Here is a 144,179-nt window from a genome sequence, read left to right as displayed (position 1 = left end):
AAGAAAGAAATATTACAGTTGGAACAAATGCCAACTCACGCATATCAATTAGAAATGCTGCCACCTTTTGTCTTGCATCATTAATTTCTTTCATTATCATATGCTTGATTAAAACCTTTGTCGCTGTCTCTTTTCTCCCCATCTCCTTCTCGCTTTCTCGCTCGCTCAGGTGTTAGACATTGTACGTACCAATGTACGCTCAGCGCTGCAGCGGATCTGGAGGGAGCCGGACGTGGAGAGTCTCCACCTCTACCGGCTCTTTAACCGCGTCTTCAACCGGCTGCTGTGGAGTCATGGTCAGGGCCTGTGGAACTGCTTCTCTAACACTGGGTAGGCCAGTCTGAGTGAGGCTGTGAGCCGGGTTAGAATGAGGATGTAATGGTTGGGGTATGTGTGAAACTAACTATTTGGTACAAAGTGTTGTTCGGCCAACACCGACCGAGGTGGGAGTGATTGTCAGATTGTCGGTTTCAGAAAATTACAAAACACATCACCTGTCAAATCCATCATCAGAAAAGTGTAGGGCGAGGGGGTCTCAGATGCTGTTTAATGATTCGACAAGCATGTTGTACTTTTGCTACAATGGAGATGATCATTAAAATGATTATAGCTGCTGTCATTTTGTAATGTTTTTTCCAGGGGATTTTATTAGCTCTGGGGCCATGAAACCTTTATGTATAAGGAACCATCAAATTCAGAAAGAATGCAAAAAAAATATACAATCAGCAAAAAATTTAAGATTCATCCAAGCACATTAGAATTAAAACAACCGTAATACATATAATGTAAGTTTGATTTTGACTGTAATTGATGACTTAAACCCAAAAAAATGTATCACAAAGAATACCCCTGAATGAACAAAGATGTTAATGGAAACTAATTCTTCTTCTAAATCAGCACAAACGAGTGCTCACACTGCAGGCCAATTACCACTCCATAACTAGCAGTTCACGCTCTGTGCAATCTCCCCATGTCCGGTGTTCGTCAATATATCAGTTTCAGTGACAGCGGGGACAATTTGCCATTTTTATTCAGTATCACTGGGGAAGCAACGGCAGCTGACAGAGAATGAGTGACAGACCAACCAGACCCCGCTGCACTTTCGTGAAAGCTCTTGGGGATGAAAGAGACATGTTACTCTGTGTAGAAAGGGTGCAAATTAAGGTCACAAATCTGGGCTGTTAATCAGGGCTTTTTCACAGGTGAGAGCAAGAAAAAGCGATGGGAGGGATAGAAGCAGGAAGAAGGTGAACGAAGGCCTCTTTACTTTGGTTTGTACTTGGAAGTTTTCATTTGGTCTCTTTTATTTATTTTCCAACTTTTTTGATGCGACAGAAAGTGGCTTCCTATGAGATGAGTCACTGCAGTGACAGCCGACTTGATCATGTCCCTATAGAAAATCCAAAACAGCAGACAAGACACACACACATACACACCCCTACTGTTTTCTATCAGAGGTTCACATTGGGTTGCTTGAACACACATTTTGCTTCCCTCAAAGACAGACAGCCAACCTTTTTTTTAATTTGCACCCTAAACCAGACCCACAACATACAGCGAGACACACACACACACACACACATAGACAACCCTGACATGCAGACAGCAGCTGGTAGCTTTTCATTTCGTGTGTGATAAAGGTGTGACCTTCTTGCATCTCCTCCTCTCCATATCCTTTACAGTTCAGTTGTTCAGTGGCCGTGTTTCCCTCGACACAGAGGGCTCACAGGGTGTAACTGAAGTTGCTGCCCACAGCTCTCCATTTTCTTCCTCCCTTACTTCCTTGGTAGTCGTAATTGAGGGAGCGGGTGTTAGAGATGAAGGGGATGAGGCAGGAGGGGGGGGGTCTGGTGATAGAGAGAAAAGACAGAGATTAAAAATGTGACATTGAAAAAAAAAAAAGAAAAGATTGGGTGGAGAGTTAGGAGGCCTGCGAGGATTAGCCTAGCCTAGCCACAGCTACCCCCAACACGCTGCGCCCCATGCAGCTTTTGTCTGATCACAGCCTGCCCTGGACAATCCAGCTATCCTGTTATCATCAGACAGCCCCACCCCACTACAACAGGCCATGGCCCTGACATGGATGAACCCAACAGGGGGCCCTGATGTCACGTGGCAAAAGCGAAGCGGTGCACCTAGAAAAGCACACTCCAAATCTGAGTGCAGCCCCCCACCCCACCCCCGTTCCTCTCTGTCTCTTGTTTGATATTTTATCTAAGGGACTTAACAACAATCAAACGGCCCAGCAGCTATTGTGGGCGATGAATTCAACAGGCTTTGAAAACGACTTAGAGAAAGAGAGTGGTAACACACAGCCTTTCAGAGGAAGCACCCCCTCACACACACACACCTCCCAAGGAGTGAAAGGGGGTAGACATCAAACATACCCCCCTGAGTTCTGTGTCTCAGTTGAAGCTCTCTCACAGTCAGGGATATGTCCGGGGTTGTAAAGGGGGTTAACTGTACTTAGATTTGTTTCTTCCATCCTCTCTATGTCTGTCTGTCTTCCTGCATGCCTGTCTGTATGCAAATGGATTTGCAGACATGTAGACAGTAAAGGCCACACATCAGAGAACATAAACTGTTTGACAGAAATGGAAAAAAATGTGTCCCTGAACCAAGGGGGGGTCAAAATCAAAAGCAACAATCATTATCTGGTGTAGCCCTGTGGTCCTGTGCAGGTGGTCCATGTGGTCTGCCACTGCAAGGACGATCAGCTGTCCTTCCTGTCTCCCTGTAGTGCTTTCTTAGGCCCCATCCCCACTACTGTGTTTAGTTTTAAAACTGAGACCTTTGATACATTTGCACCTCCCGTCCAGACTAAGTAGGACGTAAAAGACCTAAAATGGAAAGGTTTGCAAACGTTGGCGACCCCATTTTTTGTTTTAAAATGCGTTTTAATGAGGACGGGCAAAAACGGAGGACTTTAGAAACAATGACGCAGATGCCCGCGTTTGGCTCTCTGATTGGATCTTATAAGTCATGCAAAGCATACACACAATGCTACTGACAGAGTTTTTATTTGGTATTTTTATTAAAATAGTTTGTACTGGTGGGGCGGTGGTGCAGTGGTTAGCACTGTTGCCTCGCAGCAAGAAGGTTGTGGGTTCAAACCCTGGTTGCCCTGGCCTTTCTGTGTGGAGTTTGCATGTTGTCCGCGTGGGTTCTCTCTGGGTGCTCTGGCTTCCTCCCACCATCCAAAGACATGCAGGCTAGGTTAATTGGTGTCTCTAAATTGTCCTTGGTGTGAGTGGTTGTCTGTCTATGTGTGGCCCTGCGATGGTCTGGTGACCTGTCCAGGTTGTACCCTGCCTTTCGCCCAATGTCAGCTGGGATAGGCTCCAGCCCCCTGCGACCCTGTACACAGGATAAGCGGTTGACGATGGATGGATAGTTTGTACTGTGCAAATAACACTTATAGCCAGTACTTGTATTGTGCATGTCGCCATTTACTATGCGACAACTCCCAGTCTGTTTTCCACCACCACAGATGGTTGCAATGTCTGTGAGATACCTAAGGCCCCTTTTATTTAATTTATTGCCCTGGCAACATTTGTAGTCCTAATGCCTCCTTGCAGCATGCCTATGGCACGTTCACGCAGATGAGCAGGGCACATCATCTTTCTTTTGGTGTTTTTCAGAGTCAGTAGAAAGGTTTAGTGTTCTAAATTTTTATAACTGTGACCTTAATTGCCTAACGTTTGTACACGGTTGTTGTCTTAACAACCATTCCTCAGGTGCATGTTCATTGATTGTTTATGGTTTTATTTTTTTGCAGAGTTTATTTGAATGCATCATGTACACATTATATGTACTGTATGTATACTTAACGCTTATAGTGATGAATTCATGGTAATTTTTCTGTGTGCGGTGCCTGCTTGTTTGCTCTCCAGTTCATCGTGGGAGGCCATCTTCAGTAAGAGCAGCGAGGTGGTGTCGCCTCAGGAGCTGCAGTGCTGCCGCCGGCTGGTCCAGCTGTGCCGAGACTGCCTGTTGGTCGTCTACAAGTTTGTCTCAGAGTCCCGCGGCTCTTTGACCGGACTCAGCCCCGAATGGGATGACACCAGGTGAGAAGGACACCCATCTTCCCACTGAGCTCTTTGTTTTTTAAAGATTCTTATAGCATTCCTGCTGCAATAGATAGTTCATTATGCAGTAGGGTGGCTGGATAAGATTCAAGGATACGTTGAGATTCAAGAGTGTGGTGGTAGGTCCCGGGTTTAAGCTGTACTCATTGTTCTTGTAAAAGATTTTGAGTAACACTTTCTATGAAGGTCATCGCTATAATGACTTATGCATACATTTATAACACGATATAATGCGTCCATAAGACATTTTAACAATTGCTATAATCACTTACAAACATGCATTAGGTGCTATAGCAAAGTTCATAAAGTATTATGTCCTTTTGATTTAATGTTTTATAATTAATAGTAATACCAGTTTATATCAGTGTGCGCCAAGAATCTCCGACCATGTTCCATAGTATGTTATAACCATCGACTCTGCCTCCTTATAAATACACTTTAGTCACCATTTAGAATTTAGAATTAGTGATATAGAGTGGAATAATAGCTTATAGTAATGTTTAATGTTATATAGCATGTCTTTGTTTTAAGTAAAGTGTTAAAATGTCCATCCCTGTATAATATATTACAGGTGGAGATAATACCATATGAACTAATTATAAGAACTTATAACATGTAATTGTTTGCTTTAAGTAAAGTTACACACATTTTGCGCAGGAAAACAACTTTTATTTATTTATGTTTCTTCAATTAATGAACAAATTGTATGAATTTTGAACATTTTGCAGTTTGGCAGAAAACACATCATAATTACAACAAGGAAACTCATTCTCGGGGTGGCGAGAAATCGCTCAAGAGAAGACCTGTTGCCGACCATATAACATCACGTAAGAAGAGGCTCAGATGTTGTCACAGATGAATGGCGAGCCTATGGACGGGCCCTAACAGATGCAGTGGGCGATTGGAGACAACCGCTTCATAAAACGTATTAAAGGACACTGTAAAGTAATGGAATGGGAATACTGTTTGTGCAGTAACGTTAGGGGTGGGAATCTCTTGGCACCTCACGATTCAATTTGATAACAATTCAGAGGGCGGTGATCCATCTTGATGCATCTAAGTGATTTCTGGATAATTACTAAGCATTTAATTTGCCCATTAAAATCCCAAAGAAACGTCTCAATTGCTTAAAGGGACTAGTTTACATCCCTGATTTACTTTACTAGCCTCAGCTCCTCTGTGGTCACCAGCGTCCTTCCTTTAAACGACCAGTTGTCAGACTCCTCTGGAAACTGAAAAATAATTTAATTTAACTAGCAGGATGGAAGTTACAGTATGTGTACAGGACACCAGTTTAGCTTGAACCTGGTGTTCTCATTCCTCCACAAGTTAGGTAGTAATGACAAGCTAACTAATTAACATTAACGTTACTCTGTTACTAATTTAGCTAATGTTACATTGCAGCCAAAAACGTGCTTTACAGGGGACATGTTAGCTAGCGATACCTGGCTTTTCCTTTTCAGCAGTTGCGGAAACAACGTCTAGCATGTAGCTGCAGTACCGGAGGCTGCACTGCACATGTTCTGCCAGACAGACAACTTACTAGGTAACTTCCTCCGCTAACTTTCACCGTCACAGTCTGCCGTTCACTATCTCTCATTCATAATCAATTCAGAATCTTCCACGTCCGCATCGCAGTGCATCTAAGAAGAATCTATACTGACTGATAACGTAATGTTCACGGAACACCAATGACGGAACTTTCGGAACTGCAGCGCCCGGACAGTCGGAAGTGTGCACATAACAGAGACCCATGATCTCTGTTACTGGTCTAAGACCAGTGTTGCCCCTGTATTCGACGCATTTCACCGCTGCTGAATGAATGACCACGCTACTAAAATTTCACACGCTTATCAATATGACCGCGACACTTGATTTTCACCGGCACACGTTTCTTTGGGATTTTAATGGGCAAATGAAATGCTTAGTAATTAACCAGAAATCACATACAAAAAAAGATGCATCAAGATGGATCACCGCCCTCTGAATTGTAATCAAATTGAATCGTGAGGTGCCAAGAGATTCCCACCCCTACTGCCCAAACAGTATTCCCATTCATTTACTTTAAAGTGTCCTTTAATACGTTTTGTGAAGCGGTTGTCTCCAATTGTCCACTGCATCTGTTAGGGCCTGTCCATAGGCTCGCCATTCATCTGTGACAACATCTGAGCCTCTTCTTACATGATGTGACATGGTTGGCAACAGGTCTTCTCTTGAGCGATAATATATTATACAAGGATGGACATTTTAACACTTTAGTTAAAGCAAACTAATACATGCTATATAACATTAAACATTACTATAAGCTATTATTCCACTTTATATCACTAATTCTAAATGGTGACTAAAGTGTATTTATAACGAGGCAGAGTCGATGGTTATAACGTACTATGGAACATGAACGGATATTCTTGGCGCACATTGATATAAACTGGTATTACTATTAGTTTTAAAACATTAAATCAAAAGGACATAATACTTTATGAACTTTGCTCTAGCGCCTAATGCATGTTTGTAAGTGATTATAGCAATTGTTAAAATGTCTTATGGACGCATTATATCGTGTTATTAATGTATGCATAAGTCATTATAGCGATGACCTTCATAGAAAGTTTTACCGGTAATCCTAGACAGTAAGCATAGCTGATTTTGTGCAGCAAATGTCACAGAACGTCTTCAGACCCATTAGTCGGTAATTTTCAGCTTGTGTCCTAGTTTAAAGAATAACTAGGGCGCTGTATATATATGGTCATAACAGTATCAAATCAGCCATATTGCACAGTCTCTACTCTCTACTAACTTATATGTCTTGTTTATGTCATAATATTATATATTATATATATATATATAGGTTTATGTCTATTGCCACACTACATATTGGGGCAGGGAAATAAGCCCACCAGGATACTGGACCTTCGTTAAGTTTAACTGGACACATCCTTGGTGTTCTGAATATTTATTTTGGTGTCTTCCTTGGTGTTTGATATTTAGGTTCAGATGGATGGTTAAAGCAGAGTTTTTTAAGGCAGTGTGAACCAGAGAGATGCCTAGTAATAAACTTTGTTAAACCTCCCTTTAGAGAAAAGGGAACTAAACTGAGTAAAAAGATGAGCAAACGCACTTTGACACACAGACAAGAAAACTTTGATTTGAAAATGTAAACAGCTATCATCATTAAACCTCTCTTAGGAAACATTTCCCCTCTCTCCTCCACGGAGCCTTGGAGCCATCATCTTCATCACATAACCCCGATAAAACAAACAAACAAAAAGATGTGCCTCCTTCTATTTTTAAGGTTGATCCCCGCAGGAGACAGCAGCTCAGGTTTGGAGTGAGAGAACTTTTAAAGCACATATGCTTTGGGCTGGCAGACAGGGAGGGAGGGACGTGGGGAGAGGGAGAGAAGCAGTGTGCTGTTAACAGGAAATAATGGCCCACAGATTAGCGCTCAGGTTAGCCCGGGGCCCCCCGAGGCCTGCTTAATTCAATTAGAGCCCAGATGAGCCTGTACAGCAAATGACCTTACAATAGAGAGAGCTCCTTTTTTCCTGGGGCCTCGCTTTACATGATTCATAACTCTTGCGCATATTTTAACAGGCTATCACTTTGCGCCTACAGTAAAAACCTTAGCTGCGAAAAAAAGTAGTGTGGTTTGTGTACAGTTCTAGAGCTATTATGTTTTGACTAATCTCCCATTGTTGCTTATTGTTTGTGTTATTTGTTTTGAAGATTCAAGAATTATAATTTTATCAGTAGACTATGTGAGGATTTAAAGATAAAACTGTGATAGGATTTAATAGCTCGAGCATGCACAAAATGATACACTGGTATCCATATTTTTGCAGTAGGTATCCTTGAGAGTCCATTAAAGCATGCATTGGTCTGTCTCTCCTTATTTCTTCTGTGTCTATATATGTCTGTGTAAAAAAGCTTACCATTTGCTGCTGGACCAGCCTCTACCCATGGCTCCACCCCTGCTGCTGTTGCTGCCGCTTCTTCTTCCTCCTCTTCCTCCGTCTCTTCGCCCCTCGACGCAGGTCTTTGCTTGGTTTAGTTCCGCTAAACCCCCACCCCCTCCTCCCATCTTCCAGCACTGTCCCTGTTCCCTGCTTTCTGCTACTCCCACCGCCTCACGGCTGTAACAAAGGCTCGGTGCCACCTGCCCAACGATGGTTGCTTTGGCTGCACAACCAACAGTCTAGCATGGCCTCTGCTCCTTTCCCCTCACTAATATTTAAATAAGTGATGTTTGGATTGACTTACACAGCATGAGAATGGGATATGTTTCAAATTAATTGAGCCCAAAATTTGTAAACAATGTATTGGAAAGGAAGGAGACAGGAGAAGGAAGCATATTCAGACTGTTTGTCAACACCGCAACCATTCAGCCAGCTTGCTGTACATCATCAGCCAATCACCCTGCTGCCAATGCTAAACTATGCCTTTCACTCAATTTGACCAAGAGCATCTGAACCTGAGTGCATTTTTAGTACGAGTGGCCTCAGTGGGAACTGAGCACCTCACCTGCGCCGCATCAGTGCCACGATCAACCTAAGCACCACTCTCTTCTTGTCACAAGAAGACAGAAAGTGTCTGCTTTGCATCGTGCAGTTTGCAGTTTCACAACAAAAACGGCTCACATCTCTCCATCAGGCATGCAGGGAACAGTCGCAACCCGCTTCCACTTCAGATAGCTGAGAAGCAATTAGGATTATTTTCTCATTGATGCATACGCTTTATAAGAGAGGGTAAATTGTGTGTGTATATGAGAGTGTGTGCGTGTGCATGCACATGTCATGTGATTGTTAACGCAACGACCATCTGTCCCTCCTCATTGTTTTACTCTGCTAAAGTCAAACTATTCCTCTAGAGCTGTGTCCACCTCTAACTGCCAAGTGAATTTAGGATAAGGATAGGTTCACATTTTTTAAAGTCTGTTTTGAAACAGTTTTCCAGTTGCCCACACTGGTGGTAAAAAGACCTCTTCCTAACATTTCTAGTCTAAGAGATGGGGGACAAAATCCACCGTTCTTGTTCCTTTATAAAAATTATCTCATAGTCTAGGAAGAGAAGAATGGATTTCATACTAAATCGACTAACTTTGGAAGCTACCCTCTAGATTGATCTTACTGCTGAAGCCACATAATGCATCATAATTCAGTTTTGCATGGAAAGAGGATTGTGGATTTTGTCCACCATCTTTTACATTAGAATTGCATTAGTTAGGACACAAGTGATCATTTCTGTAACCAGAAACTTTCAAATGTAGGGTTCATGACTTTACTGAACTAAACAAAAAAACACTAGAGAAAAAAAGTGTCTCAGGCAGTGATTACAATTAGTTTCAGATGAAAAATGTTAAGTATCCTAATAGTTCAGCTAGCCACTGGTCATGATTAAGAACATTAACAACCGTTCATACCACATGCCCCTACAAAAGTATTGGAAGTAAGGCAAATATCTGTTTTTGTTGTTCACTGAAGACATTTGGGTTTAAAATCAAAAGATGAGTATGAGAGAGTTCAGAATTTCAGCGCTCATTTCATGGTATTCACATCTAGATGTGTTAAACAACTCAGGACATATCACCGTTTGTTTGAACCCACCCATTTTTCAAGTGAGCAAAACTATTGGAACATGTGACTGACATGTTTCTTGTTGCCCAGGTGTTGCCTTTTAGGTTGATTGTCCAAACATTAAAATAATAATTATCATCCTTGTTTCAAACCTATAAAGACTGCATTTCCTGTTAAAGAGGATAAACCAACATGAAGACCAGAGAGCTGTCTATGGGAGAAAAGCAAGCCATTGTCAAGCTGAGAAAAGAAGAAAAATCGACCAGAGCCATTGGACAAACACTGGGCATTGGGCATAGCAAGCACAACAATTTGTAATGTCCTGAAAAAGAAAGAAACTACTGGTGTACTGACGTCGAACAGGTCGGCCAAGGAAAACAACCGTAGTTGATGACAGAAATCTCGTGAGAGCTGTGAAGAAAACATCTGTAAGTGACCAGAAGTCACCAATGACCTCCACAGTGCAGGGGTGAAGGTATCACAATCCACTGTTCGAAGAAGACTCAGAGAGCAGAAATATAGAGGCCAAGATGCAAACCACTCATCAGCAGTAACAATCGGAAGGCCAGATTGAAATATGCAAAAAAATACAAAGACGAGCCAAAATGCAGAGAAAGAAAGGAACTGCTTATGATCCGAAGCACACAAGCTCATCTGTGAAGCAGGGTGGAGGTAATGTCATGGCTGCTTCTGGAACAGGCTCATTAATATTTAATGATGATGTAACTGATGATGGTAGCGGCAGAATGAATTCAGAAGTGTACAGAAACCATTTTGTCTGCCAATTTATGCATTGAAACTAATCGGGAGGAAGTTTATCATGCAACAGGACAATGACCCAAAGCACACTGCAAACAAAACAAAGGACTTCATCGGGGGGGGGGAAGTGGAAGGTTTTAGACTGGCCAGGTCAATCACCTGACCTTAACTCAATAGAGCATGCATTTCATTCTCCTTAAGAGGAGACTGAAGGGAAAAACACCCCGAAACAAACAAGAACTGAAAGAAGCTGCGGTAAAAGCCTGGAATAGCATCACAAATGAAGAATGCAACAGTTTGGTGATGTCGATGGGTCGCAGGCTTGAGGCAGTTATTGCAAGCAAGTGTTACGCCACCAAATATTAAATGTTATTTACTTTAAGATTATTTGTTCCTTTACTTTTGCTCACCTAATAATGCTGTGGTCTAATACAAATGGTGATATGTCCTAAGTTGTTTAACACATCTAGATGTGAATACCAGGAAATAAAAGCTGAAATTCCGAACTCTTGTCTCATACTCATCTTTTGATCTTAAACCCTGTAGGGGACTGTATGTATGGCATTTCTCAAAGGCTGAACAGGACAGACATTTAGAAGAGAATGACACTGAGATTGAAGATATTTTTTGAATCCAGTTTCACCATTTCCATTCCGCCTTTCCACTTCAATATATAAATCATACACAATAAATGTATTTGGCTCCTTTGAATTAAACATCTCTCCACACTGTCTCCTGTGCATGGACACACACATACACTCGCAAAGCTCTTGGCAGCCTTTGGCACGCGGCAAAGTGGGTCTCTTAGCTGGGGTCTTTTGGGTCTCCATTGTTGACCACACCTGCCCGCTCTCGCTCAAGCATCCTTCCTCTGTGGAGTGCCCTGATCAGGTGTGTCAACAGCCTCATGGGTCTAAGAAAAGTCCTTCAGTCTGTGTGGGCAGATGAGAGGAAGTAGCCAAATAGCCCCACTAATGACTTTCTTGTTAAGCCTGGAATTACTGTCACTACCCAAAGACAATTTTCCCATGATGACAAAAGTTTCAGATTCTATTAACTTTCATCTGTCTGAAAAGTGTGGCAGTAATTAGGGTTAATTGGGGTTTTGAGCTGAATGTGGGCTGCAGATAACCTTCAAGCCTCTTTGTACCTCTTGGTTCATGATTGCGTCAGCTATCACGGCAGTCTCCCCTTCCATCTTTAATCTTAGTATTTAGTTTTGTCTGGCCTCTAAATTTGATGTAGCAGTTGCATCCTGATGGAGAACTTAGGAGTAGCGTGGAAGGCCTTCTCAGTAGTCAACAGTAGTAGATTGTAGCTTTGCATGTGAGGAACAGAGAAGGGGAGTATATTTCTGTCAATTGATGGATTGAAGCAAAGCACAAGTGCATGAACAAGCCTCCCCCTGGCTTTCGAACATGCACACTGTTGCCAAGACCTTCTTCATGATCAAAAGGAGGACGAACCTGAAAGATGCCGATTGAGGGTCCAATTAAATATAGCCTGCAGAGACAGCGGCCGCTTGGACGTGAGAAGCCCTCATACCCCACCCCTTGCCACTACTACTACTACTGTGATTCTTTCTATGGGCAGAATATTCTCAAAGTGAATAGCAGAGGATCTCTGAAGAACACACACACACAGCCCCCAATGAATGTTCAATATTTGATTTTCTCCACTTTTTTTTTTTCTTGACTGCCATTTCCATGCTTGGGCTTGGGGTTTTCAGTAAGAAACCACATGGATATGGAAGGGAGAAAGGAGAAACCACACAACAAATCCATGTACAGAATCCTAATGGATGTACGGTGAATCTCATATGAGAGGGTGATGGAATAAGGTGCCGAGGACGGGGAAAAGAAACAAGACATTTTAAGGAAATCAAGGGTCAGGACACAAAATCATGGTATGAAATCACTAAATGTCCCTTTTGAAGACTGCACTTGGTGCTACCTAATAGAAGCAAATGCGAAAGGCTTGAAGCAAAGCAGATCCTGTCCTCCTGTTCTCTGGGGTTTGAGTGGAGGAGTTTAAGAAGAGCCTTGTTCACCAAGTCCAGTCAGAACCAAAGAAGATGTGCTGGAGGGATACCTACGGCCCACTTGAAGCTATTTCAAGGACACTCTCGTTGGACTAAATGAAGTTAATTTGAATCCGTCCTAACTCTCCTGGGTCTGGGGAAGCGGACGCCCTCAGCGACACAGGCCTTTTTTTCTTCTTTCCCGGTCGATTTTAGAAGAAGCTGCTCCGCTAATTTGTCCAAGAGCTATTTCACAAGGAGAGAGAGCTGTCAGAGAAAAAGTATGCTATCTCTGCACCAGCTTAAAAGAAGATATTATTTCTGTAATCCTCAGCCCCAGTGGCTCCCTTTTGATTAGATTGTCACATCTTAAACACTTCCACAGAGACTATTCCTTTTGACCATTGTGCTCGTTTGACTGAACGAGTATTAGATGTATTTTTTGTTAGCTAAAGATCCTTGCTGAGGATGTGGCAAGAAGGTCACGTAATATATAATATCACAATATGACAAGTGTGCTGCAAAAGCCCATAATTTTAAGTCTTCCAACTGATCAGTCTGGAAGAATCTGGAATTTAAATTTCCCCCGTCTCATGTCTTCTGAACAGTACCCACGACATTTGCATAACCTTCAGTTAACCTTGTCCAGGATTTGATCATCTCATCTGACATTGCTCTGACAGCCATATCTGACTCATTTCCAGTAACTAAGGAAGATAGGAGCAGGGTTCAGCCCCTCCTGACTCTATCTCAACCTGACGCTGGTCTCATTCTCAGGTACTGGAACGCTGTTAGCAGGAGCTGCCTCACTGCTCTGTCTCGGTGGAAGGTGTCATAGAAAAGTCTTAGAAAGGTACTGACGTCAATGCCTCGGAATGATAGGTGAGGATTTTCTGTTCATGATACCAAAAATTTAAGGGTCAAAGTTGAAAACTTCCGTTGTTCTGACAGAAAAGGAAATCTGCTTTTGTCAGTATAAGGCCCATAATTTATTACTCTATAAGCAAATACAGAAATACTGCATAAAAACAAATGAAACTGGACTGTATTTGATAGCACCATGTATGTGGCATGTATTTGGCACATTACACAAAATGCGAGCTGTACCAATCAGTTAATCAATGAAGAGCAAATGAATCGTTTAGTCTTTCTTGTAAGCGAAAATGCCAAAATTTTGCTTTGAGGTTTTCCTTCCTCATAAATGACATTAAACTGAATGTACAGTGAGGAAAATAAGTATTTGAACACCTTGCTTTTTTGCAAGTTCTCCCACTTAGAAATCATGGAGGGGTCTGAAATTGTCATCGTAGGTGCATGTCCACTGTGAGACACATAATCTAAAAAAAAAATCCAGAAATCACAATGTATGCTTTTTTAACTATTTATTTGTATGATACAGCTGCAAATTAGTATTTGAACACCTGTCTATCAGCTAGAATTCTGACTCTCAAAGACCTGTTAGTCTGCCTTCAAAATGTCCACCTGCACTCCATTTATTATCCTAAATTAGATGCACCTGTTTGAGGTCGTTAGCTGCATAAAGACACCTGTCCACCCCATACAATCAGTAAGAATCCAACTACTAACATGGCCAAGACCACAGGAAACGTTTGACCAAACAAAGGCTACTGTACCAAATATTAACATTGATTTTCTCAGGTGTTCAAATACTTATTTGCAGCTGTATCATACAAATAAATAGTTAAAAAATCATACATTGTGATTTCTAGATTTTTTTTTTAGATTATGTCTCTCACAGTGGACATGCACCTACGATGACAATTTCAGACCCCTCCATGATTTCTAAGTGGGAGAACTTGCAAAATAGCAGGGTGTTCAAATACTTATTTTCCTCACTGTATTTGGATTTTGGACTGTTGGTCAGACAAAACAAGACATTTGAAGATGTCACCTTGGTCTGTGGGGAATTATAATGGGCATTTGATCTGCATATTAATCAGTAATGAAAATAACCATTAGTTAGCCCTACACATAATACCCCAGATCATATGGATCTCTCAATTTAAGCCTCCAAGTTTTAAATTCTTTTCCTTCTTTTTTTCCTCATTTTCAAGAGGAGGGTGATGTCAAATCATCTTAAAATCACCAGGCCATTATTAAAGTTGAAATGTGCAAATGGAGATAGCCATAAATGGCAGAATCAATATGTGGGCAATATGTGGTCTCAGTGCCGAGCACTAATGCGCCCTGACCTCTAAATTGTGACCTTTGCATATCTAATCCTCTCATTATGTTCATCCTTTCCCCTAATCCCTCCGTCCCTCGCTCTTGTCCGTCTGTCCAGGTATCTGTTGCCAGTGACCTCCCAGTTTATCATGAAGTGGCCTTCGTCCAGCTTTGGCCGCATCTCCTCGGCCGTGCCACGCTCACGCAGCCTTTTCGCCGCCAGGATGGGCCACTTCTGAGGTCACCGTGGCAACCCTGGCTTCTGACACCTCGCCTTTTGACCTCAACACCCCCCCTCCCCTGACTCTCACCCAGCCAAACTCCGATCTCAGCAAGTCCGGTATGGATCTGAATTTGGGGCAGCTCTGGACACGGGATGGAGCCTAAACCTCAGCCAAATCCCACTGTGGAAGACCAACAAAGAAAGGCCGGGTGATATGGGATTACTTAAGGGCCTTGTTCAGTTTAGATTAGTTTGGACCTGCCCAGACCAGCAGACCACCGGTATCCTTGATCCCTACCCTTAGCCCCAGTAACACCAGACAATGGGTTTACCCCTCTTTTCTCATTGTAATTGCTGTATTATACCTACTCACTGTACAGTTACAAGTCATGGTACTGTAAAAGGAAAGAATAACAAATACTAAACAATGCAAGGATGATTTATTTATGTACTACTATAAGTTATTTTGTAAGGTAGTCAATGAATGCAGTGAATGCTGATGCAGAATGCAGATACGGAATGAGCTCAGCAAAAATATCCATTGTATGAGAAAGTGGATGTAAAAAAACAACAAAAAGCTTATTTTTCCTGGCTGTAATCAGTTATTTTATTCCTGAATTCAATTTATTTCATAACTTATATCAGATGCTTTATGTTTACAGATGTTTTAACAGTCACTTTATGTTGTAGTTTTACAGAAGAGAAGTGGTGCCCAGAGAACTCAAAATAACATCTGAATGCTAATGCTTCATGTTTTACCTGTGTGATATTAAGTGCAGACCTATTAAGCAACACAGTGTTTAGAATGTCAGTGTAGTAAAGCCAAGCTTCTTTGCCTCTTAGAGAACGAGCCGACTTTGACACCACAGCGTAAAGAGCCAAACTTAAGTCTCAGAGAGCACCCAGTTCCTAATATGCACTTTGTCACAGAAAGAGAAAATGGGTGCACATTACAGTAGTGTTTGCATGCTTAGACTTTAGTCCCCCACCCAGATTTTAGTGGTTAGACTGAGGAGCTGCGTTTGGAATATACTTGAAGTTTTGTGTTGTCATTAATCATTGTGTCTTTGTATCGGCTGCACTGAGAAGACGACACTTCGTTCGTAGATTTGTCACCTCGATTACGGGTGTGTTCAGGATAATGAGGATGTGTTGAATCGCTTAGAGATTGTGCAACATGTTGAATGACTCGACTCATCAGCTTAAATGTACTGCAACGGTGGTGGCTTGCCGAGGACAAGCAGCTGCAGCCTTTTTTCCCTTGCCCTCCGCACTGAAGGTACCAGTGCCAGGGATATCACGGATGTGCCAATAATAAGCGCATCTACTTCATGTGTTGGGTTTTATTTAAGGTTAATATGTCATAAAACTACTGTTAGTTACAGTATTAAATGTTGATAGGGAGAAAGGCAGTGTTATATGTTTAGTAGTTTACTTGGCTCTGTGTATTACCCGATGAGATGATACATTGACGTTTATAAGATGGTAGTCTGTCAGCAGACTGTACCAGTAGTGCATTTTATAACATTAAGTCTGACTGTGCTAAATCTGCTCAAACTGAATTCTCCCCATACACTCAATTCACAATGCCAAATATTTTTATTTTGCCTGATTTTATTTATTTAAGAGTAGGACTTTTTCATTGGAGGTATGAGATTTTTAATTTTACATAGCAATAAAATGTTTAAACAAACACAGTTGCTCTTTTTGTCATTTGTTTTCTTAACATAGAAAGCAGTGGTCCACAAACTCATATTTAAATGAATAATAGATCATTTTGTGGCAGACACACGGATAAGACTTCACTAAGACTAAGAAAATTACAGAAAGAGAGTTACAGAAAAGAGAACGTATGAGAGAGAAGGCAGAGAAAAATAAAACTTTATTTGGTCTGTATTTTATTGTTGTGGTTACATACTAAATAAAGTACAGACATTCTCTATAATGGGCAGCTGATAGTGTAGAGAGACAGGATACACAGAGAGAGGGGTATGACATGCAACAAAGGCTGTGTCAAGAATCAATGTATTGTGTGTAACAGATAATGATGTAGCACAGACTGAGCCACGTTCAACGTGATTACTACAATCTACACTGAACAAAATTCTAAACACTCACAATTCTGCCCCCATTCATCATGAGCTGAACTAAAGGTCTAAGACTTTCTCTATGTACACAAAAGGCCTATTTCTCTAAAATATTGTTCCCAAATCTGTTAAAATCTGTGTTAGTGAGCACTTCTCCTTTGCCGACATAATCCATCCACCGCACAGTTGTGGCATATTAAGATGCTGATCAGACAGCATGGGTATTGCACAGGTGTGCCTTAGGCTGGCCACAATAAAAGGCCACTCGAAAAGCTCAGTTGCAGTTCAGTTCCATCACACAGCACAATGCCACATATGTCGCAAGTTTTAAGGGAGCGTGCAACTGGCATGCTGACTGCAGGAATGTCCACCAGAGCTGTTGCCCATGAATTTGAATGTTCATTTCTCTACCATAAGCCATCTCCAAAGGAGTTTCAGAGAATTTGGCAGTACATCAAACCGGCCTCACAACCGCAGACCATGTGTAACCACACCCGCACGATTGGCCTTTTATTGTGGCCAGCCTAAGGCACACCTGTTCAATAGCCATGCTGTCTGATCAGCATCTTGATACCACACCTGTGAGGTGGATGGATCATCTCCGCAAAGAAGTGCTCACTAACACAGATTGACAGATTTGTGAACAATATTTGAGAGAAATAGGCCTTGTGTACACAGAAAAGTCTTAGATCTTTGAGTTCAGTTCATGATGAATGGGGGCAAAAACAGTGTTGAAAAAAGTGTTGCGTTTATAATTTTGTTCAGTGTATAATAGTCTAAAATTATAGAATTATTATACAGCTTTTTTGATTAGCAAAGTTCTGAGGCCCAGTACCCGTCTAGAGATTGGGAACCTCATTTCTTGACTTCAAAATGCAGATAGTTACATTACAATTCAGCAAGTAGCTCCTTGATGGGGCAACTTCAATATTTTCATACTTTTTAAACAATTAATTACCTGAGATAGTATCAATGGAAGTATGAGGTGTGAAACAAATAAATGGACAGAATCAAGCGGAACTAATTCTAAACATTGAATTGAAGTTGTGTGGAACTCTAAATGGGTTTTTAAATCTTCCTGTCCACATGATATCCATTACGTGAGTAGCTTTCGGGCTATGTGGGTCAGCCTCCGAGCGATATCACATTTCACACCAGATGCCCCTGTGGGCAGGTGACACTCCTGAACTGTCACTCGCCTCAGAAATGAGTGTATACCCAGCAGCCCTTGCTTGTTCTTTCTTGACCTGAAAGCTGGCCCTGCACGGATGTGTGTGTGCACACGCCTATGCTCAAGAAGAGCGAAGTGAGTTTTATTTAGACCTGCAACAGCAGCATGGCGTCCAGGTTCTTCTGACCTCCCCCCCCCCCCTCCTCCTTCCTCTCTCTCTCGCTCTTTCTGTCAGCAGAAGAGGTGCAGGGCGTGACCTTGAGGCTCTCTGGCCGCGGCCGAGCAGAGGCTGACAGTCTGGCGCTGCGACCCCGGCGTGCTGTCCAAAAATATCTCCCCCCCCCAGCAACGGGACTGCGCTGTACTGTCCTGACCTTTCCACTCATCACTCTCCTCGGCCCCATCCCTCCAATTGCTCTATCCCTTACTCCCCTACCTGTGCCTGGTCCAGGCAGCTTTGCAGCCAGTGTCCAGCTTTCTTTTTTAAACCAAACACCCACATGACCCAATTTCAGGGCTCTGAGCCGACCTCTCCGGCTTGGAGACTAAAAAAGCGACTGGGAGCTGTGTGAGGGGTGGATGGTTCAGATGAGATAAGGAAGCAGATGCACACACACATACACAAGCTCCTGGACAAACACAGATGGCCGAGCTTCAAAAATCTGCTTTTTTTTGTGTGCTGCTCTTAATCCACTATTTTCAAATAACAGGGAGGGAAAAGAGCAGTGTGATTTGTTCTGTAATTACGACTGCCTGAGTGAGGTGTCCAGAGGCACGGCTGCCCTCCTTTTCCTTTCCAGTGAAGCTTTAAAAGTGGAGCTTGAAATGGTTTGTGAGCTTTTAAAATGACAAGTGACCTTTCTTATCAGACAAATTCTGCCTGTGTATGGAAAAGTGTGTGTGTGGATTATGTATCCTACCCAACTGTGTGTGTATAATGGCAGGATGTACACTGTAGTGTATGTAGCATGTTCACTGCTGTGTTTTATTAGTTTTTCAGGCCTCATACATGCCACTGTGTCCTGACATTTGTGTTTGTGTGTTTTATGCCTATTCTCAAAAGGGACACGTTCAATGACACCCGCTGCAATACATTATCTGTGGTGCCTCGTTTACAACATCTTTGCTCTCAGCAGGGGTCCTGCCTGTAACTGACACATAAACCAACAGATAAACACATGCACACGGAGGAGCCTGGATGGTCTTCACTCAGCGTGTCCCAGTGGCTCGGCTTATTTACTGTACACACATTTCTGTTTTTCCCGCAACACACTTGCATTTACTGAGCAAATTCTTGGACTAAAAGATATTTTCCCTAATGAGTGAACATTTCAGGCAGGGTGTCAAATGATTAGTGTCATTTCTGGTTGTTAATTCACATGGTGACCATGTATTTGATTTTAATTCTACTAGTAAGACTAAGAATAATCAGGGGATAAAGCTGTATTCAAATGTAGTTTTCTTACCGTTCATGCAGGCCTGAATTTAGACTTGTGCCGTAATGATGAATTCATTAGTAGATCATCAATAAATTAATCAAGAGCATTTTTTATTTACTTATACACTATGAAGGGGTGCCATGGTTTAAAAATGTTTAGGAACCATTGTAGGTAGACAAAAGAAGCAATTTAAAAAGGTGTCATTGTAGGCTTTGGGGAGAATCTACAACTATTTCGATAATCAATTGAGCATTTTAGTCTTTTTTTTTTTTTATTACATTCAAATATGGAAAATATTCATTTTGTCATATTTGAGAGTAGGCTGAATATCTTTGGCTTTTGGACTGTTTTTCATACCAAACGGCTCTGGAAAATTATAATGTGCATTTTTCAACAGTATATGATATTTTATAGACAAACAAGCTTAATTAAGAAAATAATTGGCAGATTGACCAATAATGAAAAGATTAGGTTGTTGGAGAATAGGTTTCTGAAATACTTTCTTTGTCTGAAGACCATTTGAGGTCGTCTCTGCAATATTTCTTATATTTGTGGTATGAAATTAAAAGTATGAGTCAAACATACAAGGCACAGCTGAAAAAAGTGCATATTTTCCTGGTGAAACATGTTAGTTGTGATCCACACCTGCATTGCAGTCATGGTGACAGCATTCTCTCATTGGCTTTACGCACATGCACACACACACAAAAAACTGCTGGACATGGAGCTAATTCAAGGTGATGTGTGTTTATTCACGCAGAGGTCAGCTTGTTTTTGTCTTTCTTCAACAGCCACAAAAGGTGACATTAATCAACGAACTAATTAGGAAATGTTGGATCCTGTTTAATGAAAAAGAATAATCTTCCCTTTTTTCTTTCAAAACACACACACACCAATCATTGTGTATCACTCTCCAAACCCTTGGTTTGCCCGTTTGAATTTTAATGGTGAGCTGGTGTTGGGGTTTGGTGTGTTTGAGTGCGAGTCCTCCAATGTTTTCTTCTTTGATCCACCCATCAGCTATCATGTTTTTTATTTCTTACCTCTATTTATCAGGGGAGGGGTTGTGCTGAGCATGCACGCTTTTCCAGCTCTGCTTTGTTTCACACTCACACATTAACACACTTTCACACCAGGGAGCTGCGCAGTGACCGCTGGCTGCTGTTGGCTGCGGAGCGGTCACCAGTGGGCAGCGAGTCACTCGTTCACCTTCCCTGCCAGGTTTTTATTTATTTACACACACACATACACTCTCGCAGAAATTTAAACCAGTGACCTTCTGCCTATAAACCCACTTCACTAACCTTTATGGACCCGTTGGCCCCGGCCAGGCGTACTTCTGCACAGAGCTGCTGAATCAGACTGCACTGCACCACTTCCAAATGTTAACCTTGGTATCAACACTCAAGGAGTCTACTGTACTTTGTTCCAGCCACAGGGGGTTATAGATGAGCACTGTTCTGCATATGGCCATCATTCACAGCCCCGGGCTCCCCCTGAGTGTGTGTCTTGAGTGTGTGTAACAAATGGAGCCGAGCAGCAAAGGTATTAATGTGAGGGAATGAGCCCTGTGGTGGAAGTACAGCAGGAAGTCACTTTCCCTCCCATCTGGCCCCTAACAAGATGGAGAGGAGCAGGCAGGTGTGAGCGGTGGTCTGCACCTCCACTGGCTGGATTAGCACTTCTGATGGGAGAGAAGAGAGACGGACGATCCTCGGCGTCGGCTGTCATTCTCTCGCCTCTCTTCCCTCCTCGCCTCCTCTGTGATCACTGCTCTCTGTCCCTCACTCTGCAGAGAGTGAGAGAGGGGAGACTCAAAATGAGAATAAATGAGGTGTAGGGAAGGCGTTCGGGCAGTGTGCCTGTTTGTGTGTGTGTGTGTGTGTGTGTGTGCGCACGAACCTGCCTTCTATCGTGTTCAGATCTCTTCCTCTGCTGCAGTGTCTAGCTGTAGAGCCAAAAGACCGTCCGGGGACTCTTCATCCACTTGCCGCTGAGCGCCCCAGGGGATGGATTGAGCCTTGCAGGCTGGGATATTATCAATACGGCCCCTCCAGGCAGCCTGGGAGACAGGAGACAGGGCCACTGACTCACTCTGCCTATTAGTCTACTGCTGAGCATCGGTGTTAGGGGGAACAGCTGGTTTGACTGGAGCCTCTGCCAAGCAGTCCCTCATCTTTGCCTCATCCTTATCTTTTCAAAGTCTTTCTGAGTCACCTCGTGGCTCTGCCTCCGTCTCTCTTTTCTCTTTGTTTGTTTCCTTTTTCTTCAACCTCCAATTGACTGTCCCTCCTCTGGCCTTGCTCTCGCTCCCTCTCCATCTTCATAATCTTCACGCCATTATTCAGCTCTTTTCTTGTTCAACGACGGTGCCAAGGTGCGCCTACATTCGCAATGTGCTGCCCACTCCTGTAATTACACATGCCCTGCTCTTTTGAAGAGCTTTGTTTCATGGAGAATGCTTTTTGCACCTGTCTTATATGAGAGTCACTCCTCTGTATTTTAAATCTCCATCTCCGCTTTGTTTCTGAGTTGCTTGATATTCCATTTGTGTAATGAGGAGGCCGACCTTGTATTTGCATTTCAGAAAATTGTGAATAGTCGAAACCGTCCACGTGTGGAACAGAAGCCAAAGAACTCAACATGAGGTCTCTCTGAACAGTGGATTGCTGTGATTTTTTATTTTATTTTTTTACACACTCATTGTGAATTCACTACACTGCCTGTTCCAAAATCTTCAACAAAACAGGAAGATTCAGACCTAAATGTATGACCATGTATATTTCAGCAAACAGTAATATATAAAATATGAACCCATTGAAGTTTTAAGGGTAATAGATTCATCGCCCACTGAGATAGAGTCTAATGTTCAACCTTTGGTCATTTTTTTTAGCCTTCCCCCCTCGTTGCTGCCAACTACACCAATGCCAAATCATTCCCAATCTTCCCTTTAACCTTGATGATTCACAGCGACAGATCTCTGGCCGAGATCTACTCTCTCTAGAACCTGCTCTCAGCTCCTGCACGAAGGAAACTGGATAAACCCTCAACAAAAACCACAGCTCCAGTCTCTGGAGCCAGCAGCCATTTTGAATCCCTCTCAGATGGGTTAAACAGCCACGACCGTGACCTCATCTTTTTAAAAAACAAGAGGAATTTACAAATGGTGACCCTGCGAACCTCTCAAAACTAGAAGCTTTTTCCCCCTCCGACGTCTGCAATCCTTTTTTTTTCCTCTCCCCTTTCTGACTCCACTTCACGTGTCTGACTTTGTTCCATTTTGCCCAAGCCATTATCCTGCAACAATAAGCCGAACACAGGTCTCTGCTGTTAATGACCTCTCTGGCGATCCTTTGGGTGTCCAGGTCCACTCTAGTAAAGTGAAGACTGGGCTGTTAAATATCCCAGAGCGACTCACACAAAAAAACACCTCGTAAGTGCCAGAGTTTGATCCAAAAAAATCTAACACTAGTATATATGTCTACACTTGCATTCTGTGCCTTATTTGTTAGTTTGTGTAAATGCTAAATATTTTGTGTGAGCGCTTTGTGTACTCCTTTCACAGAGTGGACATGTTGCGGGACTTTTTTTTTTTTTTAACTGGAGAGACAAAACAGCATGATTTGGCAAGATTAGACTTCCCAGATTTAGTGAGAGATTTGTGTGTCAGATGTGATGTGATGTGTGTGCATTTATGTTTTAAAGTGTTTATACATGTGTGTGCGCTTTCTGTGTGTATTGTGTATTTAGGCAAATCAGTATTTGTGTTTTACTGGCAATGTGGTAATTTTGCATGAATCACTTTAGTAAATATAGCTGTTATCTTGCTCCCATAAAGTCTCAGAGAGCCAGTCTTTTGAAGTTGACATTTTAAATATACTTACCCGCAGGAAGATGCGCACCACTCAAGGTCCCTCAAACTTGTTTCCTTTCCGAGGCGGTAAACTCGTGTCGCAGCTGCTCCAAATACTTTTGAAGTTAAGGTGGTGCATCAAAGTAGCTTACGTAAATGGATGACTAAAAAACAAGCTTTTTTTCTCTCCAAATGTAAGGCTGACGTTAATTAGCCTAGGTACTCAATAGGAGCAAATTGTTCTAGAGTATCTGCAGCTTTTCAGCAACTGAACAAGCTCAGTTTTCGATAATTAGTGGAGCATTCTCACAGCCTCTGAAACTGGAAATAATTGGCTTCTCAGACTGCTGGCGTGTCTGCAGCTCTCAGTTTGTACAGCTTCATCCTTGAACCTGACGCCTTGCCTTCGCTACTTCACGCCAATGCTGACTGACATTATCACCATGAAACAGCATACACTTCAAACACCTAAAACGTTCATTACAATTCCAGAAACCTCAGAGACAATCATCCTTATGAAGACTTCTTATAATGTCAATCGCAAACAGATATAAAATCTAGTTTGTTTTTCTTGCTTGGTGGCTTTCTTTTGGTTTTATACCCAGCTGTGAAAACTAGTAAAGAGTACTTAAGATCCTTTATACTTCAACACATCTGAGGAACATGTAACAGCTACAGTACCTTTTTACTTTACCATTTTAATACAAAACATATAATCAGCTTGTAAAATAATGCTGCACTGTTAAAATTAAAATACCCATTAGTCCTATAAAGTAGTTCAAGAGGGGCATACTACTTTGTGGTTGCTATGTCACACACTTTTTAATTAACGTAATGAACTGCCGAAGTAAACAGATTAAGATATAAGCACTACTCACCACATCTTTAACTACTTTTGACTCTGATCTAACTACGTTATTTCTACAGATCAATTATAAGATTGCGTCACAACCAGCATGTAGATTTAATAGTAGTTTAGCTTTTGAAATCATGCAAAAAAAATTTAAAAAATACCCAAAAAACACAACTTAAAATACTGCGGTGGTTCTGTTTGCTTCCGCACCAGAAAAGAAACCACACCAGAGTCAACCTGGAAGCAGACCCTCCTGTTCAAGCAGTCCCCGGGGTTCAGCTTCCACATCAGCCCCAACAAACTGCACTAACTAGGAAAACACACCAAGGTTTGTTTTGTGAAAGCGCACCTACATTTGATTGATAGTTAAAGTCAGACTATGTTCCTTTTCAAAGAAGAAATAACACCACCACCTTTCTCTTACAAATGAAAAGCATAATTGAAGTAAAGGCTAGACGACTGGGTCAGAGCATCTCCACAACTGCAGCTCTTGTGGGGTGCTTCCGGTCTAGAGCGGTCAGCACCTATCAAAAGAAAGGAAAAGCGTCGAACCAGAGGGTCATGGGCGACCAAGACTATGGTGCACGTTGGGAGCGAAGGCTGGCCTGTGTGGTCCGATCCAACAGACGAGCTACTGTAAGTCAAACTGCTCAAAAAATCAATGCTGGTTCTGATAAAAAGGCATCAGAACAAAAGTTTTGTTGCATATGGAGCCGCAGACCAGTTAGGGTGCCCATCTTGACCCCTGTCCACTGCCTAAAGCACCTACAATGGGCACGTGTGCATCAGAACTGGACCATGGAGCAATGGAAGAAGGTGGTCTGATGAATCACTTTTTTTTTCTGCCGGTGGAGGCAGTGTGATACTTTGGGCAATGTTCTGTTGGGAAACCTTGGGTCCTGCCGTTCATGTGGATGCTACTTTGACACGTACCACCATTGTTGCAGACCATGTACGCCCTTTGATGGAAACTGTATTCTCGGATGGCAGCGTCCTTTTTCAGCAGGATAATACGCCCTGCCACGAAGCAAAAATGGTTCAGGAATGGTTTGAGGAACACAACGACGAGTTCAAGGTGTTGACTTGGCCTCCAAATTCCCCAGATCTCAATCCAATCAACCATCTGTCGGATGTGCGGTCATAATGTTAAGGCTGATCGGTGTATACAGACATTCACAGACACACAAATTAAACTGTTGATACTAACAAGCCCTTAATTCTTTTTAGTTAACGTCAACTCAAAGAAAATTAATTCATGAACTGTATTTTAAATTATTTTCATTGCCCCATCAAGGGTACTCATTGCACCTATCAGTATAATTACTTTAGCCAATCTTTTAAACAACATCAACAGTCAACAACACTGGAGCAGTGTGACTCTGCTAATTATAGTCCTGATGGACACAGGCTATATTTCAGCCTTCAAATGAACTGTCACACACACAAATATTATAATTAAGATGATAAATTAAAAACATCGCTGTCTGAATATTTCAGACTAGTTAGCGCTAGAGCAGATCCAACACAAAGTATTAAAGGATAAGCCTGGTCAGTCTATAATTTTCTTATTGTTAACAAAGACCAAAACCAACAAAGGTTTGGTCTTACAGGGGAAGGCAGCTTTATATGTATAGCGCATTTCATACACTTTAATTTAAAGTGCTTTACAGAGTGTTAAAAAAATACATTAAAAAGGTAAAAGTACAAAAGCACAGATGACATACAAAAGATTAGTAGTACTAAAAGTAAACTAGTGCTGTCTAAATCTAGGTAAACAACGATAAGTAAACATACTCCCACTTTTAGCTGTGTATTGTGTGTACAGCCATATGTTCTTGAGTTTTTTTATCCTCTGTTCTTCCAGATTCAAACTCTTGATCTGATGTTTACATCATCTCACTAAGAAGAATCATCCTACTCTTGGTCAAAATCATAAGGGTCAGTTAATGTTTGAGAGACACTGGAGATGAGTATGTGTTTAAATCTTCTGAGTAATTCAGGAATCCACGTGGACACGATGCCGGGCTGATGGGTAAGAGTGTCAGCAGCTACAGCCTGGGGCTCCTGCAGTGAGCCTTTATCAGCTGTAGGTGCAGATTTCCTGCGTCAGTCTTGTCACTGGAGAATGAATGAACGGATTAACAGCCTATTTCTGTTCTCTTTTGTCATCGCGGAATATATGCACTTGGGTTATCAGCTCTGCAGCTCTAGGAAGATACAGTCCCGGTTTGTGGAGCTTGCTGCATCAGAGAGACGACAACTAGGAGCATCTCCGCTGCAGCGCAGAGCTCCAAATGCAGACAAGTGTGCAAGGAGAAAAAACATGTAAAATGAGTGTTCCTTTGCTGTGCAACAATTTCAAAGGCCTCATGCAGATTTAAATGTTAGTGATCATCTGAGGCTTTCAGAGGCTTCAAACGCTCTTGATGGTGAAAGGCACGAAGAGCATTGCCTTGAACCTTAAACTATGCTTTCAAATGTATGCAATAATGGATAATTAATTCCAATCCTCTGCTTTCTTTTTATGATTGTGAATGACCAAATGCACTCTGCAGTTTCACTATTTACTATAAGGAAAAGAAAAGACTAGGAGAAAGACACAGAGACAAATAGTTGGCTTTCTCTGACAGACAGACCGAGAGACAGATGGGAAGCAAAAATATTTTTTTTGGGGAGGGGTGGGGGTGGTAAACACACCACTACACAAGTAATAAGCATGACTAGTACCCCGATGATGATGCCAGCACCAGACTCTGAGTACAAACCCCCACTTTAGTGTGTCATGTTTAAAAATCAAGTTGTCAATCCAAAGCCTGCGTATATCTCCATCGTCAAAACCAGAGCGAATCACTATCCTGGGCACCGGAGAACTTCTAACAACCCAACAGAGCTCCAACGGGCCAAAACTGTGCCGTGGTAAGGTCCCACCGCACTGAAACCACTTTCCTCGAGGTGACAGGATTGTGATTTTCAACCAGCTGGATGACCACTGCCATGTGTCATGTTGTGTGTTTGCGTGTGTTGACGTGTAGCATCATGTACTGAGCATAATGCTGACTATCATATTGTTAGTCAAGCTGGGAAACACGATAAAATTTTGATAATGTTTTCTATTTCACAACATGGAAATTATTAATTATAATAATTTATTACCACTTTAGAGTTTGGGCATCAGTTTTAGTAGATCAAATTAGTGTAACCGAGGCAAATAGTGAGTGGTTCAAACCCCAAAATATCTAACAGTTGCCATAGGTTCCCCACAATTAAGATTCAGAGATATGGGTTTTGACTGGTCGGATGATTTTATAAACAATATTTAAAAATCAGGTTTTTGGGCAATTTTATTCATTACACAAGCTCAAACACAACAAGCAAGAAGTAGATGCCAATGCTGCCAGAAATGCTAAAGGGATAAAAGCCACCCGTTAAAAACACCTCCGCATCTACTGATGCCAGTCATTCAGGGGGTTACCTGTGGGCCACCCGAGTGCCTTGACACCACTATACTCACACTGGTGCGCAGCCACCTAAACAAAGCAGGGGGGGGATGGCTAATAAGCGTAAGGAAATCACGCAGCCAAAAGAGGGAAAATGGCCACACCCATAGCAGACCTTAGCAGTTGGCAAACACATTCACAGGGCCCATCCACCTGTAACAATCTAATCAAACAAGAACCCACATAAAAATACAAGCACGAATAGCAGGAGTTGATCAGGCAGGCAAAACAGCAGTGGCCATACAATCCTAAAATTACAAGAATCGAATTAATTCAGTTATTTAACACATACTACAAAAACATCCCTGCTAAATACTTTACAGATGATATTTACCTCAAACAGTGCAGAAGATAGTCAACCCAGCTCCGACTCCACCTCAGTTACGGATCAGACATTTAGGCCCACTGCAATGTAAATCATGTTATCAAAGGCCACCTATAAACACACAAACTAGTAGACTTGCATAGCTCTACTCCATAGCATCTTTTTACCTCAGGGTTATCAACCACCAATGCCTTCTCTGCGGTGAACTCTAGCATAACAGGCTATTCGACCGACAAAGTCTGGACAACAGGTGGCTTAAAATGCCTGTGATAAAAACAAATTAAGACATGTTCACAAAAGTTAAAATATTGTCGCCGTGATGCATAACTTCTAGAAGACATACCTGCTCTCTGGAACACAATATGCCTACAGAGAAATGTTGAGTGTTCCCAATAAATCAACTCTTAAGGAGGCACAGGTGTCCTGCTTCTGGGGCGAGTTCAGCACCGACAAAACGTAGAAAAACGTTTTTTTTTTCAATGGAAACAGTGTTGCCTTGAACACCCTGCTGTGTACGCAAGCGCACTGCATTTTCTTGCCTTTCTAACGCCGTTGTGTTTACAAACTTGTGGCAGCTGATTGGATAACACCTAAGACACGCCCACCAAACTGGAGAAAACATACCTCGAAGCCCGTTGCAGAACGTTGCGCAACGCTGCAAGAAAACATGTCGTTCAATCAGAAAACGTTGCAAACCGGTGCAAAACGTTTTGAGATTGAACTCGCCCCTGGAGAGACAGGGGGTGGAGCTTCACTGAGGGGTTTCAACAGATTGTGGCATTACTAGGCCAAAAGCCTGCCTATCACATTAGTATGGCTGATGGCTCTAAATACTACAATACCCATTAGCCTCAGCTACCACTGCCAAGAAGAGGAACCCTGTCTCAGGCACGAAACAACCGAATTGATCCAAAACTGATCACAAATGTAAATTGAACTGATTTACACAACATTTACATCAGGTTTCTACAAAGCAAAAACTTTAGCTTCTGCTTACACATGCAACATAAATTTATGCTTGGCGATTGAGTTGACGTCGCTTTTAACATTGGAAAATGATGTCCTGTGACATTTGTTAAAGGTACGTTTTAGGTATTGTATGCCTTTATTAGACATTAAATGACATTAGAGTAATGAAAGAAAATAAAGGGTGAAAGAGAGATGGGGAATGACGTGCAGCCGCGCTCAACAAGAGATGTTGTGGTTCATGGTTGGTGCCTCGGCCCACAAGGACACTCCTACTTAACACCTACAGTATATCTTTAGAAAAAGCTCCAGCTGCCAGTCAACTAACTGCAATAAATGCAACAAATGAATTAGACTTCCTTAAACAACAATGGACACCTAGAATAATTCCACACATATTGCAACAACTTCAAGTTTACATTTGCATTTACATTTGTTACAGCAGTAAATTTTAGGTAAATCCTACAATTTGTTAAAGTAGAGGTTTTGGATACCTCAGGAGATATAAAGGTAAATCCGTTACTACTTGTCAGACTAAACTTTAAATTACCACACAACCCTCTAAAGAGCTCCAACACAGTGGATGCATGTGACTACGGTCTTGCCTGTGGCTCCATATTGGATGTGAATGTGTCTCAACATGTGATTGTATGGGTGTGTGTTCTGAATTTGCATGTGTGTGTGCAGTGTCACTGTATTTCTGTGTGTGAGAACAACGTGCCCTCTCAGAGCAACTCAAAGTGGATGAGCCCGAGGGGCCCGTAGGGGTTGGTAAAAATAGCCCCGAGGCTGATTAGGAGCGAGGCGGCGGGGGGATTTAAAAAACCTGCTCATTACAGCACCTGTAAGGCCTTTTTAAGTAGCCCTTCTGCAGAGCCCAGCTGCTCACATCTGCCAAGAGCTTTTCGCCATGCCCGTAAACTCCTCTCCCGCATCCTCCAGGGGCGGGACATCACAATGCAAGACGACGACAATAGTGGGTAAAAACTATGGCCTCAATACATCCCCCCAACACAAAAAAGTGACTTTATCTATGTATCTATCTAAGTGGCATGCTGCTTGAATTTTAAATAGCATCCTCATTTTGCTATTACCATTCTCCATATGGAACTGGAACGTTTTCCGTTTGACCTCGAAATTAATTTCTAGCTTGATCAAATTTTGAGCCTTAGTTTTCCTCCATTTCTCGTGTGAAGGTGATCCATGAAGCAAAGCTGAAGAAAGTTTTATGGCCATCTGCACTCCCCACACACCTAAATGAAAAACTGACACAGTCTAGAGAAAAGAAATGACTTACTACTCCTTTAAAACAATAACACAAACAGCTCAACCATGGTTGATTAAAGTTGTCCTCTATAAAGGGTATACAAACTCCCCAAGAGCGGTGCTTGCCGCCGTTATTGAACCAGCAATCTGTGGGGTCTGAAGAGGCTACGCCCCTCTGTCAAGGTACTGCTATGAAGTCGCAGCCTGCCCTGACCCCGGCTGACTCCCATCAGCCCTCCTGCTGGGACAGTAAAACAAACGAACCCCCCGTAGACAGGCTGTTTAGAAATGTGCTGTAGTGAAGCCTGTCCCTGGATGCCTGTAGGAGGGAGAGACAGAGGTAAAAGACAGATACAGTAAAGAAGCACTTGCGCACTGTGATGGAAAACACATCGCAAATGTAATCAAACAATTCTTGTTAAGTAAAAAAAAAAAAAAAAAAATCAAAAATGTTTTCATACAACTGCGAAATTATACCAGACAAGCAGAACACAGAGCTGTGTTTCCTATGCTTAAATTAGCCCACTTTGTAGCAACAATTCATCAGTAATTTTGTTTTGGATGTTTGGACATCGGTTGATGTCAGCTCTCTAAGTGAAATAGTTGGCTATTTGGTTCCTGGCATGAGTTTTGGCAAACAGCTGGGTTTGGATTCAGTTCAGGATGTGGTGGACTATTTGACGCTGCTGCCATGTTTTCTGCTGTTTAACATTTTTTTCCAGTTTAATCCAGTTTTTCTTTTAATTATTCCAATACATGTGCTTATCTACATGGACGTAAGTCTATTTTAGCTTGCAGAGCTCGCTTGGTAAGAACAAAAAATGAACACAATTTAAATAAATATATTCTACATATGTCAAGTATTTAACCAGTACAACATTTCTGACTTATCTGTACAGTTTTCATGCAATATTCTACATAATACTTACAATGTCTAAATGTAGAGGAGAAACGGTAAATGAGTTTAATACTTAGAATTAAGTGAGTGTTGTACTGGACAGCATTAGAAGGGGACATATTGTACCTGTGTGGGTTTACACACACACACACAAACGTATTTTCTAGATAGTTACATGTTTAAAAAAGCCATTATTTATCCAGTGAAGGTCACCTGAGCCTGGCCACCCTTATCCAACACACGGGTTTACATGCACACTTCCACTCATTCACGACTGAAACCTGCCCAGTAAAATCACATTCTTTGCCCAGCCTGACCCCCCCCCCTTTACACATACATATGTAAGGAAAATGCACATGCACCTCCTTTGCATAGAAATGTGAATCTTTTGTACCCTTTCTTTCTCCCTCTCACACACGCTCCAGCTGTAGGTTTTCACCTAATCCCGCTGTCCTCTCATGTTATAACAGCTCTGAACTCGAGCCCTCAGTGAGAGAGGGCTCGCCCACACCGTGTTTTCACAGACCGCAGCATCTGGACTTGCAGACGTCACTCCTATGGAGTGCTGTTTGGGGTCAAGGACACATTGGAGAATCAAAAAAAAAGAGTCGACATATATCACTTGTTAAAGATAATATACTTTGCGAGAGGTGGATGAATGAGCGATAACTTAATAAGATGCTGTGGGGAGTTTTAGAAATCACACCTTCATTTCTACTGTCTGAATTTTAGTCTGCTTTTTGTGTTCAGGTCCAAAAGTCTACACTAAATGTATACAAAAAAAGGAAGTGTACATTGCAGAAATTAGAAAGTAATTTCTGCAATAAACACTACCCGTCTTGTTGATTTTAGTAGCTTATTGATCTTAGTAGCTTGTGTTCTGTTTCAAGTTCCCCTTCTCTTGCGTTTCTTCCAGTTTATTATTGTTTTTTTTTCTCCTTATTTCATTGCCTCTTCCATCTCTCTCTAACTCCTGGATCATAGCCCTCCTGACCTGCTTTGTCCAGAGCACACAAACATATTTTTCTGTGATGCCTGCCAGCTGCCTGGCTTAGCTTGGCTCACCCAAGCTCAGCTAGGCTCCAGTTATTCTGCTGGCCACTCTGCTGAACCGTCGACAATCGAACGGTCCCCAGCCCTTTCCAGGCATTTCCTGGGTCACCTGAGCAGCGTGTAGCCCTCTCTCCCCTACATCCTCCCGTTCCCTGCTGGCTCTTCCTGCCTGGTTTGGAAGGTCCTGAGAGGGGTCAGAGTGGCCCGGTGTGCAAGTGGGAGCCATACTGCGGATATTTATTATTTCATTTAAGTCCCCCCCACGCTCTGGAGAGTAGAGAGGCCACTGGTGTCTAACGGAGGTTGAAGGATAGTTCATAAGGTGACCATGTGAACTGCTGAACCCCAAAGCAGGGCTGAGAGGGTGTGTGTTTTTATATTGTGTGTGTCTGTGAGACTATACTCTTAAAAAGGCCCCCTGAAGAGTTTAGCAACTATGAGTTTATGTGACTTGATAAATTCAGAAGACAGCACGTGAGCGAGCGCCCACACACAAACACACATGGTCACAGCAGTGCAATTTGGGAGAGGGATGTGTAGAGCCCTTTAAGTAATTGCATCATTTATTTTATGTTGTTTGGCAACAGTAACATGTACTGAAATTTTTACAGCCACTCTGCCCCCCCCCCCACAATGTTATTAAAGGGAAATTCCAGTCTCATGAAACCGGGGTCTAATTTTTGGCCATCATTCCTATCTGTAATAGGTTTGCACTCACAAACTTCATAACTTTTAGGAACGCAGTCCACAGAAAGGACAAAACTAAGACCAAAGTTAATAACCAAAAAGTCACAGTTTTCTCCTCCTTTAATCACAACTCGTATTTAAAACCCTTCAGCAGTCCATCGGAGGGTAAGTCAACTCACGCTGTGCCGGCAAACATCGTTCAAGCCTCCAGAACTTTATTTTAAATTCTAGCAGAATTCCAAAAGTTTCCAAAGATACCAAATATGACAGGCTTAATTTGGGGTTAATGTGCATTAAATGATGCACCAGACATCTAAATAAAATGTGCATTTGATGTAATGGTGCAGTAATTACAAAAAACATAGAAAAGGGATGTTTTTTTACTTTAAAGCAATTTAAAGGGCAACAGAAAGTGAAAAATGTGTTAAGGGTTTTAACATACATGCTTTATATATGGGCGAGCGACTGTCCACAAATGTATAATTTGGGAATGTCTGGGTGAAGAAATCCAGGTTTATCTCGAGTGTTTTTGTCTACACACCTCATTGTATATATTTTCATTATGTGTGTGTTTTTGTCTGCAGTGAAAACTGAGGTTTAACCTGTAAGGGGAAGTTTCAATGCAGTCTGGCCAATATCAGCTTCTTCCCCAAAGCCAAATGGAGGCTGGCTGTGGAGCTGGAGAACGACAAACCAAAGCAGCCCAGAGTCCTAACATCATTACAGGGCTGAGAGAGGCAATAAAGCAAAGTCTTGGGAGATTACCTCTGCCGCAGCCAGCATACCAACCCATTCCTTTCTGTGATCTTTTTGTCCGGTCTTGCACGACACCATGATAGATGATTTAGTCTCGTGGCAGCATGTGAACTCTTCCTGGTTTTCATCACCTGGAGAACCCTCCGATACCATTTATGTGTCACTGCTTATTGTGGGTTTGTGCTACAACCTTGGTACAAAAGAGAGGAGTTTTTAGTACAGGCTTTAATTTCAGATTGTTACATGTCAGCATGGATGTAAGCTGCCTGAGTACAAAGATGTAACAGATGAAGGTATCGCTTAGCAGAACAAGACAGGGATGGATACCATCTGTAACCAGTTGCTCCTGGGGAGGAATGAGATTAATGATTTTACGAACATGATGAATGGCTAAGATCAGGGATGACAGGCTTTGAGTGACAGGTTACAGGTGTAGACCATTCCAATTCCCAAAACTCTTAAACCCAAACTCTACCATCACTCCCCCCTTCTTTCTTCTAAGGAAACAAGTGCGACAGCCGCTGTCGCCCGCCACCACCCTCATCTCTCCAGCCAGCCGCGACGGCGTGCCCCGCCTGAGGTTATTAGGCACTGAGTGACCTCTGACCCCATGTAATAAACACGGTTAGCCCCGTCTATGATGTCTGGCTGTCGGTAGTCACTGGCTGAATCTCTGGGACTTTGCTGCTTGTTTGCTGCACTCACTCTTTGCCAAGCAGAGAAACAGTTAAGCTGTCACACATCAGAGAGGACAAGTAGCAGCCTTTTTGCGCAACACATTACCAGTTGGCTTGATTGTTGAGAAGAAAAAAGGAAAATCAAAGGGCTGCAAAAACAGCTGCAGATGGGGTTAGGGTTACAAAATAAAAGATGACGAGGACCAGGCCAGACTGTGGTCATTTGTGGGAGACTAACTGTCGAAGTTTTATGGCCATTACACTGGGGCTGGTATTCAAGTTTTGACAAGACGTCACCTTTCACTAACTTCTGCCACTGACATTGCTTCTGATCTGAAGTGGCATCAAAACTGAAGCGATGACTGAGAACACACTGAAACCTTATTAATGCACCCTGTCATTTCTATTTACCGTCCTTCCTCTATGCAAACATTCCTGCTGTTTTGACTTCCTCTTTTGCCACCAAGTGTACCATTTCTTTGCGGTCAGTCTGGAAGATTAATTGGCTGGCAGAGTGATGTGTTGCTTGGTTTGTTCAGATATACGGACTTTTTTTTTTTATTTACGGCTGAAACTAATGATTTTCTATCAAGTAATTGCCAATTATTTTCCCGATTAATGGTGTGGTCTATAAAATGTCGGAAAACAGTGAAAAATCACAATTTCCTCAAGCTTAAGTTGACATGTAAAGATTTCTTGTTGTGCCCGACCATCAGCCCCAAACCCAAAGATACTGAGTTTAACATCACCTCAAAGTCAAAGAAAAGAATGCCATACTTATAACTGAGAAGATAGAAATACCTGGGATTTAATTAATTATTAAAATAGTTGCAGGTTAAATATTCAACTAATTGATTAATCGATTTATTCAGCTCTAGTTTTGTTAAATGTATTCATACACATTTCAGGTCTCTCCCTTTTTACGATGACCTCGTAAATGTGCTTTTTAATATATTTCATCAGTTTTATCAGTAAAATAATTACTTCAACTAGGAACATACTTAGATTTTTTGGATTGATTTAAATGTTATGCAAAAAGCTTTTTGTAAAGCCTTGAAAAAGCACTATTGTATTGTCTGTGCTTCTACTTGCAGGACACTAATAAATGTAATCAATTAAAACTAAGTTACAGAGTGGTGGTGATTATTTTTATTTATTTATGAGACTAGACATTCTAAAGAACAATGAATGCTTTTGGACAGGCTGGTGTGTACATGTGGTGTACATGTGGTGTATGCTGTCACAAATTCATTTGTATGGATAGGAGCAAGTAAGAGCTGGAGGTTACAAAGAGCAGGGAAAAGTCTGGGGACTGGACAGATGAAGGGATCAGGTAAAGGTTTAAAAGCTGTTCTTCTCTTATGACTTCCTCCTACAATGGTCCTTTACACATGCTGCACTTTTCCTCTGAGTCAAAATGAAAGGCAGCAGCAGGGAGCGCACAGGGCTGAATCACGGCACTCTGTAAACGGACCTGACAACCTCTGATACCGCATCCTCTTTTTCCTCTTTCCCCCCGAAGGTCCTTGCTTTATCCCCACTCACTCACTCTCCCTTCGTTCTTCTTTTCTTTTTCTTTTTTTTGAGGCCCTGCAGCAGGCAGAGGCTGCTCAGTAGTAACTCTTTCAGGGAGTTTCTGTCTAACAACTAGATATGCAGGATGTTAATACAATCAAACATTCACAAGATAACAATGTTGACACTAAAAGACAAGTTATAAGCACACCCTATCTATATGGCCAAAGGTTGCAAAAAAACCCACTGGCATCTTAGATAAAAGCCTGTTCTTCTCTCTTACTTTCTCTCCTTCTGCATTTGTAATGACCAGCGGACAGTGAGTAATATGGCAGGGAATTACACAGAAATGTACATTCTTTTACGTGAGAGGATAAACTTGTGGAAAGTAGGACGCTGGTGATCAGAAATGCCCCCACCCACTCTTAGAAATAAAAAAAATAAAAAAAATAAGAGGCTGCGGTCACCTTGGATACAGCGAATCTTACCCTCCAATTTTATTTTGCAATCACACAAACACGTACGGACACAGCTACACACACCTGCAAACACAAACAGACTCGAGCACAAAGTCTTGCTCTAACTCAAATATACTTTCTTCCTTTCTTCTCGCACACACACACACACAGACAGACACACACCCTCTGGGAGGCTTTACAAAGTGCCCACCTAGATGTCCAACCTCGCTGCTGCGCGGAGCTCATGAAATCTGGCTGTCACGCGTCTGCTTGACAAGTATCCTTGACAAAGCAAATCCCAATCTATATGCACCATGGCAGGCGGAGACCTTGTCAAATGCTAATGCCAGGGACACTTTAGAGGTTGTTGCCCTCTGTGGCTATTTTTACAAACCGTATATCTCCCTGGTATTCCTGTTTGTGGAGTAGTACTGGAGCGATCCAGCTGGTGGCGGTGTCTGCACTTGCTTCATCAATCACTCCCTTTCGCTTTCTCTCCCTCTGCCTTCTCTTCTTGTTATTCATTAAAGCGCCTCGGAATAATAAGTCCCCAAGAAACTGGGAACATGTGATGAAGTCGTAGTTAATAATGTATACCCACCCTCCTCCATCCCTCCCTCCCCCCCATCTTTTTATCCCCACTTCTCCCTCTGCCTCTCTTCCTTAACGCTCTCCCCATTCAGCCCCCTTCCACCAAACAACTGCGTGCTCCACCACACTCAATGCGTCCGTGCCCTTGCGGTGAATGGGGGTAAACACGCATTAACATATTTATATCTTAAGGCCCCCGCCCCCCATCAGAAAAAATTGTGACAACAACGGCGATGTAAATGGGCTCATTTGAAAGCCTTGAGAACACAACTGCTTTCACACTTCAACGCCGCTCTTTAATTATGGCGTCTTAATGTGTCGGTGAACCCGAACATGCCCAAGGTCTGCTCCAGGAGTGGTCACTTCAATGTTCTGGCTGTTGTAGTTGTCACGTAGAGGGGTCGTATACATACACAAAACTGAAAATTAGCTCACACAGCGTCTCTCGTGGTGTGTGTGCGCGTGTGTGTGGAGAGATTCAGGCGCTGTGATCTGTCTAAGAGGCCCTGCTGCACTTCTTTATGATGCTCTCAGTGACTAGCCACAGCCAACCATTGTTGACCGCTGCACATTTTGTACCTCGTGCCGATCACGTCCGAGCTCTACATGCAACTTTAAACAGGGCAAACAAACATATGCGGTGTTTAATGTGTAAATGTGGCAGTTTTGTTTTTCTCTTTTCTCCATTTTCGCTTCAGGAATCAAACCTGAATCCTGAAAATATCCAGGTTTTAATCAGCATTCAGTCTGCAGGGGTATACCCAGGGATTGTCCTCTGTGTCTGAGTCAGAGATATTTTGCTGATCTAATGGTGAACGTCACTCCTTTGCTCTGCGCTTACGGGCCTCTGCTTTCTCCCCATGAGCAGGCCTTAAGGGAGATGCACTTTCAACGGTGCAAATCGGAACAATGGGCACCTCATTGTTCTGCATTGGCAGCCCAATTATTGGAGCGCATGAATCGATACTTTTGCTCTGGAGTATTTTTATAAGGAGCTGAGTAATGCATACTGCTCGTGACACTGTCACAGGAAATGGAGGATAATACTGTGTACACTGTGGAAAAAGCAGGCTCAGGAGAATCCAAATCAATTTAATTCAATTTGGGTCAGCCTGTCTTATTTCAAGGTGGGGTTTTTTCCCCCCACTTATGGGCAAGAAAAGAGAATCTGGACAAAGTCTCTCTTACACTACCGCTTGCTTCCACCCTTTCTTCCTTTATTTGTCCTGGAAAGAAATGACTTGGTTTTCAGGATAAATTATTTATTTCAAAAATTGACTGTATCCTTCATGCTTCTCCCTCATTCTCCCTCCGTCTTTCTGTCTCTCATAAGCTCCAGATGCAAATGTGACTGTGTCCTTTCCCTATAAATAGCAGTCGCCAGAGGGTTTCTTCCAGGAGTCAGCCACAGTTTCTCTACCGTACCAAAATAACCAGGGGAGGGGAGAGTTTGAGAGAAACACTGTGGAAATACAGCCATTCTCACATTCAGTCACAATACTCGATCAGCATAGAGATAAGTAAGGAGGAGAGAATGAAGAGAGGAGAGGGGGGAAAAAAAGTTTTGAGTGATTCGTCAGCATGACCTGGAGCAGGCTTCTGATAGGATGCCTGCCTGTCTGTACTCCGTCTTGATTGGCTGTTGCAGCGTGCCCCAGTTTGGTGCGTATCTTCCCCTCACGGTTGGAGACTTGAGTTTAATGAATCTCACAACTGTCCATGGTGTTGGTAATAAGAACTTCACAATTATCCTTTAAATGATGGTCTTGTGTATTGAAGTGTTATAAATACAGTGCCTCGCAGAGTTATTGGTACCCTGATGATGAGCTAAAGAGGCTCTAAAAAGGAGGCTAATATAGAAAATTGAGAATTTCCTCAACTTTTGTTCGGTTGTGATTGCTCTGTAAATTTATTTCAACTTATTTGTATTTGCGCAGCGAGAACAATTTTTGCTCTGAAAAAGTGTCAATTATTGCTTCAGTGTACAGTGATCTGTATCTGCTGAGCTCCTCTGTCATGCCTCCACTGCAGTATTACCGAATGTATTTCAGTGTGTTTCAGGTTTAAGGAGCAGGTCTGTTGTTAATGTTCCCGTGGCAGCGACTACACGGCTGAATACATAATGTAAAGGTGTCATGATTCGGAGGGAGAATGTGAGCCGCCAACCGTAACTGCATTACTTTGACCAAGACAGAGATACGGATGGTTTGTTTCCTCTGACTGGTTTTCTGTTGCTCTTAAAGAAGACATTTTGAAGTGAGAGCTGCATTTATCTGTATTTTAATAGTATTATAAACACTGTAATAGTTTAAAGGGTTTGTGCTCTGATGCATATCACATTACCGCCATATTTGGTGAAGTAGATCAAATCACTTGCTACAAAGGCTCACAACTAGCAATAAAAACCAAATGGTAATTCTCCATCTTAACTGCATAAACAGCGAATACAGACGTCTAGTTATGCTCGATAGCGGGGAAAAAAAGGTTCATTTGATTTTTTTAAAATCAGTGGGCATTTTTCTTTTGAAGCTTCAATTACTGTGGCTGTGTTTTTCTTTACAAAATATGTTTTTCTGAATACTGCTCATCACAAATAAACACTAATATAAAATCTAATTTTCCAAGTGTAGTTACCGTATCTAACTGAAAGAATTTATTTATCTCTTTCAGACTTCTTTACCAAAAGGTACCTGTAGTTATTGAAAACACAAAATATTTATTAAGTACAGCTGACTGGAAATGTATTTATAACTAAATTGTAAATATTAATAAATATTCAAAATCTTACATGTTTTTGAGTTTTTTATGAAATGTAAAAAATAAAAACTTGGCTTGAAACCACTATGTCTTAATATATATAGTGCTATTGTGTGTGTACAGCAACTTATACTTCAATCCAAAATGGTTTTCAGTCTGAACAAAATCCGACATCCAGAAGGGAACCGCTTTCACCACCAATGTTCAAGATAATTAAACTTCTAATCTTTGATGAGACTTGAAAAATTAAATTCAACAGCACTCAAGTGAGAATTTAAAAAGGAGATTCTTTGTCTGAAGGTTGGAGGAAAAGAAACAGACTTTTTGATTTAAAAAAAAATTGTTGAAGATCTGAGCGAATGGGACACAAACCCTCTCAATACGTACTCTCTTTTCCTGATCCGTTTCACTTTCATTTCAGTGGCACAAGCGCACACATACACACACACACACGCACTCTGCAGGTACACAGATGCACACTAAGTCCCTGCCTCTCTGTCCTCATTAGGGAGGCTGCATTGTTTCACAGCTGATTATGAGGACTGCACAAAGTGATCCTGATGAAGTCTTTATTTTCCATCCCAGCTAACTAATCAATTTCATATTCTCCTTTCCCCTACGCCCCCACCCCCGTCTGTCTATCCCCGCCTCTTTCTCTCTGTCTCTCTTCCTAGAAGCCTGACACAGAGCCAGGAGTGAGACAAACACCCAAGGAAATCATTTCAATAAAGACTGCCACCATATATCTGTGGCGCTAACGCTGTGATGATGGCAGGATTCATAACAATTCAATTAACTAAGAGGAATAGGGGGATGGAAACAATCTCTTCTCAATAATATTCGCTTTACTTGCCAAGCTTTGCGTTAAAAAACCAAAGACAAATGTGAGAGAAAATCCTGCTTTTCAAGTGACACAAGTTATTTATGAAAATATTCATGTGGTTCAACTTTTGGGGATCTCGCAGGCAAGTCATTGCATGAGTTTATTCATACATTCAAATCTGTTTTAGAGTGCTAGAAAAAAATATGGTATGGTCACTTCCATGGAATACAATTGAATGAATGAGGATAAAAAACTGTGGAGTAAAAAAAAATAAAAAAGAAGAAACAAAGCCAAATGCACACAAAACCATTTTGCTCGCGTAACCAGAGTGCAGCCATCCACAGCCTAAACACTGACTATACAGCAAAATCTAAATAAATGGCTGCCCCTTGTTACTTAATGTATTCATTCAAACCAACCTGAACTGCATTCCCTGACAATGACTGTTGAAAATGCATGAACACTTGTTCATTGCAGTGGCTCTTGCCTGAAGAGACTGTACTCTTGAATTGTTTGTCTCTCTCTCTCGCTCTCTCTCTCCCTGCCGACTATTCCCACAACGTGACACAGACACGAGACCCGAGTCGCCAAGGAGTCAAGCCGCCTGAGTCCTGAGACAATGGCCTCTAATCCAGTGGTGTTTTCAAAGCAAGATGAAGGGGCAATGGAGTGCACACAAGTGCAGATTTTAGTGGAGCAGCTAAGCTATGGTAAAATATTTGGACCCAACAGAGCAAGGACTTAGCCTCTGAAACAGCACGCTCCACTCCACTAGACGCCATTTTTAGGGTGTGTGAATATTAGAATGAAATTGACTTTTGTCAAATTGGGTTTGCGCTCATTTCAAATATTCTGGGAAGGAACGAAAATCTACACAATGAGATACAATTCTGACACTGAAAGAACTAAAACTACTGAAACACCAAGTACGAGACCTCATGGTTATATTACTCATAAAAATATATATCATTAATTAATAAAACAAAAATCATAGCCATACTGTGAATGCAACATTACTGCTAATGCATGGCTCTGAACTATTTCGAATACTGTACATACAAAAACACTGCATACAGTATTTTTGCATTTACTGCTCCTACGGTTGTATTTTAAAATAACGTAGCCTGTGAGCCACATAAAATAATAATGTTGTTAATAATAACAACAACATCATAATTATTTTTATTATTGTAATATTCTGCTTGTTTTCTTCATTCCACAGGGAAACTAAACTAAATGAATATCAGAATCCATTTTGCCCACCGAGGCTGCTATGTTCTCGCCGCCTGCCATTTGCAGGCCTCTGAAGCTCTATTAGCTGGCTTGGTGAGCTCCAGCTTCGGTGCCTCACAGGACAGCAAATAACAGCCCCTCTGAAGGCTCTTTGAGAATGACTGAGTGTACATTTGTGCGAAAAAGCCCACCACCGAAAAAGAATTCCATTGTGATTGTCAGCATTCATCGAAACTGAGGCTTATTCTTTCCCCCCTTTTTGACTTCCGCACCATATTTGCAAGTGATGAAAATGAGATTGTGAACTCCAAAGGATATTTCTACTGAGGGGTGGGCGATATTTATCTTTTTGGGTCTGTTTACCTTTTTCATCGGCAGGAATATTAACAGGAATCCAACATTTAGTGCTGCAGTAATCCCAGTGATTAAGACCTGCTGACAGTTGAAGGTAAAGTTTATTGTTACTCTGGGACCCAGGCTGCGCTGCCATATTAAAAACTGGCTCTGCATGCAGAGCTGGCCGTGAAAGCAGACACAAGAGACGAGGTGAGATCAAAGGGCTGCCCAGTGAGAATCTCACCACTACAGTGGTACTGTTCAGCTGGGGAATGTGTGTTTATGTGTGTGTGCTGTGTGAGCAAATCTGCACTGTAATATAGACTCACTTGGAAACTAAATAGCACTGCGTGAGCGTACTTAGTAATGCAGAGGGAAAGAAATATGTAGATAAAATATGACCTTTAGTTGGTCATATTAAGACATCACAATCAAGAGTATACAACTACTTAAAATAAACAAATAAAACCTTAAAATAATCTAAATTGTGATAATCTAAATGACCTTTGGGATCTTTATGCTATGTTAATTTTCTGCTGTTTAACCAGGAATTTTATTAAATAAATTTATAAAATATTAAGAGGCAAACATATTTTTGGTTATGCGTAGTCCTAATCATTTTGTAAAAAAAAAAAAAACCCTGTGCAAATACTTAAAGATACACTTGCTACCTGACCTTCAAACTGTGATTTTTTCATGTTTGTACAAAGAAACAAAATATAACAAACCAAAAAAATAAAGAAATGGCGAGTTCAAGGGCACAAAAACAGAACCCACACTGCCATACAATTGCACAGCATCCATTTTTTTGGGTTCTCCCACCCAATGTCCAATCAGATGCTCCGGTTGGAAGATGAAAATGCCACTTTTCCTGCGGGCAGCCCCAGGCATGTCATTAGGAGAGGAATTTGATGCCCTGTACAAGCGCTTGGAACTATCAAGTGCAGTAAAAGTGAAAACTCATCAGTTTTTCTCCAAATTTCACCATGTCCTTGACTCAAGTGTACGTGAGAGAGGGAGAAAGAGAGAGACAGGGAAGGCCTATAGGATTAGGCCTTTAGGTGTCACTGTACTTTCAAGAATCCCGTCCTGCCCCCTCACACAAACACATGCACTCGCACACTGTAACAAAATGGTGTCACGTTGGGGCATCTATTGTTCAAGAACGCTGGGTTTAGCTTTCAGTCTGTCGTGGCAACACAGAGAGGCCCTGTGCTCCACTGAGTTCCCTTCTCCAGGGACGGGTGATTAATGGCCGAAGCAACAACTTTGGAGTTGTTCACAAAATCAAATTTCTCAGCGAGACGTCAATCCGGACCACAACTTTGACTACCATTGAGTTTAGTTTTGTTGAACCCAGTGAACACATGTAGCTCTTTTTTTAATTTCAAAACTTCAGTCAGTGTACTTTTTTTAATTTTTTTTTTTTTTTTTTTTTACAGCAAATGTTCTGCATTCCCTCAACCGCAAGAGTGCCGGACAACAAGTAGGTTTATAAGGTGTAATTGCCACAAATTATACTAGCATTTAGTTGTAATATACCTTGTAATTCTATTCTCGCATAGTAAAATGCCTTTTTAAAAAAGCAGAGGAACACAGGAAAAAACAAGAGATGAAAAGAGCCTTTTTAAAGTCTCAACATTACACATTCAACACTACGAGAACAAAGCTGTGCCATAAATACATCCATATGCTCTCTGTTTGTGGCTCTGCATATTTCTATTCAAGGAAAAACATGCGGTTTTATGCTGAAAGACTTACTATTCAGAAAATAACCTTTGTAGATGAGAAGATTTGAAACAGTTCCCTCCCTTCCTCCCCCCTCCTCCCTTTTTTCTGTGCTTCCTCTCTCTCTCTCTTTCTACTAGCATGATTTTACTGCTGCATCACCCCAGATAGAGATCTGCCGTCTGTGCTGCATTCAAGACTAATCAGCCCTAGCATTGTTATGTTGTTAATATTCAGACAACTCTCTGCCAAAAAAACCGACAGACATAATCACAGGGCCTGCGCAACAGCAACGACAAACACAGCCCTGATGACTACAAATACCAACCATAAACACATGCTAACAAACACAACACAGACAGTTTTGAGTCAGTGTTCTTGGGAGATGGGGGGGCAGACCTAGTTAAACGAGGTCTCTCAAAAGCAAATTTGTGTGTTTATTTGCTGGAGCTGCTCATCGTCGAGGAAATGTCACCTCGGGCGGCTGCTGTTGTCATGGTGTCCTTCTCACCTTGTTAGGATTTGTACGGGCTACTCTTTGCGTTGCTGAGAGCAGTCTGTGAAAGCTGCAAATGGAGCTAATGCACCCGTAGGAGTGTCACCTGGGAACATTAAAAATATAACGAGAGGTTACCAGTTCTGGACAGGATGGACATGCGCTGTCTGTATGCTAGATACTCTCACACATACTGTACTGTATGCAGCCGGCTATTCCCAAAATGTTAATTACATGAATGGAAATCTCCCCCCCACCCCTTGACTTTTTTACCCACCCAACCTGCTTTTTGCATCACTATTGCTATGCTTTCTTTATCACAGAAAAGGCGTACAAGCCAATGTTGTTTTGGGACAAACTGCTCTGCCTGCTGAGCTGAAACGAACACTTCTGACAAGATTCGGGTAAAGTAAGGACATTGCGCTCTGCCCTGCTCTGTTTGGGATTTTGCTACAAGCCCTCAAAAACATTCAGCAAAGATGGTAAGGCAGAAACAGCGGTTTTCTCCCTTTGCCTCCTTTCTCTCCCTCCCTCCCTCTTTTTCCCACTGTTTTTTTCCCTTTCTCTTTCTACTTTATGCTTCTGTTGGAAATTAGCTGGAAGACAAAGAAGCAATGTGTTGTGACATGGCATGCTTACTGTACCAGTGTAGTTGGGATTTCCGGGCCACGACCTTCCAGGCATGGCTGCACAGGTAATTAAAACCCATTTGGATTCTTTCTACATCTCTGCTGACAGGGCTGTTTGGGGCAAGACTTTAGGAGACAAAGGTAGTTTGGCACATTTTTATGGGGTATGGGGCCGATGGGACTCCAACTGAGCATGTGTGGGAGAGAAAGAGGAGAGGAAGTGAGAAAGAAAAAGGATGTTCAATGAGGTAAGAGTGTGTGTGTGTGTGTGTGTGTGTGTGTGTGTGTGTGAATAGAGTATTGAGGAGAGTTTAGGGGGCAGTGTGTTTAAGTAGAGATAGGCAGCAGCCTGTACAGGAGGCTTTGTGACCTACATTGAGGTGGGAAGGGGTGATAAACAGAGAAAAGGAGTAGGAGACAGGGCAAGCAGAGAGGGGAAGGCTTAGGGAATGAAAGACAGAAAAGAGTATATGATAAAGAGGCAAGAGATAGAAGTGTAAGAGAGAAAGAAAAGATGGAGGGAGGGAGCCGGAGAGGAGAAATCCTAAAAGAAAGAAAAAAGCAGCAGCCGAAAAAAGTGTTGGATTTCAAATCCAGCGCTCTCGACAGTGGCATGGCAGATGACCTTGGGCATGTCATGCTGCCATCTGTTCCCTCTGTCTGACCTGTCAACATACCTCTAACTCCAGTTAAAACATGACATTCCAGCTTCCTTACACACTGAGGGGCAGCCGTCATCACCCCGAGAGAGCGAGATAGAGAGACACAGAAAGAAGAAGGGGGGCCGTGGGGAGTGACGAGGGAATCAGGGGAGGAATCACGAAACGAAAGGAGGGGGGAGAGAGATACAGTACGAGCTAAAAAGGGAGTGACCTTTTCTCCAACAGCCCATCTTTATGAGCTGATATTGTTATCAATGTATTACTCCCTGGATGGCCACTAGAGCTACAATAACGCCATTGAACCGACAGTCCATCATCATAGGACAAAGAGGGGCGCTAACACTGACATCCTGTGGGGCATTGGGTTGCAACTGATTGCACTCGTAAATGAGCATAGCTCTCATAAAATCATGTGGTAACTGCTTAGCGGTGCACAGGGTGATGGCTTTTGTTATCAACAGCTCGAGTGCCACGCAGGTTGCCTGTTTGTTGTAGCGTCCTGGTTGGCCGGGTCGCACTTTCAAATGTGAAGTTAATCATGCATCCTTTCAAATGTGTTATTGCAACACAGGCGATGGAAGAGGAAGAGGGAAGCACTTAAATCATTTTTTTCCCCCACTTTTTGTTTTTATTTATTTCATTGCTTTTTTCAATATGAGAATTTTCAAAAAAAAAAGCACCAACACATTTCTTTCCTCTGATTTTATTTCTTTTTCTCTCTTCTGTGGGATTAGCATTTTTAAAAAGTGGGCAGTGCTGTGGGTTTATTTTTCACAAAGATTTATCCTGGCAGCTGGAAAGGACAGAGCTCTGATGGGTTTCGATCTTAGCAGGGCAGAAGGCTCCCGGGGCAGCGGACAACGTAACTATCCCTGGACACATGTTATAGTTTTTTTTTTAAATGTATGTGCCAATAAATATTCTCTAATTGTTAATGAATTATATGGGATGGTTGCATGGTAAAAATGTATGGTTGCTGCCAGAATATGAAACACTGTGTAGCAAACAAATTTTTTTTTAAATAAATATTAAGGAATACCAAGGGAGGCTTCAGGACTCTGACGTTTCTCTTCTGCCCTTGGATAACTCTTTGTGCATAAAAATGAACAATCACTACTAACCCCCTATAGCTCGTCAGTGGTTCATGTTCCCATATATTGATTGAGCCATCTTGGGCCAGAAGTATAGGATATGTGAATGCTCAAATTGAGTGGCATGGTTTCTGGGATATTAAAAACCTGTACCATTAGGGTTTTCAGTTCATAATACTTGTCACTGGAGGGCCAACAATTACTAGTTCATTTTGATGACCCAATATTGGCTGTCTTCCTTTGCCCTTAAGTAAACTTTCCAGGGCAATGGAGGGACAGTCAGAGTCATACTTATCAAGCTATGGATGGATTTAGATTTTTATGGTGGTTAATCACCAACATGATCTACGGAAATGTGTGCCAAGCAGAAGGCTCCCCAACCCCAAATACATTTTGAAACTCTGGGATCAAGCTACTTAATGTATTGATGGTATTAGTCCTGAGCCTGTTAGATTAAGTCCCTTAACGTCGCCTATGGCTGGTTTGGGTGAGTGGGAGAGTTTGGGGCGGGGAAGGTTATAGTCAAAGCAACCCCGCTAAATGACCACACTGCATTGAATATGGAGTATGTTTGGACTGTTACTGTTTCTTTTGAGTTTTCAAAAGCAAAACGGAGAGAGGAAGTGAGCAGAGAAGAGACAGAGAAAAGCCTGCTATTTGGGTCAAGGAAAAACCTTTGAAAAAAGAAAAATCAGTAAAATAATCCCTTCTACCGCAAGCTACTTAAATCCTTATTGAGCTCTTGTCGGGGGCAACGTTTTACTTCCACCCTTAATGTATTCACTTTCAGTTCCTGAAACAGCATCCCTGTTCACTTATTGCTGCCAAGTGAGGTGAGGTGACGTGCTGACGTTAAAGAACAACTTAACGGAAAGCATCGTGGGACTATGCCAATAACCAGAAAGATAATGACACCTGTGAGGAAATTCCCCACCAATTATGAATGGAATAATTACATTTTAAGTTTTAGACAGAAAAAAAGAGAAAAATCAGTCTCTGTAGCTTTCACTATTTCCCCTCACATAACCTCATGCCCTGCCAAACAACAGCAGATTTTCCTTGCAGTCCTGACACTCTTGGGATTAGGGGAGGTAATTCTACAAAGACCATGCCTTGCGCTCTCACCCCTCATTCTTCAGTGACTGATACAGACGGGAAGTGGGACCCTGACCCAGTCATGACTTGGGGAAATTGCTGTGACCTCTCTGCGCTTTTGGGAGGAAGCCAGACCTGGCATATACGCGTCGGGAAATTGTGGCAGCCTCTTCTGACCCCGAGGACCTTCAGCCAGCCTACCCCCTTTGGCCATTTATTCACACACACAGCTCCTGCTGGATGGATTGGGTTACCCCTTAGAAGCGATGCCTGCCTCTGTTCTGCATCCTCTCCCCATTTTCATCCTGGGAGCTGAGGAATGCCCCAGTCATTAACACCAGCAGCCTGCCTGCACCAGCAGCTAAAAGGTCTGCATTCATAAGGGCCATTCCTGGAAACCAGATGTGCTTGTGCTGTGAGAATACGAGTGTACTTATGTGCAAGTATATATGCCGTTGCTGGAGTGAAATTCCAAGTGTTTGGGAGCAGCAGATCAGGCCATGTGTGTGTGCCTGAGCCCCCAGGGCGCGAGTGGTGCACAGGTCACCAAAGAAAAAGTGGAGCTGGGGTGGGAGGATCTCACACACACACACACACACACACTTGGGAAAACAGCTATGTGCATTTAATATTTCATCTGACTTACATGAACCTTCCAAAAGGGTTGCAGACTGAATGACCTTGCTTTGTATTTTGCTTTTTATTTTTCAAATACTTGTTAGGAAAAAACTACAAATTTAATAAACAACACATTAGAAAAAGAACATATTTTCCCACTTTCCCAAGAGGCATCTAGGCTTACAGATATTTACGGTTTCATTTGCCAAAGTTTTAAAGATGTCACCCGCTGAGAAACCCACTAGAAAATAGTTTCTAATGAAAACTGTTGACAGCAGGGTCTGTGGATTATATGAAGTTACCCGAACATTGTTTCTGAAAAGACCCATCTGGAAAGACACATTGTTGATGAGATTTTCAAATATAAGATTTCAATAGGGTGGCAGAAGTCGTCTAAGCAGTAAATATCTCAAAACCTCAGCAAATAAAACCAAGACTATTTGTATGACTTGATGATAGTTGGGAAATATCTTTCTTGTGATTTTGGTGAACTAACCCAGATCTGACTGACTTTTTGAATCAGCAAACACCCATGCCTTTATTTTGACTGAGTGTGAATTAAAAATCTAACACTGGCAGTCTTTGGTCAACCCATCAGACATTTCTATCGGCCTCCACGGGGTTTGTAATATTTATGATTTTCAACCAATATGATTTCCCTAAATTTAGTAAACAAGGGAATCTTCACTAGCTAAATCTCATCCCTGGGAAATACAGCTGAATGCAAGTTATTAAACACACCATAGGACGTCGTGAACAGTTCTAATTAGGTAGCTTTAATTCTCGTATTTAATTCACTTTTCCAACACAAATTTAAGACTCTAAGATACCAAACGCTGCCAACTATTCTTTGCCACCCACAGAAAAACAACACCGCTGTCAGAACTAAAACAAAATGAAAATACATCGAATACGTTTTCAGAGTCAATTATTTTCTTCCAGTGAGAGCCCTGCTAACACTGGGCAGAACTGTCCCGTTTTGAAGAGGCAATCCATTTTGGCTAAGTGATGTCTCTTTGTGAGTTGCTCTTAGTAGTTTCAAGCTGACCATGTGTTCACAGCAGCTAGGCAGTCATTTCCACTGGACACCACAAAAACAGTAGCATTAAGTTGGGTTGGGGAATAGCAAGCCCCTTAGCCCATTTAGATCGGTACAGTCACATATCTATTCCCTCTATTCCAATTTTCATGACCTGCACACGGAAATCGTTACGCCAGAGACAGCTTCATTATTAACGTCCCTTGCACAGAGCTCAATGGCAGGATATTGCATAGAGAAGCATATAACAGCAGAGCAATTTGAGTTGGGCAGCTGGGCATGCAGGTATTGTAATTTGAATTCCCTTCTCAATTCCCACGTCTCCGTACAGTTGGCTGTTGTTCTTCTCAGACGAGTCTGAAGTAACATTTCATTGAAAATACTCTGTGTGCTGAAACTGTGAGGGACACAGAAGCGGGTGATGTGATTTCACATATACCATTTTGCTCAAATTATAAACCACTTTTGGTATACCTGGTTTCCACTGTACACACTTATTGCATACCTTTTACAAAACTGTCAAACCTATCACACACAGACCGCGTACATAAAAGGATATAATGAAACAAATACCTGCAGAGCATTTTTCTGCTCCGGCACTTAGGAAGACTTTAAAAATAATTACCTGACAACCTAGCCAACATTACACGGAAGAATTTACCACAGTATCCTCGCACTATAATCTAAGAAGTCCGAAGCAAGCATTACCAAAAACTGTGAGCTTATCTTGAGTATAATTCAAATACATGATCGCTTCTGCTTCCATCACCACATTTGTGGAGTAAAATGCCTCCCTGTTATCCGCCATCTAAATGGCCATTAGCTGGACTAACCCAATTAGCGGAACAAGATCTAACACAGCCTTCCATTGTCCTTCCATCACAGGAAACAGTAGATGTTTGCTGCATTCTGATCAAATGTATGGTGATTAATGACCGTGCTCTCACTATGTTGACAGGCTGTAACAGCTCCAAAATTCAGCCCCACATTGGCGATACACGTATTTGTCTGTGTAACTGACACTTGAATGAATAAATTGGGCAATAGCTCCATCACCAACCTGACTACCTATACCCAAATTTTCCCCCAAATGAACAATAGGAGTGAGATGCTGTCAGGCCCACGTTCCCTGCTTGACATGGCAAATCTGTGCATCGGGAATAATGACCAGGCTAAAAATATTAGAAACTCAGCAGCAAATTGCTTAAAGGTCGTTTTAATTATACGGATGGGCTGTCGAGCAGTCACGCTTGACAGGAAATAGAAACAAATGATGTAATGGCTGAATGAGGAAGTGCTGTCCGCCGATGGCTTGGTGGGCGCCACCACAGGAAGCTCCTGGCGGAGATGGTAAAGTATGGAGAATCTATGAGAAATATATTCTGTCCAAAATTTCTATGTGTAACAGTTTTTTGTTTTTTTTCCCCCCCTCACACTTGCTCTGGAAAAAACGAAAAAGCTAGTCAAGTTCTGACAGAGCTGTTAAAATCTGAGGCAAGTGGGTGAAATGGATTAAATGCACAGCAGAGCATGTCTGCGTATGTGGGTCATTTTCTTGGCCTCAAACATGTTTTATTTACAGTTCTCTCTACTCACAACATTTGTGCGCTGTAGTCATAATGCTGTGCGAGAATTTCTTTCCACAAGTGAGGAAACATGAGCTTATGAACATGACTTAAAAGTTTAAATACGCTAGAGAAAGAAACACAGTGGGTATGTCATGCATTTCTAAAAACGGAAGGCTGGGTTGAATTAAAACATGTAGCGGTACAGTAAATCCCACTAAAAAAATACATAAATCGCGTCCACTATAGTAACAATAGCAGGCTGGCTGAAATAAAAGGACAATAGGAAAGAGCAGAGCAACACAGCAAGACTGAGAGAAACATATGAACAGAAAGAACAAGAGGATGAGAGAAAAAGAGAGAAAAAGAGAGAAAAGCACTCTGACTGTGAGGTGTATTTAAATTATCCCCATTTGAAAAAAAGAAAAGTTTGAGGCACTTATCAAGCCATAAATCTCCAGACCAGGAATTAAAAAAGTAAAAAAGAAATAACAAACACCAAACGTCATGCTGCTTTAAATGTCTGCCGTCTTTCCCCCACACCGCAGGAGTTCGAAAGAATAATAACTTTGCCCTCACTCATCACCGCCAAGAGAAGCGTTAGGGCAGCTTGTAATATTGTTTTTTTTTCTTGTTCTTCTTTTTTTTTTTAATTAGTAACTCTAATCTGATCATTAAGGGCAGCAAAAATCAGCATAGCTATAGTACAACTGTGAACCAGGCTAGTAATTGAAGTGACGGCGGTGTCGTAGTTAGACAAATTCACATCTGTCTGATGACACATTCTGCCATCTCTACCAGATAACGTGCTGTGACCAGAAGGCGAAAGGGACGTTAATTGAGAAACATTGTGTCGGAGGGAAAATAAAAGTGTGACAAAGACAGAGCGCATGCATGTTTTCAGGATCAATATGTGTTGTGTTATGTATGTGTTTTAGCTTGGCTGCAGAGCGAAGAGCTTGAAAACACAGGCTAATATTCAGGGTGAAAAGGTTAAAGCCTCTGCCCTCAGCTAGCTGTAACAAATCCTGCATCCTTAGAAGTACTAGGTAAAGAATCTAAAAACCAAAAAGGAATCCAGCTATAGAAGGTTAAGAGACAGTGAGAGCTATAGCTAGAAGGGAAGAGGATGGAGGGTGGATAGAGGTAAAGCGGTGGAGTGGTACTGTAAGGCCGCTGATGGAGAACAGATGGAAGGAGCAGGGGGTTGTGATTAGTACTAGGTGGGGACCAGGCCTCTGCAGTGCTCAGTGTCTAGTGGTGGTTGGCCCTGAGGCAGCGTCCTCAGCACTCATTCCCCTCCCATGGTACTACCGTCACTGGCCAGAGAATCCCAGCATGCCTGCCCGCTCTTCCATCCACTCAGCGCTGTGCAACACAGAGACCATTTCTCAACATTCTCGTTTTGGCATAAACAAGACGTCCCGTTGGCATGAAAGTGTCCCTGAAGGAATTACATGGTTGGTCTCATCGTTTATCTCTCTTCCATGCTGGATGAGTCTGAAATTTACTTGGAGATTGTGTTTATTATGATGCTGCGCATTTGTCACTTTATTACCACAGATATTGCTTTTGTTTTGCATTTTTATTTATTTCACTATTATTATGATTTTTTTTTTTTCTTTCTTTCCTCACCCAATCCAGTGCTGACCCCCCTGGCAGCTTCAATTCAACCATCACTCAGCGCAGCACAATTTCAGCCGGAGCCTCAGCCGGCCGAATTAGAGTAACTTGAGCTGCTCCAGATTGTAATCAAAGCGAAAATAATGAGTGCAGGACAAAGGCCGTCGCTATTACTCTAGCTGGCTTAACATTTCTCTCCCTTAGTTTTTCTTCCCTCCTCTTTTTTGCTCTCTTTCTGTCTCCTTCTCCTCCCTCAGAGTCCAGAGAAACACAAACAAACAGCAGAACAGAGGTGGGGGGGGGGGTATCGAAAAGAATAAGACTGAAAGAAAATAAGGGCTAAACGGAGAAAGGCAGAGAGTGGGGCAGCAGGCCTGTACTCGCCTCCACAGCCGAGGACTTGCAAATGAACTAATCACCTAAGGGGATTCTTCTCAGCTTACTTAAACAACCAGTAAGTTAAACACACATGCTTTACAGCCATCACGACATAGTTGAGTGTGTGTGTGGGTGTGTGCATGTGCACCCATGTGTCCTCATGGCTATGTGAGCATTTGTGACCTGCTGCCCAACTGACTGAGGCGAGCAGCGGGCCGTCAAAATAAGAAAGCATCTGTTCCAGCAAATCCTGGCAGCGGCAGAGACGGTTAGTGAGATGAACTGAGAGGGAAGCCAGGGCCAGGGATGAGATCAGTGTACGGTGGCCCCCATTTGAGGTTTTCTGATTGTTTTTCTTTGCAATAATACAGGGAAACTAAATGATATGTGACTGCAATTTGTAAGGAAAACATGGGGCCTGCTGCAAATTAGGCATGCTGTAGCACTTCCAACTCTTCGCCATGTAAATATAAGTGGCTTTGGGTTGTGACACAGAGACAGAAAAGGAAAACAGGGTAAAAACTGAGCAAACCAAGCCTGCTACTGATTCAGTGGTGTTTCTAACTGTCTCCCTTGTACTATTAGCTGAGTCAATAGAATTGCAGAAGTGGGGCGCCCCGGTAGCTCACCTGGTAGAGCGTGTGCCATGTATCAAGGCTGAGTCCTTATCGCAGCGACCCGGATTTGAGTCTGGCCTTTACTGCAATGTCATCCACCCCCTTTCCCCTGCCTTTCTCTCTCTCTTTCTCCAGTGAAAACTAATTAAAAAAAAGAAGAGATGCAAAAAAAAAAAAAGAATTGACAGACTATAAAGAAAAAAATTTAACCAGCCAAACTGTTGCCATTGAAATCCTATCAAACAAAGAAAAATCTGTGTCTCCTACCAGTTCTGCCGTCTTATCTGCATTTCAGTATTTTGTACAAAAGCTGGCAAAACATCACGTCTGACTTCTTCCACTCCCTCCATCCAGCCCTCTAGTCTTTTCTCCGAGCTACTGTCTGACATTACTGTTGTACAGGCTCAGAAGCAGCTGCACAACCAACATAAGAAATTCTGTAAATTTCACACTCTGATGCCTGCCAAAAACCCTGGGCCCAGATTCGGTGATTTGGCCTCTCGAGTCTCATTCCAATCCCCCCCCCCCACCTGCCACCAGCAGAGGACCCTGTTCCTGCTGCATCCCTGTTTGGATGAAGCTCCCAGTAAACATCTTGAAGTCACCGGCTATGGGGTACCTTCAAACAAGTTCAGATCCTGTGCACTGTGCAATCTGCATTATGCTCAGAGAAGCAACGAGCCTAAGACACGAAGACATGACTAAAAACAAACGGCAGTTTAATAAATAAAAGAACAGAAAAACAATCAAAGCAACCCAGAATAGATCCAACATGAGGGAATATTCTTCTGTCAGTAATGACAGATTTTATCATAATATATGTGGAGGCAAGAGAGATTTGGACTGGCTCTTATACAGTACAAGATCTATTACTGCACAGGGCCCTATCTAAGTAATCCAGTATTTTTACATATACAGTAGTAGGTGGCTGATGGGTTGTCATCTGCACTTTCTCCTTTTTTGTTTCTGTCTCTTGTGATGAAAAGGTTTGCGAAGAAAAAAAAAAAAAAAAAGGACCTCCCCTTTAATTTTATCTGTCCAGCGTTTACTTTAGAAATGAGCTGTGGGTTGCTGACAGTATCAGGGGATTGTTATGCATTTTGATGCTCCAATGCCTAGGGGGTAGAGGAAATGTATTGATGGGAAATAGAGGTCTTGAGTCAGGCAATTTATAGGTCCTTCTCTTTCCCTTATGGGAAAAGAAAGTTAAGTGAATCACAACAAGCACTGTGGTGTGCAGAGTTTCCAGCTGGGGAGTGTTTACAAATGTTTTTGTTGGATATATTGAGTATATATTAATTGCATTAAATGTAATAAAAAAAGGCATAAAAAAAACAGTATAATTGTTTGGGACTCAATGCAATTGTGTGTGATTAAATGAGTAAATAAAACAGCTCATAAAATAATGAGTGTGTCGATGAGTGTGTGATGTCTGAGAAAGAAAAACATAAGGAATGAAAAAGTGAACTCTCATACTATAAGTGTGTGCATACAGTATATTTTTTGCATCCCGTGCTAATGTGAAATAAAGGTTTTCCAACCAAGTTTCAAGATTATTTGCCTCCCCCCCCCCTTCTGTACAATTTTGAAGCACATGGAAACCACTAAACATGGCATTCCACAATTGAATTACTTCTCCATTTTCTAGTCATTGGGGAGTTAATAGCTGGTTACATGTTACTGTTACATGTTATGTGACATATTTATTGTGCGACTGGCTGCATGACTGCAAGAAAACATTAGTGCTTTAAACCTGGATAGTTGCCAAGCCACGGGTGCAACACTGGAAATTGAAGGTGAATATAAATTTCCCCTCAACATAATTTTTTTTTTTTTTATGGCTTATAAAGGCCAAAGCTAAGTTGAACTGCTTTAAAAAATAAGGACATTATATTTTAAGGAAATATACAAATACAAAAAGTAAGACTTTTTTTTTTTTAATCTGCTACAGTGTGGCCACACACAAATGTACATTGTTTATTGTTGGTCAATTCACAAACCTCTCTGGTTTGATTTGGATGACGGCAGCATCTTGTAAGGACGGCCTGTGGGCTTCAATCAGGAGCTGGATTTGGTTTGCAGCATCCCAGTAATTAGCTGATTGATAATTTCTGGGTTGGTTCCCCTTAATTACGGGGCTGATTGTAAATGAACATGGTGATCCAGTGAATTGGAAGCAACCTACACAATGTGGGACACCTCTTCCAGATTTCTGTCATGTCTGGTCACCACCCACACTCTGTTGTGGCTGCCTAAATGACGCTGAAGAAATCTTCCCCTGCCTGGCCCCCTTTACCACACTTCTATTATCCTCTTAGTGATACACAGCAAGCTAGAATCTATTTTTCTGTCTAAACTTTAATTAAACTAATTCTATACCCTTAAAAGTTTTAATTTACATTATATAAATTAGATTTAAGTAACTTTCAATATATTTTAAATATTTATATTACTCATGTTTTGCAGACAGGAATTTTTATTTGTACAAAAGCACAAAGAATGAATAAAATCTAGATTTTTAACACACTAAATCACTGTATAGACCTGTGATGGAGTGACATCGTTTCAACAGGGGGAGCCACCCTGCTGTCAAGGACTCGGGCTTTAACAAGACAACATGACGTTCTGCCTAACAGGTACATTTGCACAGTAGTGGGTTTTTTGTTTAGAGAATAGATCAATATTTAGCAGGTTGACTGTATAGATTCAGAAACAACTGTAGAGCCGTCTCATCTTTGTCTCATTTGAAAGGAGTACTTTTCCCCATTTTTGTCTGTACTACATCTAATGTGTTTGTCAAAATACATATTTTTTTGTCCAACACTAAAATGTCAAACAAATCACAAGCAACTAATATATATATTTTTATGCTGAATTTCTTGGAGAAGTTGAATTTCCAGGAAGCGAAAACAACATTAGCACTTCATGTGACGGCTTAATTATTTTTTCTTTTTTTACATTTAAGTGCTTTACATTATAGTTAACGTGGCATGTTTAAGGAGTAACGGGACCACAAGTTATATACAGTACACTGACAAAATGGTCTGAGGAGATGGCAGGTTGTATATGAGCCAGAGAGATGATTGAAGGAGTTCAAGAGTCATTCTGCCATGTGGAGGAGTGTTCTGCAGCAGCTGCAATCAAGGCCTTTATGGCGTACATTACTCCCAGCTGATGGGGAAAGCGGAACCTCCTCATTATGGCTGCCTGACAGGGATCATGGCCAGTAAAACCTCCACAGCCTCTGAGCTACCCATGACCCGGTTTCTCACCTTCCAGTGACATCAACACTACAAGAAGCGGGAGAGATGAAGGACACAAACAAAAACAAAGATGGCATTCTCTACACGCACCGAGTGTTTCCTCTTAATCCCCATAAATGAGAAGCAGTTGTAAAACAACGGTGTTTGTAAAAGCTGGTAATAGAAATATCTGTTTCAGCACTTGTGGTACTTCTGAGGTATGGGGGTTCTTTTGTCTGGGGACTGCTCCTTGCCAAAGCACCGGTGAGCTATGCTATGCAGGATTTTCTTGTCTCTTTATTTCAACATCTCTTGGAAAGGTATGTGGAAAATCTTTTGACAAACAGAGCCGAGGGGGGAAAAAAACCCTAAAATTCAGACCAGGATAGTGTACAGTGAAGCATATGTCTGCAATTCAGTTTTAAGTCCGGATGAAGTCACAATGGAGTTTTGTTTACTGTATCATCAACATTGGAGCATGCTTTGGCAGTGCTTGCACAATTGCAGAACGATCACATAATTTGTTTGCATGTGAAAGTGTTTTTCTATATCCCAGCAGGGGGACATTTTTTTCAAATGACTCATTGTTTATTGTCTGAAATAATGACTCAAGAGCTGAGGAAGATTTCAGACGAGCTATATATGCTTTATCTTTTAAGATGCAATGGTTGAGTGGAAAGGAGCGAGCATGGTGCGGTAATGGAGTTTGCATGAGTGGGCCCCGAATGCCAAAAATGTAAGAAATTCTGAAGTTGAAAAGCTTTTTTTCCAGGCAGCACAGCAGGGAAAAAATACATTTACTGTAAACCTGTATCTCCTTGAGCTGCTGCCTTAATCTTAGAAAAAAAAAAAAAAAAAAAAACTTCCACTGCCTCTGTATTCTATGAGAGACCAAGGAGCTATCAATCACTATTTTCCACAGTGCTTTACCGCCCAAACTGCTCTCTCAACATAGAAATGAGTACTGTGGGGCTGGGCAGAGGTTTGTGGCCTCTGAAACACTGTACACAGTGAGATACACTAAACATCCATTACCACATTGTTCTCAGCTGAATGGAAGCAAAGTGCAGATATTGTTTCTCTTTAGGAGATAAAGATTTATGTAGGTTTTTTTTTATTTATTTTTTTTCAGACTAAGGATAAAACAATACATTTTAAATAATCAGTTTTTTAATTAATGGTGTTTAATGTAACAATCTTATAACAATAACTGGTCATGGCAAATTTGTGCAAATTCAAACAAAAGTCGCGTAAGTTCACACTTTTGCAGTGACTTCTAAAATACACTATGTACACAATAGGACTGCAACCAACGATTCTTTTCATTGTCAATTAATCTGTTGATTATTTTCTTGATAAATCGTTAGTTGTTTGGTCTAAAAAATGTCAAAATGGTAAAAAAATGTCATGTCAGTGTTTTCCAAAGCTCAAGATGTGTCCTCAAAAATATCTTGTTTTGTCCACAACCCAGAGATATTCAATTTTTTTTTTTTTTTTTAATCGATTATCAAAATAGTTAAATTTCCCGATTAATCGTTGCAGCTCTAATTCATAACTATACATAAATGGACAACTAACAACAATGATCTGTGATTTGAAAGTTTTGTGATTTATTCAAAGCGCTCCATGTAAAACAAAATGGATGAGGTTTGATTTGAACAACAAAAAAAATCCTTAATTTTATATTCATAACATCAAATCCGACCAAACCCTCATAGGTTAGGTCTCGGTCAACATGCTCTCCTTTCAGCGTTGCCAGAATAAACAGTAAATTATACATGAGAAGCAAGCTTCTGCCTAACCCATTAAAAAAAACCCACCCTAACCTGCAGGTCAGGCAGCAGACAGCAATAACAGAATCTACCATCGCACCTTTCCTCCTCATGTCAACTGAGATAATAAGGCCTCGGCTGGGGGCATGACACGAACACATTCTGATACTGCAGCAGAACAAAAATGGGGCCACTGAGCGTCCCTGTCAAGTGCCAGAGAATAGAAATACAGTCGTTGAATAGCCATGCAGCCAAATCCAGCATCTCAGACAATTGGTGCGGTGCTAATCCCCCTTCATGGGGTCTGCATCCCCTGTCATGCCCAGCGGTGAACCATGCTGGGACGCTGCGACGGCGACTGACATCTCGACAATGGCGGCGTCCCAGGCCACTGTTGTGCCTGTGTGATCTGCACTGCTGTGCACGGAATCTGCATTGGGGGGGTTAAAAGAGATGAGCAATGTGTTAAACAATAAGCTGCCTGGGTGCTGAGACCCCCGTCAAGAGGCTCGGTGTGGCCACCCATCAAAAACCCTTGAGCCCAGCATTCGGGGCTCGCAGACAGTCCAGCTCACGCCCACCCCCTCTGCCATCCACCCCTATCAGTCATGTGTCTGGGTTGGGCCTGGTTGTGCCTGCTCGTCTGTCCTCTGCTCTGCTCTGGTGGATCTGACAGCTGTTACCGGGGAAGGTTATTCACTCAGCGCATCTCTCCGAACACACAATGACCCCATAGCCCCCTGCCTGTCTAGCCAAACAGCTCTTATGCTCTGCGACCGACAGACAAGGTGGAGAAAACGAGCTGACAGTGTCACTCCTCCGCCACTTGCATTTCACGCTACATATGTGCCCGAAGACTGCTCCTTTTTGCCCCAAAATAACTGAGCTGACCGAAATACAGTGACACCGTTTGTATTTTTCCTTTACACATACAAGGCAAGATGGCAGAAAATAGGTCAAACACCACGCAGATGTGGTTTAACTGAAAATGGCTGCTGTGGAGGGCGTGTTCATCGAAACGGAGGGCTGCAATAGTGCTGAGAGGAGATGGGTGGCGCTCTTAGTATACTTACAATACAGCCCATCATCACATAATAATGTACAACCTCCTTCTGGGTAATGTAGACTAAATAAAATGCTCTTTTTTAAAATTCTTGAATTCATTGAATTTTTGTTTTAAGATCAAATCTCGGCACACATACCAAGATCTGAAGCAATTAGAACACTTGTTGAGATGCATTTAACATAATAAAGAGGAAAATGATTGTATCAAACATCTTTCTTCAGTTTTCAGTCATTTCCAGGCTTTGCAGCTCAGAATTGGTGTCTCTTTATTTCTATTTTTTCTGATCGTCAATTATTTGGCCTCCGTGCTGTCCGTGGCATCTGACCATGCTTCTGACTTTGTGAACCTTGCGAGGGGATGTTCGCTAATGTCCTTAACTTAACTTGTTTAAACCAAAAACACATTCCTTCGCTAATTCACTCTGACAAGTCTAACCTGCCTGTTGCCATTAAAGATAAAAAGATGCAGGGTCAGTTTTCAGTTGCCCTCTCCTCCTGATATTTCTATTGGGTTTTATCCGTCATTCTGAAGAATTAATGCTACTAATTCAGACATTGTTATTTTCCTATCCTTACTCTTAGCCTTGAATGGAATGGGCTACCATAGCCTTCATTATCTTTAATGCATTTTATCCCAGCTCGCTGGAACTGATTCACATGCAGTGCACTCACAATGATCTATCCTTTGTTGTACTGCTCACTGTTGAGTTTCTTGTTATTTACAGATAAGAGAGGACATGTATTATGGTACTGTAGTTGATCTTTCTGTGCTGTGCTGATGTGGTGTACAGTTTACTAATTGGAAAATAATGAGGGTAATAATGGCTAACCACTCATTAAAATTCATCTGTTGAGTCTTTTTTTTCTAGCTTACTATTGAGCGGGAAAGAAATAGAGAAAGACAATATTAGAATATTATCTCATTATATTGACACACTTAATTATGAAAAAAAAAACACTGTTGGTGTACGACCTGAATATCTATATACTTAATGAGCACATAATTCCCTCAACTGAGCCACACTTTACAATGCTGACTAAATATACATTGGGGGAAAACACACAAAATGCAATACTGATATTATGCAGAGCCCTGCTTCTGTATAGTTCATGTATTCCTTTGAAAAAGGCATGTATGTCCTGAGGATCTACATTCTTATGAGCATGTAATCATGCTGCTGACAGACCTACTTTGTGACTTGACAATGCAAACTAAATAAACTAAATAAATAAACTAGCAAAAGCTGTTTTTCACGCACACACATAATGTCCCATTGAAAATATATATTGCATAGAGGATGTAATGTGTGTATTGACTATTCTCCATTTGAATGTGTCTCTCACACAAAACCAATACATAAAAATGTGCATATTGTAGAAATAGTTCATTATTTATATTGAACACATTCATGTACATTTGAAGAATGTGTAGGTAGAGCAATGACTAATCAATATTCACAGTCATCGCTGTCCCAGTTATCGTCACTCCCATCATCATCATTTTTACCAGCATCAGTATTACCATCCAAACTGCTCTTTCTTGGAGAAACAATATTACCACATTCAGTTTCTTCAGCTCAATCAATTGAGCAGGCAAACACACACAAACAAGAGTAAAAAGCCAGCACATAATGCACGTACACACACACCCACACACACACGCACGCCCATCAACATAAAAACACACACAGCCGGCTCTCTCAAGTGGCAGGGCCAGTCGCACATTGTTCTCTCTGCCTCCATCCCTGACGGCAAAGCTGCACTGTCAGTTTACCTTGCCCCAGGACATCCACGGGAAAGCCTATCAGCCTTCTCCCCACTGCCAAAGACATGTAGTCCTGTTTATCACCTAATTGACTCTCAGAGGAAGGCTAAGATTGACAGTGTCGCTCCCACATCACTTAAGTCCTTTTTAGCCAAGCAAACCCCGCACGTCCTCACCTGTTAATAATACATCGCGGCAGACTTACTTCACTGATAAGCACCGCTTCACCTCGCACTTTAGTCAAATACAGCCAAAAGGAGAGTCGTTAGAAGCCATACACGTCTTCTCATTTGAGGAGATGACTTTCTCGGTCATTTTTCCCCCCCGGTTCTGTCACATCTACGATCAGAAGACTCAAACGATTGAGTTTTGGAGAGGCTAGAGGGAGCAACATGTCCTGACAAACCAAAACAAGTCTGGGGTTTCACTTGTTTTGTATTCCCCCACAGTCGTGATCAAATGAATGGCACTCATTTTGTTCAGTATGGCAGCACAATTAGGGAGGACAGTTGACAGAAGTGTTGAGATAACATACAGTATATTGTAGAGAGAATTTATTATGCACTGACGGATGGGAAGACAGACTGGAGTTGTTATAACGACTCTAAACAGAAATGAGCGGATTGATTGAGACTAATTGACAGCATGAGAAAGTAGTGGCGAAATAACATCGGGGTGATGTTTAATTTTTTCCCCTCACCTGCCATTTACTTGTCATCACCTGACAGGAAGCAACTTTCCTTTTGGCAATAACACGCTGTGAATTTGACACCTTTCCGAAACCCCAGTCCGCCTCTTGTGATGGCAGAGAATGTAAAAGGGCATTGGGTGGCAGTCCAAGCCAAGATGGCCCTTGTCCTCGTCTGTCGGAGATTATTTCATGGGTCGCGACTGGCGTGCTGGCGGCTTGTCACGCGCCACTTGCTGTGATGTCACCAAGGCCACCCTTGCAGAACTTTGGCCAGCTGGATGCCGTCACAGAGCCTCATCACGTCTAAACTAAACAGTCCATGACTTTTTAAAACCCTGCGGGGAAAGAGATATTAATAGACCTGCATACTTACATGATCAGCGAGGATATTGGAAAAGAGCCGCATTAGAGGGTCTGCTCTGAAACAGGTAAACAAATTACTCCAGGCTCCTGGATAAAACTCCTGGCTGTCAGAATGAGATGGAAAGGGGGAGAGTTGGCATTTAATCAAGGTTTTAATGAATAAGTAAGCTCCACACATGCACAAGAGTGAATCACCTCCCTTTTATCACTTGTTTGATATCCCTGTACTCTTTGTTTAGGCTCCCAAGGGTCTTGGGTTGTCTTCCAAGTTTGCAACAAGCCCACTTCTGTCCTGTGTTGTAATTCATTCAGTACCACTACAAGCACATCAAAGCCTCTTTTTCTCCCCCTATGATACTTGTGTTTGTCAGTGGCTGACTAAAAAAACATGGTGTTTTTCATCCTGGAATTATTGTCGGGGCTGAGACACTTTGTAGGTGCTGTCCTCACATGTCTGGATCCTAGTGAACATACAGCTTAGATCTTCAGCATGCATCCTCATAATAGGAGCAATCTGCTACACAAGAGAATGATCAGGACCTGGAGACATGTCGGGGTGCCAAAAGGCTTTATTAATTCTCTTAGCCATCTTGTTTGAGCTGTGCTTTTACTTCAAACATAAAGAGACAGAGGACTCACCTGGGGAGAAGAAAGGTTGTCTGCAGCGGGGAGAATCTGATTTCCACTCTCTTGTATCCATCTCCTTAAGCCATCGCTTATTGAGGAAATCCTCCTCACTGCCCAAAGTACTTCAGCTCATTATGCGCTAATGATCTGTACGCTTTTTCGTGTCCTCTTTGATTACACAAGTACAGACAAAAACTTCTTCGAACAGAACACAGTTTAAGCACACAAGTGTTACTTGTGACATGGAATGCAGGAATAAAGCAAAAAAACATTTTTAACAAGGCCTTCAAAAACAAGATTTCTATTTTTTTTTTTTAATATGTAAAGGTAACCTGCGGCTCACAGCTGAAAACATTAGCCTGACCTTGTGCAATTTCTTTCCTTAACTTCTGATGTCGTTCACTCTACTCCAGCAAATTGTTACAATGGCACACTGAAAATTTCCTTGTGACACTGAAGTGTGTGTGTTGCAAGTGTGGAGGTGCGAGTGTCCGCTGGAAGAGGAGGGGGTAATCTCATTCTCCTTTTCAATCTGGTAATTAACTTGACAGCATGACAAATGGACACGATCAGCTGTCTGCCTCCATAGGACACAAATATGCCGTATTACACGCTTCTATGAGGGATTTCACTCAGAAAAAAAAAAAAGACTTTAGAGAATAGCTTCTCAAATGGAATCAAGTTGAGTGGAGTTCTGGTATTTAGAGTTGCATGTATGTTTCAAAATGCAATACAGAACAAGAACTGGTACAAATGAATGCGAGTCGTGTAAAGACACATACACAAACTTATAGTAGACGAACACAGGGGCAGATGTTCCTGTTTATTTGATAGCAGTCCTGTTTTACTTCTACACTATGCATCTCCCACAGTCTGCCCCCTGTTAAGCCTAATGGCACAGAGGAGTCGACTAGTCTAAGTAGAGTCTACTGTATATCACTGCGCTGTCTCTCCCTGTATGCCCCCCCCCCCCCCCACACACACTCTCCCTCCATCCCTACTGCCATTAATCTATCCCTCCATCCCTCTATCTTGAATACCTGATTTGGCTGAGAGCTTTGCACTTCACTACGCTGCTGCCTGATCCTGAGACTTAGTGTATGCGGTACATAGTGCATCAACTTCTAAACACATGCACATTATTGAAGAATTATCCAATTACACACACACACACACACACACACACAGTATATACAAGAAGGAGCTCTAAAAGCATAGACTGACCTGTGGTGGCTTTCTGTCTAATAGCAAATATGATGTGTCTCATTGATATCCCATTTTAAAGCCGCGTAGGGTAGAGTAGGCCCCTGTAGTTGTTTTGTCAGCTGTAAGGGGTGTCACAATAAAGAAGACATGGAAACTCCAGGTAGCCAATTTCATTTGGTTTACGTGCAGCTCTGCATTAAAATAATACTGCATCATAGCATCCAGAGACAGCATCTCCTGATAATAGGATGCATCAGATATCATCTTGAAAGGATATTTTTTGAGAGCATTAGAACAAAATAAATACACAAAATAATCCCTTCCTGGCAAAGCTACCAGGCGTGCTCCGGTTACTGATATTTACACAGTACAAAATAATAACAATGCTAATGTCAATAGAAACACAATAATGTCCCAATCTGATTACAGAGCCCGTGTGTGTATGGCGAGTAGAAAATTAAATTTGAAATTTGAGAACTTGCCTCTGTCTGTAATGTATTACAGTGGGGGCCGGGTGGTGGAGGTGATGGGGTTGTGGTGGGGTGGAATTTAATAAACCCGCCAAAAAATTTTAAAATGCATATTGGCCCGAGATAAGGTGGAGACTGTCCTTTTTTCTAAAGTAATTATGAGATTTTATTCATTTCTGTCATTAGTCAAACTGACAGCTGGTCCCTGCAGGCTGGACTTGTCCCATTCTCCTCTCCTGCTCACCTATCTGGGAAGGAACCCCATAATGAATGTTTACAACACACAGGTAACAGAGTAAATATTGGACTCATCAATTATGGAGGGTGAGGGAACTGGCAATCAAATCCCATGATTATTGTTACCGTCGGGGGCAACACGAGCCCTGACGGTGGCTGGTGGTCACACATGGGGCACAGTGCAAGTACGGTCACAAACACGCCGATATAAACACATGCACAGACACACAGACAGATGCAGACACAAAAACACACACGCGCGCCCTCTCACCTTGTCATTTTGTGGAGCTGTCTCACTGACACCAGATAGGGCAGAAAAGGAGCTTGTTAACATTGTGTTGGGGGGAAAAAGGTGCAAACAGGAGAGAGATAATGGGAGAGAGAAAACAAGGGAAATGGAGAGAAAAGGAATTTAAATGATACTGTTATCATCAAGGGCAGTTTCTCTCAAAGCAAAGGTTGGTAGAAATTTATATGGTTTACATTTCCAAAAAGAGGTATAAATATTTATTACCATCACTGTGCCAGGGTAAGCGATGATTACTTTCAAAATAAACGACAAACAAGGGGCTTTGGTTCCTTTGTCGATGGTGGTGTGGTCCTTTGCTGTAAAAACTAGTTAATCAACGAGCCGGAGAAAAATAGCTTGTGTTGCTATTGTTACTGACTCAGTAAGTGTGTGTGTTTTCTTTTGCTTCATAATAGTCTAGAGACTTCATTTGTGTGGCGCTCAAAAGAATTGCATGTCTAGGCAATGCGACTTGGACTCCCTCTCTCTAACTTTGTGCTGATGTCTGCGCCTATCATGTTTTGACAGTACCTCTCTCCCGCTATTCCACATTTTGGACAGCAGGACCCACGGCTCAGAGACGGTAAACTGACACCATCTCCCAATTTCCCCAAAACTCCCTCATTACAGTAAAGGATTGCTGATGGGGCTTTGAAACCAGCCGTTACTTGGTTCAGACAAGGTGGGGATACTCGTAGAGACGCTCCCCTGTCTCCGTGGCTTTTTTGCTTGGTCAATTAAAATGTTCCAGCGTGAGCAAGACCTGCAGGTGCTTACAGACTCTGATAGCAATACTATTTGTACTGTTTTGTTTCGTTTTGGGTCTTTTTTTGCTCCCCAAAACACAACAAACATGTCTTGCAGATTGCATTTTGCAGGCTAAGTGTCCCTTAGCATCTGTTTTGGCCTCTGAAGCAAGCTAAAGGGACTTGGGAGCAGAGCAGGTGCCGGCAGTATGTAAACCTTATCACTGTGTTTCTCCACTCTTTCAGCATTGATCAGACGGCTGCTACTCTACTCGACACACAGCTGAATACAAGAGGGGGGGTCATTAACATGTAATTACGTACAACCAAGTACTCAAACACACACAAAACTACAGCACTGCAACATATACTCAAAGTCCCCCTCCCAGAGGAGGGAATTTATGTTTTTATGTTGAACACCTGTTACCTGGTGCACGCACCGCATAGTCTGAGTGGAATATGCAAACCAGGCAAACGGGTGAAATTACACCATCGCTTCAGGTTAATGTAACCTAAAAAAACATGGACCACAAGATAGTCATCCAAGTTGATCTCTTATCATCAAATTTGTGAATTAACTGGAGGCACTCCATGGATGGCCATAATGACTCCATATTAGAATAGTGGTACAGCTGTGCCTCTGCCGTTGAGTTTGCTAAGCTGCCATGGGCTGGGTACACACAATCTGGCATACACTGGCACACACACACACACACACACACACGCATAGCAAGCTAATAAATCGCCCCGACACACCCTTTGGCAGCAGCACAACCCACCACAACCACATCCCCCTCGCCCACAACCAGTCTAACTCCTTATTTAGCTGTGTTTAACAGTGAGACAGACTCCCTGCATGCAGACTCCATTTCCGAGGTAAGACGCAGGGAGCTGGGAAGAGGAGTCATATAGTAGGGTTTGAGGATCTGGAAGTTGGATTACATTTTTTGTACTTTTGGAAAGGTCATTTGGCCTAAAACTACTGGGAGAGGCTCAGAAAGTGGCTGGAAGATGTCACATGCAAAGCCATGCACGCACAGACAGAAAAATTGGAAAGTAAATGCATGCAGCAGGGAGCACATATATCTGTTTTGCACCCTGGTTCAACCATAATGTGAGCCAAGTTGACTTTTATACATTTGGCTTTCTTCATTTTGACAACTCTGAAAAAAAAATTAATAGCACTGCTTATAAACATTAAGAGTAATTGGCAGTCTTTCAGAAAGTTTCCTTCATCATGCAAGTAGCCAGATGGCTAATGTTTATCAAATTCGGAGCAGCAGCAGTGGTGTACAAGCAGTTGCCCCTCCCTTATTACCACCGCCAAGTTACCCTTGAGCCAGGCACTGCTCGGTGGCCAGCAGATCATTTTGTGGTTGGGCACCTTCAAGCTGTGTGTAAAGGAGTTAGTTTACTTATCGGGAATTAGTTACTAGAGTATGTAAAGGGGGCGTCTCACAGGCGGGTGTGGGTCTGTGTTAGGGATGAAACAATTACCGGTTTAACAGTAAACCATAGTAAAATTCCCGACGGTTATTATTACGGGTATGGTTAACCGTGCTATTATAATCTCACGGCAAACACTGTCCAGCCTCTCCCAGACAAGGTTAAAATCGTTAACGAAGATGAACGAAATAACGAAAACTAGATGTGAAAAAACATCGTCATTAACTGAAATAAAAATAAAAACGAGGCTTTACAAAAAAAATACTAAATACTTAAATTAAAGAGTAAATGTCCATAGTTTTCCTTTATTTATAGGACCTAGTAAGCCTAAATTTTGAGTAGATATGAAGCTCGGGGAACTGACTTTCCGGGGCAGCTGATCTGGCTGGTCCGGCAGTTCAGCGGTGCATGTGGTGATTAGCCAATAGGCAGCTGTTGGTGAGCCACGGGTGTGTTATGATTTTGTCCTCCGCGTGAAGAGCTGACCCGCTGCGTGTCCATCAAGAGAGCCAGTCAGGGTACGGATCAGCTGTGTAGGTGGTTGGTTTTCTTTTTTAATAGATTTTTTGGCAAATATATTTTTATTATATTCTGGCTTAGCATCCTGCGTGTGGGATAGGCTAAACTTGCCCATTGATTGTGAGCTCCCCTTGCACTGGGTTAAAGTGTCTGCTGGTCATTATATTTACTGCTAGTGTGTGTTTTCTTCACAGAGTGCTAGGGACCTGTTGTTTGTGGCTCCAAGGGTGGGCTACACCATCTTCCAGTTTCTTAGTTGTCCATCAATTGTATTTCTCCTCCATTTATTGTATTTCACCTATTTAACCAAGAATGATAGAGCTAGAGACTGATGGAATGTAGGATTAGGGTAGTTTGCTCTTAGGGTTTTCTGTATGTAGGTTAGAAATTATACTGTAGATTGCATGTGCTTCATTTATTTGTAGTATTTATTTCGACAATGTGTCAGTACTTACTTACATATTTATTGGCCCTTTTCACAAATATTTCTAATTGTACTTGTATTTTATTGTTTTGTGAAAAAAATTAAACTGGACTGAACTAAACTGAACTTGGCATCACGTAGTGACAAAGACTAAAACTAATAAAAACTAAACTAAAACTAAGCATTTTCCAAAAATAAAAACTAAACTAAATTAGCAAACCCACATTAAAAACTAATTAAAACTAAACTGAAATTGAAAACAACAAGTCAAAACGAAATAAAAATAAAAACTAATGAAAAATCCAAAACTATAATAACCTTGCTCCCAGAAGCAGGTGCGCATGCGCAGAATGCAACGTGGGTTTGTTTGGGTCAATGACAACACGGCGGAAGAAAAGGCTGCGGAGATTTTTCAGTCACTCTGAAGTCTGGTCGTATTTTAGTTTTCATGAGAGTGCTGAAGGAAACTTGTGAAGGCAGGGTGAGTTAACTTTTAGCTTTGGTTTGTCTCTCTGACTTGCTAACAGCGTGTAAACTGAAGCTCTCAGTATTAGCTGCTCCTGTAAAAACGCTACACGTTGTTCTGCTGCTGTGTGCGTCGTGTGTCGGCAGAGTCTATTCGTTCACTGCACATGATAACACATTACACAGTTTAATCAAGCAACCAGCATATCTAGAAACGCTTACAGACTACTCTGTATTTATGTCAGTTTTTGGGATCATTGCTCACTGTTTTCTAAAGACTTATATGTTTTCATGTAATTGTCCACAGGGTCATTGTATTACCTATATAATATAAAATCTTGATAATGCGCACAGATGATTTTCATGTTTACAAAAGGTATTTGCTGTCATTTCATTTTTTATGCAAACAAAATGGCAAGTGTATTTGTAGTTTTCAATATAAAAACTTGTGTATCAGTACATTTTAATATTTTTTGGCATATTTTTACAATACCGTGATAATACTGATAACCTGAAACTGTAGTTGTCCACGTCTGTATTGAAGTATTATCAAAAATTTAACGCCTTCCTGATCTCTTTCCAAAACGTTCTGCATTTCTTTGTTGTCTTGACGGAATGTATTGCACAAACGGATTACACAGAGATTCTCCTCAAAGTCACTGATGGTATTGCACTCACACAAAAAGTGACAAAAGTAGCTTTGTGAAGAATGAGAAAAGAGACGTTCAAACCCTGCCTTACTTTCACACCTCTGTGCAACTGCCCATAAAGCAGGCATGATTCTAGACAGATGATGGATGCTCCACACTCACCTGATGTGACACTGACACTGTTGAACAACGCAATAACAGGGTACATTAAATGTAAGACTTTTTATGACCTTTTTAATACCACTATAATAGAAAATTTGTATGAATTTTAAGCCTGAGAAAATTAGTATTTACGAAGTTAGCTGAATTTAATAAAACATTTCATTATAATACTCACATTCATATCTAATACAAAAGCTCAGAAGATCATTGGCACCCATCTCCCAAGCATCAGTGATATCGGTACCAGAGCCCAAAGTATACTAAAGGACAGTACCCACCCAGCCACAGCCTGTTCAACCTGCTGCCTTCTGGGAAGAGATATAGAAGTTTCAGCTGCTACAAAGCTCAATTTCATTATATAACCTGTTATATTGTGACAATAAATGCACCTACCTACCTAATACACAATAGCTTTTTGGGGTGTGTTTGTACTCTCATAACAAAATTAATACAATATTTTTCACACTAAGAACTCTTATGATGTGAAACCAAAAATACAAAAATAGTGCAGAATGAGTTGTTACAATTAGTTACACCTTGGCTAGATAAGATAATGTAATGTAATATAATATGTTAATGTAAATACCAGTTGCTTTAGTGATTATTCATCCTGTTCTGTTTTTGAAATTTTATTTTTTTTATTTCTGCTTGAAATATAGTTTGTTTAGTATTGGCTTGAAAGCAGTGGGGATAAGGAGTTGGGCTCAGGGTTTGTTTTGTCCATCTGGTTGATGTAGTTTAATGTGTGATAGCATGTTGGACGTTTTCATTCACATAACATTACCCTACGATAGTGCTACAACGTCGACACACAGACCCAGTCCTTGTCTCAAACACAACTGTCTCTCTGTTGCTGTTGTAACGTTAACTGACCAGGAAGCTGTAGGCGGGTCTTCCAGCTCTGCTGTTTCGTTACCGCTCGCCATAGTGTGATTGACTCGCATGCCGATCCGCGCGTTATGCCAACCTCTGCACCACTGCCCTTAGCCTCGTCCGCCAACTTGTCCGTATCGCTGGTCTTCTGAACTTCAGACACTTGCCCATTCTGAGTGGACGAACGAATGTTAGCTTATTAGTAGCTCGTCAGAGACGTTTTCTTTTCTTTCCAAACAACTAACTGACTCACACCAGAGCTTGGATGGCAGAGCTTGTGCTCAACACTCCATAGTCCAGAGAGTAAAGTTAAACACTGACGTAAACAGTAACGTTACCTGTACTGCCATATAACACCCAAGTCACACCAAACGGAGTAAATTGTAAAGTCACACACACAAAAAATATTTATTTATGACGTTGCGGCATTTATGTAATCCTACGAAAGGACAAAAAAAAAAATTTAAGACTTTTGTAAATAAAATTTAATACTTTTAAGGCCTTATTTTTTAGAATATTAAATTTAAGACCTTTATGTCTGTGTGAGGTATTGATGGATGAATAAAACAAAAAGAGAAACATGTCTCAGGAAAGCCATGTGTACAATACAATACATTACAGGCAGAGGTCTGTCACTTTCAAGTTACCCCAGTGTTACTCTGGAGCGGGGAATGACTAATTAGTCCAGCTTCACATAACTTGCTACATTGGTGGGGGTAATACCATAGACCAGTGGTCGGATATTGGCGGCCTGCCAGCAATAATATCTGGCCAGCGGCCAGATTACTTTGATAGCGGCAATAAAAAATAATAATTACAGTGGCTGGTGCGGAAACAGATCTTGGTCATGACAGCGAAAGTTACTCACATAATTACTTCTTCTTAAGTGATTGTGCCTACATAATAAAAGCACGATAACGTTTTTTGCTAAGTCCTTTATGTTGTGTTTAACTGAGAGCTTTTACTTTGAAAAGTTCTGAAGGAAGTTCAAAAGAGTCACTGTCTTGAGTGACACACCTCTGAAAAAGCCATCAGAAAACGTGAGATTGCAGATTCCCCTGAATGAGAAAAGCAGGAATTTCCTCTGCCTGGAGACACTGGGGACATGAAAATAAGTGTCCATAGGTTGATGTGGACCAATCGCTGGGATGTACACACTGGTGCACTACCAACTACCAAGCGAATCGAACACACAGTAAATGTTGGAATATAAATGGTCAATTGAAGATATCCTGGCCCGCCATCTAATGACATGAAAAAAATTTGGCCCGATGCCAGACTTATTTGCCGACCCCTGCCGCCTCTGTCACCCGTAGATTTCTGAAGAGCCGTTGTGAAGCCCAGTGTCCAAAACAGTTTTTTGTACCAGGCTTTAAACATGTTTATTTCTACTGTGAAAGAAATTTTAACATGGGGCTCCCTGGGGAGTGACTCACCTTTGGAGTCAGCGTTATGTGTCCCCTTCCTCTGTCTTTAGGCTGGATTCATCGCAAAGTGCTCATGCTGACTCACATTTACTTGTTAACCATGTGTACATCTGAATGCACAGGAATGTTACGCTGACTTTATCGCTGCATTGCTGCATTCACTATGGTAATACATAAAATTACTTAAAACCACAACGTGAAGCTGCGAGGTATTAGTTTTATGTTCTCTTGAGTAATTCAGTGGGTAAATTCAAGGTGTGTTTGAGAATGGTGGGTGGAACTTTTGAGACCCAAAAGTCACATCATCACCAGTCTTAAGTACTACATAAACAGACTTTACATCTGTTGACACCACCTCTACATCTCAGACATCACCTGGCATCATTAGAGCGGAGCGGGGCAGCGTAGTGAGAGGTATTAAACCCTGGGGATGTAAAACTGAAGTGAAACTGGTGAGGCGTGAGGCTACCCTGAACGAAGCCTGCCTGAATTGAGATTCATATCTCATTTTTCTCAGGCTCTCCATCTCTCCTTTCTCTCTTGCCCACATACGCTTGCACATACTCTCACTGCACACTTTTCTGTTTAGTATGGCAAGGTAGGGTGACTGTGCTCAGGGGGACAATTTAACTAAATTGTAAATGGCCTGGGTGCAGCTGTTCTAGTACACAGTTAGCAAGTAAGGAGGTCACTGAATCACCCCTCATTCTTCAGAATTGACAGTCTCTGTAAGGCAGTATGGAAGATGTGCATTCTCCTGAGACCTCAGTTTCGACAGACCCATTAGAAAGCACACACACCACTTGTCTATATGTTACATTTATATCCCCTCACCTCAGTTCTGGCCATGGTGTCAATAAGAACTTAACAGTCGTGTCAAATGTCAAGTGATAGAAATAGACTGAAGGGCTATTTGAAGATTGACTGTGTCTTGGAAAATGGACTTATACATGGTTACATGCACACACACACACACACACTTTGTTCCCTTTCTTAATTTATTTGAAGTGACAGCTGGGTAAGTAACACCACCAGGAGCGTGGACACCACGATGAGATCCAGACCTCATGGGCACCATCACGTCTAATAAGTTTATCATTAATTGCAGCCTTTGGGGACATTTGTTCTTGAATTAATTAGTCCTCAACAACTCAGGGCTCAGCGAACGTGAAGAAACACAACTCACTTAGCGAGGCGCGGTGACCTGTCTCTCATTTTATGTTGTTTCTTTACTTTACATCACTCTGCAGACATCACTGTCTAGTTCACCATCATTAATCTGCCCACTGGCATGCCTTTATAAGAAGTCCCCAGAGAACAGAGCAGCACTGCAGGCACTGTTCTCTGACAATGAAACACAGTAGCCTTCGATTATATGTGGATTGTTCCATCTTTCGAAAATGTCCGCCTACAGAGAGAGAAAAAAAAGAAAAGAAAGAGGGACCAGTCACTTTAGCCCTGTAGTCAAATATTTAGGTCGTTTTTCTTTTCTTTTTTTTAATTATTGAATCACAGTAACACAAAGAAGAGAGAATTTGTCCCAAGTGAGACACACCACACACTAACACATAAACATACTTAAAAAGATTGAGAAGAAACAGAGAGAGGAGCACCAACAAGGACCAGTCTCGTGAAGCACCAAACAACACAGTGGTATGCAGTATAAATCTGGATCAAGTCCACAGACCAGAGAAAAAAAAAAAAAAAAAAAAACAATGGCGCAATTTAGGATATGAGGTTATTCTGTACTGTAGTTCAGTGGATAGACTATTTAAACAGTTGCTATCTGTCCATGTTCAAATATATGAGGCACTTCTTAGCAATAAACATTTCCTAGTATTATCCTCTGAGGCTGTTAAACGTGTGTAGAGGTAAGTAGATGGAGGCTGCTGAATGCATAAGGAAAGGCAGCCTAAAGTACTTCACAAACTCTGCAGCAGTTGCTTTTCTGGCCTTCAGTCCCCATTTAAGATTAATTCGTCAGGGGCTTTTAGTTGGTTCTTTAGCTGGGCTTACACTGTTTTGCTTGGAAAAACAGCAGCTGCTGCAGGCCCCCCAAAAGAGTGTCAAGTGGCACTTTGAAAAGTGAGGCTAACCAGAGACCTACTGTAGCGAGATCGCTAACTGCATTTGATGTTGTTTTTGTTAGGATTTGACACAATGCTAAGTACTCCCCAAGACTCTCAGGGTCCCAAGGTAAAGTTTCTAGCACTGTGCGGAATAGAGAAACTGAAGAGAACTCATCATGTCAAGGAAAATTTTCATTTCACTAAAAAGCAAAATCTTTTTGCATCAATGGATTTAGCGTAAAACCTCTCATCAGGTCTGGCACAGTCACTGTTGTTTGGTAAATTGAAAAAAGCAGCAAGCAATGACTAGTTAGAAGAACTACTATATAGATAAGATCTTAAACGTAGTAGGCATTTCTTATGGATTATAAAGTTATGTGCAATGTTTCCTGTGTGCATTGTTGGCAGGAAAGCAGAGACACTTGACACAACAGTCCAAGCTGCACTAAGGGCTGCAACTAAAACAATCATAGTCTTACGAAACTACCGATTACACAGCCACATGATTAGAAGAGACATTTTCATTTAATATGGACAACCCATGCAACAGGGAAGTTTGACATTTGTTCACAATTTTGTTTGTCCTGACTGAGGTGGTGCAGAAAGAGGAAACAAACATGAATTGCTGTGTGCAACAAAGAGAGGCAGGCACATGTAAAAATAACTCTGGAAGAAACAAGTAGTTCAAGGGGAGAATAATAATGGTGGAAAAGATGGAAAGTCAACCAAGTCATATGTGAAAGTTTCCTTCCTCACCTCTGTTCGGCACAACCACTTGGGGCGATCGCCTGCTGAATTCATGCTCGGTCAACTTTGGATCGGTAGTCACGTCCGTCCTTTAAAAACCAGCACGCCAAACATGGCTATCAGCTTTCCTTCAGCTGCTGTCTATCAATGTCACACTGGATCAACAATGCAGAACCCTTTCTGACTCTCTGCTCCCCTGCTGCACAACTGCAACCCCTCCACCTCTACACCACATCTCTCACTACACACACTCCGAGTATTGTCAAGGGCAGGTTGTGAACTCAGGTGCGGTGTAGTTGACTTATTTATTTATTTGTGTAACAAGCGCACAGATCAATATGAGTATTCTGCTGCGAAATAAGGCTGGACTGTCGAGAGACAGATTAGGGCTGACGCAGCTTGGCATTGCTCAGCTACCCGTTCTGAGTCGGCTTGTTGTAGGCCAACAATTGATCCGGCACGCTCACACAGAATAATTAAAAGAAAACTTTAAGTATATCGTCCCAAAAAAAAAGACACAAGACTACTACTACTGAAGACACAAGCATACACAATAACATACATTTATGTATGCACAAGAGTTTGTGGACAATACAAACTCAACTTTCAGTTTATTAGGTATATCATGCTAAAACTTATGCAATCTAATACAACAGCCCTGCAATAAAACATTACACTTGCCATTTTATGGAAATTTCTATGCTATTTGTGGTGCTGTTGAAGTGAATTGCAATTACACAGAGAGGTGGCTCTAATACTGAGTCCACGCATAGTCTAACCATATTTAGTCAAGTGCTAGAGTAAATATTAAAAATTATAACGGGCTATACAGAGAAGTGCTCAGTATAACGTATTATAATTCAGCAGCAAACACTAAAGCCTCAAAAATTACCATTAAGTTAAATCAACACCTCTTTAAAAAAGGATTTAACAAAAACTGAACATTATAAAGGTTGGATTTATTGCAGGGCTGTTGTATTAGACTGCAGTTTTAGCTACAATAATTGTACCTTTTAAACTGGTAGCTGAGTGGATGAACAATGAGACCGTTACTCGTGGTTTTTCCTGGCTCAAAATGAGGCAGAGGTGGTCCCATCCTGATCATGTGCACTGCGACTTCAACTGGTCCAAGCAAACACTTTTAACAAGCAACATATTTTAGGAGTTATAATAATTATATTATTGCAGAAAATGACAATTATCACGTAAAAGAAAAATTTATAATAAATAAATAGCAAGTTGCTTAAAATCAAGTAAAAAAATAAATATAAGCTATTAGTTTCTTTTATAGTTCAGGGATCCTCTTGTAGCCTAGTCATCTGCAACTTTCTGTAATTGGCCTAGTAATATCTGTTGTTACTGAAGCATGTCACATGTCATGGCTAAACTCTGTTTGACTGAGAACATGACCACAAATACTGAATACAATTTTTTTTTTTAAGTATTTGTGTTTTAAGTAGTCCCCCCCTCCCCACACTTTTACAAGATCACTAATTTTTTATATTATATGGTTATTTTGTTTCTTACTTCCTAATTTAAATTAATTTGCTTTTATCAGTACATTTCCATTTACTCATTTGCCAGACGCTTCTATCCAAAGCGACTTACATTTGAAGAACAACATACAAGCATCAATAAAGCATCAATACAGTAAGAGCAGCAATATACTAATAAGAGCTAATAGCATGTATGGCATCAATGGTTTAATACCTAGGGAAAAAAGTGAGAGTTAACAAAATAGTGCAATCAATACAAGAGAACTGTAAGGAGACAGAAGAAGAGCACGGGAAGTGCATGTTAGAGGTTAGGGGTTATAGGTGTTATAAGAGAAAGTGTTCCCGGAAGAAATGAGTTTTCAAGAGCTTCTTCAAGTTAGAGGGGGGACGCCCCTGCTCTGATGGCTTGTTGTAGCTTGTTCCACCATTCTGGTGTTACAGATGAGAACAGCCGGGACTGAGATTGCTTTGTGTGTAGGGATGGCAGAGAAGTAGTGGTGCAACAACTAATCGGCGTAGTTGACAAAAATCCATTATTACATTCTTTGCCAACGAATATATAATCTATATGGTTTCCTTTGGTCAATTCATTGTTAGAGTAGCAAATAATTATTTTATATTAACGGTCCTGTTTAACATTCGAGATGTGTAATTTTGCGATTCGTATTCGTTTCAATAATCAATAGAATAATGGATTATCTAAATTAGTCGTAAATTGCAGCCCTGCCGAGAAGGAACATAAGGTTGTATTATGGAGTTTAGGTAAATGGGTGCAGACCCAGTAGTCACTCTGTATGAGAGAGAACCATGGCATGTATCCGAAACTGGGTGGCATACTGAGTAAGGCAGGGCCTGATTTTTGTTATGTTTGTGATGGAAATTTGATATTTTACTGTGTTTACTGTTTTACCTTTTATGCTGCATTATTGTAGGCCTGTTTCACTGTGTAGTGTTTAATAATTTTATTATGTTGCAGCTAGGTGAAGGTTCCCATGGGAGAGTAGCTCATTAGAGGGGTTCCTTATCGGACCGTCTTCATCTCAGGACAGTTGGTCCCTACTCCCTTCCTAAGATAGCTGTGTAATACCCTTACAGTATAAAGTCAACTGTTTCTTCACTGGCTCTTTCTCTTACATTCTGCAGACTGTTTGCGCTCTGTACGTCTGACCCTTTGCAAAAAATAAAACCCTTAAAAGACGTCGGGATTGAACTCTTTATTTCAGAAGACTCACTTGAAGGACAAATTTCCATTACATGTTGTATAGAGCAAAGACCGAGAGCAATATGGTCTAAAAAAGGACAGTTGGTCATCAATCACAACACCCAAGTTTCTCACTACCCTGGTTGGAGTGACAGATGAGGAGTCAATTTGTAGTTTGATGTTATGGTGGATTGCTTGGCTGGAATGACCAGGAGTTCAGTCTTAGAGAGGTTTAGTTGAAGGTAACAAGCCTTCATCCATGAGGATAAAGTATGTATCATGTCTTCCGATGTAGGTTTTGTATTGAACTACCGGTATTAAAAAAAACACACACTGACTTTGTAGTCGCTGTACAGGACGCCGTTCAGTCACATGTAGAAGTGCATAGAGCAGTGTTCACAAATGCAGACTGACATTTGCAATGGCATTTTTAAACGTTTGCTGGTGATATAAAACTAAAATAAAACATGGAATGACAGAAAAAGGCAGTTTTCTTTTCTTTAGTGATTATTTTTTGCTGTGTGGCAAAGGCGTTACCAGCGGAAACACTGTCGCGGCCCCAGCGCTTCAGTTCAGCTAATCAGACGGCTCTTTTCTTCCTCTCCGGACGTTTGGCAGCCCCAGTGCGCTGTGCTGTACACCAAGTCAGTTTAATAACGCAACTGCAGTAACAAATGACAGAAATCCACAAAGTGCAACGCATGTTAGAAAATAATGTTTACCGTGGAGACAACCTCAGAATTTTGTTGAGAGCAGGAGGCAGGAACAAATTTAACAGAGGTCTGCGCTTAACTGTCTATGCAGGAAAAACCCTGGTACAGTATAATATGACATTAACAAAGAAGAGGGTCTATTATTTCATATACAACTTCTCTCTCTATCTTCCAACAATCTCTTGCACTCAATTTAAATGAGATTCAAATAAAACAGCCACACGCCTTCTATCAGTCAGCACAAAGCATATTATTCTGTTAACAATGTAGGTCTTGTCTTATAGAAAGTGAAAACTCATCCAGATTGCCCCATTTGAAGGCAGCACTGTCAGCTTAGCTAATTTAGACATGACAAACACAAATTTCTTGACACTTGAGAATGCGGTGAATTTATTTACAATCCTGCAAGCAAAACAGCTTTCTGATGAGTTCTTAACATTCTACCCTTTCCAAACTTTGCCCCCCCCTCAAAAAAAAATACAGATACAAAGTACTTTTCACAAAACATTTCTTCCCCGCATTGATATGAAAATGTAATAAATTTCTTCTGACCTTGACCCTTCTGTCTTGCCAGTTTTTGAGCAACAGTGGAATGCAAAAAAAACTAATTAAAAGATAGCCCAAGCCATTAATTTCTTTCTACAATGCACACTTTTCAAATGTGAGCACTACATCTGGGAAGGAAAATGCAGAATGGCTGTAGAAATAAAACAGCAGCACTGAAATTAATTTATCTACTGTAATCATAAATTAGTCACAGATGTTCAAAGCATTGAACAGGTTTACTCTATCAACCTTTTGAGGCTTAAAAAAAATATAGAAACACTGCAGTAGTTGGAAGTATAAACATCATGACATCTAGTGTGGTGCATTGGATTCACCTTGTTTTTTAGTGTGCAGTCAGACAACATTATACTACAGAGGATGTCTATGAGGTTTCCAGCATTTATAGTGTTTTATCACATTCCCCCATACAGACGCAAAAAGATACAAGTAATAAAGACATCAGTTTTCAAATCAACACACTCCACAGCTTGTACCCCGTCCCTCATTGTCCACTTCGCGGCCAATGTGAGCCAGATTGTTACTGTATAAACTGTTTCATTGACAAAATGATTTGGATTTGAGACTTAAGGCATGAGAGAAACACACATCTCTTATCCCAGTACTGAAAAGTAATTTTGCTCTCCTTGATACCATGGGAACCCAAACACTCACATCAAAGTTTAAATTGGCCGCTGGGAATAAAGGGGCCATCTCAGTGACACCCACCCCCTCCATCTCCCGTTTTTCAGGAACACCTCTCAGTTTCACTTAAAGTGCAACTCTCATAAAATATGGGCTCCATCATCACTGAGGACGACAAGCCAATATGTTGGACGCCACTCTCAATGGAGAGAAGTACCGGTGCCTCAACGACCCATAACAATATCCCCCAAAAACAGTGAATTCTGAAGGGATGGCGTTTTAGAGGGGAGCTGACTCTCTTCAAAGCTCTTATTACACTTTTACATTAAATCTCAGCTTGAGTGTCAGATGAGTTTCCAGGCCTCTCCTGGCTCAGTGTGCAGAAAAGAATAAGAGGGGGAGTGAGAGACACTGCGTAAGTGAAAAAAATGAAGCAACCAATGAAGCAACCATTTTTTTTCTTTTTTTGCCAGCACACTGGCACACTCCACCATCTCCAGTAAATGGGACTGTGCACAAGAGTTATCCCTCTGGCCATTCTTGGGTCAAGGCATTTTTGCCCAAGCCCTTTGCTTTGACAGGAAAGGAACAGCATGTTATTTTACACCTAATTGCAACTGTCAGCAGCTAACATCAGTTCAGAAAGAACAGTAATGTGACATGACTACAAAATAAACTCCTTTCTCCCTATCCTTTGAAGGACATCTGTAAGGCTCATTAACATACTGTATGGTAAGCAGCGGAGCCTATCAAGCGGCTGGGAGTATAGCACCAGCAGTGCCACCGTTGAAAAAGACAAACAAAATATATTGCCTGCGCTGACGAGGGATGGTAGGTGCACAGAAAAGCATGTGTAGTAGTTAATGGTATGTCACTGATGGGGAGGAGAGGTCAGACCAAACAACTGCACAGGGAAGGCTTACCGCCTCACAGTACATACACACACACACACACACACACACACCCACCCCCACACCCCCCCCGCAACAAAGCCTGGTGTATGTCATCATTTTAGAGAGTGTAAAATAAATTCACTGGTGGCCAGAATGCCCATAGCTGGGCCTGGTCAAAAGAAAAAAAGAGCCTCAGTGAATCCATAAATAAAACCTGCTGGCTGGTCTTTTTTCTCTTCTTTCATCAACTACTGTGTTACACACATCTTGCCTTTGAAAATGAGGAACAGCAAAGTAAAAATATGAATAAAGGAGAGTGTGGACCCAACTTATTCCCTATGCTACTATATCATTAACTACTAGAACAGCAAACAGGGGATGAACCTTAGTTACTTCCACTGAATACTGCAAACAGAACTTACAAAGGAGCTGAATCAAAGGTTTGCCATGCAGTAAATGTGTCTATGTCACAATGTGAATTCCACCTCCGTATGAAGAATTATTCAATTACAATATTCTCTCAGTTGTTGTGGCCATTTAGGGCTTCAGGCATTAGCCTTACAGAGGGGAAACTGGTGACCACTGCAACTCCGTACAGAACAATGGTCTTATTATTTGCTCTGATTTCCCATGGCTCCAAATTTCGTTCTTCAAATTACTCCAAATGGCAGAACCACCCGCATCATGTGTTAAATCAGGGTCTTCATTTGACTACTTAAGCATTTTAACATTGACTGTCCATCTGTGGGATTTCACTCATTAGCACATTTGCTTTCACAGAGACAGAGAGAATGTGTCGAGAGATCCTGAAGACTATAATAGAGTGAGTGTGACTTTTGTCTTGTCAAGATAGATGAAACTGTATCCCACAAGAAAGAACCACAAGTTCTCTTTCCTCCCAGTGCGGCCCCAGAATAACAACATCAGATAATACAATCTCTCCTACCCAGGGGTCACGTTAACCAAATATTCTCTGTCATTGACTGAATTTCTTTTTTAACAATGACGTAAAAAATCTGAAGGCATTTTGACAGATTATGACTAAGGGCAATCTACCGTAACATAGAGGTGGGATTTAAGTCGCACATGTCCACGTCAGAAGCAAGTCACCGTGATGAAAGGCAAGCAAGTCAACCCAAGTCATTGCTTGGGTAAAGCAAGTCACAAATCATATGAAATTCTTAGGAATTTGTTTAAACAGTTTAAGAGAAGTGGCAATTCAACTGTATGATCATTTTGGAAGATGTGGTGTGTGTTCCTGTTCTAACTATATTGAACTATACACAAAGGTGTTTCCATTATTTAGTCTACTATTGGCTTCACTGATTATTGAAATGGAGTAGAAAAACAGAGTAACAGAAACGTGTAGTAACGGTAACCTCTTACCATTCCTGTAAAATTTGTTTTAAACACCTACTCAATGCATATCCAAAGTAAATTAAATGCAGTTCTTGAACCATTTGGAGTAAATTCATAGTTTTGGGGCTTCTCTGAAAGATAACACTCTGAAGTGTCTAACCCAAAAGTCAGAATCACTGTAAGCGCTACTGGAATTGATTTATATATGTTTAAACACACTAAAAGGAATATATTTTTGTTTCCCTGCAGACAACTACAGCAAGGATTTATTAACTGGAAAACACTGTGAGGCCACAGCATAAAGCCTTACCTAGTCCAATTTTTTATTTTATACCAATAGTCAAATGACATGTTAACCCGAGCATTCCCATTGGCTAGTCAGCAGAACATAACTGTAGGTTTGTTTAGTACCTGTAGAATCGATCCGTACCTGTAATCTTTGGGTTTTTCAGATATTCAGATATACATTCAAACATTTTCACACAGCTACAATACATTTGGGACAGTATTTATTCCATACATGATCAACAATAAACCTGTTTTCACAGTGCACAACCATTTAATGTGCAATGCAATCAATGACAGCTTAAACTCCTGTAAGTCAACAGATTCCCCAGACACTCAAACCAGTGTAATGTTAACTAAATAAAACTGTAACGTTACATGATCAACAATAAACCAGTAACCTGTTTGCAGCCACGTTAATGATTAACGTTATGGCAGACAGCGGGACGTAAATGATTACGTTAATCAACTGCCAGAGGTTTGGCAAGTAAACAAACGTTCATTCATCTTTTCATAACAAACGACTGTCGGAGTTAACCTCCCGTAGGTTGTAGCTGAAGCAAGAAGCAAGCTAACGTTAGATGGCCAATGCTGAGCTAAACATGTTTACCGACCTCAGGTTTCTAACCTATTTTGCTTTCAGCGCTTCTTTGTTTGGGCCTTGTTGTATGAAGTTTTAAAGCCAAAGTTTATGATAAATGTAGTTACGTAGGTAGGTTATAGGTAACGGAAGGAGGGGAACAGCAAGCTCATCAAATGTTTCGTAAAAATAAACATTGTTCACAAGTCCTTTACCTCGAGTTCGAGTCAAGTCTGAAGTCTTTGAGGACAAGTCTCAAGTCGAGTCTGAAGTCACTGTGTGTGTGAGACTTAAGTTGGACTTGAGTCTGAGTCTCAAACTCTAGTCCCCATCAATAACCACATGTAGTCCACCTGTAGTAGACCCTCCTGTCCAGTTGGTGGTAAGTGTGCATATTAATTATCTGTTGTCCAGTAGTTTTGTCTTTCATCTCACATGCATGACCTCATGGTCTAGCTGGCTTTAGCCATCACATAGGTAGGTTATACCGCTAGATGGCCTAGCTATTGCAAAATGTCACGACAGTGTGTCCAAAGTTTCTTTAAAAACCCAAAATAAATAAATAATGTGATGTGGTTAATAAATGACGTGAAAAATTAGGGATTGATGCGGTGGAGGGTGAACAACAATCAACTAATACTGATAACATTTATCAGCCAGGGGCAGCTAATGTTACAGGGGTGGTAAGCGGCAGCCAGGAGGTAAAAATGATTGAAAAGTGATCGAGTTGTTGTTTGAAAATTAAATGCTATTAAATATGCTATTTCTCTTTATCATTAAAAAAAGAAAAATTAAAATAAGAGTAATAATAGATTATTATGGAATTTTTACAACCTTGTCTGTGTGTTTCTGTTACTTTAACTTAGCTTTGAAAACACTAACAATCATACAACCTCACATTTGAGCGTAAAAGGTTGAAGTCCTTCACCACTGTGCATAAAGGCGCTCACATTTTATTTATTTTAAAAGCGGTAAAGTACTCTCAAATTTGAGTTTAAATAGGCGTTAATTGTGTTGGAGGCCTTGTCATTAACTTTCTGAAATGTCAACACCTACTCAACTCTTCCCTGCTTAATTTCTAGGGCACATTGGGCAACTGAAAACAGCTATCAATTATTTATTAAAGTTTCCAAATAGGGACTGTTGCTCACCTTTCAATTGTGATTCACACTCAGTATACTGACTATTTAAAATTGAGAGAAAAGCGACTTGTCGACAGAGCTTTAAATGTTGAGCATGCAACTGAAAGCCAGATGAAATGTGTGTCTGTCAGCAGCGACTGGAACCAACAAATGTTTGCCAGTATGTTATGTGACAACAGAAGCTATGTCTGTAGTGCAAATATCAACCTAGGAGTCAATAGAAAACCACATCACTAAATGGGCCCAGTAAACAAAGCCATTTTAGTACAGAACGGAATTCAGTTGCTGGCATTTTAAAAATCTCAAAAACAAAGTTATAAGTTCAAAATAGTAAAGGTTAACATATCCCTGTAGTGACACTTTTAAATTACTGGGTATTCTGAGTAGATGTGTATCATGTCCCAAAAATTGTCTATATCTACTTTTAAATTTCTTTGACTGACTGTTCAGAGGAGGTATACATATATGAATAAAATTTGTTGTACATCATCTTAATGATAATCTCTTCGTGCAGAGATCAGGCTTCCATAAGTGCATGCCTTTGGACTTCATTGTTGTCCGACATTAAAAGGGCAGGACTTGCAAATCTCCAGACTGACACATTTGCGTATAGATCTCAAAGTGGGTAGGTGGATCATGATTTCTGTCTTGGTAGCTCTCTTGTTTCTCCTCCCAGAGGAGTCCATTGACTTCTACAGCAGCGAAGCCTCCTGCTGCACTCGGTTACTGCAGGCCATCTGGACTCAGTTCAAAGCTTCACAGATAGGGAAGAGTCTCTTCCAGAGGGCCTGTAATGCACAATGTTCAACAGCCATGTCTTAATATCACTAAACCCCAGCAGGACAAGCGCTTCTTAAGTTCCAAGCATAGTAAAATAAAGTGTTATTGCATAAAAACTGGACCAATACAGTTACTTAGTGAAGGTGGAAATGAACAATAATTTAGAGACTTAAATAGGTTGTTAGGAAATGCATCAGTGACAAGCGAATTTTGTTTTAACATTAGATGCAGCGGCTCACTATTTCTCAGATTGATGAACTCCAAATAATTAATGGAAACACATAAACAGGGGTGTTGATGGCGCAATGGATAAGACACATGCCTTTGGTGTGAGAGACCTGGGTTCCATCCCTCACTGTGACCCATCCACCATTGTGTCCCTGAGCAAGACTCTTAACCCCTAGTTGCTCCAGAGGCGTGCGACCTCTGACATATATATAGCAATTGTAAGTCACTTTTGACAAAAGCATCAGCTAAATGAATAAATGTAAACATGACAAAATTTATTGTGCTACTGATTGTAGGTTTCTCTGAGAGAAGATGGAGAGCAGCGTTGACAGTCGACATGAACTGGCCTGCAGCATGTTCACAAACAAATCTAACAAATATACTTCCCATTGTCTGAGGCAGCAGCACGCTGATAAGGTCTTGGATTGAACTCCAGTTCAAGTGAACCACAAAAGGCTTCCTTCCTCTGTTCTCCAACCTCCCACAGTGAAATGAGAACACCAGTAGGTTCAAATACAGGGAGGAATTCTGGGACAGGATGGAGAGGTGCACATGATGAACCTCCTACTTGTAAATACCAGACAGATGCAGACATGCAGCAACAAGTCTAGTGAGACTATTTCTTGGCATCTGGTCATGTCGGCTGAAAATCCAATATGTTGGGGGGTTCTAGTCACTTAGAGTGTGTTGCTCCTTTTCTTTGTTACATCCATGTTCTCTACCTTGTGTTATTATTAGGGCTGCTGATTATTTTTGATTATTACTGATCAACTGATTAATAATTTGGTCCATAAAATGTCAGGTAAAGAAATGTCCATCACAATTTCCCTAAAGTTCACATATCTGACTGGATAAAAGATATTCAGTTTACTTTTACATATGACTAATAAAAAGAGCAAATCCTACCATTTAAGAAGCTGAAACCAGATGTGTTTGTTTTGTGAAAAATTTGAAAATGTGAAAAGTAACTAAAATGATTTATGAAAATAGTGGGCAGATAAATCTTCTGTCCTTCCACTAATTCTTATTATAAATCAATTCAATGAACAATGGAGGTCAAGTGAAAATAAGTAATGTATGGCACTTTTCAAATGAACTCTTTAACGTTCACTTTCCTGCCCCCAATACTAGCACAGTCTCTTACAGTATTGACTTTAAAAATGATGTATTGCACAGATGTGAGGAACATGACCTTAAATCTCCTCCTTTCCAAAAGTGCTCTACCTTGGGGTTTATAAAATCTGTTGTTTACACATGAACTTGTGGTTGGACAAATGTGTTTCCCATACAGTCACGTTAAAATACATAATATCTCCAGGGAGGGGTCTGAGTCCAACTCCTCTAACAGCCTCCACCCCCTCACTCTTCTTATCGTTATGATCAAAAGAAAACAGTTTTTATGTAAGTGTGTGGAATAGTCATTTTTAAGCTCTCTAAGCTCTTTCTGTTTCTCTATTTGTAACCACGGATACAGTGTGCAAGCACACAAGCTGAGTCCTTACCGCAGTGGCCTGGGTTCGATTCCAGCCTTGGCCTTTTTCTGCATGTCTTATAGAGCCGTGGTCACATTAATATGGAGTGAATGGATGGTCGGCGCTCTAAGTGTCTAATATTGCCGTGGATGGGTTTACACTGGAGTTAGCCCTGTGAGTCTCATAGAGACGCTAAAGGGTACCTTGTGTGTGTATATAAGATGCAGAGGGGTGTGACAAAGCATCGGCCTGGGTTGGTTATAGAAGAGTGTGACATACAACTGTAAAAGATATAGAATTTTTATATGCTCAGGACTTCGGGCACTCTTGGTATCTATGTGCCATCTTATCCTCTAGTTTACAAGGAAGTGCATGCACCATTACCAAAAAGGAACGTTGAAGTATCTTTTAGCATGTCCACTACTACACACCACTGTAAAGTTTATGTGTAAGTAAAATCTATACAGTTTCTAGTAGGACTGTTGTCCATCCATCCATCGTCAACCGCTTATCCTGCGTACAGGGTCGCAGGGGGGCTGGAGCCAATCCCAGCTTACATTGGGGGAAAGGCAGGGTACACCCCGGACAGGTCGCCAGTTAGGACTGTTGTGTGATATGTATGTATTGTGTATGTATATATATATATATGCATTTGATTTCTGGGCTAAAAATGGTCAAAAGGTGAGTGAGTGAGTGAGTGAGTGAGTGAGTGAGTGAGTGAGTGAGTGAGTGAGTGAGTGAGTGAGTGAATGAGAGAGAATTGCTCACAGCTTCAGGGCTTATCCGTGACTTCTGAATTGTCCCTGGCAAAACTGTAATCAATACATTTAAATATAAATGTTGTCGGTCAGTGTATAGCTACACAAATGGTTAACAGTCGCCGCAAAGTAGTCAGAGAATAACATGACACACCGCGACACAGACACCTGTCGCTCTGTGCCCTGCTGTCTTTGTCCCACTCGCTCAGAGACACTTTGCTCTGTTTGACTGTCTCTCTGCTCCAGGATGCTTCATTCTCTCTAAAGCGGATGTGATCTGCACTTTATCAGAAGTGCTGAGGTGGACATTAGTGTGGAATTGTGGTGATATTTCGGTCTGAGTACAAGTGCTTTCAATTTTGGTTTTCTTTCTCTGATGAAGAGCAGTGCGCTCCTCTCGTCAAGTAGGCTACAAGTCAAATTATTTATTAATATTGGCCTAACTGTTTTTTTTTTTAAAAATGGGCCAACGATCGGCCCATAAAGCATCGGCCTATACTGACATTGGGCTGGCCCCATCACATCTCTTATTAGCCCCCACTCCCTCCCCCTTTCTTGTGTTGTGGACCAAAATAATAATAATTCGCCAAATGAAAAGAACCAATATGTAGATATAAACTAAAAAAGATTATAAGCTACTGATTACTGCATTACATTCTATTATATTTTTATATTCTGAATTGTCACCTGCCACCTAAATGCTGTCCTTCCTTTTAAAAAAATAAAGACATTTCCACCATAAATTGGTGCAGAAAATGTCTCCAGAATTCAGGACAATAAGTGTTTAATACTCAATATCTTCTGGGGCAGGACCCCCTGACCCCCCCTGTTGAATATTTTGTCAATAAATAATTCTTCATTGAATTCACATTAATTTAGCTACTTTATCATTGAGGTGAAAAGGTTACATATGCACATTTAAAAATACTTTAGGTTACTTCTGGCATGCCTACATGTATGTAGACTCAGCTGGGATTAAATTAAATGAGAAAAGTTGATCTACAGGAGAAACATATGACAGCAATACAGAATGCCTGACAGCCTTACTGCATTATATTACACTATATTCTTCTTATTTTGAATTGTCACCTGAGACATTTCCTCAATAAATTGGTGCAAAGAAATTCACCAGAATGCAGAAAATTAAGTGTTTAAAGCCCCCCTCCAATGTATTTTGACATTTCTAGGATATTTCCTATTTTTCGGAGTCATTTCCTTACAATGTTGATTACCCACATAGTTCGCCAAATGGCTTAATTTTGTGCTCAAATTTGCAAAAGTTGCGTAGTTGTTAAAACGGGGTTGTGATGTATGACTATAGTAATTCCATAAGTCATACGTCATTCTCCATTCTCGTTAAAAAACTGTCACGCCGTCACACCTCGTTAAGTCAGAGCATCAAGCCGATAAACATTGTTGTGAGCTAGCTAACCAATTTATCATGTCATTTACGTTGAACTTACGGTAGGTATGTCTGATTGTTGGTTTGTCTTTCTAGTTTAGTTAGCTAAGTTGTAGTTAGCCAGGTGTAGTTATCTAGCATAGATTTGCAGAAAGTTGGCTAACAGAGGGTCTTTATTTTATTTTTTAAGTTTCCTCCTCTTGGTGTGCTGTTCATTTTCATTATGGCATCTGTGCGTGCGGTGTTGGAGGACAGATGACAGAAAATGCGTCGCACTTTCACCTGCCACCGTCTGCAGTCTACAACATGCATTTTACTGACGGCCGTTTTACCAATGCATCGGCGGAGGCACCCCCGCGGTAAAGTAAGCGCACCATAAAACATAGTGGGAGTTATTGTGTGCAGTGCGTGACAAGACCATCGACTGTATGATTGATAACAGCTGATAGGCGCACATTAGTTTCTATCATGGGTAAGTAATAGCTACTCCTGCCAGACAGTAAAGTGTACTGAACTTTACAGCGTTGATGTTAACACAGCATATCGTTAGTGAATACTCCAGCCGGTCAGTTTTTGGTTGTCATTGTAATGTATTACGTCCAACTACTGACCACACCCCCATTCTCTGTTTGAGAAAGAACGTTAACCAAAAATGGCAGTTAAAACTGTCTGGAGGGGGCTTTAAAGCCCAAATTTTTGTGTTATTTATTATCAGTAGTAATTATAAAATGTAGAAAATGTAGGATACATATATAATTTACTGTTGCTTTATAGATGTACTGGGTAGGCAGCAATGGGGGGTTAAAACATCAAAGATTTCTGTGCTGGGCTAAGCCTGGAAACGCCCCTGGTTGAAGACCTACTTTTACTATGTCTTCTTTGAACAGAATAAAAGCAGCTCTATAGAAATTAGCAGGACAGACATATCTGCCTCATATACAGCACGTGATTTAGGATTTTCTTTTTTCTGGTCTAGCTGAATACATTTATGACATACCACTTTCCTACTGAAAAAAAAAGGTCTTTAGGGAAATACTATGGGATATGGAAATTAATCTTGTATGGCAAGACAAAAACTTATTTGACAAATTACCATTGCCCTGACGTGTCTCTACAAAAGTTAAATCATTATGTTACTTTAATGAACCTTAAAAAAAAAGAAACTCATGGCTATAGTTAAATGTCCACCCTTTAGCTGCTTACAAATATGTCTTCCTGAGAGGCATCATTAGGGAAAAATCAGTCAATACAGTCCTTCTTGGAAAACAGTTTGTGGAACAGCTTCTCATACTGTTGAACCAACCCATGTGTATAATAACTAAGTCTGAACCAGTGAACCAATTTCCATGTGCTTAGCTCTGATGGAAGCTTGCAGGAGTTATTTAGAAGGTGTATTTAGCTGCTGTTACTGGAGAAGATAATGTTTTTCCACCAGGAGTATGTGGAACAACATGTGGCGAACATAATGCTTCTTAGATATAAAGTCTTTTGTGCTGTGTTACTACACTGAAACAACACCATTAAACCCAATGAGAGGAAATACATTTAAAATGTGCTTTGTGGAGAACTTTTTGGTTCCCACACATGTTCAATTTGCACAAATGGGGCATACACCAAGCTTTTGAAAAGAGGAAATAATTGCTCAAACAAACAAAGAAAAACACTGAAGAGCAGTAGTAACAACCAACAAGAATGTGCTTTGGTCCTTAGACCGTAAATGTATTGAAGTAGGGAGTGTGGTATCACACTCACCATGGCTGATTACATAGCTTAATGGTCTTGGCTTCACCTCATGTTTTACAAGCCCAAATGGTCCCAGTGGTCTGATAAATCATCGGCATATCGAGTCAGATTGCTCCAAATGAACTGTTGCCATTCCTAGGTTCCTAACTAGGGGAGCAGACCATATAGTAGGCCAATATAAATAACCCTTTATCCTGTATCGGTCACATTCAAAAAATACTCCTCTTTTATTTATGTTGAGACTTGCGAAACAGTTCTCAGCTTGGAATCTTGTGTCTTTCTGCTGGAGACAAGAACTCAAAACAGCCAAATTAAAAGACACGGTGGCACCACTCTAAATCTTTAATAAAGCACAATACATTGACAAGAAAACAGTCACAAATCAAAAGTTATCTATTTTAAATTAGAGAATATTTTAAGACTCAAACAAATCAACACACAAAACTTATTTTCTGGTGCCCAAATTAACAAAAGGTAACTGAATCCACAGGCAAGCTAACTGGTAACTATAGTACAACTCATTAACATAATTTTGCTAAATCAAATGCCTACTTTAGATTTTTATATTAGCACCACTTGAAAGAATATACTGTGACAGCTTAGACAAAATGACATGTTGTGTACTATAGTCACTGCAGCTTTGACATTAGAACGATGTGACCACTGTGTGATGGAAGCCGTCGCTGCATGTGTGCAGGGAAGCCACTCCTTAAACTGACAGATGAATGTAGCCGTTTAAACAAATACAACTGGCCCAGTAGGTGTTGGCAGGATTATATTAACACCTTTCTTTCTGAGAAAAACATTCTTGATGTCTAAATATAACACAAGCCTGATTCCTCCCAAAGACTAACACACACACACACACACACACACACAATGTTCAACTTGAGACTTTGTGAGAATTTGTGAATGAAACGCATACATTAAAAAATCTGATGAACACATCGGCTCTAAACTGCGCTACAATAGGCAAATAAATACAATTAACACGTAAACCTTTTGAATGGGTATGCTGTGGTTGTTATTCCTGATTCATTCAAGCGGACACATGGTTTTTGTAAGGGATTTGATTAAGTTACGAGCAACGAGTCATCAACAAACATTGAATCAACACTTATCACTAATTACACGCAGGGACTTAAAACCCTAGAAATGACACTTTCCACATGCAGGCTTGTCAGTCACAAAATTATCTTATTGGCGGTGATGTGTTCAAATGGCATCAATTCAAAGTCAATTTTATAACGGGAGAGCTTTGAAAATATGCATGAATCAGCTCATACATACAGTTGACATTAAAATCTTTATTATTAAATTTGATCAATTTAATTAAAAATATTAGTATCTCGCACTCTAAATGCTTATGTGACTAAATATGTAAATGTAAGAACAACCAATTAACCATATTGTTTTCTAGTTACTGACAAGTTACTGACATGTAAAATTTCCAACCATGATGATACCATTTCACAATAAAGGCCTTTCCACTCTGCTTGGTCTCATGGATGTGAACACAGTAAAGCTGTAAAAGGCCTTTGTAATGAGCCACAATAGGGCCCTTGGATAGTGGAGGTATTTCCATGTACAATATTCTGGATATCATTTGATATGGATTAGCGACCATGCAGAACCTTTAGAGGTCACCAGTCCTTCCAATGCACATTTCAGCCAAAGTAAGATGTGAACTCCACTGCTGGCAGCTGACTTCAAAGTGTTTGGCAACTCATCGAAAGGGATTTAAAGGCAACCATGATTCTGCATCAAGCTCCAGTAGTGTAAATGAAAAGTTCCCTAACAGAAAACGGTACGAAATCTAAGCCTCCATTTAAGGTATGTTTTGTAGCTATGTGAACTAACTGAGCTTCACAAGTCTTACCATTCTTTGGTGAATGAGAGTCTTGCATTTGAAATGATTTAGCTTATATTGCTCTCAGAGTTTCTCCCTATCCACACTAAACTATTTATAAAGCAAAAGAACTTTGTACAGTGAGACAAAATAAAGAAAAGAAAAAAATGGACAAGACTTCGAGTAAAACACAGACACATACACAGCAAAAACTATACAATTATGAATTAAAATGCCAGAGAATACAAGTGTGTTTTAAGGAACAGGAAAACATTAGCACAATCATTGAGGCCCTGAGAGATCACATTGGTGGAGGAAGCAAAGTAAGTAAAATAAATTTGCAGAATGGCTAAAGGCAAAGAAAGCAGAAAATGTGCAGTCTAATTCTGAGCTTAAATCTCAGAGAATCAAGACCAATTTTAATGATATGTAATTAAGGCCTAAACAAATTTTCCCCAACGGAAACGATTAATGGGGAACTTATTACAGGCTATGGCACCCAAGGGGGTAATACATTCATACTAATCTCATGGCTGTCAGCCTAGGGGCTTCATTGCAAGTGAAATGCCTTCATATTAAGGGCAAGAGTAGACAGGAGGTAGAGAGTCCAGGGAGTTAAAATTGGAGGTACGATAAATTAGCGGTACTGTTGCTTATAAAGTCAAAACAAATGACAGTCAGGAGCTACACAACAGCATGCAATAGCATCATTTTAATTACATATAATATGCAGTTAGAGGGGAAAAAACAGTGGTTGATAAAGAGACTTTGAGAGAAATAAAGAGGTTCTGTGTTTGTGGAGGGTCATTTTTGCTCCATATTGCTTTACAGAATAGCAACTGCCGATCAAGACAAAGATAAAAATAAGCCATAAAAAAATGCAACACATATTACAGGAAACAGTGCTACATATTGTGCATCTTCGCTTGTGTCTGTGTATGTTGACGGTACATGTGGGAATGGGAGTACCGGGCAAGACCATAGAAACCCAAGGACAGACAGAATCACAACGTCAACCAAGGTTGGGCAGTTTCAGAGTGTTACATTCCATATAATGATTAGGTATCACCGGTGTATGATAAATCACCACTTTTGGCATTGTGGTTGCATTAATTGCTTGCACACAACCAGCTCCATTACCCCAGCTGGGCAGAGTTAAAAGCGTGCAAATAAAAAGTGCCTCTCAAATCTTTCAGTCTGCAGACAAACAGGAGACAGTGGCATTGACAAAAAAGTTAATGTCAGAAGAGGACCAGTGATTGATGACTCCTTACCTGAAAGCTTCAAGTGTGTCTATAGACACACAGAAACATTGTTCACATGGAAAACAGAGCACACAGCTCACAATCGGATATTGAGGCTAAATGCTTTGCCTGTTAGATGTTGGATTCTGTGGTTGAATCGAGGCAGAGGCACATCAAACAAGAATGTACAGGATTCTTCATCCTCAAATGCAAATCCATTTTCATTCCACAATAACACAATCATCTAGTCACTTAAGACAAGCTAAAAAATCTCTCTATTTCTAGGTCATCACAATCTCACATTTAATAGAGATGATCATCAAATCCATATATACTAGTTCACTGCCTCTGTTGAGTGGATAAAATGGCAGAAAACACTTCAATTTAATAACCCCTGAGTAACGGAGGTCTCAAATCAAAAGTGCAATCATTGGCATCAGTTTTCGTTAAGCTAGCATGAAGTAATTAAAACGTCCACTGAATGTAGTGTAGGCAGTGGCTGGCAAAAATATTTTAATGATTTTCACTGATTAAATAAAAATTTTAAAAAAAACTGTGTTCTTGGGAAAACTGAAAGAGAAGACGATAACGCTAATGACAAACGGCAATCACTGGGGCCTTGCCAATGACTGGTTGCTTGTTTAGCAGAGTTAATTTCACCCTTTTCTTACTTCAAATCACCCAAAGAGTTGTCTGGCTCTTTGAGTGTTTTTACATTTTCAATCTAAATGGTATCTGATAATTACTTGAGATGTTAGAAGATCAGCTTAAATGGTAAGTGATGGCCATATCAAATGGCCATATCAACCTTGATATGTTGCTTTGTTCTATGACCTTTGCCAGTCAGTGTACAAACCGTTTACAGTAAGAAGAAGATGGCGTGATATTATATCACCAATATTTAGCGTGATGTGCTATTCCAGTGGTCATCAAATGTTTATTTTTTAAGTTTCCTAAAAGAAAAAGGGCATGTTTTTTCCCTCTTCAGGGAAATCCTTCTAATAAAACAATCACTCTTTAATTGAATTGCATACAGCTCATGTCCACACTGTGGTCATTACTTTGCTTTGGAGGGGTCACATACCAAAAAGATTAGGAACCACTGTCCTATAAAAAAAACTATACTGTAACAGAGTGCTGCTCTCAAAGGTCTATACAAACATAAAAACATACTCAAGGAGTGGACACTTAAATAAATCTTTGTTAGAGTAACTGTATACCGGCTGTAGTTAATGGTAACTTAAAACTAGCTCAACAGAATAAGTACCTTACTAATTACAGAGCTTACAGTGTTGAAAGTAACCCCGGCCAATTAACCTTGAGGAGATCTCCGTAAATGTTTCCCCCTGCTCCCTCCATACATCCTGTTGTTTGCATTATTTCCAGAAATGCTCCATTTCCAACACAGAAAACTACTGCCCGCATTATTAACAAACTGCCCTATAGTTGCATATGCATATGGTTTAGTTGGCCTCCCAAACATTGAGCTAATGGGCTAAATTGCTTTCAGACTGAATGACCAGCATTATGTGAAAAGAAACTGGATAGATTAATTGATGGTGGATGGTGTATTTGAACTTGTCAGAGCCACAATTACCCATGAAAAACCATTATACAGGTAAAACTCTGGTTGTTTACCGGGAGCTGATAAAGCAAACATGCAGCATACCATCCCTCTTTAATGTGTAAATGTTGGATCTGGGCTTAATAATAAGGAATACTGGCCAAGTTTTTAAATAAATAAGAAACACACACACACACACACACACACACACACACTACAAAGGAATGAAAATATCTGCTGAGGGCTTCATGTATACCTCAGTGTGTATGTAATCCTCTGAGAATTGCCTGTGGAGGCGAAACAACATCCGAGGCAGACTGGGATGATACTGTATATCCCAATGTCTTGACTTGCCTTATTGCTAAAGATATGGTAAGATGAAAGCTGCAAATGTTAGAGTGGATGGTGGTATTTGAGAGAAAACAGGGACTGGATTTTGATTTCTTAAATATGACTTTTTTGTGGTAGTGGAACCTCCCGGAGCTTGACAAGGGGATCAACACCAAAGGTCATCTACCAAAACAAATAATGAACATGATTCTCCAAAAGCCATATTATTAGAGAGTCTCCAGGAATATGCGCTTTCAGACCAGCGATTCCATTCTTGCACAAGCAAAGGTATTCTCAGGACTGAGGAAAACTAGGTAATGGTATTGTGAAACGGAGTCCTTTGGTGGTTACACCACAATCCTCAAACAGCTTTGTCTTTGGGTGAAGGGACATGCTGGCTTTTCCATCGCTAATGTGTTTTCCACTGCCTTTGTGACAGACCCAGCATCTGTGTCAAATTATGCCCACAAAGCAAAGTAGCGGCGGCAGCATTGTATTTAAGATAGAGGTTTACTTGCAAAAGCACTTTGCATATTCCCATGAAGCCTGTAGAGTGAACCCTGCAGCCGATGCAAGCCCAATCAGAAAACACCTAATAACATTCACTGACAGTAATCAGAAGGATATGTTCCAATCACTGCTACACAGCAAGAGTCCTGCGTGCAGGAAGCAGCATGAGGTCTAGCTATCGCACAGCAAGAAGCTCACCCTCCACTGTCAAAATCAATGCTTTTTGACTTACATATTAATAAACATGGCCAATTAAGATGCAGAAACTATTTGCCAACACTTTGAATCAAGTTGCTCTTTAACAGAACACTAACATTTCAATTGTTGTGACACATCGTAACACAATGATAATCACATAACATCACAACACAATATTTAATCAAGATCTAATATTTTATTTTATTACAATGACTTGTGAATCTTTGATTGGGCAATTTTATTGATTGCTCATTCAATATTTCATATTTGGATATTGTAAAATGTCCATGTTTTACTGCCACTGTTAGTTTTGTTGATAAGGTGACCAAACCTTTTCAGGGAAGCAGGGACAACAAGATCAATTTTAGCTTTTCACTATTCTGTCTAACTCCTGGGAATGTCTGTCCCCAAACTTCAAACTATGTCACTTAATATTTCCAAGTAGTGTCCTCAAGGCAAAGAGTGGCGATAAACAGATACCAGTACTGGCTAGGGCAGCAGCGCTTTATAAACTGTCTGTCTTTCTATTCAGGGAGACTCAGCTCATCTGTCTCTCACCAGATCCTTTTTTGAGTGCCAGCAGAGAGGAATAACAAGCAGTTAGGTATTGTCTTCTGCTTGACCCATGACATGTGGCTCCCGCGCTGAAACAAAGGCAAAGAAGGGGGAAATCTCTAGGCCAGAGCACCAAAACATTGTCCTGTCAGCACACCGGTTGTCTGAGAAGTCCCTGGCTTGTCAACCTAGACTTTTGGAGCCGATGATTTTGCCTCTACTTTAAAGGAGATGAAGAATAACTGTTTTTTGTCTGGTGATCTCCTGACCCTGAGCCGTCGATACAGGCACCATTTCCTTGTCTGGCATCTAGAACACTGTTGAGAGATGTGCTTGCTGATTTCCAGTTTCAGTGGCATTAAAACGTACAATGACCTGGCAACAGTGGCGGTTGTACATTAAGTTTTGGGATTCTTTTGTACGGATTTCTGGTTTTATGCCATGTATTATTTCAAGCTGTGTCAGCTGTTGTTGCAGAAAAGATGGTGTTCTATGCATGAACTTTTACTAGACAAAGCAAGAAAATCAATGTTTGAAATGCTGCGTTACAACACAAAAGTGGATGTACTGTTATGTACAACTGTCCTTTTTTCCAGCTGTCTGCATAAGCCCTCATTCATGTGTATTTGAAATCTATAAAGCAGCCTTTAAAGAAGTTGCATTTACAAGGGTTGTGTTAACTTTACATCATAGCATTTTTTGTGCATGAAATGGTTTTGATTACACAGCTGCCATTTGCACTCAGAAATAAAAGGCCCAATTGAAAGGTAAATGAGGCAAATCAGTGCTGTGTAATGTTTTACCAATGTGTGAAATCTGTAACCAACAAAGACTGTACGGCATCAAAGGCTGTAATGATTAATTCTCAGAGGATAATTGTTACAGGTGGTATTACTCTTTCATTAATTTACTTATTTTGATTTATTTTGACGGCAGAAACAATTCAGTTATCTTTTGTACAAGAAACATCTGGATAGAAAAAGCATTTGGAATCAACAAACTTGATTATACGGATTTCTGGTTTTATGCTATGTATTATTTCAAGCTGTGTCACAGATACTCCAAGGCATGACAAACAAATCATGCCACAGGAATTCATCACAAAATGACTCAATTGTGTAGGAAGCAAAAGAAAGTCAGACAGAGGAGGACTCGCAATCAATATTTCTAGAAGATAAGTTAAAACGTTTGTTGTAATTTTATATGTTCTCTGTGGTTGAGTTTGGGCTCACAAAAAGTTTAATGAAGTCTTGAAGATAGTTCTGGGAGGGTAAAATGCCCACCTTTAAATTGCTGTTGCTGTTAGATATTGCTCAAAAGCTAGATTCATAAAAGTAGATGCTATAGCTTCTACTTTCTAATTAGCTTACTGCTGCTGTATGCAGTTTCACATAGTAGCAGTAGGTATATTAAAAAAAGCACCCATAATTTTCACTCTGGATTAAAACACAAACAAAACATAAATAAGAAAGGTTTGTGTTTTTTGCCACAGCTCCACTCTTCCAACTTACCCGATTGTGTCATTAGATGCCTGCAGCACACACTGGACACGACATACAAACACATTAAAATAGTCCCCGTATAATAACCAGGATGTGCACATCGAGGGAGCGAACGTGATAAAATGAGTTCTTTTTTGGAGTGTTGATGCGTGGTGATGCTGAGAAATAGGAGAGTGGCGTATCTTGACGAGGCGACATGCACCAACCTGCAATGACACACGTCATGACGCCACAAGAAAAGAGAAGGTGCAGGTGTTTTGACACATGTCATATGCTGCCTGGGTCTGTTGCCCTTTCGAGGCAGCCAAAATGCTACAGATTGTAATACTGAATAAGAAATCCACAGCCAAAATAAAGTTTGACTGAAATTCAAGATATCCAGAGGAGTTGAGCAGGAAATTGAGGGTTGCAGCTTCTCTACTTACTGACTTGTAGCTGGCCTGCGCAACAGCTTCCACTGCTAAGTCAGAACATTTTATGTCAGTCTTTGGTATATTTCATCCGTTTCAGTGGTTGTTATTATCACCTTCTCTTGAACAGTCATTGAAGGCAAAGGAAAGACACCATTTCAAATGCTGGAAATTTTATCATTAATCTCCAGGGAGAGAGTGAGAGAGAGCAAATGAAAGTGAAGTGAGAGAAGGAGATAGTGAGAGGTGGAAATAAGACACAGGCTCTTTTTTCCCCCCATTTCATTCCAGTCCATTTCACAAACATCCACATTTGAAATATAGGGTGAAGGCAAGAGCCCAAAGTACAACAACATCTATCCACAGAGCATTAGGAATGTACTACAGATACAAAAGATCATAAAAAAGATGGGCAGAGGGTGGCGAGAAGCCATTGTCAGCAACAGTAGAATCCATACTGAGTGCAGTCCCATTGTTCTGTGCACACAAGAGGTGAGGTGAGGTGAGGTGAGGTGGATAATGTGTGTGTGTGTGTGACTGTTAGTACATTGGTGCATGTGTGTGAGGAAGAGGATGTTCCATGCATTGGTGTAATGTGGTATATTTCTGTCAGGCATCCAGAGAAGACGCTATCACCTCTGTCATTGCTTCTTTCTGCTGCCATTCTCCTTTTGCACTGAGAAGTTTTGATGCATTTTTAATTCCAGTGGTTACCATGGAAATGTGGGAGGTTGGGGAGGGGGGTCGGCTGTAAAATAAAAGGCAGGTGCATGGCACGGCGCCAAGGTGACAGTAGCTGAAACACGTTCAAATGTTTCACCAACTGTCAAGGGCCAAAAGCAAGGTCATAGCATTTCTATTCTTATTCTGAAGGAGTGAACCTCCCTTAAAACAACCTTCGTTCAGACTGCAGCCAAATGAGAAAGGATGCTCACATCAGATCTTTAAGACAGACTGTCCTGTGCTTTGGTAACTTTGTGGGTGTCAGAAAGTACGTATGCTGGTGACGCTGCTGTCCAATGCGGAAGCATGAGAAACCTACGTCCTATAGACGCTTTCATCAGATGCGTTGCCAAGGTGACTCACCCGGCCCTGGCTTATACTGTCAGTGATATCCAGTATAGTGTTTCCCATACATTCATTTATTTGTGGCGGCCCACCACAATATCAGCGCTGACTGCCACATATTGATTTCTGTTTTTTTTCCACTATTTAAGATGGGAAAACTTGTATTTGATTGCAGAGCTGTAGCGTCCAAACATTCTTGTCTCAAATTTTTGTTCAACGGGTCTGGTAGTGTGACCTTATCACATTTCAGTTTGGCAAAGTAACGATTCTTTTCTTCAACTGCAAAGGTTATTTACTTGTTATGGTTTGCTTGCGGAAGTCTGCGGAAGTTAAGTTTGGGCCAGTACGCAGTACCTTTTGTTTATGTTGTTACCGTTGAATGCATCTATACTGTCTCCAAAGGCAACATTGTAACTGTTTGGCGTCTTAAAGTTCCCCATGTCGACCGGGGGCTCTGACTCAACTTTGTGATTTATGGAGTTTGCTGATGAACAAATAGCGTTGCTGAAGTAACCACCAACTGCCGCTAACTAGCTGCCATTACATTATTAGCTTAATTAGCCGTGCAACTAGTGGTCATAGCTGACTGAGCTCGGAGCACCCGGCACTGTATTCCCTATTGTCAAACTGGACACTGACGGTGGCTGTGTTTAGTCCCAGAATCATGAATGAATCATTACAACAAATATACAATTAGGGCTGCAGCTAACAATGATTTTAGTACTTGAAGCTTCTATAGATTATTTCCGGTGGCACACACACTACAGGGCTGCGTCACCCGGCGCTGGTCTCCAAACCACATTTTATCAAGAAAACAGACGTGAAATGTGAACGGGGAAATGAGCAATCGTGCACACGTAACAACTGTTGTTTGTTATTATAAAGATAGCAATTATAAAGACAAAGAATATGGGTGAACGGATGGATTAGCGCACGCAGGTTACAGGGATTGCCTGAGCTACACAGAGAGCTGGAGGGGAGTTAAAAGGTGCAGCTCCCAGACACCCAGTTAACTCTTGACTGTGAGGTTACAACTCACGGCCCAAAAAGGAGAACAACAAACACACGTGTGCACATTTTCGGCTGAGGACTGCGGCTACGGCTAACTCAACAATCAATCATGATTTCAGTAATATGCTAAAGTTGCTGTTAACTTTTCTGTGCAGAACACCGGCTGCTTTCTGATCACATGCCGTAGTGCTGTTGCCGAGGTGACAAGTTTCATTTTACTGTGGATGGACTGTGACATTACATAGTTTCTGTTTTCTTTAGCTTGAAATAATCCCATACTTCGGACACTTTCTTCTTCGTCCCTCGCTATTTTCTCTCTCTTCCTCCACTTTGCAAACAGCGCCATTCATAATAACTTGGATCCAATTTGCAAAAATCGCATTTCATGTCGTTATGCGCTATCCAGACTTTCTAAAATGAATCAATACAATCTAGTATGCCAAAAAAAATAATTTGGGCTGCCACTCTGAACAAGGCCAAACTTGCCAATTTCAAAAACATGTATAAGACATAAAATTATTTCTCGTCTGCAGTGAAATTATATGTAGTTCTCTGCTGCTTTATTGAATACAAAAATCAGTGAAAAGCACATTATCTTTGGCCTGTAATGCAGCTCCTACTGATACTATATTAAAATGATAAATACAGAAATTGACTTGACTTAAATAGTCAATAGGTTTGCAAGTGCATTGATAAAAAAAAAATAGAAAAACACAAAAAGATGTGATGTTTGTTGTGAACATTTGCATTACGTGTGCCCAAAATTTTGCCGTAACTGTATCTTCGCTGTTCCATTGATTTGTCAAGTTCACACCCTTGAGCATTATACACGATGAATCTCCTCAATATATTTTGACCAGGGAGATAAATGACCAGGTTCAAAGGTCATTGATTGTGAGGCAGTAACATGAGGATAAAACTGCAAGGGTAGTGGAACACAACTAATACTCAGCAACTGAAGGACAACAAGAAGAGGCACAAAGTGATCTTGGCTTTAACAGTGCAGGGTTATGAAGACATGTCTCCAAGAAATGTGTGTGCTGTCTGGGAAAAGGAAAAATCTTTCCTTTGTGTCCTCCAAGAGCCTTACCTACACCATTGTTTCTGACGAGGAGGCAGACCTGAGTGTCAGTGCTAAATTTACAGTCTTCCCATTTCCTTTTCAGGTTTTATTTTCGAATCTGCTCCAGAATTATTGTCACTGGTGTCAGTTGAGTGTTTGTTTTGGTGACGCGCCAGCAGCATCTCATAGTGTGTCTGAGAAAAATGGGAAAAGCATCACCAAGGAGGACAAAGCATAACTCCACTAAGCCTCAAGGGTCCCTCAGGCCATATTTTAAGGAGGCTAGCGGGTGAATATAGCTGTGTATACTCCGCTTGTATCTACCATGTCTTCCACTGGTTGGAAATGGCTGACTAGATGCTAATAAGCTTGGTCTGTCATGCTTAGACTGTCAGACCTGGTGCAACTGCATGTTAAGATAAAGAGCCTACATTTGGTAATGCCAAATCCCAAAGGTCCTAGATCCCACTTGAGTTTTAGCATACGAATGAGCATAAGTCATGCAAATATATTTCCAAAAAAACTTTGCCTGTGTTTTTTTCCTCCTCTCAGACTATCGGAGAAACTTCTCCCTCAACATAAATCCATCTACGTTCCAAGCTGGTGTTTCTGCCTGGAGATAGCTTTTGTTCATGGCTGGCTAGCCTTACATTTTGTGGTTCATGATTGGCAGTGTCCAGCGGGCCAGTTCCTTTAAGACTCCCCCTGTACTGTCCAGAGGTCCTCTGCTATTGATTTCCTGCTTGCGCTCGCTGCTTGACCTGCCAATCAATGGTCAGAACAGTGGGATGTCATTGGGAGCAAGTTGACGACGTGTGATGCTTGGCAGACATGTAACTGATGGCACTGAACGAGCAAAACATATTAGAGAGAGTGAGAAAAAGAGACAGCCTGCAGACAAAGGGAGCACACACTAAACCACTTTCTTTGTTATAAACAGAAAAAAGTAAAGTTAATCTTAAATTAAAAAGCAACAAGTTGCTTATACATTTGGGGTGGGGGGTGTCTCTGAAATCCAATCGCTTTGGAGAGAATCACCTCACGCCAGGCGATGATTCAGTTGTGGTTATATTCTTTTTCTGTAAAGTGCAAGCAAGTGTGACTTACTGTACTCATTCGATCCAAGTAACAAGTGATTAGCTGTGAAGAATAAATCTTCAGAGAAATTCATTTGAACTGTGAACAGTGGAGTGGAAACTACTGAGAAACATCACACCCCCAGAGTTGTGCTATGTGATTTTGGAGATGGACTCGAGGGGAGGCCCAGAATAAATAAATAACATTTTCTTCTAAGGACCACAGTATGTGGAACTACTCTTTCTAATTCAGTGATTTTGTGGCAGTGCCACTCAGAGTGCTCTTTGTGTGACAGCTGACTTCATGAGGCACTGGCAAGTAAATTCCTGTGTGGCAATGATTAAAACACTTGTATTGCCACATGAATTCCTTCACACTTACCCAAAACTTTCTTTTTTTTTTGTTTTTCTTTTTTCCCCTCTTATTGGGTACAAAGCAAGTCATGGCAACTAGAGCTGGACTTACGTGACACTGTGAATGAAGGGAAACTTTGTACTTTGAATTTCAGTGCTTTGTTACGAGCCAAGGGCAGACACATTTATACACAGAATATAGTGGTGATGTTAAGTTTGTAAAAATCTTAAATATCTAAATTGCTAATTTAACTGTATAGGTGAAAAATGATATACACATGATACCAAGATTATATCAGTAAGTATATAAAATATTCTTACTTTACAGTTTCAAATAAATGCTACGGTTGCAAGATGATAGATGTAGATATAAGGTTTGAAATACCTGCATTCCCACTTGGTTTGAAGTTGTTTGTTTTAAGTAGGAAATTAAGGATCAACATATTTAAAGATACATTTTAAATCTCTCAAAACAGTTATAAGTTAAATTATATGCAAGTTTTAATTGTATTTCAGAGGAAAATTGTGTATGTTATGCCTACAGGAGAGCTCATGTTTCCAGTGCAGACATGATTTTTCAACAATTCAGTATAATTTAAACTGTAACAGTTGTTGTTGCTAATTACTTTCTGACACAGTTAACAGAGTTAAGCAAGAAAACATAATCAATTTTTCATCAGTTTGTTGTTGTAATGGTTTCTTCTCCCCATTAATGTGTCCCGCTGTAATCCTTATGGACCAGTCAGCATGAAATATATATCTCCATAAATACTTTAATGTTGTGCTGATGTCTGCTTTGCCCCCCATAGATGTAGAAACAGCACCCTTTAAGTCAAACAAGGATTTTTAACCTCCCCCAAATAAAAACAATGTTTAATAATTGCAAACACTTTACTTCCAGATATTGAAGTGTGTTCGTTTTCTCACTATTGAGATATTATTTTAGTTCAGTTGGATAAGCACAGAAAACTTGCAATGCTCCATTCTCAAGAAGCAATTTCTAACTTTTTTTTTCAATAACTTTGCAAGGATGGCAGAGGCAGACGTTCAGCTGATACAATGCTATTTTGTTGTCAAGGGTACTGGCGTCAGCAAAATCAAAACGTGCCGGCGGTAGACCTAGCATCAAGTTGTCTGCAAAGGAAACACTTTACCCACAGCTTCTCTGACAGTTATGAGAAACCGCCATTAGTGCATTATGCATAATTGTACATGCACTACTATCAAGTGTCAGTGAAAGACAACGGGCAGAGAAGCTCTCTGTCGACTATGGCACATTTGTTATTGTGAACCATCAGCATTTCTCTATGTAAATGGAGTTGTTACAAAGGGCCATTTTCCAATCTGCTGCCATGAAATCACTCTACCTACCCTTGGTAATGACCAACCTTGGAAGCGGATTTCCACTCAATTTATTTTCATGAAAGACAACAGTGGTTAAAATACAAATCTCTGTCCTGGACAAAGGGTTTTTATATGAAGATTCATATTTTTAATATTCTTTAATATGCAGACTATATATACTCTGCCTGTCTTGATAGTGATGGATTGCCTAAAATATAAACGTAAATACATTTTTTGCAATGCTCATTACTTTTAGGATGTATGTATATACATTTTTGCTTTCTTTTCTGGAGTTGCATTTTATTTCTGTCAACAGCTGTTGAACTAAATAAGACTATTTAACTACTTCGCCGCATGTTTCTGCATAGATTATTGATTGCCTGTTGAGAGCATACACCCACGCACATATCCCAGTCAGACACACCTACCCTTAGCCTCTCTCTATCACGTGTGCACACTCGTATGCCATGATGGACATATAGTAGGATTTATTCATGCACATACTCACACAAGCACAGCAAAAGCAGCAAAGTGTATGGATGACTTATGGGCTCATCGTCAGGATATCAAGGTCAACTTCAGGGGAAAAATATGATCTCACAGGAATGTACTCCCTCTCTACATGTACCTGTCTTTTTGATCAGGTTCCTTCTGGTTGCTTTGATCAGCTGCTTATCATTACTGATTAGCCATGATGTGTACTTGACAGTCCAGTGTGTGATTAGACAAGGATAGAGAGGCATAGCAGAACATGGAGGGCTGCGGGGCACCCTTCCCATCAAGACGTGCTCCAGTGTAATTAGACATTAGCACCCAGCAGGAAGCCTGCTAACATGAGCTGAACCCCGATTAGAATGATTATCAGAGATAATTCACTTTAATAAGTACATAACAGACCACTGGACTCATGCAAGTAGAGATAAAATGGATGCTTTTGTAATTACTGCTTAATTGGTGCATGCAGGGCAGCTGATTTTAAAGCAGGATTTCAAAAGACTGAAGCAAACTTTGCATTTCATCAAAATGATAAGAACCCTTTATTAAAATCTTGTACAGCCTGGCACAAAGTAAAATCAGGATGATTATGTTTTTTTAAAGATTTTACTTTTAATTATCTTAAATATTAATTTAAAATAAAATAATGCAAATTCAATATATTACAATACTGCTACCATAAAGGATATTTTGAATAAAGATGCAAAATGGGCAGATTGAGTGAAATCCATATCCAGACAGATAAAGACCACAAATTTTATATTCCGGTGTATTCAGCTTGACATGGAAAAATGCTCACAATATTATGGCAAAGAGTGTCTTTGTTGGAATGAAAAGAAACCTGTCTCCCCAAATGGCCACCTCAGAGATAGTGCTCTTTAATATCAGAGACAGCTAAGCGTAGCTTGAAGCTACAGACATTGACAAGCCAGGCCTGTGGGGACCAGAGGAGATAAGCGTGGCACACAGACAAATACAACACTTGACTTTTCCTGCTTGTCAGCTACAGTTGCACAGGGATTACAAAGTCAATGGTTGTTCTTCTATTTGAATACAATATCTATTTAGAACTAAGAAAAAGAAAAACATTCCACTCCCACTAGAGTGGGATCAATCATCAACTAATTTTACTGGACTGCTCATGTGAGACGCAGTTGGGAGTCCAGGCTCCCCAGACAGGCCTTAGTGCTCTGAAACGCTGCATTAGGGTTTACAGGCATGATTAAACTGTTTGTGTTTTACAACACATGCCTATGTGTGTACACACACAGACTCTTTCTCTCGCTCTCTCTCTCACACACACACACACACACACACACACAGTGTAAAATATGAATGCTGCTAAAATAGGATAGAGTACAAATAATAGGTTAGTGGCTATCTGACCAATCTTAGCAAATTATGTAAAACTATTAAAAGTTTTTAAAAGAACTAGGGCTAAACAATTAATTGAGATTGCATTGAAATAGCAATATGGAAGAGCAATATTTGTTAAAGGCAAAATGTCCTGGCCTACACATCATATTCTAAAAAATTCCTTGTTTGATAGAGATTGCCGCAAAACCTACACCATAATTATTTAAATATGTTTTTCAATGAAAATAAGTATAATTATAATTATTATTAGTAAAATGATCACTCCCTCTAATATCACAAATCTTATTGCAATTGCAGTGCAAATAATTCAGATTTTCTTCTCTTTTATTTATTTATTTATTTTTATTGTTGCCCCAAAAAGAACTTAGACTTATTCATAAAAACAGAATTGTCTTCTCAGAATGTCGTGTTACAAAGGACAAAAAGAGAGATCAAAACAAGAAAAGAGAGACATAGAAGAACCTTAGAGCTAATCAGGATTTTTCACATTTCCTGATCAACTCAGAGGTGAAGATCCCTCTTTCTCACTAGTAGCACTATCTGATACTTTTAAGGACACCTCACAATGGTTTCTCCCCAGGGTAGGCTGATAATACCTGCTGCCAACTTTCTATTCATTCCTTGCCTCCACATGTCGGGTCATGATGTCATTCTCATACATCGTATTTGTGACTTCCCATGGTCCCAACACTTTCTTGCCTCATGGTTAGAGTACTTATATCTTACCAAAAAAAAAGGCTCTAAATTAACATTTTGAAGAAGTGGAGATAGTAGAGATTAGGGATGATTATTTGTTAAATCGATTTATCAAAGGACTAATTTGATTATTCTAAAGAGTATATCTTTACTCAATTAAAAATAACAATTAATTTAACCTTAATAAATATTAAAAACTTGTCTCAATTCAATATTTTATTAAATTACCATGAAAGAAAAGTAGTTAAAGTAAACAAACTATAAAACATCTGAACGTTAGTTGATGCATGTTCTAACATTGCCTTACCCTGACAGCAGTGGTGCAGAAATTACTTTTAACATGGGGGCAATGAAGAAAGGTTAAGAAAATCAATTTTAAGAGACTACAACTAAAAGAAACCTATTGATATTTCTAATATATCATGCTTATGTGGGGATAAAAAGTTAACACATTGCTGCCTTGCTGCCGTCTTGATAAAGTGCTCCTTGAAGCTTTGCTTCATGTGTTTGTGCTGCTTCACGTGTTGCTGCACACCAGTTGTGATAAACCATTTCCAGTTTACAAAGCTGACAGGGCACCACGATGTTGGGTCTCTGTCTAAAATACTCTCAAACTTTAGATGGTTGCAGGTGAGATTTTTTGGCCACAGCTTGTTCGCCGAGGGCATCCCTGCTTTAACCGGACACAGCACTCCATTGCAAATCGCTGACGCAGATAATGTAAATCATCATATTTTTGTAATTGGTGACATTAATGAACCACCCCCAGCCCTGGTAGAGATAGTGAACAACCGTGGCAATTCCCACAGATCAACCAAAATCAATTGGAGCCAGGAACCAGAATGGACTGTGTGTGTGTGTGTGTGTGTGTGTGTGTGTGTGTGTGTGTTTTTTTCAATGAGGTCATGACAAAATGTTAACTAAACTTGTCCATGCAACATTTGACTCCACAAGGTGTTTGAGTAGTTTGTCTTGCTCCATGTTACAGTGAAAATGAAATCTTTCCAGTCAATTATGCCAGAAGCAGTGAGCGCCTTGACACTTGGAGGGACCCGCAGAGTATTTCAGATGCTGACATGTATTCCGTGCTACCTCATACACGCACATACTTGAACACCAGAAACTTGCAACTCAGGCACATTGGTTGATGCAGAATCCTTTGCAAAAATTATACATTACATGTACACAATACTACATGAACCCTGGGCATTTTTTTTTTTTTTAATTAAATTCTTATGGTGTGACTAACTGTACATGTGTATTCAGAATTCTTTTTTTACTAAGGTTTCTGTAAATCTCATTTCACAGAATTATGTGCATTATGTCTTGTTAATTTTGATCTGTATTCCTAAAGGCAAACGTTGCTCCGCTTCAGAAGGAGATGCAACTGTCGAAAAGTTCATCTTTGGGAATAGCAAGGAACTGGAGAATAAACTGCTAGAAAACGATGAGCAAAAAGAGATTACTTACTCCATTTTGACAGCTTCTGGTGGATTAACTTGACTTTAAAACAGTTTCATGAGCTGGCCGCAAACGTATTCAGCTTCTAAATCTTAAAAAAAATGCCTGTTACCAACTAGACCTGTCAAACTGTGATAGAAGTCAATAGATCTACTGGAATTCCTATCAAGGTGAAAGGAAAAGGTGAAATGAACAACAAGACACATTCCTGAATTTTTTAAGCCAGTGGTTTCTTATATAAAAAGGTTATTATATAGTTGTTCTATTTTTAACTTTTTGTGAAATTGATTATGTCTGATGCATATTTCTATTTTTTGTTCAACCCCAGTGCTAAAGGACAAATAATGACACCAATGAAAAATTCTCAGTCAGTTTCTGCAAGACGGTTTATGGCAAAAGCCCAGTTTTCTGCTGTTTGCATTTATTTCTTTTTGTTTATTATTTATAATTTGGGTTTACGTTTAGGAATTTGTTGTTTTGTATTACGTGTTGGTGGGTACTAGAAAACTAGGCCATACAGTATGTCTCTATGCATAAGTACTATAAACTCATCCATTTTTGTAAATGCTATCCATGTTCTGATTATGGAAGAAATTACTGAAATAATTTGTTGCAGCTTTTGAGTTTCTACACTTAGAGCACATTCTTTTCTTCACAGACTTTGCCAGTTGTACTGCTTTTCAATGGATAACGCCTGAAATGGTGCAATTTTCTACACTAGTCTTCTTCGACATGTTGAAATGTTAGATATATTCCTACAACGTTTTCTTGTTCTGTATCTAATTACACTTCCTACTACGACATCCCTGTTTCTTCACGGAGATCAACAATGTTTCACAATACCAGATTTATGATTAAATGTATAATCTTTGGCTCACTATTAATGGACCATTATGCTGTCATCATCCTGCCCTTAATGTTTAACATGTATTCTGTGCAACAGGCGACTGAAATTAGGTAAGATTCTGAATAAATAAAAGGAATCTTATACTAGTAAGCCATGAAACACAACTTTAAGATGGCATCTCATTTATTACATTGTTAAATAAGGAATACAAATTTTCTTTTACAAAAAGTGTCAATCCACTTAAAGAATTCTTACATGTCATGGCTGTCTGCAAGAGCAGGAACTGTGTTTGAACTATAATAACTAAATGACCGTCACTTACTAATTAACACACTCAAATTGTGACGGTGTCACAATTGCAGCAAGGCAAAAATCAAAACTATATCTATAAAGGGTCTTGTGTTATTGTATTTACTAACTATCCTATTTAATAAATAATTCATGGTGTAATGTACAGCTATACGAGACTTTTGTTCTCAAGTCAAGTCAGTCTTCATAAAGTCAAGTCTTTTTGATCCTAATATTATAATTCACGTGTCCAAATAGAAGTGTCAACTATACAGCTCTGGCAAGACCACAGTGGCTGGGGACTGGGGAGTAGGACAAACAAGAACATGAGAGCATTTTTGTCACTTCCTAGGGTGAGAAAATACCACTAAAAAATGAAAGAGAAAAAAATGGAAGGTGATAGAAGAAGGTGGTGAAGGGCCTCTAAAAGAGCTGTTGAGGGGACGCAGTGTTCACTGACAGCAAGGAAGAGAGAGTATGAAGTTGACAGATATTATGTCGTCCTCTCACACTGTCAAAACGTGATGTCCTCCCCAGATGATTGGTTTGGCAGAGGAGAGATGGACGGATACAAAATGAGAAATTTAAGTACAGAGTAAAGAATAGAAATTTCTGAAATGAAGAAAGAACTTAAAAACTGCTGAAAAGCAGATGATTCCAGTCATCACTCTTTCACAGAGATGACGACATGCCTCCTCTGACCCACAACCTTTATTATCCTTTGCCCAAAGTGTCAGTATCACAATAATGACTTCCAGACATGGCTTTAATTCACAGTCCACATTGGCACTTATCTGCCACCTACTCCCCACATCATTGTAAGACTTCCTCATATTGCTTTACTCACTTATTTAACCTTATGTATGTATGTATGTTAGTGTGACAAGAAATTGACTGCTGCTGGCGAGGGCGAGTGACAGCAGTTTAATTAAAATATCAGGGCCTTTTTTTTGCCATGAGGCTCTTCATATGGCACCTTCAGCTGTGTCATAGGGAACAGACAATTAGCTCCTTTATCCAGAGGCAGTAAGTATGACCTGTCTATTAACAGATGGCTTTCATCCCCGACCTGGTAGTAATAACAAATTTATATAGCACCTTTAAAAACAAGAGGTTATTAACTGCTTTGACAGACCAAGCAAGAGCAGCATACCCAGAAGACAATATCAATACAGAAAGCCAGACAAAATTAAGGTAATATTGAAACGACAAAAGATGCAAAAAGAAAGAAGACAAATGAATTGACTGCAGCAGTTATATAATAATACTCATATTATCACATAATGTTATGAGATTTTGTTCATGCGTTTTTGTCATTCAAAAAAAAAAAAAAAAAAAAAAAGGGATAGGGCAAGAGTACTAGAGTAGACGCCAACTTTTTCCGCTCCACAAGGCTAATTTATGCAGTGTAAAAAGCCAAAAGGCTTAAGCTAATAATGGTGACTAGCAAAAAACTGTTGTCTGTGAACCCTGATAGTTTGCTAAAGTTGATCTGCCCCATCTACACAACAGCAACAACAACATATGAACAAATTACAAATCAAATGGAGGATGTGTCGTATTACTCCACTAGGACAGACCATGTACAGTCAAACAATGCAGCATAGTTTGATTGTGTATTTTATTACCGATGATTGGACTCTGCAAAGTGTCTGCCACCAAACAACTAACAAAAACTTATTTGAATAATTCCTTTGTCTTTTGTAATTTGTTCTTCAGAAAACTGATTGATATCGTAAGTTGTGTGTTTTAAATCAGAGATTTTATTTTTAGGCCATATTACCATTACCAGTCATGCATGGAGCAGTGGATCTTCAAATTCAAAAGAAGATTGCATTCAAGCACTAAAACACAACTCACTTAGGCTTTATTCAGCAAGTCCGGCAGTCAATCACATTTAAATGAAACTTCAGTTTGTCTACTCATGTACAAATGATTGTCTTTCATTTACTAGATATTGACTCGCTGTGGAGAATTTTTAGATCTCGTAGTTGGAAATGGGACAATCACTTAGATATATATCTCAATAGTTTGCTCTATGTCTCATGTACAACACCAAATAGCATATTATATTCAAACTAGCAGAATCCAAATTGCTTTCAAAAGTAGGAGGGCACATTGGCTGGGCTCTGCAAGCAACAAGATTAACAGTATATACTGAATTTTGAATTTATTGAGTGATTTGTTGATTCACTGTGTTACATTTCCACATGATCTATAGATGGTAATCTTTCTTATCTTGACATTTAGGCTACATTCAGACTGCAGGCATTATACTCAATTCCGACTCCAGTGTAAACTGTCCATGGCCTGAAAGTGACCCGCATGCACAGAAAAATGCAACATGCAGCACGCTGTCTTAAGCTACAGAAGTAAACAAGGAGTAACAGAGGTTAGCTCCGGTTAGCTCACGGGAGATTCCCGTTTTTTTATTGTCCTGTCGGGTGACATTTCTCCCGAATTAGTGTTCACAACTTTGTTCTTTTCATTACAGTTAATGGGAATTTGTGAGCAGATGATAGATCGGTAGGTAGAGGAGCAAGAGAGCCACATGTATAATAATGGCTTTTGTGGAGCCTTTTCATTCACTGTGGCTCCATCTGACAGAGGAACAGAGTGAAGTCAAATTCGCATCAATTCTGACCTGAGTGTCCAGACACGGGCTGCATTTAAAAAGATACAATCTGTATCAGATTTCAGATCAGATTCCAGTGACTTGGCCTGTTCACACTGTTGTAAGAAGATCAGATCTGAGGATTTGGGTCACTTTGACCTGCAGTCTGTACATAGCCTTAGTTTCAGTCTGGCACACGCAAGTAATGTCTAGTAACTTAACGTAAACTTACAATCATTTTATTTATTGACTCATATTAGTCTATAAATACTAGACAGTAGTGAAAGTTAAATGTCTTGTTTAATTATCACACAGACCAAAACTCAGAAGATATTCATTTGACTATCATGTATGACCAAGTAAAGCATAAAGTCATCAAGTTTGAGAAGCTGGAATCAGAAAATGTTTGACATTTATGCTTTCTAAAACACAAAAAGTTTAGTCCATTGTTGAAATTATATCAGATTTTAAAATCAGTAATTGTCTGTCGACAGAAAATGATTCCGAAACACACACACACACACACACACACACACACACACGCCCTTTTTTATATTTATTTATTTAAAAAAACACATAAACAAAGATCATCTAACATTTGATAGGCTCAGTGTAGTGCACAAAGATAACATGACATACAGTGCATTCTGAGAGTATTCACAGTACTTCAATTTTTCCACATTTTGTTATGTTACAGCGTTTTTCCATTTTGGAATAAGGCAGTAACATAAGCTATGTAACTACCGACCTTACTCTACCTGAAAAAAAAAAAAAAAAAAAAGACAATTGTCTTGGAACTTTCTCTGTATTTTTGAACATGAGCCTCGTGCAATCTCACCTGTTTGCATACGTCATGAGCACACCTCGACAATTTTTCTGTAATTACTGTCACTGCCAAAAGGGGAGACAAAAGTTCCACACTGTAGGTTTTACATATTCGTATTTCTAAAATGTTGAAAGCTTTTTTAACCCTCAGTTGCACATCTAGTATTAGTGGTGTAACGGATCAAAGTTGATCTGTGATCCGTCATAGACTATTACTCGTGGCATGTAACCAATCAGTGCTGTGGGCAGGACACTGAGCGAGAGGTGAATCTAGACAGAAAGAGCCAAAGTAGTTCCACGGTCCGAACCGTGAGTTTTGTGATTCATTGCACACACTAAAATATTGTGTAACAAAAGGTGAAAGTGTAAGAGCAAATGAGAAATCACTCATATGTTTAACATTTATAGATTGAAATTCTCTGCCAAAGTCCAATAAGAATCAAGTGGTTTGAGAGTTTATACAGTGGACCCTGCTGTCATTTCTGTGTACCATAGCAAGACAGAGCAAATGCAGAACAAATAAAAATCAAAGTCTTCCAATTGATATGCATTGGAGGTTTTTCCACTGTTCTGATAGAGATGCCTCTCCAAACAGTGGTTTGGAGATAACAGCCAGGCCTGGCTGTGTTTGCTGGAGTGGTAGAACAGCAGCGAGGGACGGAAGGTCATCGTATTGATATGAAACTTGACAGGTCTTGTTCCTGCCATTGCTTTTACTACCCAAGACAATGTAGATCCACTGAGAGACGGATAGATACAGAGAGTGAGAGAAACGGGGAAGAGAAAGAGAGAGAGAGCTGTTGGCTCATGTGTTAGCTGCTAATGGACTGCTATGGTTGTGTGTGTGTGTGGGTGGGCGGGCACACGTGTACTTGCATCGCAGAAAGATGGGGACTTGGACCAGGACTGATGAGATGCTTCAGGGATAATGCCAGGCGTGGAGTTGATATGTGATTTGGGAGATGGCTTTATGCAATTTTTTACTCATTATTCTTAATCACATACTTCAGCGTTTTCTTCACACTCCCCTTCCTCTCACCACTGCTCCCCCCCCACCGCTCCCATTCTTTCTGCCGCCTTCTCATATCCTCAGTCTGGAGGCTGACAGTGACAAATAGAGGAACACCACAGCAGTATCTCCACACGACTGGAGGGACAAATTATTACAGGTTATTTTCCTCTTTTCAAAAGCTATGGTTATTCATGTGAGACTATAGAATATAGGAAGGCTTAAGAAGCTTTATGTCAGTTTCTGGATAACACATTGTTAGCTCACGTTCATTGCTCAGTATTTCCACATGATTACATCCGCTTAATATCCATTTTGAGAACAGATTTCTTAAGATGGTGAGTTTTACTTTGACAACAATGAATAAAGTGTTAAACTGGTTGCCACTTAGGCAACAAGATCATGTAGACGATGGGAGCTTTATAAAGTTGAATAGTTGGTTGCAAATGAGAAACAACCCTGTGGTGGGAATGTTTTTAAGTGACACTCAAACATTCACACTTCTTGTCTGCAAGCTTGCAAAATACTTAACATTCATACAGTATTTTGCAGCATCTATCAGCCATTATTTTACAAGTCATACAAAAGTAAAAGGATTCCAAATGATCAAATCCTCAAGGTTAATTTCATTACATGAATTATGAGAGGTGATTATAGTTCTTTAGTGTCAAATTTTACTTTCTGAATGACTATTAAGCAGCTTGGTTACTTAGATGGTCGGTTAGGTTAAAATAATATTACATAAATCTTTTTATTCAGTTATTCACAATAGACTTCCCTCAGTGGGCCAGTCAGGGTAAAGGACAAGTCTGTATTCTAGGTGTAGGCCGCATCAGGGGAATAGCTCATAAACATGTCATCTCTTCTTCTGGGAAAGCGCTGTGCAGCTGTGATGCCACACTAGACAGGGAACTAGTGGACTGCATAATTTCCTTCGCTGCAACCGACACTTTTTCCATATGTAGGCACTAGACTGGGCTTAAGTGTGATGGCTGTGCATCATTATGCCTTGGAAATGGAGGGTGCAAAAGTGCACTAGCAGTGACTGGCTTACATCTGACAGTTGGCCTTGTTTTACATTAGTCACATCAATTCAAATCCCCTCTCTCGACAGAGTTGGAGATCAAGTGCCAAAGACTTCAGTAACCCAGGGAAATAATTCATGAGTCAAAGACTACTTTGATTTTTTAAAAATGCTTTACAGCTCTTGTGAAATATTGCCTTGTCAAGAATAATTTCACATTTTGCAAACACAAACCCTGTTTTTGTGCAGGAAAAAGTGAAAAAGAGGTTGTTCGCCCAAATTACAAAAAACATATTTCCCCCTTTATCTCAAACAGTTACAAGCTATGCAGATTGTTGTAGTTTTATTTTCCCTGGTTTGGATGTGTACAGCGTAAGCCCACCTGCACATACACGATCAGCCACAACATTATGACCACTGACAGGTGAAGTGAAGAACACTGATTATCTAATTACCATGGTATCTGTCAGCAGGTGGGATTTATAAGTCAGCAAATTAACATTTTGTTGATGTGTTAAGGTCTTTTCAGACGGAAAGCAATTTACGCGCCTAGTAATTCATTTTCAATGAGAGGCGAGCGTGTGAGGGAGAATCTGACAGACGAAGCAACAAGCGAAGGCGATTGTGTGAATCTGTCGTGGTTGTGCTTGTCTCACACACACGCCTGACCACTACCCAAGTTGAATTGTCTTATACTTTTCTGTCCATGATGCGCAGCACAAAAATCATTGGACAAGAGACCAACCCTCAGCATTTGAGAGTTTCCAGAAATCTAGTTATAGAGCGCCCTGCCGTTTACTCACCGAGCGCTTGTCTGCCTGCCTTGTCTGTAGCGCAGAGCTACCCCAAGGATCCAAACGACTATGCAGGCGGTATGTCGCTTCCAGTGTGAAAAGACCTTGAGAAGCAGGATTGAGTTAACGTAAGGATTTGACCAACTTTGACAACGGCCAATTTGTGATGGCTTGACAACCGGGACAGCATCTCCAAAACTTCAGCTCCTGTGGGGTGTTTCCGGTCTACAGTGGTCAGAGCCTATCATATGTGGTCCAAGGAAGGAAAAGGGGTGAACCTGCAACAGGGTCACGGGAGGCCAAGAGTCACTGATGAACGTGGGGAGCGAAGGCTGGCTCGTGTAGTCCAATCCAAAAGACTGTAAGTCAAATTACTGAAAAATGTAACGCTGGTTCTGATAGAAAGGTGTCACAACACACAGCGCATCGCGGTTTGTTGCGTATGGGACTGTATAGCCTCAGAATCAGAATGAGGTTTAGTGACAGTGGGGAGCTGAGCCTTGTTGAGGAGGCCCGCTGCAGATGGAAAGAAAGTGTTCTTGTGGCTTGGGTTTTTGGCCCTGATGGACCACAGCCTCCTGCCAGAGGAGAGTGTCTGAAACAGTTTGTATCCAGGATGGGAGGGGTTGGCAACAATCCTTCCGGCTCACCTCAGAGTTCTGGTGGTGTACAGGTCCTGGAGGGATGAAAGGTTGCAACCAATCACCTTCTCAGCAGACCAACTTGAATGGAGAGCAGTGAAGGCAGTTTTGGTGCTATGAAATACTACTACAGGGCTACTTCCTGTTGGCACCAGTGTCTAATGCGCATGATTGCGCGGCATAGGCGTGGTTTAATGACGTAGAGCAACGGCAGAAACACCGTAACTCTGGTATAGGGCTGAAACGATTCGATTAAATCGATTCATAAAATGCTTTGACACAAATGCTTTGCATCGATGCTTCGTTTAATCCATGTAACTATACAGCACAGTGTTTCGCAGGGACATTTATTACTGTCGCACATCGCGTTTACACTGTGAACACGACAGTTCACACGAAGTGGGGGAAGAGAGAGACAGCGAGGGTCAGAAAAGAAAGTGTCCAAAGTATGGGATTATTTCAAGCTAAAGAAAACAACAACTCTGTAATGTTACAGTCTGTCCACCGTAAAACGAAACTTTTGTCGCCTCGGCAACAGCACGACGTTGCCTTATCAGAAAGCACCCGGTGTTCTGCCAGCGGACCAGACAAGGTAACAGTAACAGCAACTTTAGCATTTAACTGAAATCATGATTGATTGATGAGTTGACACCAAAGTAAGCTGCAGTCCTCAGCTGAAAATGTGCACACGTGTGTTTGTTGTTCTCCTTTTTGGGCCGTGAGTTGTAACCTCACAGTCAAGAGCAGCGCCTTTTGACTGCTATGCAGCTCTCTCTGTAGCTCAGGCAATCCCTGCTACCTGCGTGTGCTAATCCATCCTTTCAACCATATTCTTTGTCTTTATTATCGCCATCTTTATAATAACAAACAGCTGTTTCGTGTATGGATCCAGCGTCGGGTGCCATAGCGGTTGTCAGCTCCTGTAGTGTGTGTGACCCCCTGTCACCGATCAGTCAAGAAGTCTGAACGCCACAACGACTTCAAGACCGCCGTTTTATGACGGCAAGTTGTGTGAACTGCACGGCCATCGGCCCGACGCTGAAAGCCGGGTAGTCTGCACGAGCCTGTAGTATAACTTGTATAGCACTCGGGTGATGTTTGTGTTTGTAAAGCAGCTGTCTGGTTGTTAGTCTGATGTTTACTGTATGACACACTATGAATTTCCGAAAGGACTAATAAAAATCTATCACCTATAAAACGTGCACAGCTTATCCCGTTACCGGGGGGCGCCGCCGCTGAGCAAAAGTACTTCTTAAACGACGCATCGATGAATCGTTGAAATAATCTATAGAAGCTTCGAATACTAAAATCATCGTTAGCTGCAGCTCTACTCTGGCAGCTGCAAGGCTGCACAAATAAAAGTCTCTTGGCTCAGTTTGTTTGTCTGACTCAGATCGTCACTGTTTAATCTGCCCATCTACAAGGCTCACCTGCCAAACACCAATGTAGCGTCATTGATGGCCAAAAAGTTTTTTTTAGATTCGCCTAGAGTCTAACCAATATGGTAACATCGCTCATGTGTGACGGGACGTCGCACGTCATTTTTGGGCCTACACAGAACCCTTTAGATTTCTTCTGCTCTGCTTTACTGGTTAACACTATGATAATATGAACAAAGGTGGGGCTGATATTTGATTCGGCGGGTTTAATTTCTTTAAATGCTGACAAAACCACTGAGAAGGAAAAGTTGGGTGTATGGCAATCCATCCTTTATTTCTCCCTCTTTTGCAGTTTGAACCATCATCTCACTAATGTGACTCTGCTGGAAATGCGTTCACAGAGAAGTTTCATTTTAACTCAATTCAGTTCAATTAAATTAAAATGAATTAATAATTTACAACTTAATTTATTCCACATGATTAAATGTAAAGTGCAAGGTTTCCTAATGACTGCAACACTTCTTCACCTCTTACTAATCAGCAAAAGCTGTGGTCACAGTGATTTCAAGAGCAGTGAACACCAACAACTTTATTTGTAGTTTTTGCTTGTCTGGGTAATATTTACATATTCCTTGCTTCATAACCAATCTATAGTGAAAATGATTAGCAATGTTTGAGCTATACTGTATATTCAACATATCAAAGAGCTCCATCTTTATCCTTCTGTTGAAGGTCAAGGTGTACACATCCTCTTTTGTGTTGAATTGTGCTCTTTTGAATTAGCCATTACAAATAATCGGTGGCTACCAGTGCCTTATCAACAGCTAGGTGAACCAAGCAAAGCTATAGCATTAATATATGTGTTGACGAATAACAGTTTTCTGTTTAAGTAATTTATCTTGCTCTGAGGAATTGCCCCTAGAGATCTATTCTTAACGCAGGCTGGGGAGACTCAGGCCTTACTGAGGGAGACATAAGAGCTAATTTTTACACTGCTGCACTGAGCTAGTTTATTTCCCAGGACACAGATCTTAGACTTAACGATCGCACATTGTCCATTAGTGTGACACATAAGCCAGACGAGACAATGTTAACCAAAATCTGATATGGGTACTACATTCTACTGTGCCTTATGTTAATATGCTGACACGCTAACTTTTTAGCATTACTGTTTCAGTACTTCAGCGCAGATTTGGTAGTTAAATAATGGAATCTCAACACCACCGGCCCCTACAATTGATCAAAGGCTGCTTAATTTTGTGCATTAATTACTGCTGAGGTAATGAAATGGCCCATCACTCTCCTCATAAACCAGTAAACAGTGGGGCAAAAGAAACCATCCTTCAGGCACAGGCGTGATTATGTAAAGGCACTGTTAATCATCGGGCCCCATGTTCCTCCCCATTTTGTTTTCTTCCCCTCAGTTGCTTAATGTTTACCACCAGTAAGATGTTTTATTTATTAGTTTTGTCATAAATTTCTGTTTCACATGAATCTAGCAGCTCATGCATGCAGTGAGTGTTGAAATTAGCATCTCATTACTTGCCATAATTAGGCCAATGAAGGCCAGATGTTGAGTGTGTGATCTATGTGTAGGCCAATAGCTGTGTCTAGCTTTTTAATTATAATCAATTAATGCTATACAATAAAGTTTTACTGCTGGCATGAGTTGTAGAGCCTTGATGAGTGATATGGCGGGCAGACGCAAACAAGTTCACTCACGTTGTTGACTCACTGTAGAGCTGTGTATTCAGGGTTAAATGAGTGCAGTGCTAATGAAGTCTTATATCAGGGGTCCATAATCAGATTTTGTATTTCTCAGAGAGCGAGCGAGAGAGCGAGAGACAGAGAGCGAGTGAGAGCGAGAGAGCAAAAATCTTTTCAACTCTCTTACACATGCAGTGTCATGATGATGTTCATGGCTGCTGGGTATGAAGATATGGATTATGAGACATTTTTATCACGGCAAATGACTGCATTCAGAGAAACCATAGCAGTAGTTCCATGTACCACAACATAGAACTCTGTCTCTGTTAAAAAGAGGGCAAAATCCAGCTGTACTTGTTGGCAGCAGGTGATAAAATTCAATTCTACTGTTATGCACTGAATGTAGGTGGGCAGTATTAAAAATCTGGGTGGAGCTGGGCGATATATCAAATCGCTGATGAGGGGTATTTAGTTATGTAGCTTTAGTCCCCCATAAAGTGTGTAGATAAGCTCAGGTTGCAGTATAATAGTTTGTGTGTTGTGTTTGCTAGCACAGAAAAGAAATTAAAAAGGCCCAGTTTAGGGGAATTTATCCATATCAGCCACTCCAAATATCAATTGCAGAGAGAACGTGTACAATACGTTATTTAAAGGAACTTAATTTTAACTGTATTATTTTAGTTGTTTAACTTTGCCAATTAAGTGAATGCAAGCAGAAATAGCCACCGCCGTGTTCCACCCTGAGAAGAAAGAAGTGACCTGGAGTCACTCAGACAGCATTCAAACTTTAGAAGTTGTCACGTCCCCCCCATTAAGCCATGCACATCTACCATCATCTGACGCTAAACTTGACAGAGGAGGATGACATGAAGTGTGTCAAATGCAGTTACAGTAATCTCATTCAAAATGCATTTCCCTGATAGGACTTATTTCAGTAATACATCACATCTTACTCCTTAGCTTTTCATTTGGTTGTGTTGCATCTAATATCAAGTGCAATGGCAGCCAAACTAAAAAATAAAATGAATGACTAGGCCAGCATACATCTTGAATTTGAGTGCTTCTTTTCTCAAATGCTGCACTTTGTTCTGAGACAATTTGTCTAAGAAGGCTGTTGTCAGTCTAACATGTTGCTCTCATCATATTCAAATCAAAGTTATCATGTATGCTTAAAATGAACCCTTAAAATGGCTTTCAGTCAGTGTTGATAGCTAGTACTGAGCTAAACAAACAAACCTTTGATTACAAGGCGCATTATTTTACAGATGCATCCAAATTTACGTCATTACATCTGCAGAGGAAGATGCAATTCCGGTCCCTAATCTTCCAATTATGTAATATAAATGCAAATTTAAATGGTTAAAGTGACATTGTTCTGTCAGTGTTATGTATACTATTATCACTGTCAGCTGCGGTGGATGCTTCCAATATCCAGTGTCCTCTGGAGAAGGGATATTGGGCACATTGCTCTGTGTGTAAAGTGTGGCTGAAAGGCACCTCCCTAGTCATTCAAAAAAAAAGAAAAAAAGAATGAGATTTAAAGGTCAGTTTGTGCATAGCACATTTTCAAAAGCTCACATTCAGCCTGTATTATTCTGTTCAATGCTTTGCAATGGAAATCCTGCCTCTCTCTCTTAAGAAACAAACTTTTTTCCTCTCATGAGGCAACATGAATACTGCATGACATACTGGATATAGAGTAAAAAATCCCAGCTTCTTTTCAGAATATTCTATGGGTATGGTCAGCTGTGGGGCCTCCCATGGACAGTGATAGAATGATAAATACCCTCATCTAGAGAAAATGTCAATTATCAGCAGACTCAGCAGCAGTGCTGGTGGTCCTCCTGGCACGATAAAGATCTAACATTAATAAGGCATGCTTATCTCTGGTAAGACAGCCACCGATTGATTTTTGAGAGAAACCTGGAAGAAAAGGAAGAATAAATTATTTAAAACAGAAACATATTCCACCAAAGAGAAATGTAATGAAGTACACCAAAGAAAAAAAATAGCCATATGACTGCATTATATTAGAGTTCAGTGCCTGCCGGGCGTCTAATGTTTCTCATCCATCAGCTCCTGCTCCTGTGCCTCCCTTAGCTCTAGCATAACCCATGGAACATTAATAGATACTTAGAAACATTAAATGAGACCCTAGGTCACTGCCTCCGCGTGTTGGCAACAACAAGACTTTGAACAGATTTTTAAGTTTGAGGACTTCTAATTAGTCTCCAGAGCTCCTTCTGTGTTCTTCCTCTCATCATATCATATTGGTTTGCTGAACAATAAGGCTAACCAACGGGTGCATGGGAAACTAATGAACCATTTCAAGGACTGGGAAGGGGAAGGAAAATTGGCTCAAGCTGGCAACAAGTTTTGACACGCAGTAGGAGAAGATGAATTTTAGAGACATTAAAAACAAAGATAAGTGGCCACAAAACACTTTTCATGAATGTTTACTTGTGTGTACTTAATTTCCTCAAATACAATTCAATTTCTGTCTCTGCTGTGGATGCACACAGTCGATGTGGCAACCATGACTAGATTGCCATTTCAAGACCAATTGTAAGCCTCTCAGGAGGAGAAGCCCCAGGAAGTGTGCCGCAAGCCTGGGATTATAATGATCAAAGTGAAATGTTTGTTGACTGAAATCAATAGCATCGGGGTGCCTGGAAATTACTATTAAAGATCCCCATCGATTGGACGGCAATAGTTCAGTGACTAAGCGACTGGACTTTCAGACTTACAACAATGGTGAATGTTTCCTGGGCCAGTTGTTATCCGAGGGATTACCTTGGTTGAAATGTAATCAAGCCAGAACTGCATTTTAGTCACTGGGTGAAGTCCTGGGTGAACTGCAATCTACTGGCATTTGAGTCATGACCACAACAGTAAACTGGTGTGATCACAATGATTTGAACTGTTAAGTCAGGGGAAACTTTAAAAAAGCACTTTACTTTGCACATCAGGTGTTGAGGACACACAACACTATTCCAGCTGTTCCAGCCGTGATTTGTGTGTCAGGTAACGTTAGATTGACTTTCCCACAGACAGTCTGGTTTGCCAAAACATGAAGACCATCTCGTCCTCCCTGCGTGTTAGCTTCACAGCAGCAAATAGAGAGCCTAAGACCCTCCCCTTCTGGTGGACCACCATGTGACCTTACTTCAGAAAAAATATGTATGGTAGTCAATGGGAAGAGACAACAAATTTTTTGATCCCATTTGAATTGTGCTCTGAATTGCACATATGATAATGTTCAATTTAAAATATACATTTAAAAGTCAAGAAAGTCGCAGTTTGATGTAAAACTGTTGAAGACTGTGAAAATACATAATTACAAAGAACCAAAAGTCGCAAAAACCCAAAAGTCGCTTATGTGGCGTCATAACCAACGTGTAACGTGTTCTCTCAATGACTGAAGCTAACGTTGGTGAAGCTGAAGTACTGAAGTCAAAGAACTTACATGAGAGGATGATGTGATAAAAGGACAAAGTCGCTGGATTTAATAATCAGGTGAGATTTATTTCTGTGCCTCGCCTGTTTTTGGTTTTCCCTTGTAGGAATGGTGTACCTGTACCTGCTTCCAGGTGCTTTTTTTTGTATCACCTCCGTGGAGGTTCCAAGTGAGCTGAGGCGATAATAAAATGTGACGTGAAAACACAGCAGACTGCTGATTGGTCAGAGAGAATCATCACTATTCACTGCATCATCATCACGGCGGCGGGGGAAGCCCGTGCCAACCCGCGGGAGGAGCTAGCGAGGCCGGCCAGCCGCCTGCTCACAGAGCCCTCTGGTCCCAACGTCACGGCAGTAAGGTTTTCATACCGCTTATCCGTCTTTACATTCTGAGTAATGTTGAAATGCTTTAACTTAAATCAAGAGACAGCTGTGTATGTTTCGCTGTTGTTTCTGCTGTGTGTGTCGCATTGAATATTACGTCACGGCAGTTGCGTAAAACGGCATATGTATCAACAGTTTGCTAACCCACAACTTAGCTAACGTTAGTTACATTACTTACTCTATATCGTGGTATTTGTCATGGAATTCTCCAGAATCGCTTAGCCCACCTTTAATGTCTACATGTGATTGAACATTGATAAATTATTACACAGCAAAAGATACACCACCAATCAAATGAGAAATTTGGTTTTAATCTCTGATTTAATCTGAAGTCTCAAAATATTGAAAAACTTGTCATCACAATTTCCCAGAGGCCAAGCTGACATTATCATATGGCATGTTTAGTCCTACCAGCAGTGCAAATCCCAAATATATTGAAACATATGTGGCAAAGAAGAGCATCAGGTCCTCATATATGAAAGGCTGGAAGCAGTAAATTTCAACTACTGAAACAACTAATCAATCAAAAATTGGTTCAATTCCTTAAGAGAACAATTGTTTCAGCTCTAGATGACAGATGTCAGTGATTAAAAGTAACTGCAAGTATTTGTAGATATATCTGATTCTTCCTTTCACCAGTATGTCTCAGGACGGTTGTCAATCATGACTCAAACATAACATTGTTAATGGCAGTGGAGTACACTGCAAACAGTACTAGACTCAGGGGTCTGATTCCCAGTGGGACCACTCATGCAAAGAAAAAGAAGTGCATTAATTCTTGGTACTTTCATCTCTCTAGGGAAAAATGCACTAGCCTGTGTTAAATAAAGGTTCAGTGGTTTGTGTAATGCACAACTGAACACACAACTGAATAAAATACAAGCAATGAACATCAAATCCCCCCTCTCCACGTGCTGACAAATGGTTTTTTAATTATTATTTTACATGCTAAATCATAATCGCTTAAACTGCCTCAACTTTCCTCAAGCAACACCATATCACTCCTACTATTTCTACAACTCGCTGATCTGTGCCTTAATCCACTCCACTGTGGCACACATACTTCTTTGACTACATCTGTATGTCATCATTTAAAATCCATTACATTTCCTAACAGAAAGACATTGGCAGCTGCTTTTCCTGCCTTGTGTTGCTTCCGCTGGGCAGAAAATTGGTAAAGTTGGAAGAAATGCTCTCATCAGTGTGGAAACTTTTTCTCAACAGGGTATCGTATCTCAGTAAATCCAAGAAGTTAATGGCCACTGTGCCACAGAGGCTTGCTCTGTTTTTCACCAGATGCAAGATTTTTGGAATTCCCCAGATTCTAATGTGCACCAGAACAGCAGTTTTCCAGCTCGAGTCCCAGGCAGCATGTAGCATCTCATTAGCTCCGGTCACTGATCGAGTGTGACAGACATGAAACCTGACATCTGCAGACCTCGACTATACATCTCATCTTGTTTCCCATAATGTTTTAAAAAATGTCTTTCTGCAATTATTTTTCTTCCTTGGCCCTTGCCTCAGATATGTCATTTTATTGTTATTCTTATCCATTTGCATGGTTTAGCATTTTTCAAAACTTTTTTCCCCACTTTGAACAAGATATTTTGAAGTCAAGCAAATGTTGCTGAAGACATAATATTCTGACAAAAATGCAGCTAACATGTGCTGTGTGTATTTTTGTATAAATGCTTTATTTATGTAAAGGGCCTTTTCTATTGTATTTATTAGATAAATATATATTTACGTACAAAATAAAACAATTTTAAATTTCCATTAAAAAAATAAAATAAAATAATGCGTATGCCAGCATATATCTTGTCCTCAACACAAATGAAATAATTACAAAAAAATACTTGTAATAAGTGAAACTACTGCAGTACTAGCTCCAGGATTCATGTTACACTTGCATGCATGCACACAGGCCAGAATCTCACACACACACACACACAAAAGCAGACTTTAATACTGCAGCCAACTGGCCCTTGAGCGCCACTGCGAATGGACAGCAGAGTAGGCTCTACTTTCTCTGCTCTTTCCCTTTGCCTTCGCCCCCTCAGCACTGACAGCTGCTTCCTAACGAAACCCACTCTCTTCCAAGCAGACCCTGTGATAATGAGGCTCTGCCCAGAACTACAGGCAACCAGGGAGCAGTGTCAACAGCTCGGAGCTGACCTCCTGAACGGACTTGCTTCCCCTCGTTCACCGAGAGAGCAAAAGCTGCACCTCATTGTTTGGGTGGAGAGTGGATCCTTGCCTCGGGGAATTGCCCATGTCCAACACTAAAACTGAGCTGAAACTGCGCAGAGGCTTCATGTGCATACATATGTGCGTATTCATGAATGCGCACACACCAGCAAGAATGCGCATGTAGACAAGCACGCACGCGCGCACACACACACACACACAATGTAGAAGAGAATTACAAGTGATATATCCATGTCACAGAAAAGAGGATTTTAACAGAGGTAAATCTCAAGTTTTACTACAAATTTAAACATACCGGAGAATCAGCAGACCTCACCTGCATAATATTTTGTATCAACAATGAATAAATCAAACCAGTGTTGGCAGAAAGGAACCGACCTGAGGCAAAAAATCTTTATGGAGAAAAACTCTTTGCATTGTTTATACATTCACAGAGTGACTGATAGTGTAAAATTCATCCTTCATGCATTAATCGTGCATCTCCTGTGCAAGATACTGGAGATCATTCTTGTTAACGTTTCCCAGTTCTACTAACATATACACATACATACATACACACACACACACACACACACTCTACTACTTATTTGGCCATTTCTTGTAATGCCTATTAGCTGAAAGAAACACAATTGCATGTAATAAAAATTGGTGCCTCAGTGGATTAATCTGTTCATGGACAAAACATTAACAGAAAAGATCTGAACAACGCACAGTGTGTGACATATTGTAAGTATATCTTTCCAATGCATCCCTTGGTGGAGGAGACCCTTTAAAAGACCAGTCTGTGTTTGCTTTGGTAGTTACACAAACCCAACATTAATCACACTGGCTAAGCTCTGCAATCGACAACAGACACCCTCTGTAATGAATAAGTCAACTAATCTGCGCCGGCTTACAGACTGCGAACTAGAATAAGAGCAGCCGAGGGATAACTGCACAGAAAATGGAGTAAATAAGGATTTTCAACTCAGCAGTGTGTCTGGTGAAATGAAAGTCTTGCCAGACTCTGTGCTACTTTAATGGAATTAATTGACTCATTCAGTCAACAAAAACAAAATAATTAATGGAAAAGTTAGGAATATACCAATAACAAAATCATGTCCTGCTAAAGTTTGGTGACAGGGTATTGTTAAAAAAAAAACGCCAAAAGTTTTGTCAATTAAAACACCAAAGACAAAATATAATCAAAACTTTCTCCGCATTTTGCTGGTTGGTGCCACAAATCACATTCCAAGTTATTATTGCCCCTATTACTTGGCTTCAAAGCTGCTACCATCGGGCTTTGAAACACAGAAACAACTATGCCCATAAAGCATTCTGGCTAAGGCATTTAAATAACCACACAAGCAGCAGGGTTTATGGATGGGCTTCAAGGCTGTTGATAGAAGTAGGTTTAACCAGACCGCTGTGTGAGCAAGGACACTGACACCAAACCAGAACCAAACTAAACTGAATCAAGCATCAACACATCACACAAAGCAAAACACAAGTCTCTTAGCAGTCTTATATCCAATATTCAATGCTAAAGACAATCGGGACAAAATGTGGAGGAGGCAGATGCAGATAAGTTTGGTGTGCAATTTAACTTGTAGCACAACAGAAGCACAACATTGCCACTGGTGAAAAACTAAAAAAAGACAGATTTACTCACCATTAAAACAGCTGCAGGTGTGGAGTGTGGTTCCAGTTATTTGTGCACTGGCAGGTAAAGTCTCTGGGCTAACTGGGCCTTCAGTGTGTGAAGCATGGTTCTTTAAAGTTCAGTGTAAATGTTTTTCAATCAGGAAACCCATTAAAATAACATCCAGCATCTGACTTCATTCCAACCACTCTCTGCTCACAAATGAGCGCCTTTTATTTGTTAAAACAACAACAACAACAAAACGGACTGAGTATCACTGCAGGTATAGTTTATCAATCCAAAAATCACCCAGAGTTTGTGGTGGCAGCGATCCTAGCGGAGTAGCAGAGGCAGGAGGGTGGCTGACTGGCTGCACCTGGCCGATGCTAGCCGCCGGGGTGCTAACGTTAGCTTTCCTGGCACCACTTATAGTCATCTCTAAACTCGGGTTATTTTCCTCCTTTCGCGCTCACCTCGGTGCCAACTGTCTCCTCTGGTGCTGCTGCAGAATCTGGCTTCGTTTCTGCTGCTGTAAACATTCAGTCAGTCTTTGTGAAATTTAAAACAAATTATTTTCTCGTGTCACCTGTTCGCCAACTGTCTGATAACTCAATTAGGCATGTGGGTGTACTTCGACTTCCTGTCACATTTGTGACCTTAGTTAGTTAGTGGAAGAAATTACACAATTTCAGCCCATTTGTTCTGCATTCTGTTGCTTATTGCATTTAATGATTTTTATCAATCTAAAATATGTATTAATTATATTTTTTACCTGATACTTGTAATAAATGGCAAGTATATTTTGGAGGGCACATATGTTGATTTGTAGGACGCTGACATTTAGTTTGCTTACCTATTATGACAAAAATGAACAGGTTTATTGGGGGTCCTCATTTAGGCCTCATGTCTGTACTATTTTTTGCTAACAGACTCACACAGGTCTACACATTGTTACCTACAAACAAGTCTTCTTCACAGTTATTTTTCTACAGCCAGTATAAATTATAATTTAAGGATGATTTAGCCTATATTATTATGTACACTGCATGACCAGATATATTTTTAATTTGATAAAGTTGAGGTTGTCAGTCAGTCTACAGAGTTTCACTTTCACAGCAGTCTCAGTTTGCAAATACAGGATGAAGGGCTCATCACCCAGAAACCGTAAAAACCGAGCGGGAAGGCAATACAGAAGTCCCTTAAACCTGCATTCTATCGAACAACCAGCAGAGGGCGACTCTGCTGGTTCGAAAAAGAAGTTAGAAATAATGGTAAAATGACCCTGCTAAAATGACCCTGCTTCTCACCTTATTAATTACCTCAGTAAACACTTTCATAATGAGTTTATGGTCTCAATCGCTAGTTTCATGTCTACTTCAATACAACATGAGAGTGACTCCTACCCACGACACCATGTAAATTTAACCAGCACCGTTGAAAAAGCTTATTAGGAGTTGGCTGTTCACTTTCTCTGGTGAGTACATTTAGTTTTAGACTGTTGTTCGCTAGACAAAATTGTCAGACCTGTTGAAATGAACTTAATTGCTGAACTTAATTGCTGAACTTGAATTACAGATCCTTCTAGCTCCGCACACAGCCGTTAGCTCCACTGTTTTGTCCAAATATGGTCACGTCCGGTGCTGGTGGTTGCAAAAACTCAACATGGCGGCGCCCTATCAGCCAAACTCGAGGATATTGCTAGGTGTATTCTTGCCCTTGCTCCTGAATTTCGAGTTGTTTGTTTGCCGGTATCACTTTACCTGAGAAGTAAAAACATTATAAAATGGGCTTCCTGAAAAACTGTTGGAGAGGGTCACAAAATCATATTTTCCAAATACTTTTGGACTTGGAGTGTATGTATGTACTTGGGGAGACCAATGGATACATTTTCCATGGAATAGTTCATTATCTCAGTCTGCAGGATAACCACCACTTCAGCGATCCTGTCTGACCCTCGTCAAGTTCGCTTTCATGGCCCCCACTTGCCATTAACAATGATCTTAGGTCCTGCTGGCCACTTCCTCTTTGGAACGACATTAAGTCTTCTGTGGTGCAGATGGCAACACGTAAGAAGATTATGGTGGAAAGTACAGCCTTCATGGTTGTAATTTAAACAGTTTAGAAACCACTTGAATTAGTGATAAATCCTTCAGGACTGGTCTGTGAGCAGATGAGACAAGATGAATTATTTTCCCCTTAACAGGAAGCTTTACCGGAATCTAGGAACATATGGTGCCGTACGCCTCCATCTCAGACTATAAATGTTATTGGGGGGATAGACATTCCCAATAGTTTCTAAATTCAGGAATACCAGCCAAGAGGTGCTATTTGACTTCTGTTATTATATAAGGGTCCTTCCATTCATTTCCAATCATCAAAAAAGTTGGCAGCAAACTATGACTGTCTAATTTAATTACTAAATGTGGAGACCTGTCTGGGGTTGTCAGGACCCGCAGAGATAGTGGGAGGCATACTCAACCAGATTATCTGCTATTCTGAGTGCAGCTGTGCTTCATCTTGGAATACTGGGACTCTATCATTTCTTTATGTCCCTCAAATCAGTTTAAACTATGTCTAAATATGGCACATAATTAAATCTGTGCCACATGGAAGTACCCTCAAGCTACATATACCTGAGAGAGTATAGCATCTACAAGAGATCTGGGGCGTTGTGGATGTGATGGCAGTCATATTGGTCAATCTCAGTGCAGTTTTAGTAGCAGTTACATTGTCAGACATCATGTTACACTGGGCCTGCTTCACTCATACAACTGAACAGTACAGCATGATCATTAATGTGGCAAGCCACATAAAATAATAAGCTGACACCATCTCAGTCCGGCCTCAAATATGAATCAAAAGAAGTCTTGTATCTTTGTTTCAGGAAGCGGTTTCAGAAGTTGGGCAACAGGGATATGTGAAAATTACATAATAGACATTACCATATACAGCCTAATATATCCCATGAGGAAGAAAACAGTCAGCAGAGACTATACCCTGTTTTAGAAATGATCACGGCTAACAAGGTGGAGATGCTTTGTTCTGCTGGTCAAGAAATAGTGGCAAATTTCCTGCTACAACTTGATCTCAGAATAGTAAAATTTGTGGTGTATTGAGCGAGTCAGGCTAGACAATTATTACATAACCACAGGGTTCACACTTTTCTGTAGCATGCAGGCCTTGAGGGGCTTCTCATAATTTGTTCCCCTGTGTCAGTAAAGATAAAATCATACAGTATCTCACTGCATGCTCATTGCATTCGTCCTGGTAGTGGGTAACAGTTAATATTACACAGGAAATCTGGTTCTGTAACACAGTAATTCCTCACCAAAACCACGATGTAAATCATGCTGTACAATAACCACAGCACATTAGCTGACAGGTTACGTTGTATATCGTGACACAATGAGGGAAGGCTGCTCATTATCAGAGATATCACAGTGTGTAGGACAGAATTATGAAACTGTCTCTCTTTCTAACAACTCTCTCTTCTTCCTGGCTTAATGTAGAGCTGCTCCGCTGAGAAACAATTAGGGCTTATTTACATTAAATATTGTGCCTTCTGTTTATCTTTTCTTGATTTTCTTCAAATGAACATGCAGCATGCTGTCATAATTAGTTAATAAGGCATTTGTACCATTTATTATATAATTAGAAAACACATTTAAAGAGATTTTGCAACACATCCTTATAGCTAAATGACAAACTAGGTCAATTGACCCAAAACGACATGCATAAGTCACATGGCCTGATTAACATGACGTTTAACTCATGTTGTGAAACGGTTGTAGTGTGGTTGGGTTAGGTTTAGGCAACAACACTACTTGATTAGGTTTAGGAAAATACTGTGGTTTAGGTTAAAACAAGTACATTACGTAAGTCACGTGATGTAAGTGACATACGCCACATTATTTGAACTTATTTGAAGTCTAACTTTCTTTCACACAGGACTTGAACCTCTTCTCTTGAGTGTCCTGAGTTTATTTGATACATCCCATCCACCCACCTCCTTACATGTACTTTGTCGCTCTTTATACTACGTCATCTGACTTTTTCCGGCACTGGAGGTCACAGCCTAAAAAAAAATGTAAATATGGTAACAAGCTGCTGCATAATCACCTGTACAGACATTTTTCTGGTGAGATTTCACTAGCACAAAAAATCTTTTCTCCGTTTTTAACAGTTCTAAGCTGCTTCATATAAAACAATTTCTATGTAATCTACACGATTCTACAATTGACATGCATTATTATTATTATTATTATTATTATCAAATGTGCTGGATTACTAAAGCAAGGCTGTTCTTGACCAAACTTCTTTTGAGAGGTTTACTGAAAAACCCAAAATGATCTTCATTTTTTTAAATAATTTCGCTCTTGAGAAGAAGCAACATGTAACCATTATATTAAACGTATTCTTGATTACAACAGTGACCTATATGTTTTCTGTGATAATGGAACATGGATGCCCATATACTGCAAAGTGTGTAACATGTTTGATTATAGTTATACACCAACCAGGCATACACAGTATTCCTGACAAAGAAATGAGGTGATGGGCAGACCATAAAATGCAAACATATTCATAATGGCATAGTTTTTTGTTGTGTTTTTTTTACAGGGTTTCCTTGTCACAGTCCAGACCCATTTTAATTTCCTGTCAATCACCCACTTTATTAATAAAAATCTAAATTGCTTTTTCTATTTGTAGCCTCAAACCTTTGTGAACACACAAGGATTTATCTTCAAAGGGCTATAGCTGCATTAAAAGTAAAAAAAGAAGATATGTGTTTTAGAGCTGGCTATTCTGCTTAATTTTCATTGAAGCAGGATTCCTTTTAAAGTCTCCTGGTGGACATGATCATTTTCCAATCTGGGACATCCTGCAGACATGCTAAAAAGGCCATAGGTCATAAAACATTTCATTTACAATGTAAATGCTAATAATCATCATAATCTCCATGTTGACTGCAGGAGACTGTGTTCTATTTTATTTCTAAGTCTTGTCTACAAAGAATTTGGACTTTTGTGAAAAGTGCAATTTTCATGAAGTGGGATGAAGCCGGGTGTGCTAAAAGACTGTCCGGCTGAGCTGAGCTGCAGGAGGCAAAATCTTCTCCACAGTCTCAGGCAAGCTGGATACATGTCGCCATCCTGAATGAATAATTTAATCCTCAAAGTGTACTTCAAAGCTGCTCACCAGGTGGTGAGTCTCCCAACAGCTGCCTCACAGCCCAGCAGACAGTCAAAGATCGAGCAAAATGATTTTCTCAAAATGTTCGACAAAACTGTGTTCGGATGATAACATTGTGTTGGAGTACAATCATACCTGCCAGCAAACATTCCTTTCCCTGGTCTTTTTCAGCTTCTGTTCAAGGGGACAACAGTGAAACAGTGGTTATGCTGATGAAAAGGAAAGCCTAAATTGAGGGAGAAGCTACCCACCTGAAAGATTCCACCTCTTTTTTGCAAAAAGCTGCATCATGGCTTCTCAAGATCAGCAGCTCCAATCTGATCTTTTTCTGATGCCATCTCTGAGGCTAAGGATACTTGATACAACTCCAGCAGATGTTGCCAAAATTCATCCGGACTTCATTTTAAATTCCAAAATGAAGGGAAGCTGCATTGATTTGTTGTATTTTAAATGTAAGCTACAGAGAAATGTTTCTGTAAAACACAATCCACAATGGAAGTCTCCTGGCTGTGATTGGTCATTATTGGCACTGCACGGGGACAGGCAGGCCAAAAACTGCTGAATGTTGATGATCTCCCTGACACAGCCAAAACCAAAAATCCTACTGGAATGAATAATTTGTATAGAGCAGGGGTATTTGAAAAATAGGACTTTCTTTGTTTTGACAGATTGGAGCTTGCGCTGAAACTTTAGGCAAGGCAGTACACAGAAAACAGCTAAATATAAACCTCATTATACTCCATGCCATCATAGTTTCATTGACACTTCAGGCATAAAGAAATGGCAGAGGTGCAGAGACGGAGGTTGCAATGGAACAAAAATGTGTCATGAATGAATGTGATGGTATCAACAGCATGCTGTAAATCAAACCATACGCTGCACTCCCACAAGATGACAGTCTGAGCCTGACAGAATTTTTTTCTCTCTTGCAGAACATAATGCAGTGTATTTACAGAAAATTTTAATTTTATTATGGCCAGTGATCCATTTTTTTACACAGCAATATTAGAGTTTTTATAGACAGTGTTAATATTAGAATGGTAATTTGAATAGATAATAAAATGTATGTAACAATATGGAATATATTAATGTACTTAATTAAGCAAAATTGAGTTTATGGAGGGTAATAAGACCTCTGATGCAGCATTTTACTATGCTTACTCAGAAGTGCACTTGACAGTGGATATTTAGGAAGCTACAGAAATGGGATTTGACCATGAAGCGTGAGGGGGAAAAAATGCTGAAATGAAAACTGAGTAAGGGTGATGTGTAGAAACAAATTCATGATGCATTGAGCCATCTTTCATTTCCATTGACTTATTAAACAGAGTTACTGCAGGAGGCAAATGATGGAGCTCCCCTGGAACTCACTACATCTTCCCACTTAACAGGGAGGCAAGAGTGCGCCAAACCCTGCAGGCTGACAACACTCACCAAACAAATCATGGCAACACATCCACAGGCAGTCCAGAGTAAATTGTTGTATTAACCCCCAGGCAAGGGTCCCCCCTCAACAATTCAATAAGCAGAGATGCATTCCTTCACATCCTAACAGAAAGCTAAGGGTCTGACAGCCCACAGAGCACCCCGGTGCCAAGCTGGGAAGGCTGTCAGTGTTATGGGTCAGTGTGTTAATTGTTTTCTGTTTCAGGACGTTTAACTCTTATGGCGTCTTCTACTGCAGTCATCATGCCCCATTTTTGGAAGGAGAAAAGAATTGGAGTAAACGATTGTCACTGGCCATTACAAGTCACATCATTTTGTCAATGTGCAAATAGTGGAGCTCTTCCTCTGAGAATAATGACAAACCTGAAATTATGGGTTTCCAAATGCAATGAGAGCAATTTTGAGACATTTAGCCACACAGTTTCCACAAAACTAACACAATTTATTTGACTTAACTACAACTTTATTTTTACTTAATTTAAATATTTTCATTACTGTTAATATCTGTTCAAAATTCCAACAAAGTACTGTTTGTACTGTGAACCTTCATTATTCAAGAGAGTTATTAGAAGCCTGATTGTCAGACAAAATCTTTTAAATCAAAGTCTACATAATCTTAACTGTTGCTCAAGCCACAGTGAGGTCTGACTGCATGACTCAAACTTCAGAAAGAAATCTGATGGGTCAGGGGTGAAGGACACTGTCAGGAAGCGAACGCCATTATTTTGGCTTACTATAATCTCCAGATCAGATTAACTTCGCCTCAAATTAATCTAAAGTATTATGTGATCTGCAAGTCACGAGGCCCTGCCAACAGTATGTTTAAGCTATCTGATGTGGTGTACACGTCGTCTTCCCGTCTATTCACATATATACCCGGCGACACATGTTTCGTTGCAAGCATTGCTAATTAGATGAATGCATTTGTCCGTGTAGCTTTGGTGGAGAGCTGACTACAAATGAAGCTGGCTGCATCCATTCAAAAGGAACTCAGCTTGATCTAACCGCCACAACTTTGTTCATATTTGCATTCAGTATTATGCCTTGGGACGGCACTTTCTAGCAAAGCATTCATTATGTGAAAACCACAGATTTTAAAACTGGAGATAAAGCATCCAATTAGCAATGTATGGTAATGTTGACATTTTACTCTTGCATTAGGTAATGTTATTCTGTAGTTCTGCGATGTGGTGGCTTTATAAACTCTTTCTTCGTCCCATGTCTACATAATACCTCAATTATCCATAGATAAAAACTGAGAGACACCACGGAACGTCAGCACTATTGTACACAATGTGTGCTATAATTGATATTTGAGTCTTGTGTCATTTACATAACAGGATGCAATGAAATATTTAGAAATCAGAAAAGCATCTCATAATGGGCTTAAGGTTAGTATTGTCAGCATCTCTTGCATCCAAATGAGAGCATTTTATAAACATATATTGTTGAGAAACCAGTGTAGCAGGGAAATTAACAAACCAAAGATAATATTTGTTTTGATATGTGCAAAGAACTGCATATGGAGAAGTGGGGCTTGGTTATAGGCAGGAGGTAGACACTTTATTGGCCTACAAAACAGTCAGCCTCGATTGCTTCTCCCTGTGTGTATATCAATTCAAAGCACCTTCTCTGTGTTGTTGATATTTTTAGACAGCAGTGAAATCTCACTACGAATGCAGTGTCACATCTTCCAGATGACTAACAGCGTCTTTTTATTTTAAAATTGCAAACATGCAGTGTTTGTCAGTTTGTTTATAATAATAATAATAATAATAATAATAATAATAATAATAATAATAATAATAATAATAATAATAATAATAATAACAATATATTATAATAATAATAACAACAACAATAATAACAATAATAACAATTCTATCTGATCATGGGACAATACGAAATCATTTTAACCTATCATCACCTGTGTGTGCCATTAAATGCACTAAAAATGAAATATATTTGCCACTAAAACTTTTTACACTGACGTGCACCATTTTGCGGAAATAAATTGTTTAAATTATTTTGACAAAATGAGGTTAAGCCCTTGTAAAGCAATGAACATTTTACAGTGGCAGCCTTTTTTACATCTCACTTTATTTAACAGGTTTGTTATGCTGACAATTATTGCACTTTAACTGGTTGACAACATTTCTGCTCTCAGTAATTCTGTTAATAATTTCCATCGGATTTTGTGCCTAATGAAGATGTCAGAGCTGTGGAAATTATTCCATTCAGATACATTTCATTCAGCGTGAGCCAATGACCAGAAGGTTAAACACACCAACAGTTGCATCTTATCTCATTAATCCCAAATATCATAATGTTCTTATTATTAATTGCTTTGGCATCTTCGGCTTCTATCTACCTTTTTTGATTTAAATAGTCAAATACTGAGAGGGTGCATGTGTGCCTTGTCAAGCCGAACTTTAGAACTCCATTCAGGCTGCTCAATTCTCATGAAGGCAGACAATTTTTCCAGGTGCTGTTTTTTTTTGCCTCCTCTATGCCTTTTTTCCTCCCTTTGCTATTGAGAACCTCTTCCCCTCTTATAGACATGATCTGACAGGAAATCTTTGAGAGGCAACGCTGTGCTAACTGCCCAGAGATTTCAACTGTCTGTTCTTGCTGGAGGAGAAGCTGAACGCTGGCCTCCTATTAGTCTAAACACATGGAGCCCCCCAATCCCCTGTCTCTCTCTCTCTCTCTCTCTCTCTTTCTCTCTCTCTCTCCCTCTCTATTCCTCTCTCTCTCACTACTCATCCCAGTCCTGGCGAGGGGGCTGACAGCTCTCAGCGTCCCAGCCTGTCAAAAAGGGCCTGTTATTCAGCACCCTCCCTCTGGGACAGGAGAAAAACACACACACACACACACACTCGCGTGAATCCGCAGACGTGCACACTCACAGAACATGCTTTCACAAAGACCTTGTACACAGCACACACCCACGCACTCTGTCTCTCTCTCACACACACACAAATACTTGCACATACAAAAACTTTTGACTGCTCTTAGAGGATGTTCTGCTTGTTGTCAGCATTTCTCAAAATATGCTGACATTTTGCATGCACTAATCAGGATCAAATGTATTATCCATACAGACACTAATTTACTGAGCTTTTGCCTTTCCCACAGCAGCGCTGACACAAATTCCTCTCTTTATGGAGTCCTCTTGTCAATCCATGTGATTGGCTGAAATTTACCAATCATTAGCTACAATTTAATAATGCCTGGTGAATCGGAAGAGCTGACAGGTGTCCAATCAGGAGTTTGAAATGATTCCTTAGAGATTTTGAATGCTAGCTTGCAAATGAACCTGCAGGTGCCTCCACAGCTGTATTCCCAAGTCCATCACAATACTATGTGCATACTAAAGAGCAGGAATTGCTCATTGCTCAGCCTGCTGTCTTGTCCTGACACTTTTACGGATTTGAACAGCAGAGATATGAAATGAATATGGCCATAAAAAAACTCACTTAAGACTAAACTGTACCCACAAAAAAAAAATAAAAGAAACACACACATACACACACGCTTTTGGACAGAGGTCCAACCAAAAGCGATTATTCTAATGTATTACATTTAAACTTTATGAAAGGAGAGGCGCTGCTGTTAAATGCTAATATTTCATTTTCATTCTGTTTTGTGGAGGATTCATTTTGTGAGATTGAAGGGGAATGTTTATGATGTGTGATAAAAACAGAAAGACATTCAAAGCCATTTCAAATATTTATCAAATGACACGATAGCAAGCCAAATTCACACAAAGTAATTAAAGTATTTCAAGATCACTTTTCACTGTTGCAGGTCTATTAAAAACCCATGTGTTTCATATTGTTTTGCCACAGTAAGTGATTATTATTTAAATTATTCAATTTAATTTATCACAATTATTAAGATATATAGAATTATCATAGAAAATCAGTAAAAATGACTTTACTGAAATGTATATTAATTTTGGCTGATATATTTTTATATTATTTGTCCCACTAAATAAAGCGTTAATTTGTCGTTATTTCCACTTCTCTCACTTGTAGTGTAGGCCTAATGTATATGCATATGTACACTCACACACACACACACACACACACACACACACACACACATAAACACACTGTTTTCAAGTGTCAACTTTTTCAATGATTTGGGTTATCATATCTACAGCAAGCTGTTGCTGTGTAGGATGGTTTTAGTATTTATTTTCAATTCTAACCCACAGCCCAGGAGTTGCTGGGGGTAATCCCTGTTCAACTCAAAGTAATGATTGCGGCTGATCGCAAGTGGTGCCACTAGAGAGCTGCAGCCAGGTGCTCCATAAGCCTTTAAAAACCATCACAGAGTAGAGGCTATTTCTTACTTGATTAGCCATACAAAAAACTCTCTTGCCCATTCACTCAGGATGTTTGGAAATAATAGCAGCAACAAGAAAAATGCCTTGTGTATTCAACCTTCACCATCTGAAGCTTATCAAAGTGAGATAAAATATAAAACAAGGGAGAAGAAACTTTTCTGAAATGCCAACTAAGCATGAACATAGTTCCCTTTCTTCCCATGTGGCCCCTTTGTGAATAATTTCCCTCAAATCTGAGTAATCACAGTATTAGTGCCCTTTGAAAAATACTTCTCTGTCTGCTAAATAAGGAGCTCTCTTAATTTCTCTTCTCGACGCCGGCTTAATTGCGTTAAGAATTAATGGTGCATTTTCACGGCCAAGCTCACCACCAGATACCGGTTACACTGCTCTTCCTGCTGGGCCCAATGCCACACAGTGGGCCCAGAAGTGCCTGTCGAGCACCAACCCCGGTCTCACTCCTGCTCGGGGGTGAGAAACTTTGCGCTATACATATGCATGAGTATCCCTCATATCTCCCCAAAGACAGCTATATCTCACCATTAGTCGCTCTCAAAGTCTTCTGCGGCGCACTGTATTGACTTCTGGAATAATTTCAGGCAATCCCAGACGTGATTTATGATGATGCACATTATCGATCACTTAAGAAGATATTTAGGTATTCAGAATAAAAAGTTATGTTCTCATTATGTTGATGGCGTGAGGCGCCAGGCCAAGGGGAGAGGGGGGAAGTCACTGTACACTTTACCGGAGAGGTAATTAGCACGTCTGAGTAACAGTAGCGCTCCCCCTCTCTGCTCTCCTGCTGCTGAGGCTGGGCTGACTTGCCTTAGCGTTAGCACAAATTGTTACTGTCGCCCCACAGGTGGGAAACTAGCTCTCATCACCTCATCACCCCAGAGGATGTGAGACACAGCAACATATATTAAACCGCTATCCTCGCAGCATGCAGCTAGTGTCTTCATGAGATATTTTACTCTTTATGGAGCCCATGGGGGACACACAAATCCAATACAGCTCCCTTTTAGAGGGGCACAGGCAAAGACATGCATACAAACAACTGGGATTTACAGTGGTTCCTCTGCCAGAGGCAAGAAAAGTGACAAGCCATTGGAGAGCTTTGGGCAAATGCATCAGCACTGGCAATGCCATAGGCTCTGAGACAATAGAAATGAAGGAATTTACCTAATGTGAGATGGTGCATGGTTGAAGTCTTTCTGCAATTTCAAGGCTGCCAAAGCAGATAGAGGAATAGATATATTCCACCTAAATGTTTATTAGACCTGCTGTGTGTGTTAAGGATTGAACTGACCAGAACTGGAACAGTTACTGTAGTTAGAAATCACAATTTTACGCTTTAAGAAGTGTGGAGAAATTATTTTCAAAGATAGAAAGTGTTGAAAACTTTTTTCCCCTTACATCTTCTTTCACCAGGCAGTTTGGCTTCAAACCAAGGATGCCATTACCCTTGTTGGGGCCTGCTGATGAGAGACACCAGACTTTGTTCGTGGTGGGGAAAAAAGAAACATGCGCAACACTTTCTAAAGCTGTTAATGTTTTATCCCATAATTCACAGGCCTGGGACTTGGGAGTATGTCTTTGTGGGAAAGTCTTGGCTGGACATGGTGGAACCAGCATCATTAGTGCCTGTCTCCCCGGGGTGGCATGTGTGGAAATTACTGCCCCAATCAATAAGCAAAGTCCAAGTGTTGAAATATTTATCCAGACAGAGCTTCAGCCTTGCGGTGGACTGTCTGAGCACTCTTCCTGCACCTTAAAGGGTTATTCAGAAAGCCATATATGGGCAAGAGTACACCTTGAAATCAATGGGGTGCCACTCACTGGCTGAGTGCTGAGTGCTACATGAGTCCATTAATTTATTGTCGATACACGGGGCGGAAACAGCGTAGGAAGCGGAACTCCCCTTAAGGTGTACTCAAAATAGTGTTGTCACGAAACTAGCATTTCTAACTTATACAATACCTCAAAGAATATCAATGTTTGATTTTGTGCCAAGACAGGCAAACTATTTTCAAGTGAAGCAAACTTATACATGTATGAAGCCCATGTGTGTCAGTGTCAAAGTGAGAAAACTGCAGATTGTTTTCTTGACACTAGAGATAGTGAAGGAGTTGGTTTCTTATTTGTCACATAAAATTTGCTGCTGGTGTTCATAGCACGACTCAAATGAGAACAGATATTCTGATAATTGATTTTCACTGCAAAAAAATAATATTTATGCCAATGTTAATTCTTATTAACTTAACACCTATTTCTTAGTTTAAATATAATTATTCAAAATTTAATTTCTAAAAGAAAGACATGTTTTACACACAACTACATATTAGTGAATCTATATCTATCATCTCAATATTTTAAAAAGCTTAGTCGCTGCCTGTTTACATCATAAACTTTGCAGATTAATTCTGCAAGGGCCAACGCATATACACCCGACATCATAGTGTGATTCTCTCGGCAAGACTTCCTTTGAACTCCAACACTTAGCTTGTTATCTCACTTTATCTTCCCACAGAGCATGTTACGGACGATTAAAAGCTCTATGTGATACTTGGGCTAACATCTCATTATAAGAGAGAGCCCATTTGTATTGCTTACCTCCATAGTTAGAGTCCACAAAGGATGACAGCTGACTTCCCCTCCTCAGCTTGAAGTACTCTGCTGAAACATACGCTCATTACGGAACCATAAAAAATTGCTCTCATTTGTTAATATAACATTTTCAGGACCCGGCGATAGGCTCAGACATTGCCTGGCTGCAATATAATGTGGCCCTTTGAGATGTGCAAGTACAAAATGATTTGGTCTTTTTTTTGGTTTTGTTTGTTTACCATTACTCAGAGTGGCAATTTGTCTGCATTATCTTGGGAAGATAATTGGTCAGATGATGTCTCCACAACTCTCAATAACATCCGATCCTTTTCAGACCCTTGACCTTCATCAGATGCCTATAAATATATTCTACACACTCTGTTTTGCCCTGTAGGAAAACATGCACCACTGATCACTATGTTCTATTTGTCCACCATGCCAAGATGTAGAAAGTCACGGAAATTCATAGTGGCCATAAAAGCCTAAAGAATGAGTTTTCTGTTCTGCAGAGGGGGCCGTCATGTAAAACTGCAGCAGTTGCACAACTACTGCATCATTCCCCTAATGATAATCTGATCATGTTGATAAGCTAAAGGGGAAACAGTAGACACTCTCGGCTACCATAAATCTCAATACTGACATCAGTGTTAACAACCACCAAGGGGATATGAAATGCTGATGACAACGCTGTAGAGTGTGCGCAAATACCACTGACAAGTGATCAGAAGATTCCTTGTCTCTGTCCATAATCATGTTGTACTCCTCATTAACTTGAAGGTCTTCATTAGTCGTGGCACTGCAGTGGTCCTAGACACAATGTTTAATTAACATTATCAGCGTTTGTAATTGTCATTTGTTTGCCTTGTCAATTTACATTTTCCAGGTCGCCTGAGAAGCTGTCTCCGTGTGTTCCTCTTGAGATGAGCCAAGATGCCTTTCGGATACTGAGAGTTCGTCGAGGATGAAATGAACAGAAGGTCCCCGTGCTCAGTTACTCCCTTGACCCCTTTCACACATGTGAATGAAGATGAGACAGGCATGTGGAAAATATTTCAGAGCGTGACGTCCTCCTATTAGAATCTGTATCCTAAAGAGAAGCAATGTTACAGAGAGCATGAATGGAAAAAAAATGGGGGGGCAGAAGAATGTGCTGCACATTCATGGAAGAGAGATGGCATCTGCAACCAATTCTGTCCGCAGCGTCAGACCTCTGACAATAAATCTGTAGTGTATCAGTGATTGCATTCGAACACATGCAGGTACACATGCACACGTGTGTGGCCATTTCAAAATGTGTACGGGTGTGTTGTTACACATAAACTTTTGTTTGAGTGTGTAATTGAATGTGTGTGTGTCTGTGCTTGTATTTTCATTACTTGTGTGCTTGCAAGTGTGGTGTGTATTTGTGCTATCCAGTGCGTGTGGTCGGCTGCGGTGTAGGTATATGTGTCTGCAACTGTTCTACAGTCTGTCTTTCATGGTTTAGTGTGGACGCAGTCCAAAGCGCCCAGCTGCTTTAGATCAACACTCAATCACGGTTCACCTCATCATAGCTTAATTCTTTTTGATTCACATCGGTCTGATCTGGCCACCTCAGTGTGTCCCTGCTCAGACTAACTGGCACTGTCTGGTGGAATTGGTTCCACATCCCTCCTATATTACAACCCATGGAAATCCTGTATGCAGTAGTTGTGCAGGGATGCAGATGGCAAATCAGGACTGGCTGCAAAATGTCTAACATCATCTGATAAAGCATATTAATCCAAAAAGCACAAATCAATTCCTTGTCTACCTCTGTTTATCATGCTCATGAGAAGCCTCACACCCCACAGGTCACCCAGATTTTTACCTTTGTGCATAATGAAGATGCTTGATGCTTGGAAAAGACTTGTTGAAACTGAAATGTGTGACAGCCTGAGAATCAAAGAAGGCAGATTTTAAAGAATGGATTTTCGAATGTGCGATTCAAAAGAGGCATTTTTCTCCAAGATGAGACACACTCCCAGCGTCTGACACATAATTCGCCAGGGCCTTGAATATTGGAGGAAAAAAGGCTGAAAGCATGCTTCTTGCAAAAGACTAGAAAATGAAAACAAAAGGCAACACTCTGTGTCTCTGTTACCATGGTTTGTCTCACAGAGCATTTGGGACTTGCTTTTGCAATATGAGGAAAAACCAAGAAGTTTACGCTCTCTGTAATAAGCTGACAAAGAGAACCCCTGCCAAGGTGGTGTTAGCCCCCCCACCACCAATTCCAGAAGCTGAAATCCCAGTGTGAGAATGTGAAAAATGGTGAGAACCTGCAGCAGATGTATTCACTCTTGAGACTCCCTTTCTAGCAGTCGATCAAAAATATTTGTGTTCACCATCTCCTATTGTTGAAACAAATGAGAATTTTTACACTGGCACACCACCTCCACACGACAAATTCCTAACACTCCAAGAGATGCCTTTATCCTGCTCCTTTTTTCTCAAGCTCTTTGGTGCATGAAAGGATCACAGTAAACTGTAAAAAATAAAATAAAATTTAGAGCGAAAGAGAGCGCACTGTGAAAGCTCAGGCATTAGCCTAAATACAGCAGAATTGATTTCAAATTGTTTCCAGGGTATAAGCCAGGCCAGCCAGAGCAATTTGATCTGAATTTGTGTAAAGCCAGTTTTCTGTGTGCACTCGTTAATTTGAATGTTCATTATTGGTTCATTAGTGACTTCCCAACAGTATTGCACCAATTCTTTACTACATCAGTCTTCTTCTGATAATAACTGGTAACATAACATAGACTCAGCTAGCCTTGCTCTGCACGACTTCATGCATGAGACATCAGTTGCCTGCCCATTAAGTCTCTCAAACTGTGTGAACTCAAAAAGTTAAGAACAAGTACTGACAGAAACTACACACACACACACACACACACACACACACACACACACACACACACACACACACATTGTTAGAATTTAGAACACTTTGCTGCATTAACATGCATATTGATGAGGAAACCTGATTTCCCAAACTGTGCTTCAACTGCTTAAATTTAATATTTGTAAAGGTACACATTAATAATTACCCAAATGAATAACCCCCTTAGCTTACCAGTTAATGTTTAATATATTGTGATTATGGTGGAACATTTTAAAGCATAATAAATAATAATAATAATTCATTAATTTAAACATAACTTTTTAAACAAAGTTACAAAGTGCTTTACATGGCAGGATTAAAACATTTCCTGACTGCAAGGAGGCAAATAAAATCAGACAATTTATAAAATCAGACAATAAGTAATCAATTTATCACTGATTTAAAAATAAATTAAAACCTTTAAAATAATATTCAAAATGCCAGGCTATTATCTGCGTTGCTAGGTATAATCATTCACTACAAGAGCTTTAAACACATTTCATGACCCAGCAAATCCCAGGTTGTTTTGCTCACAAACTGCTTTGGTTTCCTTTGTGGTCCCTGGGTTAATTATGTCAGTTACAAATATTTTGTGCCTGCTGAATATTCTCCTTTAAGTGGGGTCTACTGTGTTGAA

General features: G+C 40.6%; 1 protein-coding gene and 2 long non-coding RNA genes across 5 annotated transcripts in view; 1 reads left to right on the top strand and 2 right to left on the bottom strand.

Moving 5' to 3' along the window:
* The window catches only part of ttll7 (tubulin tyrosine ligase-like family, member 7), a 76,445-nt gene extending 59,899 nt beyond the window's left edge, over positions 1-16,546 (top strand). Inside the window, exons 19-23 of one of the 3 annotated variants that reach the window (XM_038715756.1) lie at positions 170-330; positions 3,894-4,067; positions 8,019-8,125; positions 13,221-13,296; positions 14,749-16,546. In XM_038715756.1, the coding sequence (XP_038571684.1) occupies positions 170-330; positions 3,894-4,067; positions 8,019-8,125; positions 13,221-13,296; positions 14,749-14,869 (639 nt within the window). In that variant the 3' untranslated portion in view covers positions 14,870-16,546. Of the gene's footprint in view, positions 1-169; positions 331-3,893; positions 4,068-8,018; positions 8,126-13,220; positions 13,326-14,748 lie in introns of all 3 variants that reach the window. The other 2 variants (XM_038715755.1, XM_038715754.1) reach the window with 2 other exon arrangements.
* A 4,129-nt stretch (positions 16,547-20,675) lies between these two features.
* LOC119900627 lies at positions 20,676-21,607 on the bottom strand. The gene is made up of 2 exons (XR_005444086.1): positions 21,453-21,607; positions 20,676-21,339 (listed from the first exon to the last, which is right to left on the bottom strand). It is a non-coding gene; the product is annotated as an uncharacterized LOC119900627 (long non-coding RNA).
* A 51,455-nt stretch (positions 21,608-73,062) lies between these two features.
* Positions 73,063-127,942, bottom strand: LOC119900626. Its single transcript, XR_005444085.1, has 4 exons — positions 127,068-127,942; positions 78,125-78,249; positions 74,900-74,979; positions 73,063-73,482 (listed from the first exon to the last, which is right to left on the bottom strand). It is a non-coding gene; the product is annotated as an uncharacterized LOC119900626 (long non-coding RNA).
* Positions 127,943-144,179: the final 16,237 nt, after the last annotated feature.

Source organism: Micropterus salmoides, unplaced genomic scaffold, assembly GCF_014851395.1.
Source record: "Micropterus salmoides isolate LMB-PRFRI ecotype aquatic unplaced genomic scaffold, ASM1485139v1 Ms_hic_scaffold_13, whole genome shotgun sequence".
In the NCBI taxonomy this organism is placed as follows: domain Eukaryota; kingdom Metazoa; phylum Chordata; class Actinopteri; order Centrarchiformes; family Centrarchidae; genus Micropterus; species Micropterus salmoides.
Note: the sequence above shows the minus strand (reverse complement) of the source record. Positions and strands in the feature narration are given on the sequence as shown.